The sequence below is a fragment of the Anthonomus grandis genome, chromosome 22 (assembly GCF_022605725.1).
Source record: "Anthonomus grandis grandis chromosome 22, icAntGran1.3, whole genome shotgun sequence".
Lineage (NCBI taxonomy): Eukaryota > Metazoa > Arthropoda > Insecta > Coleoptera > Curculionidae > Anthonomus > Anthonomus grandis.
In genome coordinates this window covers 33,340,587-33,473,352 of record NC_065567.1, presented here as the reverse complement: position 1 = coordinate 33,473,352, position 132,766 = coordinate 33,340,587, and the positions used below count along the sequence as shown (strand labels likewise).

Here is a 132,766-nt window from a genome sequence, read left to right as displayed (position 1 = left end):
ATAATCATTAGCCAAATTCCGGTCAAAAATAAACATTCCAAAATCACAAAGCAACATAAACATTATTTATAAAGATCATTTAAAGTAACAGATGCGCAGAAAGTCGTCGGATTTATTCTGAGTTGATCCGGCAACATCGAATTAAGAATTAACATTTCAGCAGACAAAGGATACCCCGCTTTCCTATGAACAAGTTAATCCTATACGTTCCGAACATAATAAAAGTTGAAACGGTAACATGGAAAGAGACGTAACAACGACATTCAGTCCGTTATAACATACGTGATCGGTTGTTTGTTTTCTCATATGTTTTCTGTCAAAAGTTCAGTACAAAAGTCAGTGAGTCGCCATTGTTTAAAGAGTTTTAAACTTATCAAATATTTATATTTGGTGCGCATCGTCATCGCGCTTTTTGTAATTTAATTTTAACGGAAGGAGTTACAAATGATCCGATCTTTGAAAGAAATACTTTGTGTTGATAAGTTTTGTTCGGAAAAGCATCTAACGGTTAAAAAAGCTTCCTATGTCTCAGCTTTATAAAATATGCTAATCTGTGAACTTAAGCGGTAGCATTACCAAGTAAGCCAGGAGGCTTACTTTTTTTAAATTTATATTTCGGTAAGTTTATATTTTTGTATCTTCTAATATGTGCTATATTTGTATTAAAATTGATTACTATATTATTTTTCAAATAATTTCAAACTTCTTCAAAACAAGTTTTGGGATTTTGACATTTGTAAAAATTTATTGATATTCGTAAATTATTCTTTTCCTTTGTAAATTTAAGTCGGCTATTTCAAAAATATGTCTCGTTTTAAGTCAATTTGTATGAGCAATAAACCGCGTTAAAATTTATAAGAACAGCAATTATTTGCAGTTTTTAAAAGGATTTTAATGTAAAGCCCTTCAGTGTGAATTTAATTTTGCGCAATTTTGTTATAATTATATTAAAGCTGTAAGTCAACATTTCTTCTTCGAATGTGTTATTTAAAATTCTAATTAATTTTGTAACTGGATATTTCAGGTATATACCAAATACCATTTTTATCCTTGTATCAGAACTATAAGAATATTAGATCAGGTAATTTTGGCGCCCAACAAAATGGTCCATTTGATGCCAGTGAATATTCCGAGGAAATATTACAACAATTAAAACTACTTGATGAAGGTAATAGAGTACTTAAAGACTTTTAGTAAATTAAATTTTTTCCTCATTTGGTAGATCATTTTGTTGGGCGCCAAAATTACCTAACCGAATAGATTCCTGCTAAACTGTCCATCAGTATGTAGAAAATAAATTTTAATTGGAAAATAATCCTTAACTTTTTTTTAAGGCTTTTTTGAATGCACCAAACATTTTAATGCACAAAACTTGTTTAATCAAAAATATATTTACACAAAAAAAGGCAATTAAAATATTGATATATCTAGTTTTCCAGAAGTTTTGAGAAACTCATCATGCTGTAAAAGACTTAGGAGGATATCAATATAAATTTCATTATAAACTGGAAAAAGTTTTATGCTTTTAATAAAATATACTTGGTCTCACTTTCAAGCGCTTGTTTAGTATAATGAGGTAAATAAATGTTGATTTTTATACAAGATTATATGTAAGACAAAAATGATGTATACGTTTATTTGATAACGGAATTTTTGGAAGACAATTATGTCAGAAATAAAATAATATTGGTTCAGGGAATTTTGGCGCCCAACGAAATGTTCTATTTGTTGCGAGAGAATGTTCGCTTATAAATTTAGGTAATATTTTGAAATTATAAGGGACCTGAAATTTTTTACAAAAAATAAGTTCCAATGAGCACAAAAGCTATGGGTTTTATTTTTTTTTAACTTTCTACCCCTATTACGTGACATAAAAACTAAAAAGAAACTACTACTTGGATAATATATACGCAGTTTTAATAGGACCTTCTCTGTTTAAAAATAGGTTCATACTTAATTCATTTATAACGTCACAACATCGCGAAATCTCAAGATGCATTGAATCCCTAAATGGAACTACGCTTGTACCCATTGTTGGCGATTACATAAATAAGGAGCGCGTCTCATTGATTTCTGTCAATTAAATAATATTAAATTGAATTTGCACCGATGTAACATTTGGGAATAGTCAACTCTCTACTGTTGACATACAAGCTAGCAACAATCATGTAAATGTAAAACACATTCAATCTAATGTTTTACCTGGCCACCTAACTCTAATGTTGTTAAATATTCAATCTCGGCGACATAAAACTAGTGAACTTTCACTTTTTTTGCATGACCTAAACTATCCTAGTATTTTATTACTTACTGAGCACTGGCTTAAACCGCGTGAACTTATTGATCTACCAAATTATGTTATTTTGTCTAGTTTTTGTCGGATTTTGTCTTCTCATGGTGGATGTATGATATTATTATGTAAAAACTTTTTAGAACACTCTTTTCAACAGGTAGATAAATTTAAACATCTCCTAAAGGAAATGACTTTTGAATTTACTGTAATTTACTCCAAATCCATAAACTTATATGTAATTTGTATTTATAGATCTCCTCTAGGTGACTGCAGCGAATTCTTTTTAAAATTAGAAGCACTTTTGTTTGAAATTCCATCGGCGGCTTACGTAATTCTTACAGGAGACTTTAATATCAACTTTAATGATAAAAATTCTGTCTTTACTCTGCGCCTCGATCATCTAATGGGGGCATTTAATATACATATGCATGTAAAATGTTCTACTCGTATAACACAGTCAACAAGCTCCACTATTATTGACTATATCTGTTCTAATTTTCCATATGACTCCGTGGAGTGTACAGTCGCAAATTCTGCTTTATCAGACCATGAGTTTATACTATGTAAAATAGCAAATATACAAAAGGAATGTAGTGTATCTGCACAGCGATATGGTCGAATTTTTGGTATTAATAACTTTAATAAGTTTCGTCAACTTTCAGCTCTTGAGTCCTGGAATTCTATTTTCGATTTATCTTCCTTTCACACAAAAATTGTTAAGCTCTTTGATGCTTCCTTCCCAATGATTAAAATCAAACCGAAATCCAAACCTATAAAATCTTCTTGTTTAAATCTTATTAAATTACCTTTAAAAACCCAAAACATTTTAATGCACGAAACTCGTTATGCTGTAAAACAGTTATGGCTTTTATATCTTGATCTCAGTTCAAAGCGTTTATTTTATTATAATGAGTGAGACAAAGGTTGATTTATGAATAAAATGATGTGTGAGACAGAGATGACTATACATTAAATGAATAGATAATTTTTTTAGGAGGGAAAACTTATATGTTGGTGCAATATGCCTATGCGTAAATATACACATATTTTTTTCCCTTTTTAAGCTATTTTTTGGATATAATGAAAAAAAGACTTACAGGACAATAATTAAATACCTCATAACCTTTATCATGTAATTTTAAAAATAACATAGGAAAATCGAAAGAATATTTGATAGCAATGAATGAACCTATTCGTTGGGCGCCAAAATTACCTGATCTAATCATATTACATTTCTGCTCGTTTTTATTAATTTAAATTCAAACTTTAAATAAAATTACTATTATTTATGATAATTCAAAATGTGGGAGGCATGCATCCGTAGAGGATAAGAATTTGTAATTGAGTTTAGTCATAAATACTATAATAGCAGTAGTAGTATATAGTGTGATAATAGTAACAAAATAATGAATCACTTTCTACTTCAATCAAGTTTCTGTTGAGACAAAAGAATAAATTAACCAATTGTTAGTACATATATTATAAAGCCTAATTATTTAAACAAATATACTAGGTTACATAATAAAATTACCGTCTATAAATAATTTTAATTGGGTCTAATTGAACCGAATCGTTATCCTACTAATACTGTATAATTGTAAATAAAAAAATATTTATGCTATATGGATAATGCTAAACGAGGACTACCAATTACCCTGTCAAGTCGTTAATTAGAATACTCGATGACAAAAATTATTTTGTTATTTATATAAACATATTTTTAATTATGAATACTATTATGTAACATCACTTTATTGTTGAGATATTTAATGTAATTATAATTCAAAAAAAATTAAATATTAAGACGTTTTTTTTTTAATTGCGACCTTTTGATGCCTTATTTGCATGATCTTCAGGGCAAGACATATCTATATAATAATGTATTTATTTAACGGATAAATGCTATCTATTGGCGACACATTAATTACTTAATTTTACTTATAAAGAAAAAATATGACAAATAAGCCTTGAAATCAAAAAATTTAATATATAAAACTTTAAATTAAAATTAAGCTTATTCGTCGGTTGAAAATGTAAAATAAAACAGCACTAAAACTGTGTTAAAAAATATATACAAAGGATTAATCTCTACTTAAAATAAGCTTTCTCAAGAGCCTTTTGACCTATTTTAAATTATCACAGTTTGATATTGGCTGGAAGATTGTTAAACTCCAATAATCCTCTATGAAAGATCAAATTGAGATGACCAAGACCGAGATTAATTGAGACCTATAAGATGTACATCTCTAAAAACCCTCAAGCTACTAGTGGTGTAATCAGGGAATATTTTGTTTTAATTTAAAATTAAATAAATAGGCACCATAAGCTTTTGAGATACAGAAAACATACCTAAAATTCTCATAGAATATCCCTATCCATAAAAAAGCACCTACTCCAAGCTTTATTTGATACCATTTACAATCTTAAGTACGGTCCTGTTGCATCACTTTGCGCATGCGCTCGATTTCATTATGTGTACTTATGAAGCTATGGATGAAACGCACGCGCATGTACTGAAGGCTAATAATTGCCATCAATCAGAACGACAGGACCGTAATAGGATTTTTGTATATTATAACAATTATTTGGAAAATACGTTTTTTGATTGAAAATAAAAAAGAACATTAAAGCATTATTTAACATTATTTTTAGAACGTAGACATAAACAGTAAATATATATATTGTTAACAGAAAATATAAACCAAGAGAAAAAAAAACATTTATCAATACATAAAGTAAGTAAATTAAGTAAACTGAACAATCAAGCTATACAAAACCAATAAAAATGCAAAATGAGAGGAAACTATGGATCTTGGATGGAATGATTCAGGCAATATATAATACAGACAAATTATAACACAAATATAAACACGGTTAATTAAGGAAAAAATTGCTAATTTAATATTCGAAAAAGTATTGCAGTATTGCAATTTTGTCAAAGAATCAATAGAAATAGGTGATTTAATTAAATACATAATAATTTTAGCATTTTCCAGCGACCATTATTCTAGACTATTTAAATCAGCAATCGTAAAACCTATATTTAAAAAGGGTCGAACATATATGGTTCACGACCAATAGGTTTAATATTAAACTTGGCTCAAAAGTGTTCGAAAAAACTTTAAGAAATCGATAAATTTTATTACTAAATTCCATATCTTGTCACCCAAACAATTTGGATTTCGCAAAGATATCTGCAAACCAAGAAAATATACCAATCAATTGACACGTATAAGAAAGTGCTGCAGTGTTTATAGACTTAGCAAAGGCTTTCGACACTATATGTCACGGAAAGCTAAAACGTACTGGAATCCGAGGGTATACTTAAATTTATAGAAAGCTACTTAGAACAACGCAAGTTGTACAAATAGAAAATGAATTTACCGAATATGGTCCCACAAGGTATTTTAATCGCTTCAATATTATTCATAATCTACTAGCACTTGATCTAAATGGCGTAATTTGCAGATGACGCTGTTTACCGCACAAAAGGTGATGCATGGAACAAGGTAGATAAAAAATATACACTGGTACACTACAAACGGTGTAGGTTCTATTTTCTAGCTCCCAATTAACTATTAATCCTGAATTAAGAAATGAACAAGTCATTATCAACTAATTACCTAGGGCTAGAATTAGACTCTGAATTAAAGTGGGATAAGCATACTCAATCGCGTACAAAAAAGCTGAAATCTTTATTATACTTGTTTAAGCGAATCACAAGAATAGTAAACATTTTTACAACAAAAACAGTGTACTGTGTACTATGGTAAAATTTATTTTATCGTATGGCATTATTGATTGGGTCGGACTTATAAATCAGACAACTGAATGAAAAATTAAACAAACCACATAGAAGGAAAACTTTAAAAAGAAAATGAACAAATAGATAGTTAGAAATAATCAAAAGATTTAAAAAAAAATTACCAAGACTGCAAATATTTAAATTAGTTAAAAAAAGATGGTCAGTAAGATGGGTAAAAAAGTGCTAGTGTAGAAATTAATATTGGGTTCTTTTTCTAGTTAGGATTACATTATATAACATGTTATTATAAATTAGCACTTAATATATTTCATTAAAGGAAGCAGGGAATTACAGACAAGTTATTACTTCGTGGATCTTAGCCTATACTCACTCCAGTGAAATAGTCAAGTACATTTATAATAAGAAAACAATCATCTATCATCTTATTGTAAAAATTATTACTATGTACTTGTACACTTGTACCTACAGAACAAACCACAAAATAATTATTTTTTACATATGAGTTATTTTTTAAATCATGTACCTAAAAAAAGCTGCAGACATTTATCAAGGTCTGTCAACCAAAGATATTCGGAGACTTGCGTTAGAATTAGCCATTAAATATGATATAGATAAACCGAACACTTGGATTAAAAACGGCATGGCAGGAGAAGCCTGGTTTTCCAGTTTTATGTCAAGACACCGTGACTTATTAATAAGAGCACCACAAGCAACCAGCTTAGTCAGAGCAACCAGCTTCAATTGTGCTAATGTTTCTGTATTTTTTAATAATCTTGCCAAAGTTTTGGATCGAGACAAATTTGAAGCAAAGGATATTTACAACGTAGACGAAACTGGTGTGACAACAGTTCAGAAACCAAATCGAATTGTAGCAAAAAGAGGCATGAAACAAGTGGGTGCAATTACCTCACAAGAACGTGGTACACTCGTAACAGTTACGGTGGCAATAAACGCACTAGGCAACTCGATTCCGCCCATGTTTATTTTTCCTCGACTGCGGTTTCAGGATCATTTTATTCGTGATGGTCCACCAGGGTGTATTGGGGCTGGAAACGGGTCAGGATGGATGCAAGAAAAAGAGTTCGTCTTGTTCTTAAAACACTTTCAAAAGCACACAAATTCTTCACAAGCTCATAAGGTTCTACTCACACTGGATAACCACTCATCCCATATTAGTATAGAAGCTCTAGACTATTGTAAAACTCATGGAATAGTAATGCTTTCTTTCCCACCCCACTGCTCGCATAAATGTCAGCTCCTCGATAGAACAGTTTTCGGTCCTCTTAAGAAAGCAATAAACTCTGCTTGTGATGGTTGGATTCGTAGTCGCCCTGGTAAACCGATGTCTATATATAATTTACCCGGAATTGTCGCAACATCATTGCCCTTAGCTCTTACACAAAGCAATATCCAAGCCGGATTTAAGTGTAGAGGGATATATCCTTTTAACAGAGATATTTTTACGGAGACAGATTTCTCGCCATCTTTTGTCACAGATAGGTTGCCTCCAATCGAACCTTCAGTTTCACCTGCTTTAGATCCAGGCAACAATCTGAATCTGACAGATCCTACTTTGGAAGATACATTTGATAATCCTACCTCATCTACGTCTGTTACCAATAGGTTGCCTTCAACCGAACCTCCAAATGATCATCCTAGTTCAAATCCAGGAAACAATCTGACTGTACCAACCTTAGAAGATGAGTTTCAAAACCCAACGCCATCAACTTCTCGGGGCCTAAAAAATTGTGAAATTTCCGAAAACACCCAAAATAACACGTTTTTACCAGAAGTTGTTAGGCCTTTCGGAAAAGCTTCACCAAGAAAAATAAACGCAAGAGGAAAGAAAAAGAGGAAGTCAACCGTGTACACCGATACACCGGAAAAGGAGGAAATAGAGAGAGAAGCTAATAAGAAAACACAAAAGAAGGGTCCAAAGAAAATCCCAAAAAAAGCACCCGTGAGAACAAGAAAGAAGTTATCTGAAAATTCTACCGACCTGTGTTGAACCATTTTATAAAAGTAAGCCAGGTGAACAGTGGATCCGATGTACTAACTGCAAAATGTGGTCGCATGAAGTATGCACACCACAAGAGCTCACATATTATGTTTGCCATAATTGCCAAAGTGACTGACCAAAAATTGAAAGTTAAGTGTTACACATCTATATTATAAAAACTACCAGTTGTTGTTTTTTGTTTTTAAACTTTTCCCTAAGTTTTATTTTATGTTCTTACGTTTCTGTTTAATGTTCCTACTCATAAGCAGAATATTAGCCTCTGTTATTTTTTTGTTGTTGTTATGATGCATTTTTTACAGTTTCTATATGATTTTGAGTCTTTTTTGAATAATAAAAGAAAATAAAAAGCAATGTTTTTTTTAATTTAATCTATATTGCTTTTGTTACAACTATCCCAATAATGTGTTTCAAATGACCCTTGATCGGGGTCGTTTGAAACATTATGCTCCACCACTTATTTTTATTTGCATATTTTTTTTCGCTTATCTATAGTCAAATTTAACTACTAGGTCAAGTATGTCAAGTTCCCAGCTATATGTTACCTATTTTTTGATCATATTATAGTATTTATCTAGCCAGAAAAAAAATATTTGTACAAAATGGTTCAATTGACTCCAGTCTCCCCTACCAAATAAACGTTTAAAATGTTAAATAAATATAACACAACAATTGTTCGATCAAAAAAAAACATTGAAGGTCTTTAATTTTTTTTAACTGTCGCTCTATTGTTAAACTGGTTGTTATAGTCACATTATTATTGAGATCCATTTATTATGCACTCAAAATATTCAAATAATCCCTATACTAATAATACGATTTTCAAGATTAAATTACTGTTTACTAGTCTGACTTTTAATACACTACCATAACGTAACAATGCAAATACTCATTAAATGTATTTGACAGATTAAAAATTTGAACAGTTCATAGAATTGCGCTTACCTTACACGGAATTTGCATCAGTATTCGCGTTACTTTATTATATTTAAGTTAATTTGTCTTCATATTTATTTAAGTTAATATCATAATAAAGTTTTTTGACAGAAACTCGAAACCTGGCTCATATTAACGTAACACCATCATTGTGCAACCCAAATCACCCAACGTTGGAATAACTGCTACATCGTTAAGGTTTTTAAAGTACAAATATGACCATAAACTAACTTAGTTCTAGTTCAAGTGACCAAAAAAAAACATTGTTTTTTACGATAAATTAAATTGTTTGTTAGGTAGTAAATGGTAGAAATTAGACAGGACTACAATAGTGGCTTGTAATTAAGGTTACCCTGATACATTTTATTGTAAAAAGACGTTACATTAACGTGACATTTTGACGACTTTGGTGTTTTTTGATATGACAGTCTAATTATAAAAAAACTTTTTGATACAACGTCAGTTTGAGGTTGCCATAACAATCCATATTTGATCTACAAAAATTATAGATCTGCATTGGAATAATTTTTATTTTTTTTTGTTTTAGCTAGAACTCAATAAACACAAATAAACGTCAAAATGCCTTGGTTAACGAAAATCAGGAAACTCTTTAAATCAATGAACAACGCAGAATTAAATATTGACGAGAACCTCGAGACTCCTTTACAGTATAAGGAAAGATGGCGGTCGATTTATGTGATTTATTTTACAATTTTTATTATGTCCTTAGGATTTAGTATTGTCGTTACTGGTGTATGGCCATATTTAGATAAGGTACATATAAAAATCTCTACTAAAATTAAAAAATTCTAATTCTAATCAAATATTTTAGCTAGACCCTTTAGCTGGTAAAGAATTTATGGGATTCATAGTAGCAGCCAACCCCTTTGGACAAATGTTATTTTCACCCCTAGTGGGCTGGTGGAGTAACAAGTTAGGGTCAATTAGGATACCATTAATATTCTCATTACTACTCTTTACCATAGCTAGTGCCATATATTCTTGCCTAGAACTTTTTGATGATCATATCAAACATTGGATGCTTTGGAGTAGATTTTTAGTTGGAGTTAGTTCAGGTAAGAAATAATTTGACTTACAAGTGCCCAAAAAAAAATATGTAATTAATATGTGAAAATTGCGCGAAATTTCGCAATCTTGCTCCCAAATGTATAAAATTTTCAAGCAAATTGTAAAAGTTAACAGTTAAACAAAATATAATAAAATTAAGGTTAATTACCTGTAATGCTTTAAATAGCAGCGTAAACATTTGCTAAACGGTGAGGGGTTTCACAACCTTCTAGACGACCTTGACATACTATTCAACTTTTCCTTTAACAGTATTATATTATCAATAACATATCAATATGCTGCAAATGTATAGTTTGTTGGGGTTAATGGCTAAAACATTGGATAAGGACCATAAAATGGACAAGAAATGGTTGCAAGACATATTTTCAATCACAGATTCAAAGATTTTTGCAAGAGAGATGATGCTCACCTCTCTTGCAAAAATCTTATATTCTTAGTCTTCTTACTTCTGATTTAAAATTCTAGTATAGACATTCGTCCCATATTTACTTGATAATATTTTCTTTCTTTTGCATATCAACTGATTCCTATTTAACCTCATAGCATACCAACTCATTTCGAATTATCAGTTTAATCAGTTTAACACTAATAAAATTTCTATCATATTAAAACTTCGATGAACATCAATTTTTAAGAAATAAATTTGACTGCTCATTTTGGTATATATGTATGCTTCTACAATTGTACAGATCAATATTCAAAATTTCTTCTTTTGTGCCAACAAGATTGATATGATTTCCACCATTATGTTTAGCTTTGAGAAACGTTCCAATGACTTATATGCATGATATAGAGAAGTTAATATTAATTCTCAACTGCCTGGAATTACTCAAGTAGTTCTATGTTGCCTTCCAGAAGAACACCAGAAGAGCAACTGCTTTGACTGCCTGGAATAAGCAAAATATTTATTTCTCTTTCAGGCACTTGAAACAGAAAGAGACTTAATACATGGAGAATTATAATAGATAACGTTTTTTCAGAAGCTCAAGAAAATTGTATATGTATCCTACCGACTGCACAATAAGTCGTTCTTTATGGATTTTTTCACGTCATATACTTTTGCAGTCAAGAATAGAAATGATCGAGTATGATTTTTTCGAGTATTGCTATTCTAGTAAATCATCTACACAAAAAGATCCATAGTGCCGAAACTGAAGGGTGTTTTTTTAGAGGCGAAGAACTTTAAATTGAAATTAAACACAACATTTTGTGCATTATGGCATGCAATATTGGCATGTGACCCCCACGGCTGGCGCGTACGTGGCGAAATCTAGAGGTCCAATTTTCACACACTCTTTCCAGTACTGCAGGCTGTATTTCGGCAATCACGCGTCGTATGTTGGCTTCCAAGTGCTCAAGTGTTTCGGGTTTATCAGCCTAGACATGCGACTTAACATAGCCCCAAAGAAAATAATCTAATGGCTTCAAGTCGCACGAACGAGCTGGCCAATTTACAGGTCCATTCCTTGAAATTATTCGTTGCTCGAATGTCTCTTGCAGTAAATGAATTGTTTGGCGCGCTGTATGGCACGCGGCACCGTCCTGCTGAAACCACATTTCTGCAACGCCTGCAACGGCTTCCAATTGAGACACAAAAAGGTTGGTTATCATGTTTCTGTATCGCTCACCGTTTACTGTAACGTTCTGACCATCAACATTTCTGAAGACATAATGGTTCCACCGGCCCATAAAGCGCACCAAACGGTTAGTTTTTCTAGATGTAACGGTTTTTCGCCATAAGCTCGTGGATTCTTATCCCCCCAAATTTAGCAATTCTGCTTGTTTACATAGCCTTTTAACCAAAAGTGTGCTTCATCACTGAACAAAATTTCCATATAAAATCGTGTATCAACAGCAATCTTTCCTTCCGCCCATTCAGCTAATGTACGGCGCAAAAAAAGATCCTGGGGTTTCAACTTCTGGACAAGTTGAATTTTATATGCTCGCAATCCGAGATCTTTTGAAGCGCAAATTTTTCCATAAAGTGGATGGACATAAGTTCACTTGTTGAGAACGACGAGGAATTGACACATTTGGATCATTATCAACACTGTGCTGCACAGCAGCTATCGCTTGTTGCGTGCGCACTGTACGGCGTCTTACGAGATGCGTATTGTCGACTAGAGTAAAAGTATGGCGAAAACGATCAACAATTCCTCGAATTAATCTCTCTGAAGGACGATTATGGGCACCATAATAAATGCCCGATGTGTTTCTCGAATAGAACCATGTCTTTCAAAATATTTGTTACACGTTTCCAATTTGAACAATTTGGAAACGTTGCTCCGGCGTGAGTCTGTTCATGATGAATTGCCAAACCAAACTAATCTAAAAATAACCCAGAACTGTCAGGTCGGCTGTCATAAATAACAGTGTTGCCAAATGAAAGTTCTCCGCCTCTCAAAAAACACCCTTTATTATGTGTATTATTTTTAATCAAATATAAGATTTCTAGAGTATGCTTTTCTGAATATAATGCTTTCTGTTATATGAGAATATTCCAACCGGTTTTTGAGATCTTAGACTTTAAAGTCAGTGGCCACCTTAAAGATCAAACCTGCACATTGGACACACTTACCCAAGAAGCCATTGCTGCGAATGCCTGGAATTAGAAAAATTTTCCTTTTAATATTAGGCACTTGAAACAAAAAGAAACTTAATACATAGAGAGTCGTAAAAGAGATTGTTTCTCTGTAGAATTCTTGGAGAGTAATCCTGGAAGGTAACTTTTTGTTTTATTGGTGTTAAATCCATACTCTTCACTCACTGTGACCATCTACCACCAACTACTTGGAACTGATAATATTTTTTTATTTATTTCAGGCACTTTAAACAGAAATGAGGCCCAATGGACGCATATAGAATTTTGTGTATCTATATATGTAAATTATAAGGCAGTTTTTGAAAAATCCTGCTACAGCAGTAAAGAGAATCGAGCAAATGAAGCTTGAACTATCATTGGCTCTCTCTTTTATTATCAGCCCATTAGTTGATGCTTGGTTTCTTACAGTATTCTTTTACACTCTTCTTATCAGTTCTCAACTGCCTGGAATAAATAAATAATTTTTTTTTTCCAAAGAATTTGAAGCAAAAGCAAAAAATGCTTCTATTTTATTTCTCAACTGCCTGGAATAAATAAAGTAATTTCTTTTCCAAAAAGTTGAACAGTATCAGTTCTCAACTGCTGAAAATAGATACATTCTTTTCAGACAATTAAACTAGTTTAGTTTTCAACTGCCTGGAATAGACAACTTGTAATTTTTTTAAGAAGTTGAAGCAAAATCCAAAAGAAAATATTTTCTGTTTAATTCCTCAACTGCCTGAGATAGACAATTGTAATTTTTTTTAAGGGGGTTAAAGAAAAATCTTTAAAAAAAAAATAATTTTTTCGCTAAATTATCTGGAATAAATAAATTAATATTTATTTTCTAGAAAGTCGAACTTTTTTAGTCCTCAGCTGCCTGAAATAGATAATTTTATTTAGACAGTTAAACCAGTCTAGTTCTCAAGTGCCTGTATTAGACAAATTCAATTTTTTTAAGAATGTTAAAGCAAAATTTAGAAGAAAAATATTTTCTCTTTGATTCCTCAATTGTCTGGAATAAATAAAGTAATATTTCCTGTCCAGAAACTTGAACTCTCCTAGTCTAGAGAGTCAGCTACCTGATGTAGACAAACTCTAATTTTTTTCAAAGAACTTGAAGTAAAATCCCAAAAGAATTTTTTTTTCTATTTTATTCCTCAATTGCCTAGAATAACTGCAGTGATATTTTTTTCCCGAAAGATAAACTATTTTAGTCCTCAGCTGCCTGAAATAGATAATCCAGTCTAGTTCTCAAGTGCCCCTAATAGATAATAAATTCAATTTTTTTTAAGAATGTTAAAGCAAAATTTAAAAGAAAAATATTTTCTGTTTAATTTGTCAAATGCTGAATAAATAAAGTAACAATTCTTTTCCAGAAACTTGAACTCTTTTAGTCCTTAGCTACCTGGTGTAGACAAACTCAATTTTTTTCAAAGAACTTGAAGTAAAATCCCACAACAATTTTTTTTCAGTTTTATTCCTCAATTGCCTAGAATAACTGCAGTGATATTTTTTTCCAGAAAGGTGAACTTTTTTAGTCCTCATCTGCCTGAAATAGATAACTTGATTTAGACAGTTAAGCTAGTTTAGTCTTTAACTACCTGAAATAGATAACTATAATAATTTTTTTAAAGGAAGTTAAAGCAAAATCCAACAGAAAAAATATTTTCTTTTTTATTCCTCTAGTGCCTGAAATAAATAATGTAATATTTCTTTTCCAGAAAGTTGAACCAGCTTAGTTGAACTCAGCTGCCGAAAATAGATAATTTTTTTTCAGACAGTTAAACTTATAGTCATCAACTACTTGGAATAAACAACTTATAATTTTTTTTAAAGAGGTTGAACCAAAATTTAAAAAAATCGTGTTTGTTTAATAAAAGTCAGAGCATCACTTTCTCAGCATACGACTGGACTTTTATCTATGATAATGAATTTTTACCATAACAAGAAGAAAACACTCATCTTTTTTAAGAGATAATCTTAGCTTTGCATTTGTTTTAGTAATTAAAACGATTCTTCTATATGCCTAAGAAAGATTGTTGATATCTTAATTTTCCAGTCTATTAATGTTAAAAGCGTCGTCGATATCTAAAAAAGGTACAACATCAACTTCTTCATCTGAGACTTTTGATCAGTTTTTAATAAGTCTGCTTTATTATGTGTTTTCTCTCTTGTAACCGCATTATAAGTATATTCTTGCAAAAGGATTTTCATAGTACCCTTGAATCATTCTTCTTATCCCATCACATTCCCCATTCAATAGTTAATTTATTGAAGTACTAATAAAAGTTACATCAGTTGTTTTCTCTGCTGTCATCAGCGTATTCTTGGACTTTCAATCCTGATGATGCATTTTTACTATAACAGGGAAGAAATACTCATCCCAATAGTCAACGCACAATAAATTTCTCTATGTCCAAGAAAGATGAAACATCAACACCTTTATCTTTCATTGAAATGATGATGCTCTCTTCAAAATTGGTAAAAGGTGTAGTTGAGATCTTGATTTTTCAACAACTTTTTCATCTTTCGGTTAACTGGTCATTTCCAATATCAGATGGAAAATAGTAGATTGGTAGTTTAATTCAAACCCCTTGCTAAATATGATAATTCTTATATATGCTCATGAATATTTTTCTCTATTCTCTGGGTTTAAGCCTAAATGAAAAATGCATAAAATGTCAGACTGGGATAGTTAAATTGACATTTTTCTTTTGACATTTTAAATGACAGCACTTGTGCTGCATTTTCTTTCTGCATTTCTATAAAGAAAATGCACAATGCATTTTCTTTATAGATCTATCTTAGACTTATTGTAAATTTCACTCACATAAATGAACTTAACTATTAAATTTTTTTATTAATATCGATGATTTATTCTGACTTTTAGCCAGTGTTGCCGCTTGTCGATCATATCTTTCAGCAGCAACAAGATACTCAGAAAGAACAAAAGCTGTATCAATGATCTCATTGGCGCAGGTACTGGGTTTTGTGGTGGGACCTGCCATCCAAGCGGCTGTAGTACCTTTAGGAGATAAAGGAGTTTGGTTGGTGCCAAATAAGCTGAAGTTAAACATGTATACAGCCACTGGTATGTGACTAAGTCTTATTAGAAAGAGTACTTATTAAATGTATTTAGGTTGGATTAACGTTTTCCTGGCCATAATTAATGTCTGCCTCTTCTTACCGAAAGTATTTCAAGAGCACAAGATCGCTGCTAAGGAAGCCATGTTTAATCAGGGGAAAGAGAGCGAGAAAGAGGCGTTGAAAGTTTTGAAACCTGATTATTTTGCCGCCTGGACTTTAATCGTTGCTTTTTTTGTTATGGTTTTTAATTTCATGTTACTGGAAACATTAGGTGAGTAGATTGACAATGTTTGAATTTAGTGAACCGGTAAAACATTCCAGGAATGTGACACAAGTTATTCCCTAGAAACACATAGATTGTTTTTGTACTTCTTGGTGAACCTTCCTGGATTATATTGTGCTGTAATAGTTTCTATTTATAGGTACTCCTTTGACAATGGACCAGCTAGGATGGTCCAAAGACAAGTCTTTATCATACATGGGCATACTAATGTCAATATGTGCCTTTTTATCGATACTAACCTTTCCGTCCATACCAATACTCTCGAAAAAATTCTCTGAAGTCAAGCTGATGATCTGGATTGGGTTTTTGCTTATGGTCATAGGAAGATTGGTAAGAAATTAACATTTTAGATATTTTAAAAACTTAATAGAAAAACATTTTTATAGACGTGCATCCCGTTTAATGAACCTCCGCCCAAAGTATTTGATGTCAACCTGAAAATAAATCTATCAAGGTTTTGTGAACAACAAATTAAAAACTCTAGTCTTTCATATGATCTGGACTATAATAGCTTAAATATTAGTCTTCGCCAATATGACAGGTAACAATTCAGTGATATTTCTTTAAATTATTAATGTACTATAAGGAAATCCATTTTAGAGTTCTACTAACAAATGTAACAAGTGAAAAAGAGCTGCGCAACATGACATTAGATTGCGGAGATGACTTACTTGGATGTCCTTCAAACCAAGAATGGTGCTATTACACCCCTGCCATTAGCTATACTCAGTTCATAGTCTGTTATGTGCTAACGGTATTGGGATATCCTATAGGGGTAACTCTTATCCAGACCTTATTTTCTAAGGTATTAGGAGCCAGACCTCAGGTAAGATCATGGATTGTCTGATCTAAGAATTGAAGTGCAAAGTTGGCAAATTATCATTTACCTATTTTTAAATACGAAAGTATTGTGTGAAAGGAATATTTTCAAGCTAGTTTTGGACTAAATAGAGCTTTCATGAAATTGGATCTGAAGGAGAATTATTGAGGAGAATTATTGATATACCTGAGGTTTTTGCTTTTTGGGATGTTTTAGATTAAAGAAACATGAACTATATTTAGACTATTGACTTGATGTTAGCATCTTAATCTGACTATCATCACCTTGTTGACGAAAAACACTCAAAATTTCAATTTTGGTTATTAACTTAAACTTCTCTCTGGATCGCTAAGATTTCTACATTTTTTAGCTGCAGTCTAAAAGATCTCCTCATATTAAGAAGTTTTAACACCAACTTTATTTTTCAGTAAACTGTTATTCTTTATATTGAATGCGCAAGATTAGATCTATTGATAGCACAGCTTCATTCAAATCCTTTGCTAATTGTAATAATTCTTATAATCTCAATCAATATTATTTTCCATGCTCTGGAACAGAAAGAATAATTCATTAAACATTTATTGTCAGATTAAACATGCATTGTCAGAAACTTTTCTTTTGGATGAACATGAGTTAAGTCTCTTTGATCTACCTAATTTTAAACTGATTTACAGTTATTCTCACTTAAACAAAAATGACGGGGTAATTGTGTATATAAAAAATCACATAAAGCAAACATATTAAATTTCTCCGAGATTAAATGTATTCAAATATGTATTAAAATAAACAAGGTAGATGCTTCCATAACTTGTTGCTATAGACCCCCTTCATCAAATATGTTTTATAGGTTAAAAGTTATGCTTTTAAGGTTAAAAGTTGCTGCTGCGGTAGCCTGTTGAGTATTCTTCGGTATTATTTTTTGCATTACAATTCTCTCTGCTGACATTTACATAAATCTATATGAGTTGTTCATTGATGACTTCATTTTGCTGCATGAGTCTACCTTATCCAAGAAGGATAAAGATAGCAGATCTTTCAACCATTGATATTCCTGTAGAACATAATTTTTTTGGATAGTTGTTTTCATGACCATATTTGACATGGAATTCCTGAATATGAAATATAGGAAAGCGTGGAATTCTCCCTAATTTAACTTTTTAAAGTAGGTTGGAAAGGCATAGAAAAAGTTATTACGAAAGGGCTAAATAATTGTAGCTTTTATTGCAACTGCTGTGTATTCTTCATCATTATCGATTGTGTTGTACCATGGACGCCCATTGTATAATCATCTTTATTATTGATTGGAGCAAAATAATATGGATATAGTAGTAGATGTAACTATAGAAAATTCAACATTGGAAATTTTATTGCTGCTGGGTTATTTTAAAATATTTAGTGCAAACTCACTCTGGTTTCTAAAGATTTCCTTCAAAGTATCCTTTCACGAAAGAAATTTAAACTGATTCTTTTCTAGGTTGTCTGGCTCGGTTAAATAATAGGAGTATATGACTGCCATCACCTTGGTGACGAAAAATATTTATTATTTAAATTTTCCTTGGTTTTGTATAATCATCAATATTGATTCTCACTCATGTTATAATTTTCACTGATAAGATTTTTCTTAATATCTAAAAAACTAGAACACCAACTTCATTCTTTAGTAAACTACTGATCCTTGACACCAGATGGGCAACAGATAGATCTCTTGATATTATAGCTTCATTCAAGTTCTTCCTTAAATGTGATGTGAAATGTGATTCTTATGACTTCATCCATCAGTAATGATTTACCCTCTGGGAGGAAAGATTAAGGATTAAACGGAGACTGTCAAATCATTCTTTGTCCAACATCTTTCATCGACTTAGGCCACTCTATCGCTTATGTGTTATATCCACACTGGTTGAAAAAACTTGAAACATTTTTAATTTTTCTTCATTTCATATTCTGTTATGCATAGTCAGCACTAATTCATACTTCTGTTATAATTGTCAGTGTTTATCAACATTAGATCTTTGTAATACCATGCATTTCTTCTTGGATCATAAAGCAAGACAGACAGACCATGTTAAAAGTAAGCACGAGAAGATTTTTAAGGTTAAAATTTGCTACTGCAACTACTGCCATACTGCCATGTATTGACATGGATTGCTCATTGGTATTTAAGTAGAACAATAATTTTTTGAATGGTTATCTTCATCATAATCCAGTTACTACATTAAGCAAGATCAAGAAGGCATTGCGAAGAATTTCGTTGCTGAATATTTGACATAAAATCCCTCAATACGGAATACCTTAATGCATGGAATTGTAGCCAAATTAATCTTTTAAAATATGATGGAAAGACATAGAAGAAGTAAGCACGAGAAGACTCAATAATTGTTACTTATATTACTGCTACTGTGTATTCTTTGAAGAGTACTGTGACATCTGTGTCTTATTAAACAAAGAAAAATAATATAGAGACGATAGAACAGTAGATGTAACCATGAGAAGATACAGCGTTAGGAACTTTTGTTGCTATTGTGGTGTACTCTTTAAGGATCTTTGTTATACCATGGAATTCTCTCCCATTTTAATTGTCTTACTATTTTTAAGTATTTATGTAAATACCCGATGCAAATTCACTTTGATTTCTCAATAGTCCCTCCAGATTATCCTTTGATAAAGGAAATTCGGTCTGATATTCCATCTGATGAGAATTATTCCTGAAATTAGTAAAAATCCTTCTTTTCCTAAATGACTTTCTTCTTGTTTTAAAGACTAGACTAACTTTGCATAGCATCTTCTTTAATACTACTTGATCCTCTACTCTGACCCTGATGACCACAAATGTATTTTTGAAATGGCCATTGATAGATGGAACTGTAACATTTGCAGTACTTTTAGAGCTTTATCATCTCTCTCCCACTCTCTTTTTCTCTGTTACTCTATTTCTTCTAAATAATAACCTTTTCTAGGATGTCTGGATGGGTTTAATACCAGGAGAATTCGACTATTATCACCTTGGCGACGAAAAACATTTAATATTTACATTTTTCCTGCTTTTGTAATCTGTGTTCTATAATCATCAATATTGACAAGAGTCTCATCAATCATAACAGGAGCAAGAACTCCTGATACGATTTTCAATATTTATTATTATTAATCCCTCTATATCCCTAACTTCAACATCAACTTCATCAACACCAAGATTGGGAAGAAATAGGTCTCTTGATATAATAGCTTCATTTAAATCTTTTATCCTTCTTATACCCTTATCAATAATACTCTACATTCTCTAGAACAGAAAAAATATTTTACATAAAATTTATATAAATCTATAAAGGTTGTTTATTACTTCCTTCTTTTTGCACAATAAATGCATCAAGAAAGATCGAGAGAACAAAGATTTGAATAATTTAAATTTATGTAGAATTTTAATTTGTTGGATAGTTGCCTTTGTCACGATCCAGTAGCTTCAAGATCAAGAGGATATCGCAGAATAGAGTATTGGCACAGTTGGAATTTTCATAGAATATCATGGAATTCTCCCTAAATTAACTTTAAAGCAAGATAAAAAGACATAGAAGAAATAAGCAGGAGAAGACTTAACAATTGCAACTTCTGTTGTTTCGGCTCTGTATTCTTTGAAGAGCTCTATCATGATCAACTGTGGCGTACTATGGGATCTTATCAGATAATCATCTTAAGTATGGAATGGAGCAAAATAATAGCAGTAGTAGAAGTTACTACGAAAAGATACAACAATGGGAACTTTTGTTACTACTCTGGTGCATTCTTCAGAAATGTTTTTTATACCATGGAATTCTCTTCCATATAAATTCTCCTACTATTTTCAAGTATTTTCTTAAATCATTAGTAAAATTGACTCTGATTTATGAATATTTCCAGTGACAAAGACTTCTTTTGACAAAGGAAATTTGATCTGATATTCCAACTGTAACATTTACAGTCTTACTCTTAGAGCTTTATCAATCCTCTGTCACTCTCTTTTGCTCTATTTTTTCTAAAAAATTACTTTTTTTAAATTATCTGGATGAGTTTAATAGCGGAGCATCTGACTACCATCACTTTGATGACGAAAAATTTTCAATATTTAATTTTTTTGGTTTTGTATACTATTCTTCATAATCATCAACATTGACTCTTACGCCTATTACGATTTTCAGTATTTATCATCTGAATCTTTGTTATTCCATGACATTTTAACTCTGGAGCTTTAGAATTTCTAAATTTTTCTTGATACCTCGACTAAATGAGGAAGAGACAGATCTCTTGATTATCACAAATTCATTCAAATCCTTTTCATCAAATTCTTATGAGCCCATCAATAATATTCTCTATTATCTTGAATATAATGAATGATTTAGTCTCTGGGTCAATTATCTGATTGAAACAAGGATCAAATATTAAACTAGGAATTATTGTTCTTTCAACATCTTTCATCGATGTGCCATATCCGATCCTGATGAAAACATGAAATATTTTTCGTTTTTTTTTCATTTTGTACCCTGTTATCCATAGTCGGCACTAACTCATACTTCTGTTATGATTTTCCCTGGTTATCGTCCTTAGATTTTTCCTTGGATTAAAAAGCAAAACAGAGAGGACATGTCAAGAATAACCCTGAGATGATACATCTTTTAAGGTTAAAAGTTGCTGCTGCAGTAGCCTTTCTGTTGTTATTCTACGGATAACTTTTTCCTCATCGTACCATGGAGTTCAAGACTTCATTATGATCCAGTAAATCCATTAAGCAACTCGATCATACTTAATGAATTAGATGTTGCAGAAGTAAACGCTGAGGAAGTTTCTTCAAAGAATTTCATGAAATACCTCAATATGTAATACATGGCATTCTTCCTAAATTAAGCATTTAAACTAAGATGGCTCAACAAATGCAACTTATGGTGCTACTTGATTCATCATCATTAACTATGTTGTACCATAGAATCTCATCAGACAATCATCTTTATTATTGAATCTAGCAAAACAAAATAGAAGTAAACATGAAAACTTTTATTGCTACTGGGGTATATTCTGCAAAGATCTTTTTTATACCATGGAATTCTCTTACTATTTTCAACTCACTAGTGCAAGTTCATTTTGGTTTCAAAATTTTTCCTTCAGATTATCTTTTAACGAATAAAATTTATACTGATATTTTATATGAGAATGATTCCTGAAATTAGTAAGAATCCTTCTTCGTTTTCTCCTTCTTTTAAATTTCTATTATTATTTTAAATAATAAGGTAGTTAGTACCCTTACTTAATCCTCTACTCTGACCTTGATGATATTTTTTAATGTCAGTTGATAGACAGAACTGTGACATTTGCAGTACTTTTATGTCTTTCACAGACTCTTTCTCTCTTGCTCAATTTTTTCTAAAAAATTACTTTTTTCAGGGTGTCTGGATGGGTTTAATAACAGGAGCAGGTTGTTTATCAAGAGTCATGGGTCCCATCTTCGTGACGCATGTCTACGAAGAGTATGGTACTGTATGGACCTTCGGTATGACGTCAGTTATGATGGCCATAAGCTTGGTGTGGCTTTGGTACTTTGATAAAAGATTAGAACCAAAAGATCCAACAGTGCAAAAGAATCCAGATAAAGAAGAAACATTAAAAGAGCAAGAAATGCAGGAGTTAGTTTGTTTGAAAGGATCTGAGAAAGATAGTGAAGCCAAGCAAGCAGCTTTCGAAAATGAAGATGTTAGCTAACGTTACGAAGAAACGTGTTACGTTGTAAAATGTTACTTATGTTAATTTCCTTAATTAGTTGAGAATAGTCATTAAGATTATTTTCTTGTTATACCTAATTACTTCTAACCTATGTATTATCCGGAGCATGCGTGTTATATATGTGATATAATTTATAAGTTAATAGGTTCTCTATTTTTTTAAATATTATGATTATTATGAATTTTATTTTATTAGTCTATATGCAAATGTACTTACATTATAAACCTTAATATGCTCAATATTATTTTTAGTCATATTTTTAATCCTTTTTTTTATAAAGGTGACAATATTATGCATGTGCCTACTTACAGTAAATCTTAAGAAATAAAATATTATTTTTGCTTATTGTTTGTACATACTTATTTTTTTATATTTTAAACATGTATTATATTAAATATTTTTCTTTAATTTTTGAGTTTTATTGCTATTATCAGTTAGGATATATGGACCACATTTAATTTTGTTAAAAAAATTCGGATTTTTACAAAAAACAAATTTTACATGAGATTTTAAAAATTCAATGTGGCGCCCGTAAGAAAAAACAGAGTTGAAACTGGTTGGCAAAAGATGAAACGTCGTATTAAAATCTAAAAACACTATCATGTAGCACGAAAAAAGTGGCGATGCGAAAGTGCAAATGATCGTAAAATCAGATATGAAACAAGTCTAGAAAAAATAAATAAAATCGATTTTTTAAAATTTTGTTTTTTTTCGAATATCTTCGCAACAATTCGAAATTTGCCAGCAACCGAAGTTGAGAACGCAGCATATGTCGTTTGCAAGGTAATTAAAATGACTCCAACTTCTAAAACTCCCATTAAATTTTTTAAAAATGTTTTGTGGGTCTGCTAATCAGACCCTACATCAGACCTCATACGCTACCTTTACATGAATTTTTTATTATACAGGGTGTCTACTATAAAAACCGCCAAACTTTAAGAGGTAATTAAACAAGTTATTTGCAACAAAAAAGTCGAATAAATTTTTTTCAAAATGTTGTTAGTTCTTCTGGTATTTAACATTTTTTGACTTTTCAAAAAACGAGCGCCTTATTTCAGTAAAATGCTATTAAAGTCAAAAAGAAACTATTGTGTGATTAGACGAGAGCTATTGGCGGCAGTAAAAGCTATTGAACATCTCTATAAACATTTCTATAGTCAAGATTCATCCTTAGGATTGACTATGCTTCTCTGAAATGGATGTCTTAATGCAAAAACCCTAAAGGACAAATAGCAAAGTAGCTTCAACGACTATAAAAATTACTTTTCAATAAAACTTAGGAAAGGGGATATGCGCCTTGTAGAACGCCGATGTTTTATCTAGAAGATCTTGCATTGACGCATTGTCTTAAAAAAAATGAAACAACATCCAGAGATAATTGCTTGTCATCGTATTGGCCAGGATTGAATAGGACTGTAATAATTTTAATTGACTGTTGATAGAACAGGACTGTTAATCTTGAAGAGTGGGATGCAGCTAGTTTAATCTAAGATCAGTGTAATCACCCAGTATTTGGCCTTATTTATAAACTAACGTCTCGAGAAATTTCAAAGCCAGAATGGAAAGATATTTTTGACAAATCTTTAGAGGTAAGACCTTATTGGTCTCAATGTAATTTATTACTTTGGATTAATAAAAGAATATGAAAGAGTGTAGGAAAAACATTCTTTCAAGACGAATTCCAGAAGTTCTTGAAGCTGTCCATAGCGGTGTTTGCGGGGACATTTAAGACTTTGGAAAAAGTGAAAGAACGGTCGTAATGGTTAAATAGTCATGAAGATGTTGAACACTGGTGCCGGCAGTGTGTATTAAGCAAGGGCTCAAGATCTCGGACCAAAGGGACAATGATTCAGTACTTTGTTGATGCACCCTTTGAACGAATTGCCATGGATGTAGCAGGACCTTTTCCTACTAGCAGCTTTAAAGATCGATTTGCTCTTGTTGCTATAGACTACTTTAGTAAATGGCCCGAAGTTAGTCTCATTTTAAACCAACAAGCAACCACCTGAAGTAAGTGCATTCCAGAAAGAGTATGTTCCTGAATTACGCTACATTATAAATGTTTGTTGTTTAATTTATGTAAATTTTCATTTAAGTTTCAAGTTATTAAAAACAGCAAATAGCAGCAAATTATGTACGAAAGATAGCTTTAACAATACAGCTGACTGATGATGCTGCGCGCTAACGCGGAGAGGAGGCGTGCCGAGCTACCCGAGCTATAGTAATGAATAAAATCATAAATTGATTTCCAGTATTGGTTTGCTCATTATTCAAGAAATTCCCTATTTTTTCTTAAGCAACATTTCTTTTAATGATTCGGAAAAAATCAATTTATAACACAGTTATATTTAAATACAGTTGCTTCGACAATAACAACAATATTTATTAAACACATTACGCAAAACTCAGCTTTTCTTTCTAGTTTCTTTTACTTTTTCCATTGTATCGGAAATCATAGTTATTAATCTATTTTTTTCGCACGAGTGCGGTCTAACCTTGTCCTCTAAGGCAACATTGAAAATGAAATTTCGTATTCTTTGCATGCCAATGAGGAAAGGTTATTACTTACGTCTTAATTTACGGTACCGTCTTTCATTTAAATGAGCTTTTATTGAATGTCATGAGAATGCGGGAAGTAGTGAATTTGGAATCAATACAAAAATATTAAGTACTATTTACAAAGACCTTTTTTTCTTAAGATTCAAACCTTTCGTCATGAATTTTTGAAATCTAAATTAATTTAATCGGATAATGGTTTATATTATCCGAAGACTATATATAAATAAATAATTTCAAATTTCAAATGTACTGACACCTTAACGCAACATTTCATTTGAATCTCTACAGATATTTTGCAAAACTATCCGAAAATTATCTAAATAATGTATTTAAATTAACCGCCATAAAAATTACAGTACTCCTTTAATTATTGGTTAGAAACTAAAAGACACCAGATTTACGTTGGCAGCACTAGCTGCAGTGACGTTATGAATGGTTGCAGATGGCGTTTTTTTGTCGTGTTTACTGGTTTAATGAGGTTTAATATCTGAATACTATAGAATAAAAAATATAGAATAGAAGTATTAATCAACGGTTTAATATTTCAGATTTTAATGGTCTAATTTCCGCGTTTGTGAATGAAATTAGTTGTAGTAATTGTAAGGGCTTAAAATTCGTCTATTGCTTTTGCAGGTAGAAAACACTTTTTTATACCCCTAGTTGTAAGATTTAAAAAAATTAAATATATTATATTGTATAAAAAAATTCAAAGATGAAATAAAAAAAGGTGCTTTCATTTGAAAAAATTAAGTTGATGGTCGTAATTTATTTTTGAGCAACCCTATATAGACAAGCTTCACGTACAAAAATGCGCAACTTGAAATAAAAATCGACGGATCTGAGCGATTTTTTTTTCGAATACACGCCTGAATTTTAAATGATTTTAGACATAACTTTCGGGATGCACTGTATGTATTAAACGTGCGCGCAGGCTTGTAACAACCGCAACGTTGACGAGTATTTCTGTAGAGCGACCAAGCAGGGCCGTAGTAAAATTTTCGTTTGATGCATTTCCTTATAAAAAACATTAAATTTTAATTATATTTTACACTCAGCATATTACTAAAGGAAACAGTAAGTATTCTTTATTTATTGCAAAACATCGATGCACTGTAACGGCTTAAATATTAATTGAAAATCCGCAATAATGAATATGTCATTAACAAATTTAAAAACGTATTGTATTTTGAAATTGCATGTGGTGTGTTATATTATTGTGTTACATTTAAAAATACCTCTATATTAAATTGAAATGGGGATTTTCGCATGTTAAACGGGCCAGTTGCTTATAATTACCCGGTTAACACTTAAAACCAGTTTATTTTAAAGGCAACATTATAAGAGCCCTGGGTCATGGCCCATATGAATAAATTGTAGGTCCCAGCTGTATTTATTTTTATATTATTTAATGATTTAATTATAATTTTATTGCGAAAGATTAATTTTATAGAACAATAAAGGTTTTGATAAACTTTTAATAAAATGGTCGAGTGTGTAGTAATATTATATGGTGGTAAAAAATGTAGTTTTACGTATCTACGGTATGCTATTTATAGAAAAATATATACCTCAAATTAAGTCTGCACTATGGTGAAATTATTAAAAAAATATATATTTTTTTAAAGGGACACCTTATATATATATTTCAAATAAAAATGGTATTATGCCCTTTTCAACTGGATTCTTAAAAAAAGAAACAAGCTCAGGCATAGGTATAAGAAAAATGTAACTTACCTCAAGTAAGTTATTGTATTTAAGTTTTATTGGATTCTTCTTTTCAATCATTGGGCGTATGAGATAGAATTGTCTAAACTGATTTTTAGTATATAAGTGACATAATAAGTAGCTCAAAGGAAATCGAAGCTACTGTTGTTGTAATGCAAATTTTACTGGAACCAAACAATCCCAATGTGGATAATTAGTGGCGAACATAGATTTTCAAAGTTGAAATTGATTAAAACCTACCTGTGTTCAACTGGTCCAGAAGGTTTTGTAAGTTTAGTAATTTTTTTCATTGAACAAGATATTGCCCAAAAAGTTACAGGCTTGACTAACAACAGCATGTGATACTGGTATAAATAAAAAATGTCGAAACCTGTATTTTGTATTTAAATAAAACAAAAAATTTCATTATTAGTAATTGGAAATATTTTACTCTGTACTTATTTATTTCCGTAAGTTTCCATCATAAAAGTTCCTAATAGACTCAAAGTAAAAAGACTATTTCTTTTGTTTTAAAGAACGAATTACAGTAAATTGGAGTGCAATTTCTAACCAATTATATAATTTAAGCAAATAATATAAATTTTTAAATCTACGGTTTTGGATTAACAGACAAAATTTACGGACTTAGTTTAACAAAGTTAATAGTTAGTATAGGGCACTAACTTTTCTCGAAACGTGTCATATATACAGAATAAGTAACTATCTTGTTTAGAAAAAAAAAACAAATTGTTAATTATTTAGCAAACAAAAAAAAATATTGGCTGTCTCATTTCAACAAGAAATTTTATTTTAAATTTATCCATCCTGGTATCTTCAAGAAAAAAAATTAACAATAACATTGTATATACAAATATTTCCTTAAAACTTTAACAAATCCTACATTTTCTAAACATTCACTGTACCTTTTTGTTATCATTTCTCAGGGAGTAGGGATGATTATTAAGCAGCGAGTACCATTTACAGCGAAATTGTGATTTAAAAAAATTATAAGTAGAGGTTGCGTTATCGCAGCCTGGTAGTTCGGTTTTGCGCTCGATCTGCGGGAATTAAAATTGAAATTTTCGTATTTTTATTACAAAATTAAAAAATATTTATATTTTTTAAAAATGGTGGCTAAAAGTAATACAGAAAACGTCGATCACTCTTTAGATTCTATATTAAGTAATCTCGGTGATTTTGGGAAGTACCAGATTTATGTATTTACTTTGATATGTGTAGCGGTCACAATGCACTCTATGGTACATATTTCGTTTGTTTTTACTGCAATGGATTTGGATTACAGGTAAAATATTGATGTAAAATTGTAATACGTAAGGCAGCTTTTTACTCTTTATTGTCTATGTTTTCTAAATTATAGGATAATTAATTTTTTTTTTAAGTTACTTAATGCAGTATTCAGTATTATTATTTAATTTGGATCCTATCAGATCTTGAAGTACTTTAGTTTAATACCTACTGGCTTCTCATACATGTTAATTTTGTAAATATATTTCTTTTGACTCTTTAGATTCATGCAATTCCGTTTCTTTTTAATTTCTTTCTGACTTTTTCTTTTTCGTTTACCTGTATAATATTGTCCGTAGAAAATACCAGAAGTCTAAAAAACTGCCAATTAATAAATATAGGGATATTCTAACTACTACTGTAACATGATGTGTGGATTCTTTGAAATATTCATCAAGGTCAGCTGATTTATTCCCTTTTAATAATGGATTTATTTCCATTGAAGAACAGAGTAAATATTTGATCAAAACCTTGAAATAACAGAAAAGCAAAGCACTAAGCACTACTGGTCGAAAATCTGAAATCTGAAAATGGGAAAAAAAATCTGAAAATCTAAAATCTGCTACAAAGCTGCCCATTTACCTTAAATAATATACTGCGCAGTCTATAGCGCCGCTACACCCACTAGTCCACTACCTTAGTCAGTTCAAAAGTACACTGTCCAACTGAAAGAAACATCAATCGAAGAAATAAAATATTGTTGCTTTATATGATATTATTCTGACATCTCTTACCCAATATAAGCATTTGCTATTTAGTTTTTGTATCAAAAATAGTGGAAATCTCCCAAGCAATACACAATAGTTAAATAAACGTTTATTTTTCGTTTGCATCAGGTGCACATTTTTGGTTGAACGCGGATAAAATATCCGCGTGATTTACATTGAAAACTTTAATATGCAATTCATATTAAAGTATGGTACATTGTATACTATTTAAAAACGTTTACAAAATGGAATGAGTTTCTAAATAAATATACTTACCATCAACAAAACGTTGAATATTTAGTTATAGAACAACAGTATAAAACCTTTATTTTGATCGGTAAATAATTATTGATGTGTAATTTATAATAAAGGTATATATTTAGGCTTAAATTGTGTATATTATACCAGGCGTCCAGGAACTCTACCAAGAAACTTTACATTTATCGTAAATATTATTTTAATATAAATAGAGTACACTACTGCATTTTTCTGAAATAAATGTTATTTTTAAACTCTTTGTTTAGTTTTGAGCAAATTCGTATTTTTGAGTTTTTTTTTATTTGTAAATCCTATCTGGTATAAATATGATGTTTCATATACATTCATGGATTTTCTACTTTATTTCTAGATTTCTCTGTGTATGATATTCTATTATTACACTATAATGAAATACGTGTATAAGGTATACTTATATGCTACACAGGTACATAAATGTGATATCGGGGTTATTTCATAAAATTTTTCAGGTGTAGTAATTGAATTTAAAAACTTGATATGTAAATTCCGTGTCAATTGTCGTCCAAATGTCGAAATTCTCTCTATAATAGTATAATAGTATATAATATACGTATATTCTACAGTTTAATAAGAATACCTTGACCATATACAGTTGATAAATAACCAGTAATATAGTAAATATAGTAATAAAAAACAATAATAGTTTTGATAACCTAATATTGATAATAAACCTAGATAATGAAAAGTTGTCTAGAACAAAAAAAAATGTAATTTTCTCAACACTTATCGACTTATTTTAAAAAACTTACTGCAAAAAAAACGTTTTTCATTATTCCTACCCTTAACCCCCCACCCACCCCACACAACTTACCAATAAGAAATTATTTTCAAAAATAATTGTTTTCTAAAATAGTACGCATAAATAGCAGCTGGTTTCGTCGTTAATACCCAATATAATAACACAGTTTGTTTATTTAAATTTAATATAATTATAGATATATATATTATTAAATATTTTATACAAAAATAGTGCTATTAGATTGTATATTATGGACGAAAAACAGTGATTTTTCAAAAGAATTTCTTAATGGGCAAATGTTTGGGGTGGGTGGAGGGGTAGGGGTTTTTGATGAAAAACAATGTTTTTGAAAATATATATTCTATATATAAATATTTAGTATAAAAACAGCGTTATTAAATTGGGTAATATAGACGAAAAACAGTGATTTTTCGGAATAATTTTATCAAATATTTGAGGTCTAGTAATCGAGTTTAAAAACTAGATATGTAAATTCCGTGTCAGTTTTTTTAAATGCCGAGATTTTCTCCCTTTTTTAAACAGAATAGTATGTGGTATACGTATATTCTACAATTTAATAAATATACCTTGCCCATATATGGTTGATTAGCATACGTTCAAAATTACGTGTGATTGGTATCTTGGGACTCAACACGAGATAGCTTCTACTACTTCTTATCAATATTTTAGGTTGACACGTGAATGCAATAAATTTTGAGACAATAAGCATATTAATGAAATTAAACCAATTTTCATCATAAGCGTGTGTATTAAAGTCAATAAACTCATGAAGTTCTGCGCAGCAAGGAATCTGTTTTGGCGGTTTGAACCAGACCACTAGTTTCAATTATTACTTTTTAAAGTGTCATAAGCATTTTTAGCACGTACGGTTTTATTGCAGTAACTATATGATTACCATTAATTTTTGGTACATTTTTATTACTATTATTTGTTAATCAAAACCAACTGACGTAAAAATGTATTTGGGATCACGTAACAGAATAAGTAAGAATCCTAGATTCGTCATTTTAAAAAATGAAAACGCCCGATAAATGATGATGCGCAGCTCCAAATATCCGTTGGTCCCTTGGTCCAATGACATTATAATCTGGATTTTGACTCTATCCTCACCTTTATCCAGTAATGTCTCTTTAAGCCGAATATCTCTCATGATATTCTGTCTCATTACTTAAAGCTCTTTATTCTACTTAATCCAGCAGATCATGTATAGAATCGATAAAATTATCTTCCATAAAACTTGACGTTGCACAATTTTTCTTGAAGGTTTGAAGTAAAATAGTGAATCTGCTTTCCCCCTCAGCCTCAATACCTTCGGTAAAGTAAACTTAAAGCAACTCGATTTTGACTCTGTTAGAAAATGATTCAATCAGAATGAAGCTTCTTTTAAGTTAAGTTACTTAAAGCTTAAGATCTCACAAGATGTTACTTTGATATATATATAAGGGTCGGCGTAGACATGCAGGTGATCTAATAAACTGCTTTAAGCACATACCGTTGATTGAATATTTGGTTTGGTTTTAAAATAAAATTTGAATATTTGGTATTGGCCCAAATATTCAATCAACGCACATACTTTCTAATTGATTTACATGAGAAACTTGCTTAGAATTATTTTCCTAGCATTTCATCTAAGTTTTCAATGGAACCATTTTCAGGATAACTTAACTCCATTCCACCAGTTCCAGATCAAACATGTTTACCACATCTTTATACTCTTAAAAGAGACCTTTTTAATAATATTAAAAGTAGCTATTTACCTTGCACTTGTTTATTTCATTTACTTTTACGAAAACAATATATTTGCTTTTCTATCATGGTAAACTACAGTACTTAACATTGCCATTGTTTCAAAAAAATATTCGATATTGAATATCGGAACAGATAAGGGAAATGGAACAGGGTCAGATTCTCTGTTCACCCATAAATCACGTAGATTAATTATTTCCCAGGTCGCTGAAATCTTTCCTACTAGAATAATTCAATAAGTGGTTTTTATTGATATAATAGGATAACAACGATTTTCTCAATTGATTTATACTTCTTTGACACCGTCACCAATATATCAAGCAGCAGTACTTGTCCAAATCAAGAAATACCAGTTTATAATATTTTATTTAATTAAGGACTTATTCTCTATAAGCTGCAATTCAGGTTTTGGAATTAGGTTCAAGCATTGAAGTATTTTATGGCGTACAATAAGAAACTTATTTTATACCCTTGCAAAATTAAGAAGCAAAACAATCTACTTTAGGTTCCTTGGTTTAAAGACGCTTAGTCCAGTTCCTTGATTTAATCAGAAGCTTACCTGCCTATGATACTAGAAGTCCCATGAGTATCTAATGGTTTACTTAGTATAGACACTTGAATCAGAAAGGCACTTCTTCCATTACTAGAATAATTCAATATATGGTTTTTAATAATAAAATAGAATCTCGAGGATTTTCTTAAATGATTAATACTTGTTTGGCACATCCACCAACATATCAAATAGCAGTGCTTGTCCTCATCAAGAAATACCAATATATAGTATTATACTTATTGGCACTTAGGTCAAAAAGACACTTATTCCAGGTCCTTTAATTAATCAGACGCTTAATTCAGCAATCTGGATTACTGAAAGGCCCTTGAGTAATTGATATATTAAAGTAACAACGATTTTTCCAATTGGTCAATACTTCTTTGTACCTTCACCAACATATCAAGCAGCAGTGCTTGTCCTCATCAAGAAATACCAGATTATAATATTTTATTTAATTAAGGACTTATTCTTTATAAGCTGCAATTCAGGTTTTAGAGTTAGGTCCAAGCAGTAAAGTATTGGCGTTTATTTATTAATAGCTAACTCAATAATAAACTTATGTCATACCCTAGCAAAATTAAGAAGCAAAACAATCTACTTTATGTTCTTGGGATACTTCCAGACTTATTGACACTTAGTTTAAAAAGACGTTTAGTCCAGTCCCTTGATTTAATCAGAAGCTTAGTTCACCTGCCTATAATACTAAAAGTCCCTTGAGTATCTAATGGTTTACTTAGTACAGACACTTGAATCAGAAAGGCACTTGTTCCATTACTAGAATAATTCAATATATGGTTTTTAATAACAAAATAGAATCTCGAGGATTTTCTTAAATGATTAATACTTGTTTGGCACATCCATCAACAAATCAAATAGTAGTGCTTGTCCTCATCAAAAAATATGAATATATAGTATTATACTTATTGGCACTTGGCTCAAAAAGACACTTATTCCAGGCCCTTTAATAAATCAGACGCTTAATCCAGCTGGATTACTGAAAAGCCCTTGAGTAATTGATAAAATAAAATAACAACGATTTTTCCAATTGGTCGATACTTCTTTGTACCTTCACCAACATATCAAGCAGCAGTGCTTGTCCTCATCAAGAAATACCATTTTACATTATTTTAGGTTACTCAAAAACGATTCTCTCTTTAATTAATTAAGAACTTATCCTAGGCACTGACTGAATCATTTAGAAACTATAATCCAGGTTCTTGGGCTTACGCTTGATATTGAGTAACTTTGAGCTTACTTATTATAGACACTTCAGTCAAAAAGATACGTGTTCCTAGACCTTGAATTAATTAGAAGCAAAGTTCAGGTATTTGGGTTGCTAAAAGGCACTTAGAGTGTACTTAGGTTACTCGAGGAACTCTCAGAGCACTTAGTTTGATCAAGAACTTACTGCCTATCAAAAACTAACTTCTCTATAAGCTGTTATCTAGGTTCCGGTGTTATGTCCAAGCACTGAAGTATTGGCATTTACTTGTTGGCACTTAAGCTTATAATAAACGTATTCAATGCCTCTTCAAAATTAAGAAACTCTACTTCAGGTTTTTAGTTTACTTACAGATACTTGATCAACTAGGTGTTTACTTATTAGGTCAAAAAGACAGTTATTTTAGCACTTTAATTAATCAGCAGTTTAGTCCAGGTTGTTTTAGTTACTAAGAATCCTTTGAGTAAATAAGGTTTACTTACTATAGGCAGTTCAATCACAAAAGCACTTATTCTTGCACTTGCATAATTAAGAACCTTCACTAGGGGAAAGGCGGGCAAAATTGTCTCCAAATAAAGATAATTTAAATTAAATTAACGAAAAAATAATTTCTACATATCATGCCTAAGTTATAAGAGCTTAAAATAAAATAAAAAATATAAAAGTTTTTTGTTACAGTGATTTTCGCAAAACAATGCTAATTGCCCTGTTTTGCCCGCACGGTCGGGCAAAATGGGATTGGACCTTACTTGCATAACTCACAAACTAAAACGGCTTCGTCATCTTCGTCTTCAAATCCTGCGCATGACTTATGGGCCCAGTGGTGACACATTGAGCATGTTTCTCAGCTTGACGAAGAATAAAAATCTCCACAGTAGAGGCACTCCGCATCACTAACTTCACTGTTACTTGATTCATTATTTTTCAGAATAGTAGAGGCTTTAGTAATTTTTTTCTTTGGTGATGGTGCAAGGTTTTTCTTCACAAGAGTTTTCCCTTTAGAATTTTCATTATTTTTTTACTCAGCTTCCTCTAGCTCGTTTTTGTAAGTCGAAGATGATAAAATAGCAGTCTTTCCTCTTTTACGAGAAACTCTTTTCTCAGTTTGTTTTATTTTAGGGATTGGAATTATACCCTCAGGACTAACAATCTTAAAGCTTACCTCTGAATATTTTGATGTACCTGGTTTGGAAATATCAATTGGTTCTGGAGTTTTTTCTTTAACTAAATTAATTTCCGATAGTTGTGTTTCATTCATAGTTTTACTAATATTATTTTTAGCTGGTAAGTTTTCATTTTGTTCAATATTTGTTGTTTCGGAAGGCAAAAAGTCTGCATCAGTGAAAACATCCTTATTAACTGGCCAAACTCCAGTTTTTAAAAATCCATTCATGGCAGTAAGCGGTGTAGCTGCTCTGAGGTATGCTATACAAAATAATTTAGTTATTTGTTGTAAGTTAACTACACGACCAGGATTAGCTCTAATCCATTTGCGTACTTCTTCAGCACAATAGGTACTTATTTGTTTCATTAAAGCTACATCTAGGGCTTGTAGCCGATGGGTAGCAGATCAAAATAACTCCATGTTCCCTGGCGTAATTAATAACTTCCAGATTTTTTGTGTGGGATGAATGTGCATCCAAAAGAAGCAGAATTGGTCGGTCTTTTGAGGGCTTGGCAAATTCAACAAGTTTTTTGAACCAAATAAAGAATACATTTTTATCCATCCACCCACTATCATTTAGCTCTACCCAACCGCCAGGAACAATTACATCCATGAAAGCTTGTTGCATTTTTTTTCTACCAAATATAAACATGGGAGGCATGTATGCTCCTGAAGCCGAAAAACATATTTCAACAGTGACGGTCTCACGCCTCTCCCCTGACGTCAAGGCTCCGACTTGTCTTTTCTCTTTAGTGGCAATAATTTTGGACATTCCCTTTGGATTATCTGACACTCCGGTTTCGTCCACATTATAGATTTTATCGGCTGTCAGTTGATATTTATCTACAGTTTCGATAAGTAAGTTAAAAAAATTACCTACAGCCACTTTCCGGTTCACTGGAAAGTTCTGGATGTCGACGGAAAAAACTTTGTATCCAATCCCTCCCAGCCATGGCAAGTTTTGTATTAAACGGATGATCAAGTTCATTGAGCTCAGCTAATTGAAATGCTAAACGCCTGCATTCAGTCATAGTTAATCCAAACAATCTTTTTTCCATGTGCATTAAATAATTTGCAAGGTCTTGTTCCTGTTCAGGAGTGAATATTGCCTTAAATCGTCCCAAAGATTTAGTAACAACATACACAGGATTTTCCCTAGCTTTTTTAACGTGGCGCTCTAATGTAGATTGAGGCACAATAAAACTGGTAGATGCTCTGTAGTACCCCATTTTGCCATTTAATACTGCTATTACAGCATTCTGCATACTGTCCGTGGACCATTCGTGTTGGTCAAAATGGCGGTTGTACTTAAACACCATCTGAAAATAATAATTATTATTATTGTTTAATATTGGGCGGGTAAAATGGGGTAGTACCCGTTTTGCCCAAATGCACATTTTGAGGTTAGGTATATTTTTTCCTGTTCGATTAAAAAATTACTAAACATTTTTACACAGAAATATGCCTCAATGTGTATACTTTTCCATAAAGAATAACAATTAAATATAAATTACAATTATGGTTCACTTACCTTTTATTAAATTATTGACGAAAATATACCTGCACCTCTAAAACAAACACCGCAGCTTCACACTAGCTATTCACGCAGCTTCTGAAGTGACAGCGCTTTTTGCCATTGATCGGTCATGGTCTTAAACTAAGCTGTACGAACTTTCGGATAGATGGAGCTGGCTGTACTAAAAATAATCACGGCACCCCGTTTTGCCCGCCTACCCCATCTGGCCCGCCTTTCCCCTATAGGTTCTTGGATTACTTTCAGGCATTATATTAACTAGGTGGTTACTTATTGGCACTGGTGTTAAAAATACGCTTATTCCAGGCCATTGAATTATTGGGAATCTTAGGTTAGCTGTGTGGGTTCCAACGAGTCCTTGATTAATTAAGGGTTTACCTAATATAGACACTTAAATCAGAACGGTACTTATTTTACCACTAAAATAATTAAATTTTTTTTTTTAGTGGTAATTTAGAATAAGAATGAAATTTTCCATTGATTTAAACTTTTTCGGCTCATTCACCAACACATCACGAATCAGTGCTTGTCCTTATCAAGAAATACCATTATACTATTTTGGCCTCTTAAAAGCCTTTTCTAAGATAGTTCTAGGCACTTATTTGAAAGCCTATTGACTAAAGGTATTTAAAATCAATTAAGGACTTATTCTAGGCCGTGCAATAATTTAGAAATTACAATTTAGGTTATTGGATTTCTTCTAGACACTTCAGTAACTTGCTCTTTCTTATTATAGAGATTGGAATTAATTAGAAGCAAAATTCAGGCGCAAAAGGGTACTTAAAGTGCAGTTCGAAAAACTTAGGTTACTTGAGGACCATTAAAATCACCTAACTTAATCACGAACTTACTGCCCGTATATTTCATATTTTGGTGTAAGGTACTTAAAAAAGAATATGCAAATATTCACTTTAGGGCCTACAGAAAGACTAAATTGATAGAAAAAGCACTTCATTCAAGGCCTTAAGTCATTCAGAAACTCAGTCTTGGGTTGTCACTTAAAGCATAGGTCTAGTCACTTGGGAAATTTAAAGGCTCAATACAGGCACTTTATTTAATGAAGGACTTATTCTACGCTTTGGAATAATTCAGAAACTCCAATCCAAGCTCTTCGACTTTTTTCAGGTACTTGGTACCTGCTTATTATAGGCACTTCAAAAAGATACTTAATTCAAATCCTTCCAAGAATTTATCAGAAGCTTAGTCCAGGCGTTTCGGTTGCCAAGAGGCACTTAAACTTAAATTTGTAGTGAAAAAAAAATTTGAATTATTAAACATGTTCGTACAGCCCCTTGAGTCACTTAATTACTTGTGAGAGGCACTAAGTGTTATCAAATAAACAAAAAGTTCTGGAATAACCAATTGAACTTTTTAAGTGAGGTTTTTGAAATATTTCCAAGCACTGAAGTTTATTTATTGGCACTTAAGTGAATAATATTTTTATTCCAAGCCCTTGCGTAATTAAGAAGCTTCACTACATGTTCTTGAGTTACTTTTAGGCACTTTAATTAACTAGGTGTTCACTTACTGGCACTTGTATTCACTTAAAGGCTCTTAAGTAACTAAGGGTTGAATATTTGAATCACAAATGCACTTGTTCCACTACTAGAATAATTCAATATATGGTTTTTATTGATAAAATAGGATAACAATGATTATTTTTGTAAATTCAAACTCCTTGGCACCTTCACCAACATATCAAGCAGCAGTGCTTGTCCTCATCAAGAAATACCATTACGCAGTATTTTAAGACACTTAAGAGCCTTTCTAAGGTAGTTCTAAGCACTTACTCGAAGGCGTTTTACAGGCACTTTTTTTAATTAAGGACTTTTATTCACTGTAAGCTGTAATCCAGGTTCTGGAGGTAAGTACAAATACTGAAGTACTGAGGTTTACTTATTGGCACTTAAAAATTAAAAAGTTCCATTAAAGGTTGTTGAATTATTTACAGGCACAAAAGAATACTTACTTCAGTTCAGCTGTCTGGGTTACTAAAAATTCCTTGAGTAACTTGGAGGTTTAATTAATAAAGACGCTTGAATCAGAAAAGCACTTATTTAACTTCTAAAGTAATTCAATATGTGATTTTTATTGATAAAATGGGATGACTCTTTAGAATTGATTCTAACTTCTTTGACACCTTCACCAACATGTCAAGCAACAGTGCTTATCCTCATCAAGAACTACCATTAAGCAGTATTTTACCTCATTTAAAAGCCTTTTAGGTAGCTCTGGACACTTATTCTAAGGCCTATTGATTACAAGTACTTTAATTAATTAAAACTTATTCTCGGCACTTGAATAATTTAGAAACTCCAATCTAGGTGTTTACTTGAGTCAAAAAGTTACTTACTCCTGGAATTAGAAGTTAAGTCCAGGCATTTGGCTTGTTGAAATACACTTAAAGTGCACTGAGGTTGCTCGAGGATTTACCAGAAACATTAAATTTGATCAAAAACTTACTACTAGTATACATATTTTGGTATAAGGTAGATAAGAGAGAACATTGCTATATTCACTTCACAGCCTATGGAAAAAGTAAATTGATAGGAAAAGCACTTCATTTAGGGCTTCGAGCTATATACAATCTTAATCACAAAGTTGCATTGACACTTAAATTGTAGGTCTAGTCACTTTAGTTAACTAAAGGCCTATTACAGGCACTTCAATTAAGGAATTATTTTCTTTAAGCTGTAATACATGTTCCAGTGTTATGTCCAAGCACTGAAGTATTAGCATTTACTTATTGGCAATTAAATTAGTATTATATTACTCCATGTTCTTGCATAACTAGAAAGGTCCACTTCAGGTTCTTGAGTTTCTTCCAGGCACCTTATTAACTTAGTGTTCACATATTGTCACTTGGATCAAAAGGGCTCTTAAATCAGAAGCTTAGTCCAACTATCTGGGTTACTGAAAATTCTTTAAATAACTAAGGGTTTACTTAATATAGACACTTTAATCACAAAGACACTTATTCCATTAAATGGTTTTTATTGATAAAATGAGACCTATACTTTTTTTGACACCCTCACAAACATATCAATCAGCAGCAGTACTTGTCTGCATCAAGAAATACCATTATGCAGTATTTGTAAGTCAGTTCAAAGCCTTTCTTAAGTTGTTCTAGGCGCGTATTTGAAGGCCTTGTAATTACAGGCACTTTAATTAATTAAGTACTTATTGTTGGCACTGGACTAATTTAAAAATTCCAATCTCTCTTAGGTTCTTTGGTTTCTTCTAGATACTTGAGTAACTTAATGTTTGCTTAGTATAGCCATAGCCAATTGAATCAAAAAGATATTTATTCCTAGTCCTTAAATTAAATAGAAGCTAAGTTCGGGCATTTGAGTTGCTAAAAGGTACTTAAAGTGCACTAGGTTTAAGTTACGCGAGTATTACTATCAAAAGCACTTAATTTAATCAAGAACTTAATGCCAGTATACGTTATATTTTGAGATAAGCTACATAAGCAGAATATTGGAATATTCAGCCTACAGAAAGAGTAAAATGACAGAAAAAACATTCAGGGGCTTGAGTTATTCAGAAACTTAGTCTGCAGATTTAAATTATCACTTAAAACTTAGGTCTAGTCACATGGGTTATCCGAGGGCCTATCACAGGTACTTTACTTAACTAAGGACTTATTCTAGACTCTGGAGTAATTCAAAAACTCCAATCCATGTTCTTGGGCTAGTAGATATCTGCCTATTATAGGCACTTCAAAAAGACACTTAATCCAAAATTTTGAATTGATCAGAAGCTTAGTACAGATCTTTCGGTTGCTAAGAGACACTGAAAGTACTCCAACTTAAGTTCAAAACACTTGGCTTATGAGAGGACCTGCCAGAGGTACTTAAAATATTAGGATCTTCACTTCACAGCCTACAAAAGCAATAAATCGAGAGACAAGCTTGCAAGACCTTGAGTTATTCAGAAACTTAGTCCAGGGGGTTGGATTACTAAAAGGAACTTAAAGTGCAGTTCAAAACACTCAAGTGCAGAGAAGAGGCACTTAATTTTATGCTTAAGGAGTTTCTAATCTTCTTTATTATAGCCCTTACAGGAAAATGTAACACTGCAATTTATAGTCCAAAAAGACCTTAATTTATTTACAACCTTTATCCAAGCCCTTGGATCATTTAAAGACCTATGAGATGCACTTAATTTTATCAAATAAAAAGAAACTTCTGGAATAACCAATTCTATTTTTTAAGGTGCAAAGTTCCTGACTGTGACTCTGCCGATAAAACCACCTTCTTCCAGCCATGGCTCTCCAATGCTATTCCATATACCAGTGGCCATCCAGAGAAGTGTTCGATGTTTGCACCACATAAGAACTTTACCAAATCGGACAACTGTTCAGTGACAGAATTTAATACTGACCTAATAAGGAGATGTGATGAGTTCGTGTATAATGGGGAGGAAAAGACTATATTGCAAGAGGTAAGTGGCTGTGCAGTTATCTGTTATACATTTGAACTCACTTTTGTTTTAGTTTGACCTTCAATGTGATAATAATCTATGGAAGTTGACCTTGGTTGGAACTATTAACAATATTGGACAGTTCTTTGGATTGTTTATATCGGGATTTATGTCAGATAGGCAAGGAATGAATATTTTAACATCTAAATTTTTTGTTCGTGGTGTGTCTCTTCTTTATAGCTCTTTGGTTGCTATTGGTTTTCATTCCTCTTTTTTATAATGGCTGATTTGGGGTTTGCTTTCATTGTGTACTTTGTAATAGAATGTTTTTTTGTTTTAATTCAGGTATGGTAGAAAAAAGCTCCTGATATGGGGTATGGCTCTAAGTTCTATAGCAGGTTGTATAAAAGCATTTATGCCGACTTATCAGCTCTTCTTACTATTTGAGTTTCTGGATGCTGCTTTTGGCTCTGGCAGTTACATTTGCGGTTTTGTCTTAGGTAAGATTGAGTTGATATAATCAATAATAAACGATTGATTCAGAGACTCTTTCCTATAGGAGTTGAGTTGGTTGGACCAAAGAAAAGAGTACTCACAGGCACCATAATCAGTTCCTGTTATGCTATTGGGGAAATTTTGTTAGCAACCATTGCTTGGATGGTACAATCTTGGAGGTATGTTAATGCAAATGCATGTTTGTACGGATTGTTAACTGTTTATATTTATAATTTTGTAGGCCCTTGGTGTTAATTTGCTACATCCCGACAATGTTGATAATGTCATATACATGGTTAATACCCGAATCAATTCGTTGGAACTTAAGTAAAGGCAATATTAAGGAATGCGAGAAAACCTTGAAGAAATTAGCAAAGGTTAATGGGAAAACAATTAGCGATAAGGAGTTAGAAGTTTTGAAAGTTGTTGTCACAGGTTCGTTCATTCTATAATATGTGTGTGCACGAATATCAGATTTTTTACAGATAGAACGGAATCCACGGAAAGTTTAGGGAAGTCTCAGAATCTATTTATTGACGCCCTCAAATCTCGCATCATAATGCTTCGACTAGTATCATGTATTTTCTGTTGGATAACCTGCGCATTTCTGTTTTATGGGTTAACACTTAACTCAGTTTCCCTGTTTGTGGGTTATAAATATTTGGACTTCATTTTAACCGGTTAGTAACACACTTTTTCACGCTCTTCTGGAAAACATATGGCAACGCCGCATTCCGGCTAAGGATATACGTACTAAGCGTGTTGAACAAAGAATGAGTGCGCAGGTCAGGAATTGAGTCGACCGCAGCGGCTCGTGTCTGACCGCTCTGGCGTAGTTGCCATACGTTGCAAGTAGTAGCAAATTGAAATATATTTAATAAAAACCCAATTTTTTGGCACACAGTACTAAAATTTTTTTTTATATAGCTTTGGTGGAAGTTCCTGCTTATTTTGTGTGCAACTTTGTAATGGAAAAATATGGAAGAAAAAAGTCACTTTTTGTGAGCTACTTACTTACAGGGCTAGCTTGTTTGGGATTTATATACACTCCCCCCGGTAAGTATTAGTTATGTAAAAATATTATTGAGATTAAATACAAAAATATTTTTTTAGGTTCCAGGTATGGCGGCCTCGCAATGTACCTTTCAGGAAAATTCGGAGCAACGGCTGCTTTCACCATTTTATATGTGATAACCAGTGAAATATTTCCAACAACTTTGAGACATACTTTAATGGGGATATGTTCTACTTTTGGGCGTTTTGGTTCAATGATATCTCCTCAGATACCTTTACTGGTAAACACTTTCCTGATGAATTTACTATCAAAATACATGCTTTTAATTTTTAGGCTCAATTTTGGAAACCCTTGCCTCTAGTCAGCTTTTCAATTATGTCTCTACTAGCAGCTCTATTAACAATATCTTTTCCAGAGACTTTACATAAGAAATTACCAGATACTGTGAAAGAAGCTGAAGATATTGGCAAAGCTTTGGCTGTATCTCAATCGCAAGTGGTTTTGACAGATGATATTCAGCAACAGTATTCAGTAGAGAAGTTTTAGTTTAACTATTAAATATTTTTACTGAAGGCAAAGGAGCAAGACAAATATGTGTATGTTTTAAGATAAAATGATGATATTATGGCAATAGCGCAATAACTTGGTTGATATAAGTAAAGATCCTGTTCCTTATTTTGGAAATCATTAATTGGGACTTATAGGAAAGCTAAACAGATCAGAGATAAGGAAGAAGGATACTTCTGCCTTTCTTCTATGGGAGGATAACTGGAAGAGACTGACTAGTGTATTCAAAGATGCAGCTGTATACAAATTTTAAGGAAAAATTATCAAATGTAGAGCTAAAGCGAGCAAGAGTTGCACTAAGGAAATTTTAGATGGTGAAAGTCTATGATTTTTTCTGAAATAATCTTTTATTTTATTTTTTTTAATTGTTTTTCATCTACTTGATCTTATTACCATATTACATAAAAGCCCTTTAGCCAAGACTAATTAATTTTTAAGAATTACTTCTATTTAAATTTTAGTAGTCTGAATCAGTATTTGTACTAGTGTTTTTGCTTATGTAAATTTTTAACTGTGATATTGTTATTAATTTTAATTATTAATATAAGTAATTATGATATATATTTTTGCTTTTATTTTTCTTATTTTTTAAATTATTTTCTTTCCACTTCATTTAAGTCATTAAAAAAAAATATGATGATTCGCCGACATTAGGGTATTATGGTATTGGGGATTATCTAATTTAACCCTTATTAAGAATTCATTTAAATTAATAAATTTAAATTTTACTACTTAAATGAATACAAAATATTTTTTTATTAATGCATGCCAATAAAGCTAAATTGGTAATAGAAAGTTGGTATAAATCTAAAACAAATACAATTTTAATTAAAAACATCCGTGAAAAATAATCTTAAAAATCTACTAAAAAAACCATAAACATATAAAACTGGGGCAAAAAATTCAGAATCAATTAAAAATAAAAAGTAATTTTGGTGCCGGTTTATGATAACTAATAACATTTCAAAAGAGTGTTAAATGTGGGGGTGTTATAAAGCTGATCTGCAAGAAAAATTAATAACTTTTCTCGATTAATTTTAGGGGTAAAAATGAGATCAAAGCCAAATACTTTTTTTTCTCAAAGGGATATTCAAAAATGTTTGAAATGCCCTTATTGAGTGTTCACCCCCCAATATGATAACATGGATTTCAAAGCCTTAAATAAAGATGAGCCCGAAGTTTGTTTATTTAATTTTCCACCCTCAATTAAGGGGATTAAATTGGATATTTACGAGGGTGGTATATTTTAATTCCTAACTAAACCTAATTAACTAACCTAAAATATGAAGATTAAGGATTTGTATATTTCAACTTCTGAGTTAATTAGAAAAAGTTTCTATAATTTTTATAAAAGGGCTAGCATTTTTAAATCGGTTGCTTTTTATTTAATTAATTTAAATTTTTGAGGAATCAACTTACTGATTTGACCGTATATTTCTATATTATATATTTTTCCAAAAAACTACCAAAGATAAAATGATCTTCTCAAAATGTTAGTTTACTATCTCAACATTTTCAAATTTTACGTTATCTCAACTTTTTGCCCCGAAAATTATTTTTTTTTTGAATATCTCCGACGTTTATTCCGAAATTTTCCGAAATTATGCTGACTATTCCAAGATAATTCCGACTTATGACGTCAACATTTTTAAAATTTAGTGACATTTTAAAGTAATAATTTTTTTTTAGAATTTCGTCTTACCATCTAAACATTATGAAATTCCGAATTAATATGAAACCTAAAAACGTATCTTAATATCATTATCCTTATCTAAAATTTATTTTTTATATATAAATTCAACTTATAACACGATATTATAAGGCATTATCACAATATTTTAAAATTTCATCTTACCATTTCAACAACGTGCAATTTTAAGCAATTATCTAAACTTTTAAAATCTCAAAACTTATTATCTCAAAATTGTGCCTTAAAATTTGTTATTTTTATATAAAAATCTAATTTTTCTGACTTCTGGTTTTAAGGCGTTGTGACTATTTAGATTCCAGATTATTATCTCAAAATATTAACATTTTGACTTACCATCTTTTATTCTTTATTATCTCGAAATTTAAGACTATTGTTTTTCTATCTCAAAAATTGTCTTACTATCCTAAAATGTTAGCCTAGAGTTATTGTCTCGATATTTTGAAATTTACAGTTAAAAACTCAATATTTTAAAATTTTGACTTACCATCTCAGCTTGAGATTTTAAGTACTTTTCTAGACATATTAAAATTTTGCTTATTATCTTAAAAATTGACTCTAAAAATCCCTATTTTTATATAAAAATTGTATTTTTCCATCTTCCGATTTCAAAACCTTATGACATTTCCAAATTTCAAGTTATTAGCTCAAAACAGTCTTTCTGTGCGGCCTAGGAAGGTAAGTCGAGACATCACAATAACCGATAGATTTTTACGCACATTTATACGAAGCGCTTATGGTTTCGTTAATTTTTACATGTTCTTCAATGTATAAATTGAGAAAGATTGCGCCCAAATATATTGCTAAAAAAAAATAAAAAACATGTGATAGTAGCGTTATATTGACCAATAATTAAAAAAAAAATTAATATTATAACGGTTCCAGCCCAATATACAGGGTGTCCCGGTTCATGTGGGAAATCTCGCGGATCCAGGTAGAACATCGAAAAATAATACCGAACGTTCCTATAAAAAAAATTCCTACAGGCCTTCTTTACAAAGATACAGCCTCCTAAAGGACGCTGCTGGAAATTGTTTTTTCATAAATTACTTTTAAACTACCCGGTCGAATTTAATAAAAATTTTAGGTGATGAACACTATTAGGGACCTCTTAAAATGGCATCCTTAAAATACATTTACTTTGTCTACTTTACCAGGGGCGGACTACACGGGCGGTTGTACATTTTAATGCGTATATTTTTAACACCCTGTATGTTAAAGTCTAAAAAAAATAAATTTGGAGGATACCTTAAACCCTAGGCTAAAAAAAAGGTACTCTTGTTCATTATCGATAAAATGAACCGTTTTGGAGAAAAAAAATAATAAACGAGCCAAGGTGTTTTTTTTTTTTTTCTTTTTAAATGAGATAAGTACGCTAGTTATTTAAAGAACAGAGAAATTTCGATGTAAATCATTTAATTTAAAATAATACATGTTCCTAAAAATACAGTGGTGTCCTAAAAAATACTTTTATAAAATATTTCTTATTTATTATACGTTTATTTCTTTTTTGTTATTCTTAAGATAAAAATTAAACATAAAAAAAATAATGTAAACCAATTGTATTGTACCTGACTTATTTATCGAAATTGTTGCATTTTTGAACGCATTATTGTTACAAACGTTGCTATACTCAAAATTTAGCAAACACCTATCATTTAAACCTAATCTTTGTCAACATATTCATCCTTTATTTGATATTTTTTAAATTTTTGTATTTTTTGGTAACTTTTAATTTAAATTACGTCAAAATATGGAGTTTACTTTTATTGAGTATGCATCTTATGTAAGGTCTGGCGTCTTGCAATGCATTGGAAGCAAAAAGATTGTACGAAGAAAGATTTCCCAATCGCATTATTTCGGATTAGAAAACATTTCAACGTGTTGATCAACGTCTAAGGGAAACTGGTTGGTTTCTGTTTTCCACTTAATGAGGTAATACTAATTAATTTCGTTAATGCAATTTTAGGATGTTTTGAAAAAAAAAGAATAATGGTGGTCGGAGGAGAACAGCACGTACAGTGCAATTGAAAGAAAATATTTTAGACGCTATAGCTAACACTCCTACAACGAGTACTCGAAAATTAGCCGCTTAGCTTCATTCGTCCAAAACAATTGTACATATGGTACTTCAAGAACAACTGTTGTACCCATATAACTTACAAAAATTGCATGAACTACTGCCCAGAGATTTTGCTCCTAGAATACACTTCGCAAACTGGCTGTTAGATCAGCAGCGAAATAACCCTAACTTTATCAGCACGATTCTTTTTACGGATGAAGCAGGGTTTACCAAAAATGGAATTGAAAACTTACATAATTCGCATGTATGGGCTGATGAAAATCTCCGTGATACTATTATTTCTCATCATCAACATCAATTCCAATCAATAAATATCTGGGCAGGAATTATTGGCAATTTTTTGATTGGGCCATTTGAACTACCACCACGTTTAAACGGAGAACTTAATTTGGAGTTCCTCCAGAACAATCTTCCAGATTTATTAGAAGATTTGCCCCTTGCAACCCGCCGAGATATGTATTTTATGCATGATGGAGCCCCACCCCATTTTTGCCTTGCTGTAAGACACCACTTAAATAATACTTTTGAAAACCGTTGGATAGGTAGAGGAGGACCTGTTGCTTGGCCTCCTCGGTCTCCCGATCTAACGCCATTAGATTTTTATCTATGGGGTCACCTCAAAACCTTGGTGTCACAGAAAACAGACCAATGATTTTTTTTTGACCTACCTGTACGCACATTTGCTAGTGAAAATAATAAAACAGCATTTAATTCTAGTCAAAAAAGGTATAGAACTAGATCAATCTAGTTAATCTAGTCAAAAAAAGTATTCTACTTCTTTGATCTCCAAAAAGTAGACCGTTTTCGAAATAAACGCATTTTTGTATTAGGTTGCGTATGAACAAATTATTATTGGAGTTTTACAAAGTAGGCTTTGCCTAGGATGAACACATCATAACTACGACCTGTCAAGGTGAAGTATTAATAAGTAAGTCGTTTAATTTGGCTAAAGTTCGTGTTCTTGTTGTGTTATTTTCGCTTAAAAATGCCGCGTCACAATGATTTTTCTAATGCTCAGATGCGGGATATGGTATGTGTATATGCTCAAGAATATTTTCGTAGTCGAAGAGCAGCGCAGCGTTATTTAGATCTGTATCCGGATAGAAGGCAGCCAAATCATCAAACATTTAAAGCGTTGTACGATAGATTAGGCGAAACGGGCTCATTTTGTTCAAAAAACGAAAATGCAAAAAGACCACGGATAATTGGAGCAGATATGGAACATGAAATTTTGGTTCGTGTTATCGAAAATCCTGAAACCAGCACAAGACGTATTGAGGCAGCCACTGGTGTAAGGAAATCTTCGGTGTCCAAAATTATACGCCAAGCGCCAATTGATCCATTTTTTTGTAATAAAATTTCATTTACGGATGAAGCCACGTTCACAAGGAGAGGTGTTTTTAATTAGCATAACAATCATATTTATTCGATGGAAAATCCTCATGCTTTCCAAGAACACCATTTTCAACATGAGTTTTAAATAAATATTTGGTGTGGTATCTTTGGGGATTGTATTATGGGACCGTTTGAATTGCCAGCTAAGCTTAATGGAGAGCGTTATCTAAATTTCTTGAGGAATGATCTACCTATTCTTCTAGAAGATGTGCCTCTAGATTTAAGACGTGACAGTTGGTATATGCACGATGGTGCACCGGCACATTATTCACTGCAAGTCAGAAATTACTTGGACGAAATTTATCCTCATAAATGGATTGGTAGAGGTAGTGAATATCCGTGGCCTGTGCGTACTTAGTCCCGATCTTAATCCCTTAGATTTTTATTTCTGGAGCTACTTGAAATCGCTTGTGTATAGAAATAAAATAAATAACCGTCAGGAATTGTGGCAAAAGATTGTGGAAGGAGTCAATACCATCAGGGCCCACGAAGAATCATTGTTTGCAGTCAGGCAAAATTTAAATAAAAGAATTAGACAATGTGTCCTAGTGGATAGTGAACATTTTGAATAATTATTATAATCAACAGCCTTTTCTAATTTTATCGTTGTTACGCAACCTAATAAAAAAATGCGTTTATTTCGAAAACGGTCTACTTTTTGGAGATCAAAGAAGTATACCTTTTTTGACTAGAATTAAATGCTGTTTTATTATTTTCACTCGCAAATGTACGTACAGGGAGGTCAAAAAAGTTATGACCTTTTTAATCTTTTTAATAATTTTAAAATATATATCATATTCGTGTTCCTCATCCCAAATAATAAGAGTACGCCAAATTTTAGGTTAATCTGTCCAGTAGATTCCAAAATATTTCAATAAATGTTTGGTAAAAAATTAGTTTTAACACCCTGTAGAACGAAAACCAATAACATTTTGCTAAGCGATATTGAGCTCAAACGGTTTATTTTCTTGTCAGGTATCCTACATGAACCTATGTCCAATTAATTACGGGACACCCTGTATAGGTGGCATCACAACTGTAGTAGAGGCTAAAGTTACTTTTTTTCATGCATTTTGCGAATAAACTCAAATACAACTTCACGTAGCTAATACTATACCTAACCTAACTTCAACAGATTAAAAGATACCATCGTTTAAAAACTATTGTGTTATACTATAAGATTGATTATAAATAAAACATGCCAATACTAATCGATAAATAAAGAAACGATACAAAAACAAGTATTTAAACAATAAAGCTATTTAGTTAAATATTGTAAATGGCGCCCGTGAATGATTTGTCAAACTTGGACGATGTGCCAAATTGTAGTACGTTTTTTTAATATATCGGCAATTATCAATTAAAATTCTCCTCTAATTCTGTCTTGTAATACGTAATTTTTTCCGGCTTTATCGGTACTAGAATCGGAAAATCCATGGAAAAATAACCATTCAATTTAAAGAAAGGTAACTTTGGTCTCTACTACTAGGGTCATACCTCCTTATAGGCAAGTACTTCTGATTATTAGGAAATTTTAAGGAAAATGCGTCAAGTGACAGCTTCAGTTTGAGTTATAGATTAAACCGTTCAAATGTTCGTATAAATTTGGTGTCAAAATATTCTATTTAAATAGCATAATGTTCAAATACCGGGTGAGGCATCGCCGAGCGGAACATAGGAAATCCCATGTAAATTTTAAGGGGGTTAATTATTGACTTCCCTGTACATTTTACAGAAAAAATGTAAGATAACTTTTTGAAGAGACCAATCTGGCAAACACTCATGCAAAGTTTCAAAAAATTTTAATAAGCGAATCTTGAATTATTCAATTAAATATAATTGCAAAATTACCAAATTTTCGGTTCAGGTAAAACCAGACACCAGCCACCAGCAAACAATTTGTTATAAGGCTTTGTCAAATCTGACGTACAGCCGAATGCAATAAATGTTTTTTTTTATATTGGTGAGGAAATAAACTAAAAACATTTCAGATACTCTAAAACTGTTTCCCGCATAATGCCACATAATTATGGCTATTTTTTCGTCGATTGAATAATTCATACTTGTTTTCAAATATCGACTGTCACTGATTTATTGATACTTTTCCTCACGTCAGTGACAATATTCATTTTACTGGTGCCCGTTTGGTTTTACCTGAACCGAAAATTTACTAATTTTGCAATTACATTTAATTGAATAATTCAAGATTCGCTTATTAAAATTTTTTGAAACCTTGCACAAGGGTTTGCCAGATTCGTCTCTTCAAAAAGTTATCTTACATTTTTTCTATAAAATGTACAGGCAAGCCAATAATTGACCTCCTTAAAATTTACATGGGTTTTCCTATGTTCCGCTCGGCGACGCACCATCCGGTATAGTAAAATTATGGCGATTAATAAGTTTAGGCTACAAATTCCTTCGTTCGGCTATTTTTGGAAAAAAAAAGTACTGATATATTGCTAATAACCTTTTTGATTCAATTGATCCGTTATCCTGACCGTAGTTGTCGAAAGACACAGCTATCTGTTTAGCCTGTATTTCTATTTCTTTTCGTAATTATTTGTTTTTTGTTATCTTTGTTACAGTTTATTTTCGTCAGATACATAAAGAATAAGAAAATAAAATGAATCTAAAATGTTAGCAAAAGCATAGCTCGATTGTAGAACTTTAAGAGGCAATTTCTCAGTTATTCTGGTGCTAAAATTAATAAAATAAACAGTTATCATTTCAGTATTAATTCTATTTTTGATATGAATAATTTTCAACCCTTATGATGAAACTCAAATTATTAATCATAACATTAATTTTTTTTAATTGTTTTGATTTCACTAATGTCAGAAGTCATATCCTAGCCAATAAGATCCCAGCTCATTCTCCTATATCCCTACTAAAACCATTTCTGGCGCGAAAATCTTTGACCTCTAGGAGTCTTGAAGAACAAGCCTTTGAAGAAGGTTGTTTCTTGGTATTTTTGCCGATTTTACTCCCATGAAAAGTTGAAAAGTCACCTTTTGGGTATTTTAGTTTGTGGATACTAAATGCCATACTGCAATAGTGCAGGATTATAAGTGGTGTAGTTAAATCCCAACTTTTTCAAAGTTCTTTGTTTAAGTGTCCAGTTTTGTGTTCCCGAGAAAAGGCCAATTCCATTGGTAAGTCCTAATATTTTGATTTGGCATCTTGGTTTATGATAAACACATATTACACATGTAATTTTATATAAGTAGACTCACGCATACCGTTAAGTTTAACCACCAATGCTTATATCTACTTACTCTATTGGCGATTCCTCAATCTGGGTATTCTTCCACTTTCAGGCTTTTTCTTTTAGACCATACGGGGGGGTATGGTCTTTATCCACGATTATAAGAGGTAGAAATCTCCACTCATCTACTCCAATAACGTCCACAACATTTACATTGACATTCACTGTTAAACCGATCCAGCAAGGTCCCCCATCGCAATCATGCAGCCCTTTTGGAGCCAGGTTTGATCAATGTGTGTGACGTTTAGTGAACCATGCAGTCAGTAACAACCTAACCAGTAAACCAAAGTCCTGTCAACATTCATTAGCTTTACTGTAGTATATTAGATTAAATACTAACCTCAAAATTACATTATTACCACTCTCATCATTAGATTTTACTACCACACCATTGTTTTGAATAGTTTCATAATAACTAGGTACATATTAGTTATTTTATTGAAATAGACCGTATAGATCTTGTAAACTGGATAAATAGGCCTATTTCGAAAGTACTCATGCGAACTTTTAGCCCCAAACGACATAATACAAGATTTTAGTTTTGATATAAACACTATATTTAGGAAGGGCAACATAACTTGTTCTTAGAATAATAAGTTTGATTATTAATTTTTCTTTTAATATAGATTCACTTAAAACTGTCTGTTCTTCCTTGTGAGATTTTCTTTCAGGTTTATGGGTCCTATAGTGCTTTTAGTAATTTCCTGTTTTCTTGGTCATCGGGATTTTCTTATCCATCTGGGATAAAACAGGTGGCGTTTATATTTTATTGATCTCTTGTTGAATCCACGCCACTCTACCAAAGTGGTTAGTGCTAGTCGGCTTCCCTTTGAGAAGATTCCCTGAGCTGTCTCTATAGCCTATAGTAAATCTCCCTCCTTCCATTGGTTCCCTTGTACCCACTTTCTAACCCTCACTCCCCATATCTTTACTCTCCTTTTTCCTTTATGTTATTTCCCATTCCTCCATTCAAATTTCATTTAATCCAAGTAGAATTAAAGCGATATTAAAGTAATAAATTGTTAATAATTAATTATAATTATTACTTCTTTATAATTCTTTATATTTTTTATTTAACATCTTACCATCTTAAAAATTATCTTAATATATAGAAATGTTGCCCTCAAAATTCAACATTGTAGAAATTCTTTCTTACGATCTCAACAGCTTGAAATTTTACGTTATTATTTACAATTTTTAAAATCGTGCCTATAATCTTAAAACTTTGCCCTAAAACTTTTACTGTACTAAAACTTTACTTACCATTTTAAAAATTGTAATCTTAAAATGTTGGCCTCAAAATTTCAATTTATTTACTTGGCATTTTAAAATTTTATGTTAGAATCTCAACATTTTAAAATATCGTCTTACCATCTCCACATTTAGATATTTTAAGTTATGTTTAGAAATTTTTAAATGTCGCTTATTATTTCAAAGTTTTTTCCCAAGAAAGGTCCTATTTTTATATGCAAATTATATTATTTGGCCATTAGTCAAACTATTAGAATTTCATCTTACCGTTTCCATATTTTGCAATTTTTTAAGTTATTATCTTAAAATTTTAAAATGTTACCTTACCATTTAAAAAATCGTCTTACTCTTTTAGAATTTCGGTTTTTAAATTTCGAGTTACTTACTTGACATTTTAAAATCAAACCTTAACATTTTAAAATTTCGTTTTCCATTTCAACAGCTTTAAATTTTAAGTAATTATTTAGAAATTTTAAAATTTAGCTTATTATTTCAAAACATTTTCAATTTTATTACCGCGGCTTCTGAATTCAACACTTTGTGACATTTTCAAGTGTCAAGTTAATTGTGTGTCATTATTTAAAAATTAAAAATGTTTCAATAAGAACGCAAGATTTGAATTGCGCGCCATATTTGTCACGTGATTATGACGTGACAGGTCGAAAGTGACAGATAGGAGTTAGTAAACATGGAGGATTACACGATCGAAAAACGCGTCCTGATTGTCAAAAATTATTATCAAAATGGTGAAAGTTTAATTGCCACTATTCATAAGATGCGTCCAATGTTTGGTCGAAATAGTGTTCCTAATTCAAGTACTGTGAAAAGAATAATCAAAAAATTCGAAACTGCATATTTTCTAAATCATTAAGTATATTACGAGGGCGGGTCAATAAATCCGTGACTTTTTGAATTTCCCGCCCTTTAATGGAAATGGCAACTTTGCTCCTGTCAACAGAGAACTGTCAAAATTTGAACCAGCTGCGTCATTTAGTTTGTGTTTGATAGCTGTTGATAGCAGACTACCACTCGTTTTGAGAAGAAAATGGAAAAAAGTGAATTTCGTGTGCTCATTAAGCATTATTTTTTACGGAAAAAAACCATCACTCAAACCAAGGCTAAGCTTGATAAAAATTATGGGGACTCTGCACCATCTATTTCCATGGTAAAGAAGTGGTTTACTGAATTTCGATGTGGCCGTACAAGCACGGAAGATGCCGAACGTTCTGGACGCCCAGTCGAGGTCTCTACATCCAAAACAATCGAAAAAATTCACGATATGGTTTTAGCCGATCGGAGATTGAAAGTGAGAGAGATTGTGGAAGCCATAGGCATCTCACATGGTTCAGTAGTTTCAATTTTGAATGATGATTTGGGTATGAGAAAGCTTTCCGCAAAATGGGTGCCGCGTTTATTCACAATCGACCACAAACGCAACCGTGTGACAATTTCCCAGGAGTGTTTGGCGTTATTCAACCGCAATATGGACAAATTTTTGCGTCGTTTCGTCACCGTGGACGAAACGTGGATCCACCACAACACGCCGGAGACCAAACAGCAGTCAAAACAGTGGATTTCTCGGGGTGAATCGGCGCCCAAGAAGGCAAAGGTGGGTTTGTCAGTCAATAAAGTCATGGCGACCGTTTTTTGGGATGCACGCGGTATAATCCACATTGACAGTGTTTAAAAGGGGAAAACAATCAATGGAGAATATTATACCAACTTATTGGATAGATTCAATGAGGAACTGAAAGAAAAAAGACCACATTTTGCCAAAAAAAAAGTTCTTTTCCACCAGGATCCGCCCTATTCTCTAGATTTAGCCCCCAGCGACTATTTCCTATTCCCAAACTTAAAGAAATGGCTCGGCGGAAAGAGATTTGACACCAACGACGAAATCATCTCTCAAACAAATGCCTATTTTGATGACCTCGACAAATCACATTTTTCCGAAGGGATAAAAAAATTGAAGAAACGTTGGACTAAGTTTATAGAACTCAAAGAAGACTATGTTGAAAAATAAAATAACTTTTTATATAAAAACCTGTCTTTTATCCAAAAAGTCACGGACTTATTGACCCGCCCTCGTAATACTTTGCTACAGAAAAGCAAGTTTAAAGGGAAACAATCTTTATTAGAATTTCGACTTACCATCTCCATATCTTGCAATTTTTCAGTTATTATCTTAAAATTTAAAAACGTTGTCTTACCATCTTAAAAACTATCTTACTATTTTGAAATGTTTTAAACATAACCTCAACATTTTAGAAGGTCGTCTTACCACCCAGACATTTTTAAATATTAAGTAATTACCTTGAATCTTAAAAACCTGGTCTTACCATGTTAAAATGCGAGTCCCTTAATATCGAATTATGGTCTCAATATTTTGAAATTTTATGTTGTGACCTCAAAACTTCATTAACATAACATTCTTAAACTTATTATAAATACATTTAGACTAATAGGGCTAAAAGCTTAATTTTTAATCTTCTCCTGAAGATGCCAACTTACTTATCGAAACACGTGTAAATAGCTTCTAAAAAGGGCTTTTATATTTTAAGCGGTAAACATGTTCTGAATGGCATGTTACTTTATTTTTATGATAATGCTTAAGAGGGTTTTCACATATTTTGGCTATAAAAATTATGTTAATAATGTAATGATGTCATCCAAGAAACAACAGAATGGTTTTTTAATATGGAAATGTTAAATAAACCCAGAGAATCCGCTAACGAATAAAAATCAGTTTCAGCGAAAACAAATGGACAAATAATAGAATGTCAATATTGCCATTACAAGAAATGTAAATATAAAAATTTACGTGCAAATTTAGACGTAATTTTATTGGCATCCTTTTAAGCTCTTGGTAGGCGAATTTCCCCTTTTTCTGTGAACTAGATGACGCCTATTGGATTTCAAACTTAAACAATTGAAAGTTCCCAAGCAACACGCAACATCTTATTTAATACTTTATGACTAATTGGCTTAAAGAAATGTTCGTGAGTCGGTAGTCATCAGTTTAACCTACAAATCCGGACGGATGTTGACTTTCCTCATTACGACCAACGGCATACGTTACGATATTCACTACGTAATCCTCAGCTGATGATGTAGGGATCGTCACGTCATTTCTCCTCCTCCTTCTCTTTCGAAAGCTCGCTTTATAAAAAGGTTTCTATACTTATGCTTAGCGACAAACGCGAAGCGTCTAAGAATTTTATTTTCGCGGAAACCCCGCTCGTAGTCGGTTTAAGCATTATCGAGTGCAGTCGATTCGTGGATTTTTCAAACTTTCATTTCCGATATGGATATTGAGGAGTTCCGGGCTCATGGTAAGGAAATGGTCGACTACATCTGCTCCTACCTGAAGAATCTTCCGGATCAAAAAGTGACTCCTGACTTAGAACCTGGATATCTTAAGCACTTGATACCGGAAGAGGCGCCAGTTCAACCGGAAAATTGGGATCGTATCATGGAAGATGTAGATAGGATAATTATGCCTGGTATTACTCACTGGCAACATCCAGGATTTCACGCGTATTTTCCTAGTGGAAACTCCTATCCTTCAGTGTTGGCTGATATGCTGGCAAATGCAATAGGAGTTATTGGTTTTTCGTGGGTAAGTAATAATACTGATTTAAGTAAGTTAACTGGTATAAGATGTCCTGCTGCAAAATATTTTTAAACTTCAAAATTTTGACTTACTTAATTTAAATTTTGTCTTAACATTTACAAATTTGGTCCAAAATATTTTGGGAGTTATTGGAAATTTAAAGCTACTATCTTAAAATTGTAAATGTTCGTGTTATTCGGGTAGGAATTTTGATTCATTTAATTAACATTTGATCAAAGCTTAAAAATGTACCCAAAAAAATTCAATTTTTTTAAATATTGGCTCTCTATCTCAAAATTTAATTAGAATTTCGTCTGATTATCCTGAAAACTTTGTACCAAAACTTACAATGATTATCTTGAAATTCTATAATTATATATTAAAATTGTAACATATTGTAAAATATCAAGAAATTACGTGAAAATGTTGGAATTTTGTCACCTTAAAATTGTCGAGGTATTCCCTCATTCTTTTCAAATTTCGTTTTACTATATTCAAATTTTACTGCAAAATTTTTGGTTGCTATCTGCTAGATATGTGCAAAATTACCTCACTTGTCGCTGAAAAATAGTCAAAAAATGGCTTCAACTGCTTGGAAAAAATCCTCTTTAATTGACTTCAAGTCATTTTGGAAGTCAGTTTTTAAGGAACTTTTTCGTTTTTCCATTGGGTGTCATTGGAATTTTTGGGAAATCAATTCGTTTATTTTTGAAAGTTTTTTTAATTTTTCCAGGCAATTAAAGACTTGAAATAAGTGCCTAATTAAGTCTGGATAAATCCAAAAATACATCAGACCTTAATAAATGAATTAATGAAAAAATTGACTTTTAATGTTTAAAATTATGAAAAATGGTTTCAATTTCCTAGAAAATATCCAAAATTTACTTCTGGAAATTTACTTCAATTGCCTGGCCGATTTAAAAAAATACTTTAATACTAGGAAAGCCCTAAGATAATGACTTCAAATACTTGGAAAGTCCCTTACATACTTGGAATAAGTTAAATAAAGCTTCAACTGTTCAGTCACCTGGAAGATTTTTAAAAGTACCTGCAACTGTTTGAAAAAGGCCACTTGGAAGTATTCAAAAATGACTTCATTAACTTGAAAAAAATATAAAAAAACCTCCTTAAGACTTGAAGTTTTCAGACCCTTAAAGCCTCTTTTGAAGAAATTTCATTAATTTTTTATGTGTACCTTCAGGAATTTAATCGTTTCTCTTTTAAGGTTAAAGATTTCATTATTATCTGCTAGAAAGGTGTAAAATTTCCTCATTTTCAACTGCTTGGAAAAAATCCACTTTATGTCTTTAATTTACTAGAAGTCTTCCTAGAAACCATTTTTCAAGGAATTTTTTCAATTTTTCATCGGTTCTCATTGGAATTTTCAGAAAATCAATTTGTTCGTTCGAAAAATAAATATTTTTAAAATTTTCGAAGCATTTAAAGACGTTTTCAGCAAGTTTTTCTTTAATTCAAGTTTTTGAAATATGTGCCTAATTAAGTCTGGATAAATCCAATAATACATCGGACCTTAATAAGTGACTTAAGCTCATCAAGTGGCACATAAATAAAAATAATTTTTAGTGTTTCAAACTACGAAAAAATGGCTTCAACTTCCTAAAAAATATCCAAAATTTACTTTTTAATGGTTTGAAATGCATGGAAAGCTGTCTAAAAAAAATCACTTTGATTGCCTGGACAAATGAAAAAACTACTTTAATGCCAGGAAAACCCCAAGATGGTGACTTCAAAACCCTGGAAAAGGGCCTTAAATTACTTGGACAAAATTAAATAGAGCTTCAACTGTTCAGTCGCTTGTGAAATTTTCAAAAACACCTTCAACTGTTAACTTAGAAGTGTCAAAAAAATGGCTTCAATTGTTTGGAAGAAATTTAAAAAAACCTCTTTGGGACTTTAAGTTTCCTTTAGACTCTTGAAGCCTCTTTTCAAGAAATTTCTCCTCTTTTTTATCGGGAAGTTCGGGAGTTTATTGTTTGTGTGATTTAATTGCTATGTTCTAGAAATATGTAAGACTACCTCATTTTTTCCTGTAAAATAGTAAAAAAATAACTTCAACTACTTGGAAAAAATCTTGTTTTGATTTGAAGTATTCTTGGAAAAATATTTTTTTTCAATTTTTCAACAAGTGTCATTGGAATTTTCAACAAATTAATTTGTTTGTTTCTGAAGGAATTTTTGAATTATTTTTTAAATATAAATGTTTCCACATTTTTCCGGACAATAAAAGGCATTTTCTGCAAGTTCTTTTTTAATTTAAATCCTGAAATAAGTACGTAATTATGTCTAGACAAATCCAACAATACATCAGACCTTAATAAATAAATTAAGCTCATTGGAGAACACATTTAAAAAAATGAGTTTTAGTGTGTGAAACTATGGTAAAATGGCTTCAACTTCCGATAAAATATCCAAAATTTACTTCTCAATGGACTATCCGGGAAATCACTTTAATAGCCTGGGCGATTAAAAAAATCACTTTAGTGCTAGAAAACCCCCAGATAATGACTACAAATATCTGGAAAAGTCCCTTAAAGTACTTGAAAACTTTGAAGTAGGGCTTCAACTGTTTAGTCACTTGAGAAATTTTTAAAAATCCTTCAAGTGTTTGGAAAAACAAACTTGAAAATTGATTTGAAAAAAACACCTTTTTGTGACTTTAAGTTTCTTTAAGACCCTTAAAGCCTCTTTTAATAAAAAATCATCATTTTTTTATAGGGAAATTCAGGAATTTATTCATTTGATATTTGGAATTAAAGATTTGATTGCTGTCTGCAATGTAAAAAACTTCCTTATTTTACTTTGGAAAATAGTCAACAAATATCAAATTTAGTTCGTTTTCTAGGCAAAAATTGTCATTTCCTGCAAATGTTTTCAATACAAATTTCTGGAATAAGTGCCTAATAAGTGCATAAAAGTCCTGAAAAAACTGGTACAGGTTGGCTGCAGGGTCCAGCTCGTCTGGATACCTGGCCACGCAAGCCAAGCGGACTCTCTTGTCAGAGTGGGATCCGCGAATGTGCCGATGGGGCCGGAACCCATAGTTGGTATCGCCAAATGCGTTGCGGTCGCGTCAATGAAGGGTCTGCTGGACAAGTGGACCCACTGAAGATGGACTGAGTCCCCTGGTATGAGACAGGCCAAAGCACACATAGGTGGGCCCTCTGCCTATCTCACCAAAAATCTACTACGCCTAAAAAGACGCGAAATTCGGCTAGTGACAGGTCTTTTAAGCGGTCACTGGCACTTAAGAAGCCATCTCCATACTATCGGTATTGCGGACAACCCGGAATGCCGATGGTGCTGTGAGGAGGATGAAACCGTAGACCATGTAGTCGGGGAGTGCCCAGCACTCACGCGCGCCAGGTTCAAATACTTGGGTAACACTTTCTGTGTACCGAGTGACTTTAAGTCCTTCAGACCAGAGAGCCTTATCGGTTTCTTTAAGGCCGTTGCGCACTGGTAAACCCCGGTGGGGCATGACCCGTCCACCAGGAGACCTATATGCACAACTGCCTTGGCAGCCCACGGTTTCGACAATTCAATTCAGTGCCTAATTAAGCCTGGACAAATCCAACAATACATCAGACCCTAATAAATGAATTAAGCTCATTGGGAGATACATTAATAAAAATTACCATTAATGCATGAAATCGTGAAAAATAGCTTCAATTTTTTATAAAATATCTCAAATATACTGGACAGTTTGGAAAATTAGTCGCAAATAAACACTCTAATGCCAGGAAAATCAAATCCTAAGATAGTGGCTTCAAATACCTAAAAAAGTATCCAAAAATAGCCTCAATTGCTTGGAACAAAATGCAGAAAAAACTTGTGAAATTGTGATAAGTTTTCTTTAGACTCTTGAAGCCCTTTTTTAAGAAATTTCCGGAAGTTCATTCGTTTGTTTTTTGAGGTTAAAGTTATTTTTTAAATACTTCCAGGATAACATATTTCCAGGCAATTAAAGCTTCGATAAATTATTTTAAAATTTTGTACCAGTCGAGTTGCGTTACTTCACTATCTTGAAGTTCCGTCATAAAATATTTCAAATTTTCCTTATTACTAAAATGCCCATGAATACGTGGACAATTTTTATTCTTCCAAACAAATAACTACTGTCAAATAAAATTCATCCCTATAAGTGACAGATGACAAATGTAACAGCTGAGGTCTGAGTCAAGTATTACATAACAAATTTGACAAATGACAGCTGTGGATCTGTGGATTTCTTGCAATGGATGACAAATGACCAATAAGTCATTTAACGCCTATCAAGTATTAAACTACTACATATTTGCATTAAAAATTAAATATTTTTCATGTAATTTACACAGAAGTTATGCATAGCCCTGGTAGTTCAAGGATAAGAGAGAAAAAGAAGAAGAAGAAGAGACTTCTCTATAAATGATAGATAACAGGTATGACATATAATTTCTGTAATAGAGGATAAATTTAGAATGTTTAAATTTCGTCACGGTTTTTAAACGTCAAGTTATTATGTGAAAGTTTTAAAACTGTTGTCTTACAATTGAATTTAAATTTTAAAATTTTTTCTTACCACCTCAGGAGGGAGTAGTCTTCAAATTTCTAGTTACAAACTCAAAATCTTCGAATTATGCCTTGACATTTTGAAATTTAAAGTTAGTTTAAAATTTCATTTTACTAATCCAAATTTTTTTATTTTCTCTGGAAATTAGCATGTCAAACTGTTACTCCAAAATTATTACCTCGACATTTTGAAATTTTGCCTCAAATAATTTAAAATTTTAACAGCAAATTTAATTATTTGTAACCGTTATTAGACTTCTTGTTGTTGGGAACTTAGTATTAGTTTGAAATCACTATATATTGCATAGGGATTTGCGCACTCCTTACAATAAAAGGGCTAAATGGGGATTAAAATTCCATCATTTTAGCCTCACTCGCATGTTTTTACATAACATCAGAAAAATATTTTTAATTTACTGAGATATTTCGAAAATTCCGATCTCGAGCGAAAAATATGTTCTCTATTCTTTGTTTTTCTACATTTGTTTCTTATGAATTTCTCTCTTCTTTTCATATAGCTCTTATTGAACGTATTCTTGTTTATAACAAAAAAATATTTTTACCTTAATTTCAATATTTTTTTTCAAAATCTTACTTTTTCTTTTACGCCCAATCTCTACAAATTGAGGATAAAAATCTTGCAAATTGCAGCGAAAAAATATCAATTTTATTAACAATCGACTATAACCAAAAGGATTTATGACTCATCCTTAGATAAACTTTAAAATATTGCTCATATGCATGTGTTCAAATAATGCAAACGTCTGTTAAAAAAAAAAGATGGATTTTTTCAGTTTAATACGCGCTAAAGAGAGAAAATATGTTAACGTTTATTTTTCTTATTTTGAATTGCAAATAAAAAAAATTAGCTGAAGTATCATTCGGTTGGCCAATGCGCTTTTTATTTAATTTATATAAAAAAATTAAATAAATAAAAACTTTTCACGGCAATGCTCGTGTGTATTCGTCCTTTGACGTGACAAATCCAGGATTGCTACAAACAATATATTTGTATTTATTTATGTAATTGAATCATAAAAGGTGAAAGGCCACCATATTAAGTAAAATTATACGGCGAATATAAACAAATATACGAGTATTTTCATAAACATTTATCTCTTGACGTGGCAAACCCAGGGTTAGTACAGGCCCCATACTTGTAGTTATTTGTTTGAACTATCTAAGATGAACGATCTCTGTTAGAGAAAGCATCATATTATTTGTCACCACAAACAAATGGCGGTTATAAATAAATATTGGTGCAGTGCTCAAGTATATTTGCAAATATTTGCCTCTTGACGAGTTGAACCCAGGGTTGCTACAAACTCCATACTTGTACTCATATGATTGAACCATCAAAGGTGAACAATCTCTGTTAATAAAACTATCATATTATTTGTCACTAAAAATAAATGGTAATTATAATTAAATATGGGAATTGTAGAGTGGCCGAGTATATTTGCAAACATTTGTTCCTTGACGTGGCAAACCCAAGGTTGTTACAAACCGCATACTTATATTGGATTAATATGGCAATTATAAGCAAACATGACTCGAGTATATTCTATATAGTATATCAGGTGGAATCGTATAATGAAAATCTAAAATAAATGCGCTTAAGGCTGTATAGACTTGCCTCATTCAGCAAGCAGTGTACAGTAGGGTGACGCGAATTTTCGATTTCTGGAATTCTAATTACCCTGTATGCTTAATAGGTGCCTATTGTAGTCGTTAGTAAGCCAAAAAAAAACTTAACGTCAGAAAACAACTTTTTCGGCTGCCGAAAGTGCCTTAAAATTTCGGAAATTATTATGTTTTTTATTAATTTAGCGAATTTTTTATTTCTTAAAATTTACCCACCCTGTATGTTTAAAAGGTGCCTATTGTACTCTCAAGTGAGACAAAAAAAACTAAACGTCCAAAAACAATATCTTCGGCTGCCGAAACCTCCTCAAAATTTCGATAATCAAAGATAGAATCCGACCAACCTAGGAAAGATACAGCCAGATGCAAAACAGCAGAGCAAAAGATTTGCGGGAGCCATTGGTAAGACCCTTGAATCGTGTGAAAATTTACCAGTCGTACAGTTTGAGAAAATTTAAACAATTTTACCATTAGTTGATCTAGAAACCGTAAGTACCGATGCAAAGTATTTATATGAGATGTGTCAAGGAATCTCTACTGGAGTTTTAAAAGACAATTGGGCTTTAAAAGCGCCAGGGAAAATGTCACACTCTAGATGGCTTACCACAGCCAATAGAGTCCTATGGTTATACGTTGCGACCAATGAGCCCTCTCAAAACCTTAAAATGTTAACAGAGTTTATAGTAAAAGTGTATGCCGTATGCTGGTTTCAAATTAAATGCCATTGGTCTTGTAAGGATGGTGCTAGGCACTTGTTTAGCATTATAAATAAATCTCGTTACCTCCCTGAAGAAATAAAAAAAGGCATTGATCCCGTAATTGAGAGAAATGGATTTTTTGCGCACCCAGGAAATATTTTATTAGCCATGTTAGGGGATGATAGAAAACATATTCGAGAGTTAGCTTTAAGAAGGATTTTAAAATGCAGATCAACCGCAAAAACCGAGCATGTTAGAATATTTCGCGTGAATAAATTGAATTTTGATTATCATAAGATTATGTCGACTTAATTGACTGGCAAAATGTTGTTATAAGCGAGCCCCCATTAACAATGGAAATTTCGAACGAAGAACTAACTAACATGATTTCTTTGGTTCCTGATGAAATAGGGTTATTAAAATTCCCTTGTCATTCACAGGCAGTTGAACGAGCAGTTAAGTTAGTTGCTGAAGCCTTTATGGCGGTTTATGGCCCTGAAGCACGAGACGGATTTATTAGAGCTCGTATTGAATCAAGACAAATATTGCCGCAATTTGATAGTAAAAAACAATTCTTAGCAGTTCTAGAACAGAAAAAATAAAAAAAATTATTCTAAGGGTGGGAGGGTAGAACTCGAGATGCAGCCACCTCCACGTTCTGGGTAGTTTTTCATGAAAAACTAGCTGAGAGCTGCATGTTTGACTTTTTTGCAGTTTTAAAGATTTTTTTAATTTTAAAATTTTCAAGGTCATTTCGGCAGCCGATGGAATCAGCCTAAGTCATTCGGATTTTTTTGGGTAAATAAGAACCCCGAAAGGCATCTTTTGCACACCCAGGCATATTCGTTTTCGAAAATTAGTTATTTTGGTCCAGTTTTCGCTCCACCCTAGTGTACAGACCTGTTTCCACCGATCCAACCTAAAGACCTTAAGTTTAAAACGTCAAACTAAGATTCAGGAAGTGAAGAGGCATGCATATGATAACATTTTAAATAAGGCGAATAAACTCAGATCAGTAGAAACAAATGGCGATTACTGACAAATATGGAAGTGATTCAATGCTCGAGTATATTTGCGAATGTTCGTTCAGTAATGAAGAATGTGGTGAATCCAGGGTTGGGTTGGGTCATTGTTGTATATGTTCCTATACAATTGCTTCTATGATAAATGATTACTGAATCCTCCATATCGATGAAAAAATCATAATATTTATTAGAAATGAAAAATAAATCATATAGTCTTTAACAGCCTTATCCAAATTCAAACAATCATTTTAATCTTACCATTTTACTGAATTAATAGATTCCTAATGTATTTATAACATTCTCATTTAAACAATAGCCAATTACATCCTACGATTTATTTGAAGTAGAAGATCCACTGACGAGATAATAACTACTGTATCTGTTAAGTGATGGCCATAGATAAATATTATGTAAATAAATGATCATTTAGCATGCCTGGGCGTGGTTTACTTGTATGAGAAAATTCCTAAATATATTCAATTGATGTGCTGACGTCCTACTTTGTTTCTAAGACGTAAACTCTCATTAATTTGGAACGTTTTAAAAACAAATGCATCGATTAGTCTTTCTCTCATAGAAAAATATTCACGAAGATTAGTTAAGTCACCGTAAATCAAATGTGTTGATAGTATTCATTATTGTTAATTATCAAATTATTTAATCATTTATCCTTTTTACTTCTTAACTTTAGGATACTTAACTTAGACTTTACTTAGATATGAGGGAGTACAAAGTTCCATGCAACTGCATGTGCTTTAACTCATATTCTTCCTACGCTTCTTAAATAAATGATCAGCCAAGTTTATATGCAAGTATTTAACTATTCTTAAAAATGAGAAAAGTTTTTAAGCATACTTATATACAATTATTACTGAACTTAAAGAACAGAAGAATTATTCATGATCTCGCCTCATTTTTTTAAAGATTTCTCCTGGTTTAACTTGATGCGTCATCCTGCAAAAAGAGGGCGTGGAACCCAAACAACATGAGGTGAATGTTCTTATTATAATACCCAGTTCGTTGACTTATCTTGCTTTAAGTTTTTAATGATTTTCTTGTTGTAAGAATTAAATCTTTTAAATTTCTCAAAAAATTATTTTATTTTAAAAAGGATTTACTACTTGAAGATGAGAATTAATTAATTTATCAACGCTTTTAATTCTAAAAAGAGCAAATTGATATATAATAAAAGGTTGATTTTGTTTATCTTTTGGAAAACAATATGCCCTCATTCTTAATTCTGAAATTTATTTATCAATAATTTAATCAAAAGAACCACAGTTTATCCATCTTCTTGCTGCTGGATTCCACATCATTATCTGTTTTGGCAGTCGCTCGTACGACATTCTCTGAACATGACCATACCATTGTAGTTTCTTTTAATTTCATTTACAATATTGTGCCTAAATCCTATAATCTCCCGTATTCGGTCATTGCGGATTCTTTCAACCTTCTACCTACATACCGAACGCTTCCATGGTTTTATTTGCTCTTTATTTAAGTGGCCATATCTCGCTGACGTATGTAACGATGCTTTTGACTTAAGAAATTGACTTAGTAAGTAATAATAAACATCTTTCGTTCCCCGTATATTCCTATCTTTAATAGCATCGTTCAAGATTCCATGATTAGTAATATTTACGCTTCGACATTTGTGCTTTTGGTAGTTTTTTATTCTTTGGCCATTTTCCAAAATTAGATCTTGCTGGCTTTGACTTTGAGATATTCTGTTCACTTCGAGTCCCCACTTCTCGTATTCCTCAATGAGTTTCGAGTCATATACTCTATTCTGTATCTCAAGTGTTCGCAATATACAGTGTCTAGAGGAATTGTGTAACTCTAATAGTCTCGAGCTAAATATTTCCAAAACCAATATTCTGAAGTTTTAGTGCCACTTAGGTGAAATATCTTGGAACAATAAAATATTATTACATTCATGTACTACAAAGTTCCTGGACCTGTAAATTGGTAATTTCTTAAAATTTGATTAACATTTTAGTTTAACAGGAAAGTCTCTTCTGGTAGCTATGCTCTTCGTATTATATACAACTTGGGATTGGCAGTGGTACTTGTTTTACTCAGTATTCTTATTACAAAATCAGGCACTGCGTGTGATGCTAAAATGCGACAGTCGTGTAGATCACTGTTTCTTAGTCACTACCTTTGCTACTTTTACCTATACCAAACCTGATCACATGAAAAAGTCTCTTCCAATTAGCTTATAGGTTTGCATAAATTAAATATTTTAACGACTTTTTCAATAAGCTCTGAATGTATGGATGATTCTTTTTTTGTAATTTTGTTTAAATGTTTTCGGTGTTGGTTTTGGTTAAATATTTATATGTTCTATAATTGTTTGAACTAATTTTATTTCCTATTATTTATATACAACTTAAAAGGAAAAATATGGTGAATGTGCTTTGTATATTGACCAACTTAGAAATAAAAAAATTTAAGGCCTTGTACAGGGTCTTTCGCCATATATTGACACCCCCCTATAGGGGTAATGCGAAAAGTAAAAAAAAAATTTTAATACAAAACTTCTGGGGTTTTACTTTAAATTTTTGAATCCGATGTCAAAAATTTTTTTTTCGTTTAGAAACGTCAAATTTTGACAGATGATTAGTTTTTTCTTATGGAACACCCTGTATATGATTTCATAGTTAAAAAGAGCCGAATTTTCTGATTTCAAATATATATAGTTTAACTATGTTTTATTAAACCGTTTCGGAAATATCGGGCTCCAAACTTTAAAAAAATAATATATTGAAGATCTTGGTAAGCGGTGCATTGTTATTGTTGGGCGTTTTTTTTAAGATAAATAAATTGAGTAGAAACAATAAAAACAGAAGATTTATTATTACTAAGGTGATATTTAGCATCTTTTTGTTGACAAGGATACATTATTTTAACAATTGTTAAACTTTAATTTAGACGTAATTATAACTATAACTGCTCTATATGACCACCACCATTATCAATACAGTTTATATAATCCTGCTCAATTTTGTGTATTGTATTCCTTATAAATTGTCTATGATTTTGATTGATATCATCTATCGCGGTAATAATTTTTCTGCGGAGCTCCTCGACATTTTCAGTTATCTGTTCGTAAACTTTATTTTGCAGATAACCCCACAGAAATGAATCAAGAGGTGTCAGGTCCGGACTGTTTGGTGACCAACGAATTGGCCCAGTTCGTCCAATCCATAGGTTATATCTTTCATTTAAAAATCTCAAAACAGGTAACACATTATGAGGTGGGGCACCATCTTGATGCCAAACTATTTGCTCGTATTGCCTTATGGGTAGATCTTCAAGTTTAGCTTCAATTTGATGAGTAAGCATCTCTAGGTATCTCTCTCCCGTCAAGTTGCCGTTATAAAAAATAGGTCCTATGACCTGGTCATTTAAAATTCCACACCATACATGTAGAGATTGCCGTCCTTGAAACTTAATTTCCCTTGTTATTCGGGGGTTTGTTCTTGACCAAAAGCGAACATTTTTTCGATTGTAAATGCCCGCGGTTGTAAAGGTGCACTCGTCGGTCCTGAATTGAAAAAAAGAAAAGGAAACTCTGATTCACTTACTGAGGTCGTTAAAAGTTTTTCTTTAAAACGCGATATTTATTTACATAATCGTTTAATAGAAAAATCATTTCATTAATGCAATAGTTATTATGATACTATTAAAAAACTGGAAAAAATTCGCACTAACTAAATCTTTGCATAGCATTCCAAATATAGGTCATTTTCAACTCATTTAAGCGCTATCTGATTCAACCTTGCATCCAAAGACCAGTTTGTAGTCCATAATGCAATTGTAGCAAGCATAAGGAACCTGCGGTTTTTTGATGAATTACAAAGTATTTTGGTAGTAATTATTTAGTATTTGCCACGATTATGTCGAAATTAAAAGTTAACAGATAATCAAAGAGCCAATTTCGTCTTTCTCGTTTTTTATTTCTGGAACAAACTATCGCCTTTTTATTTTGTTTTTGACTGGATAATTTTCCGCTCAGTCAGAGAACTATTTCGGTTTACTACTAAGTGGGTAATTCGTCAAATAAATTAGTCATACTGATCTATTTTGGGGTAATGGGTCTCGGTTTCTTGTAATTCGAAAATAATCGTATAACAGTTTACAATGCTTTTTTTTATTTAATGATGTCCTTGGAATATTATTGCATGTTCCAGCTTTTCGTTACAAGCTCCTGAGTTTAGTCACTCATGAGCATTTCTTCATATTTGCTTAATGCTTTTGGAGGATTACGTGAGCTATGCTGCAGTGTTAAGGCATTACAAACTAGTAAGCTTTACTATAATTATTCACCAAAAATCAACGACCCTCTCATAAAAATAGTATTTCCGTTTTGTTTCTATCAATAGAATGAACATGTGAGCTGAATTTGATGTATTTTCAAATCGTGTTAACTCATATCAGCCAGCTATTGATTATATTCACGGCTTTGTTTTCAGAGCCAAAATCAATAAAATATCATATTTAAATTAGTAGGCTAAAAATACCTTCGTTTCCTTTTTTTTTAAATTGCATTATATTTACACCAACATCATATTCTAGCCTTTTTACACACTTGAGGACCTTAAAGTTACGTCGATTGCTTGACGTAACCTTAGATCATAGCCTAGACACCACCTAAAAATGAGGTCGATTTTATAACCTCTTCGTTACGTTATATAATCTCGTCACCAAATCTGCACTCACAAGGTTGATCCAACGATATTTTACCCTAACCTTTATCAAAATAAACGTTGGTCGGTACGTCGTCGCAATCCGCCTTAATATCCAACGTAGTTGCGACATTGGAGGTTAGGTTTGAAATCTTAGGGACCGTTAAAATATTGCGGGAAATTTGAAAAATGTACGCAATTACAATCGCAATAGAGCTTTATATTATTTACCTAGTATAGCGTTTATTATTTACACGTTTTTGCCCTAATTTAGGCAGGCAGCAAGGTGTAGCTGAAACAACGTTGAATGTCCAGAACTTTCCGACGTTGATTTACGTTGTAACAACAGTTGAATTAACGTTGACGAGACGGCACAATGGCATAATTGAGATGATCGTATTCTATGTAGAACTCAACTGTCAAATCAACGTTGAATATATGTGTCATTGATATCAAATGATCTACTTATTAGGAATGTTTCAATTTTGACCGTTAACATTTCATTCTTAATAAACATGGCATATAGCAAGGTTGACAAATTGAAGTTACACCGCAATTAAGTCACTCCAATTAAACCATTTTTATTTAAATAGTGACTATTTGAGTTATGAGAATACGGATATCGATTTTTCTTTAAAAAATTTAAGTCTACATGCAACATTTATTTAACATTGTAAATCTCGGACAGATTACGTTAATCATTATGTTGCGTTTATATTCAACGTTGATTGAACTGTCGCTTGTCGAACATCGTAGCTAACTGTATGTAATTTCATCAACACCAAATTTAATCCTTGTGTCAGCTAATGGACACAAGGATTAAATGAGATTAAAAATCCCGATTATTACCTTACACGACGCTTGAGTCATCATTGACTTAGCAGCATTCCAGCAGCAGAAATTCTGAATGACATTATATTTAGATTAGAGGTTATGAATGCTCCGTAGTTTAAAATCAGAGGTGTTGGTTAATGCCACAACTGGAGGAAAAGATGGAGAAACTATTTTGATTGAGCTTATCGATAACTATAAAGTATATGGTTAACTTGTAAAGATATGATCAACACTTGAAACAAGTAGAGAACCGCGTATGCTCTAAAGTAGTCGCAGTTATGAAAAATGCTGATGAAATGCATCATTTAAGCAGACCTATTCCTGTATGTTTACAAACCCTCTTTGAAGAATTTTCTGTCAATTTGTCCATGGATCAGTCCATGAAAATGCAACGTCTTATTAAAGAAAATCAAGATTTGTTTTCCTTGCTCGATAATGAGCGGGGAAGTACTGATTTGGTGCAGTATCGAATTAACTCTGGTAAAATTGCTCCAATAAAACAAGCACCTCGAAGAATTCCGATAGATAAGCCAAGTGAAGTATGTTCAATGCTTCAAGAAATGAGACAGTCTTTGGAAATCTCCAGTTGTACTAGTAAAGAAAAAGGACGGCGATTTACCAGATGTTGTGTAGGCTATCGGCGATTGACTGATATTACCAAGAAAGACAGTTATTACCTACCAAAAATTAACGTCCTAAAAAATGCAGTTAATTTCAAAAAGAAAATCGATATCTTGTCTATATAACATTAGAAAATGGTGTCAACACTGAGATAATTAAAGTAGAAGCAATCGAAAACTGGCCACGACCCACTGACCAGTTAAAAAACTTTCTGCCTTGAAAAACATCTACATAAGCGACCTGCAGACTGTGGAAAAGCATTTCAAGGGCTACAAAGTGGACACCTCTAATTTTACTGTATCGGATTGCTAGATAAACTTTTATTTTGGATACAGATAGACAAGCAATATGGAATTGAAGCCGTATTTCACAAAAATATGACAATGGCGAGCAAGTGATAGCTTATTTCAGTAAAACGCTATCAAAAACAGAAAGAAACAATTGTGTGACCAGACGAGAGCTATTGGCAGCAGTAATGGCTATTGAAAATGTTCACAAATGTGTGTATGGTCAACGATTCATTTTTAAGACTAACCATGCTCCTCTGAAATAGCGACTACAAGAGTATCACTTTACAATAGGACATAACTGAAGCTGTCCATGACGATTTTGGTAGAAGATATTTTGGTAGGTGATAAAGTTTGTCTGGCTCAGTCTAGTCTAAGAAATAGTCATAATTTTCTTTCTGGTCAGGTCAGTATCTTGTTGATGCACCCTTTGAACGAATTGACATAGATGTAAGAGCTTTTTCCACTAACAGCTCTGGAAATCGATGTGGTCTTATTCGTTGCTATGAATTACTTTAGTAAGTGGCCCGAGGTTTATCTCATTCCAAACTAAGCAGCAACCACAGTAGCTGCAATTGCTATCACAAAACTGCCATTTTGGTGTCAGTACCAGAGAGATACATTTAGACTAAGAAAGGAACTTTGGATCACAAGCATTGCAACCAGTATGCCAGTTCCTGGGAATCAAAAAAACCCGCACAATTCCCCTATACCCTCAATCTGATAAATAAACTTTAAGTAAACCAACCATTTCAATCAATTAACCGACAGTTAACGCAAGCCAGGTGAAAGTTTTGGCGTTGTCAATAAAAGTCTATTCCTGATATAAAAGTTTTACTACTGAGTAAGTGTGTTATTGAGACATCACAATACATCTAATTCATAATCGCGATCTGAAATAACGTTTAATGTAGTCGATGTCCATATTGACCCAAATTACTTTACGCACTTCAGTCCGATTCGGGACGTCAGAACCACGCTTTATATGCCATAGTATAAACTTAGCGTAATATTAAGTCCTATGACGTCGAATTGCTACTCAAGGTGTTTGAATAATTTAATATAGCAAAAACCAGAGAGAGGGCAAAATTCCAATGTAGCAATTAACTTGGCAACTTTTTATTGACTACAAGCGTACATATGAGTATAAAGCGTTGCCGGATTTTAAATACTTCTGTTGAACCAAAACATTCTGCAAGTGAAAGCATATTAACATCTGGTCTCCTTGTCTGAGTCCTGTTGTTACTCACTGAATAGCATTGATGTTTTGTTTGCTACTCTTACCAGTGCATATGAGTTTTTTACGCACAATTATGTTAGCTCTACTAATTTCCTTGCTATGCCCATCTTTAGCATTGCCAGTCATGACTTGCTTCTTTTTATGGGGTCAGATGCTTGCCGGAGATCCACGAAGATTTGGTCGATATCCCGGAAACTACTTGAACTCCCTAATTTTTGTCTCATTATGTCAGTATGAAATCCGCGTAAAGGATCAGCTTTCTCAGTATTATAATTGCTGTATTGATAAGGATATACCTTTATAATTTCGAAAATGGTCCTTGTTTCCTTTCTTAATTAGGTGTAGGTTCCAGTAGTAGTCCATCTAAGTTGTTCCACTCCTTAAATATTTTCTGTTGTTTCAATGTTTTTTAATCATTTCATATTTTTTTGGTGTAGAACGTTACCTCCTTTTTTAGCAACTTCTTTAAGTGTTGGGGTTGGTATTCTTACATCTGCTGACTGAAAGGTAATGTTTTCTTCCTCTCACTCTCAATATTTACTAAATCATGAAAGTACTCCTTCTATTTTCCAACATTTTCCGTCAATATTACCATAATCAACCTCCGAAAAGGGGTTTGGGGCGATGGATCAGCGATCCAGACATGTAAAAAGATATTGCTACGAAACACAAATGTGTACGGTCGGCAATTTACGCGATATCTGTTTATAGACAATGCGCGCAAAATACGCACTCAAAACTTATTATGATTATAATTTGCCTATTTTCTTGCCTTGTCTTAGGATTTTCCTTTAAAGTAAACCTATACAAATGCAACTAGGGTAGAGGGCAGGACAATACTGATAACTGAAACAAATTTTTGTGTGTCTCTTTTTATCTTACTAATACTTCTTCTTCTTCTTCTTTCCAGGCTGCTAGTCCCGCATGTACAGAACTAGAAACTATTGTGCTCGATTGGTTTGGAAAAGCAATTGGACTACCTCCGGATTTCATAACTTCAAGTAAAAATAGTCCAGGAGGAGGAGTTATCCAGACAAGTGCGAGCGAATGCGTTTTAATATCCATGTTGGCTGCCAGAAATCAAGCAATACAGTATTTGAAAAAGAATATTGCAGATTCTGAAGAAATTGAGGACAGTGCATATTTACCAAAGTTAGTTGCATATTGTTCTAAAGAAGCGCATTCTTGTGTGGAGAAGGCTTCGAAAATATTGCTTGTTAGATTACGAATATTAGATCCAGACGAGGATGGATCTCTGGATAAGACAACCCTGGAAGACGCTATAAAAAAAGATAAAGCAAATGGATTATTTCCATTTTTTGTATCTGCTATTTTAGGTTCTACATCAAGTTGTTCATTTGATAAATTGCAAGATATTGGACCAATTTGTAAGGCGGAACCCTGTATTTGGCTTCATGTGGATGCAGCTTACGCCGGTAATGGATTTATCTGTCCAGAATTGAAACATTTTCTTAACGGAATTGAGTATGCCGACTCATTTAATACGAATCCAAATAAATGGCTGCTGGTAAACTTTGATTGCTCATGCCTCTGGGTCAAATCAAGAGTCAAACTTACATCAGCTTTAGTAGTGGATCCGCTGTATCTTCAGCACGCCAATTCAGATGAAGCAATAGACTATCGGCATTGGGGTATACCCTTAAGCAGAAGATTTAGGGCACTTAAAATGTGGTTTGTTATACGTAAATATGGCATATCAGGTCTACAGAAATATATACGCAATCATATAACTTTGGCAAAACATTTCGAATCACTGGTTAAACAAGACAACAGGTTTCAGGTGATGAATAAAGTTAGACTTGGTCTCGTCTGTTTCCGTCTTATCGGAAGTGACCATGTAAACCAAGACCTTTTGGCCAACATAAATGCTTCTGGAAAAATTCACATGATTCCCTCAATAGTAAAAGATAAATATATTATACGGTTTTGCGTCAATTCTGAGAATGCCACTTTAAGGGACATAGATAATGCGTGGAAGATCATATCAGACCACGCCTCTGAACTCACCCAACCACCTACGGTATTCGCAAAACGACCACTTACAAGGCAACTATCAAAAAGGTTTTCATTTACAAGAAGCGTCTCCAAGGAGGCCTACAAGAGGTCAAGAAGCAGATCCAACTTACTGGATGGTTCAACACCAATCCTGGTTGCGGATTCTGATGAAGACGATGTTGACTCTGACCAACAGAATAATGATTGTGATATAGTTGATGTGCTAGCAAGTAGTTTAGAAGATAACGTTTTCCTTGATGAGTGTAAAAAAGATGTCAATTTTCTTCCACAGGCACATGCAAAAATTAAATGCAATGGAATTTAAATTAATTTAGTGCTTCAGAGATAAACTTTTTGGCAAGTTTAGAGAATGTTTCTCAAGGTGTTGATTAGATCAGTTTTAGAGCAAAGTATATAGCATAAGGAACACAAAAGAGCGTTGAGAAGTGAATGAAATGAAATTTGTATTGCACATATTAGTCAGCGCAAGAGTAAAAGAGAGTTTGCGCATTGTTTGATACACATATTAGTTTATATGTTTCTTGTGCTTTTGAATGACCTAAGATGTTTAATTATTTGTTATATATCAATGAGCGAAAAGGGAAATTTGAAATTTAATTTTATAGTGATTTTTAATAGTATAAAGTCTCATCCAAACTATAAGAAGATTGTGCTTTAATATCATTGAGGAAGTCAAGGAGTGTGGCACGGCATACATGACCGGTGATAATAAATTGAGTTCTGCGCATATCGAGCTGATGCGCAGTGGCATTGTTGCTTTTTCTTTGCTACAAACTTATTACAGTCTTTATAGTTTATAGAAAATTATTTATTATGTTTATATTTAAAGATGTATATTTGTATATAAAACCAATCGGTTATTTGGATATGTTTCTATGTTTTTTAAGGAATTATTAAGAAAATGTAAATATACATTTATACCAAAACTGTTTAGTTCTTAAGTTTAACACTAATTTTAAATAAGTTTTAACAATAAGTTTAATACTTGTTTGTAAATCGATGGAATAAATGATTGTGATATTATGTTTTGAATCATTAAAAAATATAAAAAAATGTCTTAACAAAATATTTTTATTGCCCTTAACGAGCATGCGTAGGAGAGGTAGTGGGGGAAACAAATGCGGTGACGCAGTAAGCCGTAGCAGGTAAGTATCCAGGGCATTTACCATTTTCATATTTTTTGTCATTTTTCCTAATAGTAGGTGCAAAAGGGAGGAAAAATAAAGACTCACACTGATATTTATACATATATTTATTCAGAGCAAAAAAGCTAACCGTAGAATTTACTATGCATGCGTACATAATGAGTATTTAAGATGTTTTTAGTAGATGAGTTTAATTTTTTAACACAAACAACTCATAACAAAATTGATAAATCTAATACTTAAGGGATGTTTACTTTTTACTAATACAGTGTATTACTTTAGTACAACTATTGCCACTATTGAAAATCTATTACAAGAAAAAAGTAAAATATCGGTTTTATATAAATGTCTCCTTTAAATTTTGACAACCACCCCTCTGGTTATAATTAAAATATAAACAAACTCAAGATAATAAATACAAATTAGAAAAGTTTTAGGTTACATTTCTATATTCTCTTACTATTCAAATGCCAAACGCACCATTTCCAACCATGGGCGCATATATTTGCGCACCTTTGACCATCCATGTGCGCAAATATGTGCGCTGCTGCAAATTTTGTATTTTTTTGAAAGCCTGGTTTGGGCGGGACTTAACGCATAATGCATGCGCCAAGAGACAGTAAGCGACCAGTTGCATTAACGTAATCACTTGATCAAGACTAGTGTTCATTAAAATAATTTGTTTTCCGGTATCATAAGAGTATTCGTCATAGGATTTACAGATGTTGGTGCTGCGCAGGAATAAGAAAATACCGTGTGCGCTAAAATCCCGCCTACCACAGGCTTTCGTTAAAAACGTCCGTTTCATCAAAAATTCAAGAACTGCAGTTAGTGTAATAAAATAAAACCATAGTTGACAAAAGCTGCCTAAAGCATAATAAAGACTTATCAGTTTAAGGGGTGAGGGATGATTTTCGTGAAGAGGTCGGCGATCGTTTAGGAGAACTGCTATTCTCTCCCTCAGGTGATGGCGATTGCCTTGGTGAAGTCGCTCCGCTTTTTCCCGATCCCTTTAGTCTCACTTTTGCTTCCAGATGACGAAAACTATGGAAAAACCGATTAAATCAAAAGAACATCAAGGTGTTGAACTTGAGCGAGTTCATCCAGGGGAACCACTACGACAAAAAAGTTTTTACGGTAGATTATTATTGAACTAATATCTTCTATATGCTACAGATGTTCTACACTATCACGCCCTCTTGTAATTTTGCTCATAAAATGTCAACTTTTTATCATAATAAAGATATGTTGGTTTTTTGAACTCATGCTACGAAGAGTCATCAGTGGTGGAAAACTAGTGAAGCTATTTTGTGACGTCACTTCTTTGAAACGTCACAAAATGGCTTTACTTAATAGGGAAAACTTTTAGCATCCTCAGGCATGAACTCAACAAACAAAACATGCACAAAAGATCATACTTGAACTTCCTGGAAGAACTGTGCTTTTATTCCAGGCAGTTGAACATTAAAATGGTTTAACAACCTGGAAAAATTATGTTTTTATTCTATGCAGTTTATTTAGTCATAGCTTCAACTTCCTGGGACAATTGTGTTTTTACTCTAGACAGTTGAATATGTCAATGCTTCAACTGCCTCGAAAAATTTTTATTTTATTCCAGGCAATTGATTACGACAACAGTTTACCTTCCTGGAAGAATTTTGTTAATGTTCTGGGAACTTGAATACGTTTATGCTTTAATTGACTGAAATAATCTTGTGTATATTTCAGGCAGTTGAGTACATCAGGGCTTCAACTTCCTGGAAGAATTTTATTTTTATTCCAGGCAGTTAATGACATCAATGCTTCAACTGCCTCAAAGAATTTTGTTTTTATTCCAGGCAGTCAATGACGCCAGTGCCTCAGCTGCCTGGAAAAAATGTTGATCTGATTTGATTGATTACGACAACAGTTTACCTCCCTGGAAGAATTTTGTTAATATTCTAGGAATTTGAATACGTTAATGCTTTAATTGACTGAAATAATTTTGTTTTTATTTCAGGCACTTGATTATATCAGGGCTTTAACTTCCTGGAAGAATTTTATTTTTATTCCAGGCAGTTAATGACATCAATGCTTCAACTGCCTGAAAGAATTTTGTTTTTATTCCAGGCAGTCAATGACGCCAGTGCCTCAGCTGCCTGGAAAAAATGTTGATCTGATTTGATTGATTACGACAACAGTTTACCTCCCTGGAAGAATTTTGTTAATATTCTAGGAATTTGAATACGTTAATGCTTTAATTGACTGAAATTATTTTGTTTTTATTTCAGGCACTTGATTATATCAGGGCTTTAACTTCCTGGAAGAATTTTATTTTTACTCCAGGCAGTTAATGACATCAATGCTTCAACTTCCTGAAAGAATTTTGTTTTTATTCCAGGCAGTCAATGACGCCAGTGCCTCAGCTGCCTGGAAAAAATGTTGATCTGATTTGATTGATTACGACAACAGTTTACCTCCCTGGAAGAATTTTGTTAATATTCTAGGAATTTGAATACGTTAATGCTTTAATTGACTGAAATAATTTTGTTTTCATTTCAGGCACTTGATTATATCAGGGCTTTAACTTCCTGGAAGAATTTTATGTTTATTCCAGGCAGTTAATGACATCAATGCTTCAACTTCCTGAAAGAATTTTGTTTTTATTCCAGGCAGTCAATGACGCCAGTGCCTCAGCTGCCTGGAAAAATGTTGATCTTTTTCCATAATTAACTGAAATATATATTTTTTTTATTTCAGGCAGTTGAGTACAACAGTGCTTTAACTTCCTGGAAGAATTTTATTTTATTCCAGGCAAATAATGACGTCAATGAGGCAGTCATTGACCTTAGTACCCTAGCTGCCTGAAAAAATGTTGTTCTTATTCCAGACAGTTCTGTAGAGAATGCTTCAATTGATTGAAAGAATTTTTTTTTATTCTATGCAGTTTATTTAGTCATAGCTTCAACTTTCTGGGACAATTGTGTTTTTACTCCAGGCAGTTGAATATGTCAATGCTTCAACTGCCTCGAAAAATTTTTATTTTATTCCAGGCAATTGATTACGACAACAGTTTACCTTCCTGGAAGAATTTTGTTAATATTCTAGAAACTTGAATACGTTGGTGCTTTAATTGACTGAAATAATTTTGTTTTTATTCCAGGCAGTTGAGTACATCAGGGCTTTAACTTCCTGGAAGAATTTTATTTTTATTCCAGGCAAATAATGACGTCAGTGTCTCAACTGCCTGAAAAAATTTTGTACTTATTCCAGACAGTTCTGTGGAGAATGCTTCAATTGATTGAAAGAATTTTGTTTTTATTCTATGCGGTTTATTTAGTCATAGCTTTAACTTCCTAGGACAATTGTGTTTTTACTCTAGACAGTTGTATATATCAATTCTTCAACTGCCTCGAAAATTTTTTATTTTATTCCAGGCAATTGATTACGACAACAGTTTATCTTCCTGGAAGAATTTTGTTAATATTCTAGAAACTTGAATGCGTTAATGCTTTAATTGACTGAAATAATTTTGTTTTTATTCCAGACAGTTGAGTACATCAGGGCTTTAACTTCCTGGAAGAATTTTATTTTTATTCCAGGCAGTTAATGACGACAGTGCCTAAGCTGCCTGGAAAAAATGTTGATCTTATTCCATAATTGACTGAAATAATTTTGTTTTTATTTCAAGCAGTTGAGTATATGAGTGCTTTAACTTTCTGGAAGAATTTTATTTTTATTCCAGGCACATAATTACGTCAGTGTCTCAACTGTCTGAAAGAAGTTTGTTTTTATTCTAGGCAGTCAATGACGTCAGTACCCCAGCTGCCTAAAAAAATGTTGTTCTTATTCCAGGCAGTTCTGTGGAGAATGCTTCAATTGATTGAAAGAATTTTATTTTTTTTCCAGGCAGTTAATGACATCAATGCTTCAACTGCCTGAAAGAATTTTCTTTTTATTCCAGGCAGTCAATGACGCCAGTGCCTCAGCTGCATGGAAAAATGTTGATCTTATTTCATAATTGACTAAAATAATTTTGTTTTTATTTCAGGCAGTTGAGTACATCAGTGCTTTAACTTCCTGGAAGAGTTTTATTTTTATTCCAGGCAAATAATGACGTCAGTGTCTCAACTGCCTGAAAGAATTTTGTTTATATTCTAAGCAGTCAATGACGTCAGTGCCCCAGCTGCCTGAAAAAATTTTGTTCTTATTCCTGATATTTCTGTGAAGAATGCTTCAATTGATTGAAAGAATTTTGTTTTTATTCTATGCAGTTTATTTAGTCATAGCTTTAACTTCCTGGGACAATTGTGTTTTTACTCTAGACAGTTGAATATGTCAATGCTTCAACTACCTCGAAAAATTTTTATTTTATTCCAGGCAATTGATTACGACAACAGTTTACCTTCCTGGAAGAATTTTGTTAATATTCTAGGAACTTGAATACGTTAATGCTTTAATTGACTGAAATAATTTTGTTTTTATTCCAGGCAGTTAATGACATCAATGCTTCAACTGCCTCAAAGAATTTTGTTTTTATTCCAGGCAGTCAATGACGACAGTGCCTAAGCTGCCTGGAAAAAATGTTGATCTTATTCCATAATTGACTGAAATAATTTTGTTTTTATTTCAGGCAGTTGAGTACTTCAGTGCTTTAACTTCCTGAAAGAGTTTTATTTTTATTCCAGGCAAATAATGACGTCAGTGTCTCAACTGCCTGAAAGAATTTTGTTTATATTCTAAGCAGTCAATGACGTCAGTGCCCCAGCTGCCTAAAAAAATTTTGTTCTTATTCCTGATATTTCTGTGAAGAATGCTTCAATTGATTAAAAGAATTTTGTTTTTGTTCTATGCAGTTTATTTAGTCAACGCTTCAACTGCTTTGAAAAATTTTGATTTTATTCCAGGCAATTGATTACGACAACAGTTTACCTTCCTGGAAGAATTTTGTTAATGTTCTAGGAACTTGAATACGTTAATGCTTTTTAATTGACTGAAATAATTTTGTTTTTATTCTAGGCATTCAATGACATCAGTACACCAGCTGCCTGAAAAAATTATGTTCTTATTCCGGACAGTTCTATGGAGAATGCTTCAATTGATTGAAAGAATTTTTTTTTTCAGGCAGTTGAGTACGAAAATGCCTTAACTTCTTGGAACTGCCTAAAAGAATTTTGTTTTTATTCCAGGCAAATAATGACGTCAGTGCCTCAACTGTCTGCAAAAATTTTCATCTTATTCCAGAAAGTTTAACGGGGAATGTTTTAATTATTTTAAAAAATATTCTTATTCGAGAAAATTTAATACGTCAATGCTTCAATTGACTTAAAGAATTTTGTTTTTATTTCAAGCAGTTGAGTACGTCAATGTTTCAACTTCCTGGAAGAATTTTGCTTTTACTCCAGGCAGTTAATGACGTCAGTGCCTCAACTGTTTGCAAAAATTATGTTCTTATTCCAGAGAGTTCAACAGGGAATGTTTTAATTATTTGAAAAAAATGTTGTTCTTATTCGAGACAGTTGAATGCGTCAACGTTTCAATTGACTGAGCGAATTTTGTTTTTATTTTAGGCAGTTGTTTACGTCACTGCTTCAACTTCCTGGAAGAATTTTGTTTTTATTCCAGGCAATTAATGACGTCAGTGCCTTAACTGTCTGAAAGAATTTTGCTCTTATTTCAGAGATTCAACAGGAGAATGCTTTAGCTGCTTGAAAAAATGTTGTTCTCATTCATTCTTATTATTTTTATTTCAATTGGCTGAATACGTCAATGCTTTAACTGCCTGGAAGAATTTTGTTTTTATTTAAAACAATTGATGACGTCGATGCTTGGACTGTTAGGAATTTAAGGTCAATAAAGTGAGTTTGTTAAATAAAAATAAATAAGTGGGAATTGGATGCATTTAAATTATGCATGCAAAATAACTTTTTTTGTGATTCTCTGATTAGTATCATTTTTTGTAAAGTTTTCATATTTAAGGCTCCATGCATAAGAGATCGTTAATTTTAGCCTAAAGATGATAACATTTGCATCGAAATAGGTAAATATTTAACGCAATCAAACCGTAAATGGCAAAATCATGAGTTCAATTAACTGCTGCTTAGAAGTTTCATATTTTCGTTAACATTAACGAAACAGGTGTCAAAGCATGAATAAAATGTTATCTTTAAGTTTTATCTCAAATATTTCATAAAAGAAGTCAAGGAGTAATTTAAAAAAAATTAAAGGAGAATAGTCCAATATATCCAGTACAGTTATACATTGATTGGTTCAAAATCTGCATAGGCTCTATAGTTAATTTTGGCCTAAAGATGATGAAATTTTTTGTCGAAACAGGGGGTGCTGCTGATGTAAGGTAACACTTAATGCATGCAGCATTTCCATGTTTCTGAATGAAGGGAGTGAGAATTGTCTTGGTAATTCCTGTATTAGGGGAAAGTTGAGTTTCATAGGTCATTATCTCAGTTTAACCTGTTTTCTCTTCTATTCTTTTATCAGGTGTTTGATTGATTTTAAATATTCGATTGCAAAGTGTGATTGTGTAGAAACTTAATAAACTTTGTTTAAATTATAAATAAAATCATGGAAATAATCCTAATTAAAGCATTCGAACATTTATTATATCTCTATTTATAATTTATTTTATGAAGGTTTTCATTAAACTGTTTTATTTTTCAACTTTTACGTCTAATTTAGCTGATGCTCAAGTAATATCCAACTCTAATTAATTAAATGAAAATCTCGTTTTAATTGGCGGTTAATTAATAATTTAAAAGGTAATTAAAATCCTTACCGAATGGGGACGTTATTCGCAGTTCCTTCTTCATTAATTCCCTGGAAAAGAAAGGCTAGAGGCCAACTTATCCAAGATGCGCTCCTGGAAATAACGATATAATAAAGCAATCAACTGCAGCCGTAAATAAACCAGCCATGAGATAAAATAATTATTGTCGGAAATACTTTTGGGAAACATTAAATTTTTTTATATGTCACAATAAACTCATTCCATATTTTCTAAATGCATGCAGCAAGCGTCTTCTTTAAGAAATTTATTAAAAGACTCCATGGTATCTCAACGTCAAGAACGTCATTGGGAAAGACGTTAAGCTTCTAGTAATCAACAGTAAATGAACAGTAAATGAACCATAAAATGAATCTTACTTAGATACTGACAATACTGTATGTTATCGACATATGGTAGCAAAAGACATTTATTTACAAGAACGAAAGAAGAAAGTTAATATGATTTATCAATTACAAATGATGTATTTCTAAGACCTCATTTAAATACAAAAACGGGATGAAATCTACTCCTTACATTGATACATAATACAATACAACTTACGCTGGTGGTACGATCGTAATGTTGCTCTCAGGAGATTCAATAGAGGGTTGTGTCAAATGTCTTCTGGTAGATGGTAGGGATTTGGCAATGGAGGGATTGTAGATCTTCGGATCGCTGACCATTCGGACAAAGAAGCTTCTCTTCTGGGCCAGTGTCTCTTTCTTCTTTCTTTCAAGAAGATCGAAGACTTCATCTTGAAGCTCCTTAAAAGAGTTTGAAATAGAGAATTGATATTCAGTATTGTTTCGAAAAATGTCCTTAATATTACAAGTTTTGTTTAAATAAAACCTACCGAAAAAACATTATTTATATTACACTTTATTAAATATTTATGCCTGAGATCGAACGATATAAGATTTTCCCAACACGTTTTATATAGCATAATCTCTGCTGCTTACCGTAATTTTATACGCCACTACTATTTTTTTACGTCTCTTAAAAATATTAAAATTAATAGTTTATTGTTTTATTGGATAATCTAAATAAGCTGAAGTGACTGGCGCTAAAACACATGATGTAAACTATCTACGATCAGCTGTCGAAAATATAAAATAAATATTAGTGTTGAAAAGGAATGTTTTGCCTAAATATTTCGTTAAAAGATTGATTCTTACCTAAAAAACATCTGGGAGAGATTTTTGTCGAAACTCACCTGCTCCTTTTCAACGACTTGAAGTTCTAAGAGATCATCTGCAGTCTGACAAATAACTTTCCAGGCATGATCTGCAAACAAAATCGAGTACTCATTAGGTCAGCTCAAGTGCTATGATCAGACTATTGAAGACAGTATTTTCAAGCTACACAACAGAAACTAAGCAAGAAATTACTTATAATAAATAAGTCAATTACAAATGAAGTATTTCCTTCAAACCTAAGACCTCGTCATATGAATTGTCAAGTCAGAACCAGAATAGAATCAGAATTGAGTATGCGTATAACGTTCGGAAGACTTCGTCAACTGAAACGACTTATAACCGTTACTCACCAGTTGCGCATTGAATTCAAACGAGCACAAACGTATGTCAAAATGTCATCCAAGAAATAAAATAATTAGAGAATAGGATTGCAAGTATTTTGGAGCGAGTTAAGTAACTATTCATTTCAATAAAATAGATTCTAATACTTCTTTAAAATCCTCAAGCAAACGGCATTTATTTAAGAATTTTGACAAAATATGACGTTCTCTTGTTATCAGGAATTAACAGGAGAACGAAACCCATTATCCATTATTTCACCATCACTGGCTTTTGGAAAAAAGTTGATTTACACACCACAACTTAAAATAAAAAAATATGTAATTCAATATCAAGTTCTTTGAGAACTTGATATTGAATTACATATTTTTTCAACAAATTTATTTCAGCAAATTTATCAGCTTCGTCATAAACACAATCACACCTTTCATCATATTGGCACTATACTCTCATTCTATCAGTTTTTCAGTGTTTACAACCACAATATGAATTAATTCATATACACACTTTTGCTACATAACCTTCTCCATTCAGCAACTATTAAAATCTACTAGTACAATACTTGATTACTTTCTTTTAAATTACCCATGCTTATAACCATAAGCATGAAAAATACCTTATTAGTCCAAAAGAACGGAATCATTAAATATTTCAGAAAAACATACAGACTTAAGGAAAGGAACTTAACCTCTTCCACTCCATCGTATTCACGTATGGATATTTTTAGATATGGCAATATTTACCACGATATCCACATATGGATATTCATATAGGGGACATTAACGCACTGTGTAGAAGTGGTGTAGGCCTCTGTAGTTTATTTTTCATCGCGGTAGGACATATATATCCATATGGGGATATCATGTTTAGTCTTTTTTTTGCAATTCCTAGAATAATGTAAATGTTTCAAGGTCAACTTTCACTCTGGTGGCAATCTAACGCACAGGCAAGATATTTATTTAGTGCACTTTTGGGGTTCGCAAAGAGCGCATCACCTATTTTTCATGCTATTACGTACGCATAATTTTCGTTTTATACTCGTTATTAGTCAAAATGGATTCAGACTGCGAGAATGAAAGTGATGTGAGCTATGAACTGTCTAGTGACTTCGAGAGCTACTCGGAAACCGACTACTCATCAGAGGATGAAGAAGAAATAATTGACGGTGTTTAGATAAGCGGCTGCATATGGTTTACCAAAATAGGTTTGCACCTTCTATATCTAATGTTATTGAACTCTAGAGTATTTTACAGCCAAGCACATCAAAACAAAGTTTCAATGTATAAATATACAAAACTTTGCTTCCGGGGTATACTTTTGAAATATAGCAAAGGTTATAAAGAAATGGATGATAAAAAAAATCAACCTACCACTTCATCTAAGAAACCGTTGCATGCCATGGCTGATTTTCCAAGAGAAGTTGGGAAGAAGAGAGCTCTACGAAAAGTTTGCGTAATTTGTAAAAGACGTGAAGTGCGGAAACTAACGAGAAAATGTTGCATTGCTTGCCCGGACAAACCTGGACTTTGCTCATCAGAACATTTTGAAAGTTTTCATAAATAAAAAAATTATGTTCTTTTTTTGCTTTGTACTAAATGTAATATTAAATAAATTTTGTACTTTCTCTTTGTATGTTTTATTTTATTAACATTTGCCATGACTTTATAAATAAAACAATAGATATCGTCAAATTTTATTAGTATCCCAATGTGGATATTTCGGTATAGAAACGATATCCAAGTGTGGATATACTGGTACATCCATATATTCTTATGTGGATATTCTGGTAGACACCACAAATTGTTATAAAAATTTAAATTGTTTTAAACAAATTTTCTGGCATTCTTAGATAAATTACTCTTCTATTCTACATCGAAACTTTAATAAAATTTATTTTTTAATAATTTTTTTCCTGGTGTATAACTACCTACTTCGAAAAATGGCCTGGAGCGGAAGGGGATAAGTAATTATTTACTTCGATAAAATACGCTTCAATATCTCTTCTAGATCCCAAAGTAAACAGCATTTATTTGCAGATTTTGACGAAATCAGTTGTTATCAGTCAGCCAAGTCTTATTATCAAGAGTTAACAGGAGTACGAAAAGTTACATTATTAATTATTTTAGTATTATTGGCTTCTAGAAATAAGTTGATATACAAATCCCAACTTAAAATGAAAATATATTATGCAATTCATTATTAAGTTTGAGAAGTTACAAATTCATCAGCTTTATCGTATCCACCATTATACTCTGCATCATTTTGACATTGTACGCAGATTACATCAGTTTTCCAGTGCTACAATCCAAACATAAAAAAATTCATGGATACACTTTTACTCCATCACCTTCTCCATTCAGGAACTATAAAACTCATAATTCTACCAGTACAATTCTCGATTAGTTTCTTCAAAATTGGCCATGCACTTAATTTTAGACATAAAAAATACTGTATTAGCCCAAAAGAACAAAATAATGAAAATTTCAAAAAATCACGCAAACTTAAATTCACTTCAATCCATTGATAGAAGGTAGGTCTTCGGTTACGACTCAACTAGACCAATCTATAGACACCCTTGCTATTGGATCTTCTTCTTTTTTAATAGAAACTCCCACCATAATCAAGTTGCCCTAGCATTTCTTAATATTCATGTGTTCAAAAGTTAGCGAATTAGAACTATTTTTAGAATCGGTTAACTTTCCTAGTGTGTTAATTCTTGTTGAACACTGGTTGCGGTCTGACGAGCCTATTGATATCCTTGGTTATGTACTAATTTCCAAATTTTCACGCAAGCAATATACACATGGTGGTACTCTTATTATGTTAGAGAAAGCTTTTTTAACTAAGTTTATGTTTATTACTATTGACAGATTTGATCATCTATTGATTGAAAAGGTGTGCGAATTTTCTATTGTATTTAGCAGTAAGTTAAATTTGTATATTTTAGGATTATATCGATCTCTATGTGCTAATTTAGATTTGTTTTTAGAAAGGTTGGAGATCCTCTTAAGTAAAATTTCGGTTGATTCTGACTGGCGATCTTAATGTAAATTTTCTAGACAAATTTAATGAATCAAATCGAATGATTTTTAATCTGTTAAACTCATTTAATTTTAAGATGCATGTTGATCAGTCAACCCGGATCTCAGCATTTTCTTCCTCACTGATAGATTACTTCTGTACGAATTTTAACCAACACGAAAATCAGTGGACCATCAATGCCGGTTTGTCTGACCATGAGGCAATAATGGAATTAGTGAAGCTTAATAGTGCAGCTAATGAGAATAAGTTTAGACGCGGTAGACTTTATACTAGAGCTAATTTCCGCAAATTCTCTTTGCTTTGCAATATGTCAAATTGAAATAATGTATTGACTACTGTTAACCCACTGCATAGCTTTCATCAAATAGTATTAAACAATTTTAACACTGCTTGTCCTGTTGTCCTGTTGAAATAGAAAACCTTGGTATACTAAGGGTTTACGAGTATCTGGGAAAAATATGCGCTCCCTTTTTTACATTAGGAAATACGCTATGAACAATGCAACATTTTTAAATTACTATAATACCGCAAGATTTACAGAAAGTCAATCAAAATGGCTAAGTGGACCTACTTTCAATGGAGGATAAATAGTTCCTCCAATAGAGCAAAAGAGTCTTGGAAGATTTTAAATGAGCTAAGGGGCAAAAATAATGCCTTGATTATTCCTAGTACCTTAGATTCCAATGTCCTCAATTTCTTCTACTGTGATATTGCTACTAACCTTGCAGCCAATATCTCACAAAAATAGATCCCAGGAGCTATCTCAGCAATGTGGTAGTAACCGAATCTTTCTTTTTTGCCCCCACAAGTGTGGAAGAGCTTCTACAGTTAATGGGTAATATTGAGAATAAGAGTTCATCAGGTTGGGATGGGCTTTCTCTTAGAATATTTTCTGCTTTACCTCTTGTTGCTTTGCAAGTCTTGGTCGAGTCAATTGACTTTTCATTTATGTCTGGAGTATTCCCAGAGTGCTTAAAAAGAGCAATGATTATTCCTCTTTACAAGGGTGGCGATCGCGACTGTCCTCCTAACTTTGGAAGCGTTATTGCCTACTTTAGCCAAGATAGTGGAACGGCTCATTAAAGTGAGGATGGTTTCATTTTTAAATAGGTTTGGCCTATTGAGTCTTCAGCAGTTTGGCTTTCGTGAGTCTGTGAGCACAAATGATGCTATCTTTAACTTTCTTGAGCACCTGTACAACCGACTGAATGTTGGTGAAGTTGCAGCAGTGGTATTCTGTGACTTGTCCAAGGCATTTGACTGCGTGAGTCACAGAGTACTGCTGATGAAACTGGAGCTCTATGGTTTCAGAGGAACTGCCCTTGAGTGGTTTCGTTCCTACTTATCAAATCGTGTCCAGGCTGTCAAACTTAATGGCGATATCTCTAAGTAACTTAATATAAATGTGGGTGTTCCTCAAGGATCAGTACTTGGTCCTCTACTTTTTCTCATTTATAGGAACGATCTGCCACAACTGCAGGTAACTGGCAAATTTACATTGTTTGCCGATAGTACCACCATCCTCTGGCACGACTCTGATGTTTCTCAAATAGAGGCCAATATACGTGCAGATTTGTTAAAAATAAAAGACTGGTGTGATACAATTTTTTTGATTTAATGTTTTTAAAACAAATATCCTTAATTTTGAATGTAATACAAATGATATATGTTTGAATAATGAAGCCATCACCATGCCACCGTTCAGTAAGTTTTTGAGTCTTTCCATAAACAAGTTCCTTAGATTTGAGGACCATATTTTGAATGTATGTAGAAAAGTCTCACCAGGCTGCTACGCCCTAAGGGTTATTGCCACCAGTATTAATTTCTCCATCGCCAGATATGCATACTTCGCGATTATCGAGTCGCACCTTCGATATGGAATTTGCTTTTGGGGTTCATGTTCAAATTCACTTTTTAATTCAGTGTCTATACTCCAGAAAAGGGCCATTAGATATCTATGTGGCGCCAAGTCTCGTGACTCATGTCGCCCGCTGTGTTGTATTTTTATTTTGGAAACAGTTTGCTTAGTTTTTAGAAAATATAAACAGGAACTCCATTTAGAAAGCCACTATAATACGCGACAAAATTATTTGTTGAGGCTACCCATTTCTCATTTTGAACTTGTTTGTAGCTCTATCATATATGGAGGTAAAAAGCTGTTTAATGAACTTTCACTAGAAATAAGACAACTTATGACTGAAAAAAGCCTACGTATAGAGACGAAAATATTTCTTGCTAGTAAAGCGTACTATAGTTTAAGTGAATTTTTTAATGATTAGCATTTAAGTATTTTTCAAAGTTTTATATAATTTTTTTTTATTTTAATTAGTTTCTCGTTTTTATTCCTTTAATGTACAGTCTATTGGCTTTGTCTACAACTTCTATGTTTATGTTGACAATAAAGCATTTTTTAAGTTTGAGTTTGAGAATCAAAGAAGTTCTAATAAATCTTCAAAATCCTCAAGCAAACATTATTTACTTGAAGATCTTGACGAAATAATTTGTTCTCTTAGAATCCAGGGCTCCGTCCTCAACCCTCTCCTGTTCCTGGCTTACACGTGTGATTTATTTTCAGAACTAAAATGTTGGGTATCAATGTTTGCTAACGACACAAAAATAGGTATATGCAGTTCCCCTAACTTTTCATCAACAATTGCAAATGGACACTATTTTGAAGTGGTGCAGTGAATGGTTACTTTCTCTTAACGCGGACAAGTGTGTGGTGTTACATTTAGGAAAAAATAATCCCCAGCTACTCTACCAAATAAATAACATTGAACTTAAAAAAGTCGAACCTTATTGTGATCTCGGAATAATAGTAACTAAGGATCTCTCTTGATCCCAGCATATTACCTCAATTGTGAAACATGCAAATTCTATGTTGTATCTGCTACAAAAGGCTTTTGTTAAAATTCTATCCCACAATTTTATGAAATTGTATATTTTTTTACCACGTTTGTCCGGCCTATTATTGAATATGCAGGTCCCGTCTGGTGCGGGGACTTGGTGCGCGACAAAAATTTACTTGAATCGTTGCAGCGACGCGCTACACGATCTACGTATGGTTTACGTATGCCGAGACCTACCTACAGCGAGAGACTTTCAAATGCAAACTTGCTAACTTTTGATAAACGAAAGCTTGGTGGTGATTTAATTTTTACATTCAGAATCCTATATAATTATTTTGGCTGTGATCTAAACGAACTATTTGAAAGAAATTGGGATATTAGACTTCGCGGTCACACTTTAAAATTAAAAAAACAGATGTATAAAACAAAAACACGTCACATGTTTTTACCTAATAGAGTGTTTGATGTTTGGAATTCGTTCCCCGTAGATGTCATAACTGCTTCTAAGAATCGTCTGGATAAATTGGACATGTTTAGTGTTTAAATTTAAAAGCTGACATTTGAAGATTAATTGAAATATATTGTAATGCCTACTTAGTTCATAGAGCTATACAGAATGTGAATTCTTGGCTTTTATCTAATAAAATAATGAAATAATAATAATAATAATAATAATCAACAACTAAGAAGAGTACAAAAACTCCAATATCCATTCTTTTACCATTATTAGATTCTAGAAAAAAGTAAAGTTACAATTCTTAACTTAATATAAAAGCATATTCAATTCATTATCAAGTTCTTTGAGAACTTACAAATTTTAGAGCTTCATCATATTCACAATCATACCCTTCATAACTTTGACAAAATACTCTCATTTCATCAGTTTTCCATTTTTACAACCGCAACATGCATTAATACTTAGATGCACCTTCACTTAATATTTTTCTCGATTTAGCAACTATAAAATTGATAAATCTAGAGCACAATACTCGATAACTTTCTTCAAGAGTGCCCATAACCATAAGCCTGTTCACTCATAACTTCACATGTAAGTTAAGCTATTGGACTTTTACAGTCCTATTTAAAGAATATGGCTGAAATTGTCACTATTGGCATCATCAGATTAGAATCTCAACTCATTAACTGATTCTACTGGATAATTTGATATCATGTAACATTCCTAGTTCTCTTTAGTCTGACTAAAGAGTGACTTTATGACTGACATAGAGAGTTCACAACATCATCTCATCGCATACAAGACTAAATTAAACGTTTCGAAACTTACCAATATCATCTTCCGTTGCAATATGTGAGACAACACAAAACCTGATAACATATTTGTCATTTACATTAGCAGGTACCATGTGAAGTTTCCCAGAAGCATTGATGTTGCTTAGCAACTTTTCGTTGAGCTTGTCTGGACCCTTTAGACGGAAACAAACTAGTCCAAGCTAAAAATATCATGCCTGATATAGAGGCCTAACCATCCATTCAATGTCATACTTACTTTTACTTCGTTACATATTTCAAATCGTTTATCTTTCAAAACAAGACTTTCGAATCTCTTTGCCAAAGTAATATGCAAACGTATGTACTTTTGCAGACCAGATATTCCAAAGCATCTCAAAACAAACCACAACTTTAATGATCTGAATCTGCGACTTAAAGGAACACCCCAATGTCTATAATCTATGGTGGCATCAGAGTATCCATGTTGTAAGTAAAGTGGGTCCACTACTAGGGCAGATGTTAGTCTTATTCTGTCTTTTACCTTAAAAGAGTTAGGTGTTTAGGGTAATCTCATATAGTTTTCTAATAAAAAAAGCTAATTATAATATGATAAAACTTCAATGAAAATTCTTCAAGTCGCTCAAGATGCAAAAAAGCAGCAAGACCTAGTTTTTTTCTGATTGAATCATAGGATAACTCAATGAGATGTTAATATATTGGTATCTCTGTCTTAAATATTCATTTTCTCATCTTCGTTCCAATTACATAGACCTCTACTTCCCGAACTCTTCTGGTATATAAGTTTTGTAGTGCTTCCTGAGAAATAATTCATATTTTTCCTTATCATCCTCTATATCATTACTTGTATTAGCCCATCTAGTGATTAAAATTAGTTTATATTTTCGTTTGTCTTCATCTTCATTATTCTTGTCAGTTTCTCGATGCCTTCACTCTGCTACTAGCTATGGTTAATTAGAAACTAGGTCACTTGTACCAGACGTTTTTTTTTTGAAACTCTTTCATTAATGGAAAAAAAAATTAAAGACACATTTTTTACATTTTCCGTATCTTCTTCATAAATATTAATACTCATATAGTTAAACTGAGACTTACCCACATAGTTGAACAATCAAAATTCGTCAACAACCACTTGTTGGGGTTGGTATTAAATGAATCGGCATTTTCAATACCTTCTAGGAGATATTTCAACTCAGGACATATAAATGAATTGCCCGCATAGGCGGCATCCACGTGAAGCCATACACTTGGAAACTTCTGGCACACCTCTCCAATTTCCGGGAGATTATCGAAGGAACAACATGAGGTAGTGCCCAATGTTGTTGATACAAAAAATGGTATTAGGCCCATTGTTTCGTCTTCTTCCATGGCCTAAAAGTGTGGAGAAAATTTTCAATTTAGATTCCTATGTCAGGAAAAAGCAGGATGATAGTCCAAGAGTACCACAAGTTTAATACCTTATATATAAAGTTATATGAATAAAAGAAAATGATAAAAACATGTTGGAACAAGTATCTCTAAAAACATGTAACAACAAATATGAAGTTTGAAATATAATGAAAAAATACTTTAAGTACCTGACAAAAAAAAACAATGAAGAAGAAAAAAGAGTTTGAAGGTCTTTAGATACTTCAAAGTCGTTCACAAATACTTGATGATTAAAATTAAGATTAATATGACTGTCGTGTGCTATTAAGTTATGCATGTTATTAGTACATTTTCAGTTTAATGAATAATTCGTTTTAATGAAAATCTATTTTTTATTTTAAATAAAGCTTTGGTCTAAGAAACAAAGAATTAAAAGAATTCTAACTTTTCTAATTTCAAAAACCCAAATTTTTGAAATTAACATCTGCTTGGATTTAATTAGAACAAGTACCTAAATGCGGCAGTTCATATTTAAACAGACAGTCATGTGCTATTAAGTTATGCCTTAAATGACTAGATTTCTGTATAATTTAGTGATTGCAAGTACTAGAGCACAAACTCATATCATTAAATATATCCCAAAAGAACACAAATGATGTACAAAAAATGCAGTGAAAAAAGATGCAACCCGAATAAAACCAAAAGAATCGAAAATAACCAAAGAAACAAAACAACTAACAGACTTAACACGAAACTTTGACAGGAACTCTGGTGAATATAGCTATTAATAAAACTAAAAAACGGGAAATCAGAAAAGACATTAGAAACCAAAATACAAGAATAATAAATAACATAATAGGAAATAATAAAAACTTAAAAATACTAAAAAGGACACTATTAAGTAAATTCATAAATTGGTTTCATTTCCTAAAAAGTATAAAATGTTCGTCAAATGCCTGAAATAATCAAAAAATTATTCTGAATTACTGGAAAACATAAAAAACCGTCAATTGCTTGGAATAAAACGAAAAAATATTTTAAAGCTCTTAAATGTATGAAAATATATTTCGAGTTTTTAAAAAGTAATTTTTTTTTTAAATGCCTTCCTCCTGAAATCCAGGGTTCGCACAATACCGCAGAAATATTTTCATTTTCTGCACAGGTGACTGGGCTGCTCCACGAGATTCGAAATCCATGTCAAGAAAGTAATTTGCCAACCACACCACATTTTCCTCCTCAAATCTATACAACGTCTTGAAATCTGACTCACGAGGTGTACGTCTTGGTTTGTAGTATTTTCTTGTACGTAAATGCACCACATTAGCCATAACTAACACAATACTGCGACTAATTAACCAAAGATTACTTAAACAAGTCCATACAAATAGATTTTATTAAATGAAATGCACAAATTTTAAGATGCAGGCTCTAAGATGCCGGGACAACTAATGATAAAATGAGAAAAGTTGCTGTAACCTAGATTCCTTTTTTTAGAAGCAAATCCTTTAGTTTTTAAGCAAATGCTTCTTTTTATAAATAAGAAAAAGTTAACACCTTTTACTTTGCAGAAGCGAGACCTTTTCCTTCACTTTTTTTTATGCATATACTTTGAAGGAATTGCTTCATTTTTTGAAAGCAAAAAGTAAATTTTTTTTTCAAGTGTCAAGGAAATTGTAATATGTCTAAATTATCAAATCCTATAAGAGAAGCAAAACAAAATATCATTAATTTGAAAACTAAATAAATCGCAGCAGACTTAAGTGGAAAACTCAATCCAAAACCAGTTAATGGAATAGACATTCCACTTCCTGCAAGATATAAAAATGGCGACAAAAGAAATTAAATGCATGTAATCGAAATATTATTTTAAATGCCTACATTGTGAGAAAAATTATGTTCAATTTATGGGAGATAGAGTCCGGAACAAAATAAAAAATTGAGGTAAATGAAACACACATGGTTTCCCTCCACACATAAATATAATCACTAATAAGTTATTACGCCCTATTATTTTTAGTTAAAATGCACCTAAGCAATTTTAACTAAGGTATTGTCTTACAACAAAAAATAAAATGGGTCATTTAGCAGTCTATTCAGCAGCAGTTCTTTTCTGCTTTGTAAAATATTAATCAGAAATAGTGCCACAAGCCCCTTTGAGGGAGAAGCGTCTTTTATTTGGCTTCTTTTTATGGAAAAAATAGGATTTTTATTTGACTCTCCATAATACACTTACTTACCATTAACAGAGTCTTTCCTCTCAACGAACATTTCTCATCAGGTTCCAAAATTCTTAGTTTGACAAAGCAAATCATCGCAGCCTTTTCAACACATGAGTGAGCCTCTTTTGAGCAGTACGCCATCAGTTTCGATAAAAGCACACCTTCTTCTACAAACGGATGTTGCTGTTTTAATCTCTTAAGGGCTTGAGCCCTGGCTGCTAACATTGACACCAAGACACATTCACTAGCCGATGTCTGGAAAATACGAGAATAATCAGTGGTGGTGTGACCATAGTAATAACGTAATCGTATCAATCAGTGTATGTTATGTGATTTACTTGTGGGTAATAATTATTCAAGTCAGAGTAGTTGCAGGAATAGTAGCAAAGAAGACTTTTAGATCAAGAAAGAAGAAAAATTGGTACTGCTTAATAAAAGAAGAAGAAAATTACCAACAAGAAGATAACTAATTTAATGTTATGATTATTGGTTATGAGGTGATTGAAGAGATCTAGAACAAGATGAAAAATATGAGGTTCAATTATCCAACAAATATAGAAAAAAATGATTATTGACTGGAAGAAGAATTTGAGAGAAGAAGAAGAGGTCTAATGGTTATTTTACTTCCCAAAATCGTTGACACCCTTTCCCCTTCTCTTGATATGGTGTGACATTTTTTTCATCAACAAAATACTATAATTTCTGAATGATACTTTTCACTTCCTCTCTCTTAACTACCCGAAAGACATACAAAATTATTGACTAATTCCAGGCAGTTGGTGGAGCTAACCCTTCTAGAAGTTTCCTGTCTGTTAGGCCTACTCTCTTTCTATCTCTCTCAACTGCTTGGAAGATATATATAATTATTAACTACTTCCAAGCAGTTGATGTTCAGTTTTCTGAAATTGCGCTTACGGAACTTCGGACTACAAAGTCGGATAAGGTCTTTTAACTACAAAGCATTAATCCTTGTTTGAAATGAGTAAGAGGTGAATCTTTCATGTCCTGGACGAATGATCATGATATAAGAAAAGTGGGGTAAATTGGACAACAAACAATGAGTGCAGTCATACCGAATATCATTGGAGTCATTAGAAATCATTGAGAACTCAACCTACATCTGGACGTTAAAGGGACCAAAAGGACACCTCAAAAGGATATTGAGGTTGGGTAGGAATAATAATGGAAGTTACTAGGTTTGGCAAAAGGATACTTCTAATACTCCAAATACTTTATCTAAGTTCTTAATACCAAGAATCATCTACAAATATACTACGTTATAATCTAGCGAAAAAAATTTATACTTCGGATTTTGATCGATCGGTATGTAATTCGTGTTCAATTTTTTTTGGTACTTTTTATGTTTTCAACTCGCTCACAAAAGGAGAGAAAGAGAGAAAGAGAGAGATTTTGCTTGATACACAAAACAACTTTTTCATTTCATGGAGTCATTCTTTCTTATCTCTGAAATTTCCAAGAGAAACCGAAAAAAGGGCCTCTTAGGCTCTATCTCTCCCAACTGCCTGGAAGATTTCCAGTTGTTGAAAGAAGTTATTGACTAACTCCAAATAGTCTTTGAGGCATTTCTGGATTCAGAACGTTTTCTCTTTCAACTGGTTGGAAACAATCATAATTTTGTGTCATTGTAAGTTGTTAAAAAGTTTTTCTTCAAACGTTTTTCCTCTCAACCACCTCAGAAATGGAGAAAAAGAGAGATACTGCTTGGTACAAAAAAAAGGATTTTCCAAAATTTTCCGTCTTGGCCTCTTTCTATTTCAACTGCCTGTAAGAGATAGAAATATCATAGGAAACAATTTTGGCTTTTCTATGTTTAGATCTCTTTCTGTTTCAAGTGCCTAGAAGAAATAGAAATAATATTATTTCCAAAACGGTTATGAGACCACTTTTCTGATCCTCTTCTTTTTCTCACTCTTGAAAGAATTATATAATATTATTTATTGACTGTTATCAGTTTATGAAGTCATTCCCTTGTAGTTTTTGTCTCTTTCTTTTTAGTAGTGTTAATCTCCAAAATTTCCAAAAGAAGAGACAAAAGTCTTTTATGTTCTGTTAGGCTTAGTTCCTTGCTGTAATTGCTCGGAAGATACAGGATCCGGCACAATGATCTCCAACATTTTGATTTTTAATAAAAACGCCAATGTAAATGCTATTTATATTTTATTTTTATTAACTCAAAATATATGGTATGCCATTTTATTTTTATTAAGTTTTGAAAATTACAGAGTCCAAGTGGCGACCATTTCTTTCGACACACATTCGAAGCTGATTTCTGAAAGTTTCCATTACTCGAGCAGTAATTTGAGGGGATATTCCTGTAATTTCTTGGCGTATTGCTGCTTTAAATTTGTCAATGGTTCGGGGATGATGTTGAAAAACCTTCTGCTTCAGGTAGCCCCAAAGGAAAAAGTCGCATGGGGGCAAGATCGGGTGAACGCGCAGGCCACCCAACGTCTCCACGTAACGAGATTACGCGTCCTGGAAACATTTCCCTTAACAGGTCCATTGTCCTTCTTGCCGTATGAGCTGTAGCCCCATCCTGTTGAAACCACACATCCGGATGTTCAAGTTCCCTAAGTTTTGGTTCCAAAAAATTACGTAGCATGTCGACATATCGATCAGCAGTTACGGTAACACGTTGGCTGTGAAGTGACCTTTCATGGAGCTGCCGCGGATTTTCTGGTGCCCAGTACCGAAAATTCTGTTCTTATTCTTGTTCACACAGCCAGACAAATGGAAATGAGCCTCGTCACTTGTTATTAAAAGCGCATTTTGTGGGACGTTTTGAAGAATATCATTGGAACTTTCTCGGCGATTTTCCCAGTCCCGTTCACTAAGTTCTTGTACGATCATCATTTTGTATGGGTGGAACTTCAGATCGGTGTGCAAAATTCTTCTTACAGAACGATCTGACAAACGCAAAGCAGAGGCATGTTTAACAGCTGAACGTCTAGGAGATCGTTCAACTGCTTCTCTTACAGCTGCAATGTTTTCAGGTGTCCGAACACTTCTGGGTCTACCAGTTGATTTTCTTTTTAAGGCTGAACCTGTAGCTCTAAAATTTGAAACCCACAACAGCATTGTTTTGCGACCTGGAATTGGATCATGTCTACCAAGCGCGAAGTGAGTACGAAAATTTCTTTGTGTCGAAATCGCAAGGCGCGCAGCCAACTGAGCCAACCGACTACGCTAAGCTCCCTCTTTAGTGATTCGGGCTCAGTGGCGGCGCGAAATGTGGGAGATCATTTTGCCGGACCCTGTATATATATATATATATATATATATATATATATATATATATATATATATATATATATATATCCATTTCTAGTGATTTACTTTCTTTAGCTGACTATTCTGCTTCTGTTGCTATACTGGTGTCAGCTGAACCTCCTATTTCTGGTGATGTATTTTTCTTAATCGATCTTTCTAGTTCTGTGCTATTAGTTAACCCTGTTATTGTTACAGTCTTCGTAGTTGAACTTTCAGTACTAGCGTAATAATTAAGATGTTTATTAATTACCGAATAAAAATACCAATAAATGAACAAAAAGTACTAGTTCACAATAGTCGCAAAATGGTTTACAAGAACGTGATATACTGGATATACAGTTTCATATAATTGGTTTTTGATAATCTATACTTTTAGATTTAGATTAGAATTAGAGCTTTCAGAGGTGTTTATTGGAATAGTATTTATTCCGGCATGTAAAATTACAAAGCTGAAATTACTCAAAATCATTATAAAAACGTATTAATAAAAATTACAGTTGATGGAGTCCTGACTGCTTTTCTTGAAACATTTTCCCTCTCAAGTTTTTCTTTCATATTTTCAACATCTCAGAAAGTAAGAGCAAGAGAGGGAGAGAGATACTGCTTGATACACAAAACAAGAATATTAAAACTCTTCTGTGTTGAGGTCTCTTATTATTTCAACTGACTGAAAGAGATAGAAATATTATAATATTTCCAGAAAATTGATAGAATCACTTTTTTGATCCAATGATGTTAAGTTTTCTAAAAACATTTTTTTTTCTGTTTCAAGTGCCTAGAAGATGCCTAGAAGAGATAGTAATAATCATATTTCCAAGAAAGTGATGAATTCACTTCCCTGATCCAGAATTTTACAAAAAACGTATTATTTTTCGAGCTCCTCGGTATATCTGGATCGAAGTGAATTTTACTAGTCCCAGGTCGGTCCTAGATGGTATCATTCTTCTAGCACTCTCTTAAATTTTCAGAAGAACAAAAAGGAAAAAAAACAAAACACTTGCCCCGTTATAGGCTTAGGGATGATTTATTAGAAACTAGGTAACACTAATTTTCTTTGAAATAGCCACTTTCTTCCCCTATTACTTTCCCGTCCTAACTCTCTATATCTTATTTTTTCTAACGATTTATTTCTGTTTCTTCGGACCATCTTTCCTGAATCTTTGTTGATGATGTGCTTAGTGGCATATAAGTTTTATAAAAACCGAAAGTTCCAGTGTATGGAAACAGCATGATAATCATTATGATGTTGGTTATAATGATGATGATGAGAATTTAAGTCATTTCTCTGGAAATGTTATTATACTGTTACGATATTGGAAACGCCAGGAATATCACAATTATGTTCTCCATCATTCCGGAATGACACAAGTGGCACACATCTCGAAGGTGAGAGAATCTTCCGGAATCATGGTCAGCCGAGTATATAAGGAGCTGCGTTACCGCTGAGATTGGCGCGATATTTAAATCTGGCAATAACAGTAATAAATAAATACGGTGAAAATAAATATGTCTCATAGTCGTAAGTGATTGTGTTTAGTAGTATAATTGTGTAAATAAATCAGTTATCTATTTTTTGCATCGAGTATTTCAATTCACACCTTGACGAACGGTAAAAATGCTACAATACTATTAGATTTTCATTTCTTATATAAAAAAATTTTAATAAAATACTATAACTACTTAAGCTGCTTGTTCTTACCTGTATCACGCCCCCTCCTCTACTGCCTGGTTTGAATGCTAAAAATTGGTCTGGTAACCCAATAGCCTTGCCTACAACACATGAGATATTTTATTAGGCATCTTATTTCATTTAGTGACAAAAAAGAGAGAGGACCAATATGCAGTGACTCAAATAATTTAATAATAATAAGGATAGAATACTAGATGTCCTATTCCTTTATCATCTTATATTCCTAGTTTTTATAATACGCCAAACAATATATTTTTTAAGCATTGTTCTTTCATTGTTTAACATAGCCTAGATTTTTTTTTAAATAAAATAGAACACTACGTATAAAATCATATTTCTTACCAAGCCAGTCCAAAACAATCGTCTCTAATTCAGTACAAGCCGGACTGGCAGCCCAAGAAAATCCGATACAACCAATTGCATCAGATAACATATCGCCTAATATTGAAGGGAATGAATTACCGCTGGGAAAGTAAGCATGGAATCTAAAAACGACCGTTAGTTATTTGACTGAGTAAAACAGATTTAATATTTTATTGTTGCTAGCTGAGTCCAGCTGCAACCATTTTTTTTACGTATTTCAGTGTTTTTACTCTCTTTATCATTTGAGATTCCAAAAAACCCTTTTTAAAGCTTTATGCTAAAAAAGTCGTTTTATTTGTTTAAATTTTATATGGTCAGTACGATCCTGTCGCTTCAATATCAGCACTATATAGAGCTGCGCGGGAATCTAGTAGGGGAGACCGGGGACAATTGAAACAGGGGACGGTTGAAACAGTCGCCATTTTTTTTAGACGCGAAGGTAAAAACTCTTGTACGCAGCCTCACAACGTTTGACTAATTCCACATTTCTGCTCGACAGTGTGAAACTAGCAGTTAAGCAAAGTGGGTGTGTAATTTTTTAATAATTTTTACGTTTCATCTAAAAAGTGTGCAAACAAGAAATTTAAGTGTAAGTACACAATCAATTTTTTTATGTTTTTGCTTAGGTTTAGCAGCCTAAACTTGTTAGTTTTAATTAAAGAGTTTAAAGAAAAATAATATTTTGCCAAAAAACACCTGAAGGGGACAATTGGAACAAGATGTAAATAATTTTACGGGGACGGTTGAAACATAATTTATAAAAGGCTTTTGGTATTATTTTTGCGTAAACTGATTAACTGATTGTAACAAAATAACAGGGCTATTATTTTGTTATAGAATGCCACGTGAAAGGGTCAGGAAAACAAATAGAGGTACCAAATCCAACTTGGTTTACGAAAATGCGTATAGGGAGGTTATTGAAAATGGAGCATCCGTAAGGTCTGCGGCAGATTTGTTTAAACTGAATCATGTTACAGTAGGCAGATTTATTAAGAAAAAGAAAGAATCTATTAAACAAGGGTCAACTGAAACTATAACAATGGGATATAGGTGCGTACGACGAGTATTTAACGTTGAGCAGGAAAAATCTATTGTTAAATATATAATAAAGGCATCTCAAATATTTTACGGTCTATCGCCAAAAGAAATACGTAAACTGGCCTACCAAATAGCCGTAAAATATTCATTGAATATGCCAAATACATGGACTTAAAACTCATTGGCAGAAGAAGATTAGTTTTCCGGGTATATGAAACGTAATCCTGAACTATCAATCCGTTGTCCCCAGGCTGCAAGCCTTTCAAGAGCGACCAGTTTTAACCCAACAAATGTACAACTTTTCTTTGACAAGCGAAGGACATTTATAATATAGGCGAAACCGGTGTTACGATGGTGCAAAAACCTGCTAAAACCGTAGCAGAAAAGGGACGCAAACAGGTAGGGGCACTTACATCAGGAGAACGTGGCACTTTGGTTACAGTGGCAATTGCGGTAAATGCAATTAGAAATAGCATCCCACCAATCTTTATCTTTCCAAGATTAAGATATCAGCATCATTTCGTTCGTGACGTCCACCTGGGTGCATTGGAGCAGGAAATGCTAGTGAATGGATGCAAGAAGATGAATTCTTGCTATACTTAAGGCACTTTCAAAAACATACCAACAGTTCAATTAAAATAAAGTTTTGCTTTTAATAGATAACCATCAATCTTATGTAAGCATACCATGCTTGGACTTTTGCAAAGAAAACGGCATTGTTGTCCTCTCATTTCCCCCACACTGTTCACATAAACTACAACCTTTGGATCGATCTATTTATGGTCCATTTAAAAAAGCTGTAAATTCAACTTGCGATTCTTGGATGAGAAACAACCCAGGCAAAACGATGACAATTTATGACATCCCCAGCATCGTTAAAAAAGTCTCTCTATGGTCTTAACACAATCTAATATTATTTGCTGGATTCCAGTGCACTGGTATATGGCCATTTAATCGAGATATTTTTATGGCTTTAGATTTTGCTCCATCATATGTAACTGACAGACCTGCTCCCGAAAATTTGCAGTTAAATATCCCCCAAGAAGTCCAGGCAGTAGGTTCAAGAGAGAATAAAGAATTAAGCAGCATTGATTCTTTTCCAAAATTAGTCAATTCTAACTCTCCAAGAGCGTCAACGAGCGGAACTGTTTCGTTAGAGCCACCAAGCATCCCGTCTCCAGTTGCATCTGCAAGTGTCCAGTCAGCCTCTAACCTCTCTTTGGATGTGTTTTCACCTGAGCTAATAAGGCCGTTACCAAAAGCTCTTCCTCGGAAAACTACAGGGAAACGCAAAAGTAGAAAATCCTTTATAAATTTATACGGACACACCAGAAAAAGATGCTATTCAACAAGAATATGAAGCAAAAAAAAAAGAAGAAAGTAAAAAAAAAAATCCAAAAAATACATCAAAAACACCAGTGTCCAAAAAAACTCGTCAACAGAATAGTCAATGAAGACTGTTTTTGTCTAGTATGTTTGGAATCGTATAGAAATAGCCATTCAGGGGAAAAATGGGTGCAATGCATTGATTGCCACCAATAGTTACATGTAGAATGCACTCGTCAAGAAGATTTGTATATCTGTCATAACTGCATGTCAGAATAAATATTCTACTTTGCTAATTTATCTTTATTTCAGCATTAGGATAATTATTATTATGTTGTTTAAAACTTTTGAATAAAAAATTTGGTTTTATTTAAGTGTAAAAATTATATGTATCAATGTTTTTTTCTTCGTATTTCTAAATTGAATGTTATTTCAGTATTAAAATAAATATTTTGTCTATTCTTAATGGTGTTTCAACTGTCCCTGGTATGTGTTTAAACTGTCCCCGTCTCCGGGTATATTGAAACAATATACAAGGCTATATGTTTCCTTTAATATCTTACAGGCATTATATAAAAAGGAAAATAACCTGATTTAAAATATACAGGGAATTAATAAATGTCCTTGTAAAAAATTTTTTAGCTGTAAATATAATTTTCTCTAAGAGAAAAAAAAATATTTGGAAATTGTTTCAATTGTCCCCGGTCTCCCCTAAGGCCATTGACTTGTTAAATAGATGGAACAGGACCGTACTAAAATACAAATTATTGAAGAACATATTTTCTTCCAGAAAAAAAATTACAATTAAGTATGGATGTATGAAAAATGGATTAAAAATTAAATAAATAAATAAAATTTATAATAAATAATTTAACAAAACTTAAAACTAAGATAAATTGTTATTATAATAGAAGTTTAGAAAATAATTTGGTTAGTGACTGCTTTAAAATCTTTTAAAAATCTATTCAGGGTGATTAAAAAAATTCTAGTTTTAAAACAATAGTTTTCTTTTCAGAAGAATCGTAATTCAAAAATAAAATTTTTATTATTTTTATTTTTGTTTTTTCAAAATGTATGGCTGAACAACAACTGTTTGCTTTTTATATTTTTTTATGTACTTCTTCCAATGATTTTCTTTCAGGCAGTTAATTACAATTTCTTTTATTTTCTTAGACCAATCGGAGAACGTCATTTATATCCACAGTAGGGAATTAAAATTTAAAATATTCTTTCTAATAAGCAAATTAGCATGACAATTAGTCAATTGCCGTTCAAATATCTTATAAAGAATCAATTTCTGCTGAAACACTAGAAGATATTGAAAAACAAACTAAATCAGTAACAACAGAACCAGAACTATTGGCAAACATAATTGATTTAGGAAATAAGTCATTAACTATTTTTTATAACAACATTAGAGGTTCGATGACAATTTTTAAATTGTTCAAAATTCTTTTAAAAAGTGCTCAAACAAAGCAAATAGTAAATAGTGGTTGGCATTATATATTTATTATATTAAGTTGGGTTTAAAATAGGTGACCAATTTAAATTATGCATTTTTAATACACTTTAAAACTAAACCCACAGCCTGTTTCATAAAAATTGTAGCATTGATAGAATTGAAACATACATTTTCTGAAGAATTCCGCCACAAGGTTGTCAAACAAAAAATATTACTATTTTTAAAGGTTTTTCTATAAATAATGAAATAGCTTTTAACAAGAACTAAGAGTAGACAATATATTAAAAGCAATAGCTCTGATTTCATTGTAGCAAAATGTTTGACTCATTATTGGACTAATTACCATTTGACGAGTTTATAATACTGTCAGATTTGCTTTCATATGCTCATAGGATTTTTGACGCAACATTAAAAAATACAAAGCCATTTTTTACAGTGTATGAGAAAAAAATGCTTCATATTTTATAAAAGACGAATAGTATTGTTTTGCGCCTACCACAATAAGTGACAAATTTTTATGATATTATAAATGCTGACCTCACTCCTAGTCAGAGGAGTGATCTGCAAAAGGTCAAGGACGTACTTGAGCATCGGCGATCCAATGGAGAAACAAATCTGTACATCAAGTTTGACAATGGCAGGCCTGTCATCGTCACAAAAAACTAAATCCCTACAGCACTTCACACCACCTACATCTTTGTTATCAAAATGCACGTGGCCTCCGCACCAAGACTGATAAGCTTTATACAGGGATCTCCGTGTGCGACTTTGACATCATTGCCTTCACCGAAACGTGGCTTCAACCAGATACTCTCGACTCTGAATTGTGTCCAGAAACATTTAGAGTGCTCAGATCTGACAGACAGCTGGATAGAGTGGCCGCTACTCGTGGTGGTGGCTGCTTGGTCGCAGCTTCTCACAACATCCACCTAGAGAGGGTTAACTTCTCTAGGAGTTAAGGAAGACATCTTTAACTCCACACCACTTATAGAGATTTTAGGTTGTAAGCTCACTTATGGTTATTTTGTATTTTATTTATTTGTAATCTATGTCCCTCCTTGCACAACCGAGAGAGACTTTGAGACCTTGTGTGAAACAATTATGTCACTGGATCTGGTCCACACAAAACGCATTATGATTGTTGGAGATTTTAATCTTCCGTCTTATCAGACAACCGAAGCTAGCAGTGTCAAGTGCAAGCTTTTGACCAGCCTATGCGAGATCCTTGGCCTAAAGCAGTTTAACAATATTCCAAATGTTAATAATAGGCTTCTTGACTTGGTATCATCGCTTATTGACGAAGACTTGCATCATCCTGCTTTGACAATTTCTTTTAAATCGGCTTCCCCTCATAAATATAATCCATTTATAAGTTCAAATAATCTACAGCAGTTTAACTTCAAAAAAGCAGACTTTCCACTCATGTATAATTTGTTGCTTGATGCAGACTGGTTGTCCGTCTTGCAGTCTTCTGACGTTGACAGTGCTTACAAGGAACTTTACAAAAGACTTAATTCAGCTTTTGCTGCTTCAGAACCTTTAAAACAACGAAGACGACGGCGATTTTCAGTATGGGTTTCAAAACAAATTATTTCTAATATCTTTAAGAAGGAAAAAGCATATCGTGATTATAGATCCTCTCCAACTGAATTTAATCTTACCAGATACAACAGGCTATTATGTCATATTTTTAACCTTATTTTGAAAACTGGCAAATTTCCAGGCGTCTGAAAATGTGCTAAAGTAATACCAATTCACAAAAAAGACGATATAAACAGAACTACTGACCTAACTCCATACTTTGCAATTTTTCCAAAACTTTTGAAACTATTGTTTATAACAGAATTCTTCTCCAAGTTCAATCACTACTCTCTATAGATCAGCACGGTTTTATTCCTAAAAGGTCGTGCATCACTAACCTCTGTAATGTGACTAATTTTATTTCTTCAGCCCTCGATAGAAAAAGTCTGATGTGGTGTATACTGATTTCAGTAAGGCTTTCGATCAGATAAATCATAGCATTCTGCTGGAAAAATTGAACAAGCAATTCAACTTTTCAGAAAGGCTAATTTCGTTGCTTTCGTCATACCTTATTGACCGTCTACAGTTTGTTGAGGTGGAAGGTCGTAGATCTAATACCTTTGTTTCAACTTCTGGAGTCCCACAGGGATCCAATCTCGGCCCACCTCTTTTTATCTTTTATATTAATTATCTAGAATTGATTTCCTGCCTTAGACTAGCTTATGCTGATGATCTGGAAATATTCTGGTGTATCAATAGTATCTTGGACTGCATGTTCTTACAGAGTAACTTGGACCTAATTAGGAGGTGGTGCAGTCGAAATCAGTTATTTCTTAACATCTCGAAATGCTGTGTGACCTCCTTTTACCGAACCAAGGATCCTGTTTTGTTTAATTACAATATAGACAATCAAATCCTCTGTAGAAGTACTTCTATTAAAGATCTAGGGGTTGTATTCGACGATAGGCTCACATTTGTGCCACATATTGAACAGACAGTGACCTCCTCGTTGAAACTTCTGGGTTTTGTCATTCGAAATAGCCGACTCTTTAACAACTCAAACTCAATAAAACTTTTCCTTTATTAAATCAAGACTGGAATACGGTTCCTTGGTGTGGTGCCCTTTCTATGAATGCCATGTTGGCTACATCGAGAGTGTTCAGAGAAGGGTTTTAAAGTTTCTTATGTTTCGTGAGGATGGAATATATCCTGTTAGGGGACATGATCATGATATGATGTTAGGTAGATTTAATCTGCAATCTCTGGCCATGAGGAGAACAATTCATTTTGTAACATTCTTATGGAAGTTGGTCAATAATCAAATAAATTCTCCTCCTCTCTTGAACGATATTCTAATTCATGTACCACGATTTGCTTCTAGAGCAAATATCACTTTTGCTTTAGATCGCGCCAGAACTAACATTAGATTTCAGTATTCCGTATATCAAATGTGCAGAATTTTAAATTCAGTATCATCAACCTGTGACATATTTGTATCCTCCATAAAGGATCTAGTTTTGTCTCTGACAAACCAACAGTTACCATAATTCCTTTTCTTACCATAATTCATTTTCCTTTTCCCTTGTCCCATAAATTCCTTTCTTTGTTCATTCTAATGTTAATTTACATCTCCTTTAATTTTGATATATACATGATGTTACTATAGTAATTTAAGTTTTTCTTATTTTTCTTTCTTTCTGTTATTTAATTTATAGTAATTTAATACTTGTTTACACTTTCAAAACATTAATTGTAGATTTTCCTGTAACTGGGCTTTGCCTGTTGGAAATAAACTGCTAAATAAATAAATAAATAAATAAAGTGTGTCTTTTTTGCGAGTTCTACATAAGCATTTGGTATCATTGCATCAGAGATGTTGAAACAAACTGCCCATAGTTCCACGGCAATGCTAATTCTAACCTTTCAATCTTCTAAGACCGTGAGATGGACAAAAAATTTACTGATGATGGATAAAAATCTGAGAGACTAATTGGCTCATTAGGTTTTAGCAAGTGTTCACTAAATAACACCATACTAAACTCGCTTGTTTTATGTCGCAGAGATTAAATATTTAACGGCAATAGAGTTAGTTGATTAGATGAAGTATAATTTTGTATAGTTTATATTGCTAAAAATGCTATATTTACTTGAATATTTGATATTGAAACCCCTTACGAGCCAGTACACTTTGAAGATTATTACTATTTGAAGTTGACTAAAAAAATAAAAGATGCTTTGAAAAAAAATTACTAATTAATTTTTTTGCACCGAATGATGCTAGTCCGTGATAACTTATTTCTTCAAAGTGCATAAAACTATTAAAGTCGAGATACCTGAAGTTAATGTTATTTGATTCTTGCATTTTTTTATACGCTCAGTATTTTCTAATATAAATTTATTGAGTACTATTCTATTTGTTAACGGAAACCAACTATAAAATAAATATTATTGCAAATAAAAAACAAATTAATGAAGAAATTAAAGCAAAAATTTAAGAACACTACCAGATATGTGCTGGATAAGTGTATAAATACTTTCGATTTACAATTTTAATGTGCAGATAATATTGTATCAAACTTAAGTTATATGTAGTTATTAAATAGGTAATTAAGTCTTAATTATTTTTTTGTTCTGTGTAGATCTTATCATATTTTTTTTTAAATTTTGAGACGTTGCTATTGTCTAATTTTTTAGATTTTGAAAACACTTAAGGTATTTTGAATTTTGAATCAACAGCATTACATGATTATCCTAAGTCAGTATCACCAACATTTAGTTTTATTATATTTTAAATTTCAATTTTTTCAAAGAAATCTCGGATCGTCGATTTATGAAATTTAAAAATTTCTTACCTTGTTGGCATTTACCTTCACTCCTATTAGTTGTTCTTACCTCGGATGCTGCCAATGAGTTACCCCAGGCATAATCTTCGATTCGACATCTTCCATGATACTATCCCAATCTTCTGGATCATTCGGAGCCCATTCGGGAAGCAGTTTCCGGAGATATCCTGGTTCGATGCTTGGAGTCACTCTTCTCGATTCAATGTTGTGAATGTAGCCGCAGATGTATTCGATCATTTCTTTACCGCGAAGTCTGAATTCGTCGCAATCCATTCTGGAATAAGAAGTAAACACCATACACACTTAAGTTATGCATGGAGCATGTGGTATTATTTGAAATAAAATGGTTTGAATATAATAGTGAATTACTTGGATATTTTGGGCATTAATTATCTAAAAAGTTCTTGAAATATTTCATAATTTGATTCTTGTTGTGCTTGTTCTTGTTATAAATTTCATTGTGTGAATTAAATCATTTAGGCAAAGTGAAAAACCCAATTTTGGTCTACTTTTTAAAAATGAATTGCCCCTTCAAAAATGTTAATGCATCTCTTTCTATGTTATTCCAACATACCAATGTCACCTTGTAACTTTTGACATAAACCCAACCCCAATAAATATTCTCGAAGCATTCCTTAAATCTACTAATCTTAATTCTTAGAAAGACTTTAATGGAATGTTCTACTTGAATTTTTTTTTCTTTTTTCACAAAAGCCTACAAAATCAGTGCGTTTTCCTTATTTTTTCCGTATACAGAGTTCGAATAATATTAAGCCAAGGATATCGTTTCTTAAGCAGAGATACGATCTTTTCCCTATTGATGTCATTCATGAAATGCGGGCTGGAAGACTGAATAAATTCACGAAAAACAATTTATTTCAAGCGATTTACCAATTATTTTTTTAATTCCGAACGCAGGTTTTTTTTGTACAGCTCCAAGAATAGACCTAATTAAAAAAGTTTTCCAGTGGCCTGGCAACGTCCTTTATCAATAGAAATATAAAGGTTTCAATTAAGAGGTTTTTAATTTAGTTTTAAATTTTTATTAAATTTACGCTACCTTAATATATTTAGTAATAATAAAAATTAGTTGAAATTTACTCAATCTTTCAGAAAAAAAGATATTAGGTAATTCTGAACAACATATTACGTGGGTAAAATCCCCCTTTTTGAGTTTTTGGTAAATATAGGCGTCCGAAAGTCAAAAAATGTGTTATTGAGGGTAAAACTAACTGGATGAAGCCGAAACGTTCCATTGGTCTCACAACACTAATAAGTAGTTTCTTCCAAAAAAAGAACCCAGAAGGTAGACTTAGATAAGCTTTATGGGATAAACAAAAAACGGACTTGATTTTATCATTTCGAACAAGAAAGAAGCAGTAACTGGTGTAACAGTGCGGAATAATTGTACAATAGGGAGTGACCAAAGAATATTCAGGGCAATGGTAAATAAATGTTTAAAAAAAGAAAGATTAAAGATGGTTCTAATAACGACTTTAAATACGCAAATTCGGTTCCGTAGAGGCCTATTAGTTTACATCGCATTGTAATAGCCGAGTGTTATAATTGAGATCCACTAAGTGATAGTGACAGGTGTTTTTTCTGCATTTTCAATTTGTTTAAATCTTCATTACTCTTTTATTTTTTGATTTACAGCTAAATATTGTTCCTTATAGTTTGTTCTATTTTTTATTAGTAATACTATAAAGGAAAATTTTCCATATTCCCTAAAGTTTTCGAGAAAATGAAAAAAAAAACTTCTAATAAGTTTGTCCCAATTTTCTGAAAAATTGAAGGACTTGAAAATTATTTTTCTATTGCATTGGATGCACATTGACATTCCAAGCAACTTTAATTTTAACAACTTTTTTCCCGATTCAATAGATTTCCACGAAAAAAATAAAAACCAAAATTAAGAACATTTTCCCATGAGTACGCCTTACATTCTTTTGCAGGGCTTTTTTTGGGAAAATTGGGTATAACTTTTTTCTGGTACATTTTTCAAAAAAGTTTTACAAGACATATTTAAAAGCTTTTTAGGTAATTTAAAATCAATTAAAAAAAATCAATTTTTTACTCAAAACTTAAGTATAAAAAAACATAGTTTTTGAGCACTATCGAGAGGTGTTTTCCAATTTTTTGCAAAAGTATTGCACTTAAGAATTATTTTTCTATTGCATATGTTGCGCATCGATATTTCAAATAACTTTTATTTTAACAATTTTTTTCTCCAACCAATAATTTTCTAGAAAAAAAATAAAAACCAAAATTATGAACATTTTGTCATGAGTATCCCTTACTATTTTTGACGAACTTTTTGAAAACTTTTTGAGTTGTTGCAGGACAAGATTTTGTTGCAGGACGTTTTGAGGAAAATTGGGTATAATTTTTTCTGGCACATTTTTTAAAAAAGCTTTATTTTTAAGACATTTTTGAAAGCTTTTTGGGTAATTTATTAATTAAAAAAAATTTCAAGAATTTTTCAAAAATCTTTCATAACTCTTTTATTTTTTTACTTACGGCTAAATGTTGTTCTTTATGATATATTCTATTTTTGATTAAGAATACAATGCTAGAAGAAAATTGTCCATATTCCCAATAGTTTTCGAGAAAATAAGAACAATCTTCTAAGAGGCTTTTTTTTTATTTTCCTATAGTTTTCCAGAAAAAAAAACCAAAATTATGAACATTTTCCCATGCCTCTTACGATTTTTAAATTTTTCACTCAAATTTTTTCTAAATAATAAACTAAAAACGTTAAGGTAATCCCATTTAAAATGTTTTTTAGTTAACAAAGTACCTGATGAGTTTGTTTTTATTTTAGATATTCGAGTGAACAACTCCCTGCATATCCGAAGTGTCACCATAATACTAATGCCTATCAATGAAGATCTTTAAAAATGCAAGATATTTTGAAGTTGCATTCAAATTTCTATCTCTCCAAGGATAAAATGGTTCAGGATAATTTCATAATAAATTATACAAGCGTACAGAACGACATCGCCCAATACAATCTAATCGTCCAGAAAAGTCGTACACATTTAAATACTTTGTAAGAAGGCAATCTGCACTGCACCAATTACAGCGGAGAACAAGTTTCGTTTTTGGCAAATTGCAAGGGGTACTTAGGAGTGAAATACCCATATATCTGAAGAGAAAAGTGTAGGAACAATGCGTGCCGAAACTCTGACACTAGCGAAAAAGTCAACAGAGAAGTTGAGATTAGGCCAAAGAGGTATGTAGCGAGCCAGGCCAAGTCAAAGACGTAGTTGACCACATAACTAGGATGAAATGGAGATGGGCTTGTCATATAAAGAGAACTAATCAACCCACAGGTGAAATAAAAGATTATTGGAATGACGAAGACAAATGTAATAAATGCAGACCACAAGAACGGTAAAGCGATGATATAAGGCAAATTGCTGAGAATTCAATAATGACGGCCCAAAACCGAGAGACATGGAGGAACTTAGAGGAGGCCTATGTCCAGCAGTGAACTGTTGCTGCTACAAGATGATGATGATGGTGATGAATCCTTAAACGTAAAAAGGGCTGATTTTCGGCATAATTCTAAGAAATTGCCATGGTCTTAAGTAAGGTCTTAATTTTTGACATATAGGATTGTCAAGTTATCAAAAAAGAGTCAGTTTTTAATAATAACCGTCTTCTATGCATCAAGATGAATTTTTTGACCTACAATTTATTTTATTTTCTTTACCAATAGAATCCCTAGCGAGCTTTGCATTGATTATTTTATACAACTAAAAATACATTTAATGGTAAATTTCTCACCCTGGTTCAAATTCTCAAATACAATTTTTCACAAAAATCCATCCATTGATTTTACAAAAGGAAATGTATAAAATATAAGAAAAAACGTATTTTTTAGTAAAAACAATAATAGGATAGGTCCATCTACTAGGCCATCCACAAAATATTAAAATAGAATAAGTCTAACTATTCTACAGACCGATCAAGAAAGTGAATTCGTTATTCAATTTTCAGCCATTATTCGGGATTATTTCGGGAGGTTTTTTCTTTATTTCTTAGACACAAGGAATTAAAATTCTGTTGGATTATCTGTTAAATTGTCTAAATGTAATTAAATATAGGGTGTTAGTTAAGTACCTGGCATATAAGGAAGTGATTATGGCAAAAATCTTATTTAGAACTGAGTGAACTCCAGTCGACCCCATTTCTTTTAAAAGAAAAGTGTGCGCCACTGACTTTTAAAAAATTTATATTTGTTATTTCATCAAGCAATTAAACATAAGATCCTTAGTCATTTTATTACATCTAATTCAATTCTTATATTGTTTGCTTAAGTATACCTTGAAGTCAGGTTAAAGATTTAACCAACGCCCTGTATAATATATCTATTTTTTTAAACAAATGTTTTAAATATGCCTTTTAGACCTGATAAAAATATATTTAATTTTGTTTCTTACCTTAAGTTACGAGCTGATTAACAAATGACCGACGCGTTTATCAACCTGATGCGTCAATGTATAAGCCCGGGAGCGATGTTTATACCGGAAGGAAACTCGGCTCACTAGTTGATGATGCTTTTGACGGCTTTTGTGGTTTCCGATTCACTTCTTACGATCCAGGCGCATCTTTCATTTCACTTCCGAAGAATTTCGACAACGGTTCATGTGAATAAATTTTAACTGGGAGTGGAAAATTAATTTAATTTTTTATTCGAAAATGCCATCGATCATCATCTGGTGAGAATGGTAACATTTTTATGACATAATCAAAGGGGAAAATTTTTATTCCTTTATATTTTTATACTTCTTATTTTATTTCTTATTATTCCTACTTTTTTTCCTTTTTTTAAACGAATTCAGTTTTTAACCTTATACTAATGTTTATTAATTCTAGCGCCTAACAACATCTATAAACTTTAAATCTGAACCCCTGAGGATAAACAACTTTCTTTTTGAAACTTATAGGGCATAACAACTCCTTGGTTATTATATTTATGACTGGAGGGAGGCTATGTGTGTTTCATGTGACCATTTTTTTTTATATTCAAATAGACATATAGACAGTTTTGTACTTCTTAGTGATACTCTGCATGCATTAAATAATACTCGAGGCATAATTTAAATGGATCTGACATCGTCCGGACAAATTAATATTGTAGGTTAGGTGTGAGTATTAACTTATTTTAAAATTTTACTACGTCTATTATTGAGCTGGTGGAAGGGTCATTAATTAGCTTGCAAAAGTTGCTTGAAATAATAATAAATTTTCAAAAGGCTTTTGAGAGATGATAAACAAATAATAAAAAATTATACAAAAATTGGCAATGGGTCAAAAAGTTTATAATAAATTTTTTGCCTAATATTCATCTCTTTACTAATATTTTTGAAATGATGCATAATTATTGTACATCTTATCCATTTAAATTATGCATCAAACATGATTTTATAACACCTAAAAAAATATTAAAATTACATTAATATAGCTAGACATTTAAATTTCATTAATTTGAATGCTTAATAAATAATAAGCTTCAAAATTGCTGCCGTGTCCGTATAAATTATGCTTTAAATTATAATATTGATTTAATACGTTCTAAAAAAAAACCTTATTATTGACTGTATGCCCTCGCTTTGTTTGGTCCATTATCTGATATTATCGAAATGATGACATATCTATTTAACATATGCTTATTAAAGCTGAAAGTGCAATAAATAATTGGTCAATCTTTAATATATGTGGACTATGAAGCCTGAGGATCTTAAGGTGAACCTTGAATATTAAATTAAAATAAATTATTTATTTTTCTGGTCGCATTTATATATAGCAATCCTTAATTCTTATAAGAGTATAAAATTAATAAGATGTAACAATTCTTAATACTTTTAAGCTTCAGTAACAAGGTGGTCACTAACTCTCTCAAGTATTCTAATTATTTTTGTTAAATATTCTCCAAAATAGTAAAAATTTTAATCACACAAATATCGATAATACTGCGATGATAGTCCTTAAATGATATGTGCTATTAATTATAACAATTTTTATAATACTGAAACAAGACAAACTCAACTGAAAATTTTCAAATTATAATAAATAATGAAAAAAGGTTGAATTATGAATTGCAAGGTTAAATTTCCCAAAAAGAAACAAAGTTTTGATCTTTTGACATCGTACCGTTTTTAACACGCTTTTATTAGTTCGGGTTGTATGTATGCATGTATGTTTGTATGTAATGGAATATTTGAGCTTAATTTAATTGATTCTTAAAAATCTGATCAACTTGAAATTTTGCACAACTGATGACAATGCAATAATTTGATAACAGTTTCCCGTTATTCTTATTAGGACTGCCAGGATTAATTAATAACTTTTTTTAAGTCTCATAAACGCAGGTTACTCTAATTAATATTCGTATAAGATGTAATATGATAACCGTGATTTACAAAGGCTTCTTATTAATTACAACAAAATAATCAGAACATAATTTTTGGAAATTATTTTACGGAACAAAATTTGGCAAGTAAATAAGGAATTTATCGTGATCAAAATATTTTAATTCATAAGGTTTTATTACAGTAGTAGAAGGTCGAACAATCAATCATAATTAGTTACCTTAAATAAAAATCTTAATATTAATCAAATTTAAGTTATTAACAGAATAATTCAAATCAGAGTAAAAAGCGTAAGGTGCTCGATATATTAAATATGACAATTATTCTATTAAAAACTATCTATGAAAGAATAGTTATAGTGAAATTCACCCCACACTTTTTACTCTGATTTGAATTATTCTGTTAATAACTTAAATTTTATTATGATTTTTATTTGAAGTAATTAATTATGATTGATTGTCCGATCACTCTTTGTAATTAAAAATTATTTTCTACTTTTTAGTTCGATTAGCAATAAAAGCGTGTTCTTTTACTTTTTTAACTATTATTTATTTATCTTTCTACCCCCAAGAACCAACCTACTGAAGTTTTTATCAATTTATAATATCTGTAGTATTTACAATAATGAGGTTCAATTTATAAAATTATACGTAAAGTCAATCGGCTATTAATTTTGTTTTAACTATTAACTTTTAATGGTTATATTTTTATGAACTATGTTAGGTTTTCTTTTTTTTCCTATTCTCTAATATTATTATATATTTGTGTATTTCCTGCCTTGTAGATGAATCCTATTGACCTGTAAGGCAGGTATTGTGAAATAAATAAAATATATTTATTATTACTGTAACTCATTTTAAAAGATCTATTGCTTAGTAATATATGTTGTAAATTAAGAGTTTTCTTGTTTATTCTATATTTAGTTGATCTTTATTGTATTTTACTTTTATATCTTATTTTAAATAACTTGATAATGTATTTGCAAGTAGTTTTGATAATTTTTAAGTTTTGATATTGCTTTTTGTAATGAATGTAATTCAAACTGTTAATGGATTTATCCGAAGTATTAAATAAATAAATAAATAGTAAATAATAATTACATATTAAAACAATTAAAAAAAACAGTAAATATAGGTAGGAATTAGGAAGTAATTTTGGTAAAAAATTGTGTGACCACTACTACTTTTCTACTTCTTTCCTTTTATGATATGGAAAGTTTCTAAGTTCTTGGGAGTTCTAAAAATAAAACAATTATCACGAAAAAAAAATGCGTATAAATCCCCGCTCTATTATCAGCCAAAAATCAAATTATCGGAAATTTATAAATACGAAATGCCCTTGGCAGAGATCGAAATGAAAAAAGCTCGAAGCGAGTTCGTGATAGCATCTGAAGTTTCCCCGTCAAAATTTCATTTAGATCTATCGTCACGAAATGGGTTGCATACCGAAGAATTCATTCCCTTAAGTCTCGAGTAAGCTACTGGGTCGGCCGCAATAATGCCTTCGACAGACTGCTATTAAGAGCGATCCAAATATTTCTGATGGGGGCGTTCGTATTATTCTTCTCCTATTCATCCTTCCGTCGCCTCGCAGATGTGAAATATAATATTGTGAGATGAATTTATTAAAATTCAGTACGCATTATTAGTTTTGCGAGTTCATTTTTTTTTTATTGCGATGATCACGAAGCTGATCGATATTAACTAAGGTTTTTGAACTAAGACCCTTGGGAAATTAAGAACTAACTGAGGGTAACATCTTTTACGTATTTACGTTGCTATTTTTATGGACTTTTTATACAACAAAACAATATTCAAAAAATGGAAATAAAAAAAGAAATTATGTGTAAAGAAAAAATAGACAGTATTCAAGAAAATAAATATATAAATATAAAACTTAACGGCAACCAATACAGTGCATATCAATGTTTGAGTTATTGAGTTATTGAAAAGTTTTTTTTTCTATTTCGCCTTCTCAATCTAAGGTATCTAAATATCTAAAGATTGTACTAAAATGATGATTTCCGTATGTTATTGCATAAACTATACAGGGTGGCCATTTGAAAACGAAACAGAGCCTATTTTGGGTCCCTGAGAACATTTGCGAAAAAATACTCGGACCCGTCAATTTTTGATTTAAGGGGGAACCATTTTTTTGCTAGTTTCACCCCCCTGAGGGCAAAGCCCTAACGGGGGTGACAAGGGCCCCCAAAATTTTAAATGGAACGGGGGGTCGAGTGATACCTTATTTTGAAGGTATTTTTATGTGGATTATAACCCTAAAGTTTTAAATCATTACTATTTGCCTAGTCGATACGGGGGCTAATAAAAGTTACAAAAAAATGTTAAAAAGTATAATTTTAAATAAAGGGCTTAAAGATAAAATCAATCAAGTAAATGTTCAAAATGTTGGCCTTCGACTTCCATACAATAATACAGGTTTTGTTCAAACCTTTCCCGTACATTTTGCAAAATTTCTGGGGTGATTTGACGACATTCATCAATTTTATTATTCTTTGTCGCAAATGGTCTAGCGATGTTGGCTGACTAGCATAAATTTTAGTTTGTAAATGGCCCCATAAAAAAAATCTAACGGGCTTAAGTCCGGGGAATGAGGAGGCCATTCAATAGCTCCTCTTCTTCCAATCCATTGTCCTGGAAACGTTTGGTCCAAATATTGAGTAACCCTTGCAGCATAGTGGGGTAGCGCCCCATCTTGCTGAAATACTAGACGATTTTCCAAGTACTCGTTGTTATTTTCTATCTCCACTAATGCTAGATGAATTGTATTTTCTAATAACTCCAGGTACATCTCTCCTATTAAATTGCCAGGTAAAAAAAAGGGGCCTACGATATGTTTATCAAAATTACCAGCCCAAACATTTAATTTTTCAGGATGTTGTGTATGCACCTCACGAAATATTCTGGGATTTGAATCAGCCCAATAGCGACAGTTATGACGATTCACAATACCGTTTAGGAAAAAGGAGCATTCGTCGGAAAAACATACATTAAATAGAAAGTGTGGATCATTGGCGGCTTGTTCAGATATAGTTTCACAAAATTGTACTCGCCTATCAAAATCGTCTTCGTTTCGTTCTTGTACGAGATGCATTTTGTACGGATGAAACTTGTTTTTTTTTAATATCTTCTGAATGCTGCTTCTCTTAATACCAGACACGGTTGATAACTTCCTTGTGCTCAGTGTAGGATCTTGCACAATATGGCCTAAAATAGCTACTTCTGAAGCTTCATTCACCACTGGATTATCCATTTCGCGCTTTTTATTAGCCACAGACCCAGTTTCCCTAAATTTTTGAACCAATTCCAAAATGTACTTGCGATGGACCTGTCGATTAGGGTGTTGTTAAGCTGGGCAGTTCTATTAGCATTTTCATTGTTCGCAAAGAAAAGAGTAATTATTTCAACTCTTTCAGCAAGTGAATAAACCATTATCACACTCAATGTTGTAACTAACTAACTTTAAAGAGCTATTTGTTTGACACACTATGATCTGACAGCAGTAATTGACAACCGCTATTAAACTTCAAAATGTTGCTATAATAACAGTCTTAACAATAACCAAGAGTTCCCTTGCAGACTTGGCATAGATACCTACGGGTATTAAAAAAAAAACAACAAAAAGTACGGTTCACAATGTAGGAGAACAAAATTTTTTGTATTTATTTAACTGCTAAATTTACAAGCATTTTTTTTCATAAAAAATGTTGACATATTTTTGTAACTTTTATTAGCCCCTGTATCGACTAGGCAAATAGTAATGATTTAAAACTTTCGGGTTATAATCCACATAAAAATACCTTCAAAATAAGTATCACTCGACCCCCCGTTCCATTTACAATTTTGGGGGCCCTTGTCACCCCCACTAGGGCTTTGCCCTCAGGGGGGCGAAACTAGCAAAAAAATGTTTCCCTTGAATCAAAAATTGACGGGTCCGAGGATTTTTTCGCAAATGTTCTGAGGGACCCAAAATAGGCTCTGTTTCGTTTTCAAATGGCCACCCTGTATAGTTTATGCAATAACATACGGAAATCATCATTTTAGTACAATCTTTAGTGATACCTTAGATTGAGAAGGCAAATAGAAAAAAAAAAACTTTTCCATTCATTTTCTATATTGCATGTTGCAATTTCTCGATTATCTGTCTAGATCATCTGGAATTTATATTTTTGTATAATATTTTATTTACGTACAAACAACTTTAATTTATCACGGTCCTTTATAATGCATTAGACTAAGATGGGCTTATATAAAATTAAACTGCATCTTTCCACATTTTATATATTCCCTTTTGATTTCATTTCATTTAGAAATTATGTTTTTCTTTCTTAGTTTACCTAATAACGTCTAAGAAACATAACTTCATGACCATCCTTGATGATCCCTTAAACTGAGATAACGATAGAGAAATGAAAATTGAATTTTCCTATTTATTCTCTGTATGCCATTTTGATTTCTTTATTGTTATCTAGATTATCTAGAAATTATGCTTTTCTCTGTAATTTTACCTAATACAAAAAACACCATTTGTTTCCTACAGAATGTATTTAGTTAGCATCAGTGCTGAATAAATATTATAAATAAAAAATACTTTTAAAAAATATATATAAAAGTAGTAAAAAATTAAGTCTGTTTAAAAGGATGTATACACTAAATCTTTTTAAGTATAGAATTGATTTGTTTAACATAGAAAATATGCCTATTATATTTGGGAATGATACTTTGTCCCAAGACACTGATGCTGACTTAGCCGAATGGAGCAGTGAGGATGAGCTACCTTTGTCTCTAATACGAGCCCAGGAAATTCGAAAAAAAACTATATGGACTAACTCCAACTCACACTGTGTTCGAAATTTTAAAGAATTTGGAGAAGAAATAGGACCAAAAATTCCCACCGATACAGAAACCCCTACCGACATGTTTTTGCATATATTCCCTGAGCATCTGTTAGCCACATCTTTTCAAACTAACTTATATGCCTTGCAAAGAAACGGAGGTAATAGTCATGCATTTACGCCTACTAATGTAAAGGAAATAAAGGGTTGTATTGCAATAAATTTGATAATGGGCATAAAAAAGCTACCCAGCTACAAGGATTACTGGTCCTCACGATTGGAAATGAGAGATCCATTCATAAATTCAATAATGTCAAGAGACAGGTTTTCATGGATGTTAGCCAACCTGCGCCTAACCGACAACTCTGTACAGCCTGGCCGTGATCACCAAAACTTTGATAAGCTTTACAAATTACGGCCTTTGTTAGATGTATTATCTGATACATATAAAAATGCTTTGAAACCAAGTCAATATTAAGCTATTGATGAGTCGATGATCCGATTCAAAGGACGAAGCTCCCTAAAACAGTATAGGCCAAAGAAACCAGTAAAACGTAGCTATAAAGTTTTTTTAAAGGTTTAGATGAAAACAAAAAAATAATATGCATATTTTTAGACCTAGCGCGTGCCTTTGACACTGTAGACCACAAAATAATGCTGTAGGTATTAGAAGCAAACCGATTTAGAGGTAAAGTTCTGGATATTTTTAAGTCATACCTTTCCAATAGAAGGCAACAAGTGCAAATAGATGATTTCTTGAGTAGAGAAACCATGCTTGAATTTGGTCTACCCCAGGGCACAGTTCTTGGACCAGTATTATTTTCTATCTATATTAACGGACTATTGCAGGGTAATTACGAAGGTCAAATCTCTTCCTTTGCGGATGATACAGTCGTGTTTTATGAAGGGATTCCTGGGATGATGTGAAGGCAAAAGCGGAGCGTGATATGTTCTACATTAAGGATTGGTTTGATGAAATGTATTTGACTATAAATTTTGAAAAAACGAAATATCTGGCATTTAGTTGTTCTAAGAAAAATGGACCCGGATTTTCAAGCTTACATATAAATCAACATCAACTGAATATTGAGGAAGCTCAATCCATTAAATATCTGGGTATGTATATTGATAATTTATTAAAATGGAATATACATATCGAGAATGTCATAATAAAAAATTAGTAACTTACTAGAGTAATTATATTTCAATTTAAACAAATTAAGCAAATACTAGATACGTTTCAAATAAAGGTAATATATTACTCATTAGTATATTCTCATATTCAGTATGGAATTTTGGGTTGAGGTGGGGCCTATGATGTACATCTAAAGAAGTTGGAGATAATGCAGAAACTTTTTCTAAAAATAATGTTTGGCAAGGAAAGGCGATATCCAAGCGATTTACTGTACAAAGAAAACCGCTTATTAGATATTCACCAAATTTTTTGTTTTAAGATGCTAACAAGGCAACACAAAAAGAGGACCGAACTACAAAACATTACACACGATCACAATACTAGACAAAAATAATAAGATAAATAAAACTGACAGGACATATAAAAGAATTGGGCAAAGATCTCTACAATTCTTGGGACCACATGTATACCGCTTCATTCCACAGAACTTACGAAATATTTTATATATTCCATCCTTTAAAACAGGCCTAAAAAAATGGTTACTGGAGCAAGGTAGAACAGCTTGCATAAAGTATATAAACTTATATAGATTCTAAACCTAATTAACAAAAATAATCGAGACAATTTTGTAGTTAGATAATAGTGAATATTGGGATCAATGCGTGAGAATTCGTTCATTGTATTACTGGAATAAGGAGAGAAAAGAGAAAAAAGAAAGGGAGAGAAAGGGGAAGGAGAAAAAAACTACAATAAAATTTTGATATATAGACTTAACGCTAACATGAACATTCATTGAATAGGATAGATTAAAACAGGAAAAATAATCCCTAATATAATGGGACACTCATTTATTATTAATATAAAGTTTGCTTATTGTTGTATATATTAATGCTATTATTAGGTATTGGGTGAATTTAAGTTATAACTCTAAACCCACGCACAAACCACTGGTTTCAGTGGGGCTTACTTATTATTTATTTTTTTACACGCTTTAGAACTAACGAAAGTTATATAGGTTAAATTGTAATTTGGAAATAAATAAATAAATAATAAATAAATAATCTTTAATTAATTGAGCAAAACAAACATTTTCACCAAAAGTAAAAAAAAAATAAATCCGGCCTCAAAGGGTTAAATTATTTGTTATGTGTTCCGTACTAATATAATGGTATAAAACAAGCATAAATTTCCAGGTAAATTAAGATTAAAAAAAAACATAATTAATGCATTAATAATTGGTTACTGTAATATTGTTTACATGAGCTACATGTATTAATGCAAAAAAATTATATTTAATTATGTGTTCATCCGGAAATAGGTAGAAAGAGGAAAATAACTTAAAATAACAAAAAATATGCATATTTCGTTTACAACTCATATTCTCTTAATGGGCATGGTCAGGGTAAACCAGTAAAGAACATAGCAGTATGATTTGACCTTAGTCAACCCAATCGACATATTGTGGAATTTTTTAGTTCATTATAAATGGCAAATAATATTTTAGCGATTTATTTAAAAAAATACGAAACTCAAAAAATTATGTCCTTAAAAATTAAAACCGTGTTAAAGATATAACATTGCTGTATTAAGTGTATTTTTAATCATAATTAATTAATGTTCAACATGATTATCCAAGCATTATTAAAGTATCACCTGGAATCACTGTAATTCCAATTTCAGTTATTAACTTAAAGTTTTAAATTATTTGTTTTAGGTGCTTGAGAACGCAGTATAAAAAATAAATTCATTTATGCTGTTTTTAATAATAATGATGATAATTAAATGGATATTTTCGTGACAAAAAGGATGATTAGGTTAAATCGCAAAATTCCGAATAGTTCCAAGGTTTTGCGAGGAAAAACGTGATTTTTTTTACAAGACCGTGTTTTATTTGGATTGAAAAATCAAAAGGGCATTTACTTTCTTTCTCTGCATCATCATCTAAGATTTTTCTTTTAAATACATCCCTGTATTTTTATTTAAGACAAAAGAAGCCTTAAATTTCCCGAAAATAATAAAGTGTCATACGTGTAGGTAAACTTCAATTTTAAGATGATTTTACCTTGAAATAACATTGATTTATCAATCTCTCTTAATTGAATTTGTTATTATTATTTTTTGTTATTGTATTACCATATTTATTCAAAATATTAATTTATTGTCACATAAAAAGGGTGAAATAAAATTACCACATAAAAAACTAATATTCTATTTCAAAAAAATATGATAATTGTCCTTTATACTGGAAAATTGCTTACATAAAAATTAATATTGATTCGCATAAAACCGTGCAAATCATGTTAAAAGTATTTTTGTCATTACATTGCAGTGTGCTAAGTGCTTTTAATTGTGGCCAATTAGTAATTAAAATAATTATTCAGGCCTTATTAAAGTTTTAACTGGAATCAGTGTAATTTCGGTTTTTGTATCAAAGTATTAAATATTTCTTTTAAGTTCAAAGAAATGGCATAAAAAGCAAATTCATCTGATAATGATGAAAATTAAAGTGAGCATATAAAGTATGATTAGGTTGATTTATCTAATGAAAAAAGTGATTTTTTTACGATCGTTTTTTATTTATGGTTATTTTATTAACCATCTCTATTTATTACACTATATTGATAATAAGTTTAGTTTGGTTTAACATATTGTTTCACGCTAATTATTTAAAATATTCTTTGGTGCTATATAAAAAGACGAAAATAATTTACTATAAAAATTGATCTTTGATTTTAACGTATTTTTCATTAAAAATAAAATACTTTGTAACAATATTATGCATTTATTTCTATTCATTAAAAAGTTGTACCTTCCTCACCTTTTTAAAAAAACTAAAATTTTCTTTAATTGTTATAGGTTACGCATTTTTTTTCACGTTCCATTTTAATATACATTAATTTCTATCATTAACAGAGATGGAAAAACCCTATTAATTTTCCATATCATTAATATTAACCTGAGCGATGTAAAAATGATCAATTCATGAAAAAAATTTCTGCCAATACGTAAAACAATTTAAACGTTGACGTATTGTTTTTTTTGTAACTAAATTGTATATTAAGGATTAAAAGGTGCATAGGAAATATCCTATTGTCGCTATACGTTTTATCTCTAATTGAGTATATTTGTTTTAGTTATTTAATATGGCAGTATATGAAGTAGATATATATTTTTTATTCTAGCTTAAGATAAATAGTACGGTCCTGTCAGTTCATAATTCTTAGCAAATCAGTAGCTACGTTTACAACGCGTGTACCAAATATTTAATACTTGGATCAAATGACGTCATGAGGACTATTTTTTCGGTGTAAATAGCTAGGACCTATTTTGAAGTACCACAATGACAAGTTTGACATTTTATGTTAGGTTAGGAGGTTTTTATTTATGTACACAAAAATAAAGAAGAATAGGAAGAGAAGGACAAGCGTAAGCCTTAAAAAAATTATTAGTTTATTTTTATTATTTTTAAACAACAATAACACTTTTAAAGATTTAGAGGTTGTGTCCTATAATTCTTTGTCTAAACTGATAACTGATGTTTTGATCCTAGAGATAATCCTGCACTAATTTTACCCTCAAAATCAATTCTTGTAAATAGGGATGTACTAAATAAAAATAGTCTATTATTTGACTCATGGACCTAATAGATCCGCGCGTTGTAAACGTAGCTAGTGGCGTTATAACGCGCGTGCGCAACAGAACGACGGGACCGTAATGAGATATTTTGAGACTGAAAAATTCTAAGTAGGCTAATCTTTACTTAAAATAAGCTTTCTTAGGAACCTTTTGACCTGGTTTAAATTATCACAGTTTTTTACGTTAGATGGAAGATTGTTAAACTTCAATAAGCCTCTATGAAGATTTGTGCTATATCTTTAAAAATCCTCAGGCAACTACAGATGTAATCAGTCAACATTTAATGTTTTAATTTAAAAATATTTAAACAGATACTAAATATAATCCTTTGACAGACAGAAAACACACCTAGGACATTTAGCATCGTTACAATTGGAGTATATCGATTTGAACAAGTAGCATAGATCATTATTTAAATGTGTTTAGCAAATGTAAGCACATTTAAATAATGATCTATATCTTTGTATGTTTTTTCTTACTATATAAAGCATAGTGTCATCCGCAAACAAGACGACACTAGATCCCGGGTTACCCTCTACCACACCATTTCGACATTTAGACACATGTTGAATTCTATTACATAGATAAGACTTAAACCATGTCCTCTCCTTCTGATGGGCAGTGACTGCATGGCTCCAGTGACTGTGGACTGCGAGGGATTCGTGACGCACATTGCAGGCAGAGAGGAGTGGCAGCATTCCAACAGACCTGCATTGCTAAATAGGGGGACCATCTGGTACACAGATGGCTCCAGAATTAATAACAGAGCTGGATCAGGGCTTTGTGGTGGGATCCCACATACCAGTAGGGCATACTCGCTGGGGGAGCACGCCACTGTCTTCTAGGCCGAAGTATTCGCTGTATTAAAATGCGGACAGAAAATCCTAAGCTGCGGACACCGCAATACAGTCGTATCAATATGCTCGGACAGCAGAGCTGCCATTAAGGCTATCACGGCCGCAAAGGTAAGCTCCAAGCTGGTACTAGAGTGCATAAAAGTCCTGAAAAAACTGGTGCAAGTTGGTTGCAGGGTCCAGCTCGTCTGGATACCTGGCCATGCAGGTAATGAGGAAGCGGACTCTCTTGCCAGACTGGGATCCGCAAAAGTGCCGATGGGGCCGGAACCCGTAGTTGGTATCGCGTCAATGAAGGGTCTGCTGGACAAGTGGACCCACCGAAGATGGACTGAGTCCCCTGGTATGAGACAGGCCAAAGCGCACATAGGTGGGCCCTCTGCCTCTCTCACCAAAAGTCTACTACGCCTAAAAAGACGCGAAATTCGGCTAGTGACAGTTATTTTAACCGGTCACTTAAGAAGCCATCTCCATACTATCGGTATTGCGGACAACCCGGAATGCCGATGGTGCTGTGAGGAGGATGAAACCGTTGACCATGTAGTCGGGGAATGCCCAGCACTCACGCGCGCCAGGTTCAAATACTTGGGTAACACTTTCAGTGTACCGAGTGACTTTAAGTCCTTCAGACCAGAGAGCCTTATCGGTTTCTCTAAGGCCGTTGGGCTCTGGTAACCCCCGGTGGGGCCTTGGCAGCCCACTGTTTCGACAATTCAATTCAATTCAAGACTTAAACCAGTTGAGAACCGTATGTCTAAGAACCAGTTGCTCCAATTTCTTAATTAAAATATCCCTATCTATAGAGTTTCTAATTACCATCTTAAATCTGACAATCTTAAACCAGATTATTAGAATCAATAGCCTTCATTGAAATCATCATTCAATGAGTACGGTCCTGTCTCTTCTTAGGAATTCGTAGCAAAGCAGTAGGATTATAATACGCGCACGCAGTACTATATCGACCACAAAGGAAAAGTGGAATGATAGGACCGTAATGAGATTTTTTTGGAGAAAAAAGTTATTGGAAAAAAAATCATCAATTTCGTTTGCATCCTCATTCAACAAGAATCGGTTTTATAACATGGGTCACATCATGCTTACAAGACAAGTGTTTCGTTTTTACTCTACAATTGGATCATTTGGTTATAGCCTTCTATGTATGGATACATATGAACGATTTTTCCAGAACAACAGACACAGACAACACGCACTACAATTGATTATTTTTGTTTAAATTTTCCTAAACTTCATGGAGTGTAAAATAGCCAATTTTGGTATTGCGAAAAAATTCAGGGGCTGATTCTTAAGTAAATTTTAAGAAAAATAACGTATGTTCTAAAAGGCGTAACTTTTAAGATACTGGGTGGTAAAGATTAGAGAAAAATAATAAAATATATTTTTTATTTATACCTGTAAAACCCCTGTAGAAATTTTAATAAAATTTGGTATGCATTTTCTATGCATTAAAGGACATTTTATGAGATCACTAATTTTTTTTATTTGTACCAGTGACGTTCGTGTAAGGTTTAAACTAAATATTTTTAATGAAAAATATGGTACGTCACTTTTTTTTTTGATTTTTGTTTTGTTTTTATAATTCTCATTTATTTCTGAGCAAATTTGATGTCTTGACTTTCTTTTGTCCGAGGTTGCGTATTCGATTTAAAAAATAAAATCCATCTACCTAAATAAATTACGTGTTTATTATTAATGTTTAGATGTGATTCTAATTTGTTTTAAACCAAATGAAATTAAATAATTATAAAAAATTTTGAAAATGACCACCTGCCATTATGCTAGTTTATACGTCGCCGCATTTGTCGACGAATCCGATAAAAAATTCCATACATAAATTAATGATTCGATTTCTCAAATCATCAATATTCAGTACTGGAATCCTGTACACCAAAGTTTTTAAATGACCCCATGTGGAAAGATGTAGTGGATTCATATCTGGTGACCGAGGTCTCCAAAACTGAGGACCGCCTCGGCCTATCCAACGATTTGCATATGTTTCGTCTAAATAACAACGTGCTAATAAATAAATTAAAATGGGCAGCAGCCCCATCGTGCATAAACCACAATACTCTTCTAACATCTAGGGGTACCGCCTCAAGTCCTGGAAGTATTGGAGAAAACGAGTGTGTTACCTAATTCAATCTCTGTGGTGCAAAATATGGGCCAATAAGGTGGTCTCCAATGATTCCAACCCATACGTTTAAAGAAAATTGTTGTTGGTGATGAGCTTCGGCATAGGGATTTTAATCTGACCAAATGTGGTTATTATGGTAATTAATGATTGCCTCTCTGGAAACATTGGCATCGTTGGTAAACAGAATCTGCCTTAAAAACTGAGAGTTTTGCTCAATGACTTCTAACATCCAACGAGAAAATTCAATACGCATAGGAAAATTTCGTGATAATAGAGCCTGGGCTCGTTGTACGTGATATGGATATAATAATTGATCTTTTAAAATAGTCCATACCGTTATATGATTGACATTTAGTGCAGGTCAATTTTTCTTGTATCAGGTTTTTTACCAATTAAATTAAGTTCTGCTTCTTCCAATTCCGGTATTCTAATATCGCGTTGGTGACCACAATCATGCTTTCTTGGTTTAAAAGTTTCAGTTCCTCGTAGGAAGGCTCGTCTAAGGCCTGCAAATAATATATGATAAGGTGCCATTCGTTGATGGTAGATTTCAGCAAACATTCTAGATGCTGGCAATGAATTTTCGTTAGTCGTTAGCAAGACCATAAAGAAAATGCATATCGGTCATTTCTGTATTTAAATAATTTGCCATTTTGATGAAATGGATCAAAATTGCACAAAAAAGTTTCTACTTTAAAGGAGGCAAGACAACCAACCGCATCATCAGCAGACATTTAACAGGTTAATACATTATTTGAAAGATTAAGTAAAAAACAAAAAAGGTTAAGTGCTTTTTTATCAAAAATATTTACTTTAAGCCATGCACCAACGTCACTGGTACAAACAAACAAATAGTCAGCCTCAGAAAAAGTCTTTTGATGCATAGAAAATGCATACCAAATATTACTAAAATATCTACAGGGGTTTCACAGGTATTGTAAAAAAACATATATTTTTCTTCAATATTTACCACCCGGTATCCCAAAAGTTAGGACTTTTAGGACATACATTCATATAGAGTTTTTTCTTAAAATTTACGCAAGAATCAGCTCCTGAATTTTTTCGCATCTATTTATTTATACCTTGTATATAGCGCGAATGTGGTGTATGTGCAAACTTGTTAAAATTTTTTAGCATAAATAATTTGAACAAGTTTTGCCTTCTGTTAGTGATGTACCTGAATCTGTATGCTCTTTTCATAAAAAGATAGTGTATTTCCTTCTTAGTTGTTAACTTTAAACTCAAGCCTAAACTAGAAGACTCTTGGTTCACACATGCATTGAAAACATCATCAAAAAATATTTTAGAGTTATTTTCATATTATAAGAAAATTCACAGATTATCCTACTTTCTATAGCTACTTCAATGCCCTTCACGCTCTATGTCGACATCTGATAAAAATCTCTAAGCAGACCTACTACTCCAGCCGCTTAAATAGGTCAGCAAATAAAACAAAGAGAGTTGGAAAATCTTTAATGATTTTTGTCTCTCCCAGTGATTTTAACATTTTTTTTCCAACATTGCTCTTCAACTCCAGACAAATATAAGGATGCTTCAACGGATGATTTTACATTTTTGAACAGTCTTCATGTTCAAATTCGTTTTTCTTTTGACCTACACACCTAAAGGAAGCCAAGGATGTTCTTTCAATCTCAAAAAATAAAAATGTATCCACAGAAGACAATCTTTCAACTAGAATTTTTCTAAACCTACCTGATACAGCGCTAAAGGTGCTGGTTTATGCAAACAACTTTTCTTGGACTATCTTGTCTCAATTAAGCAAAGGTTCCCGATTCACAAGGTTCGAGCGCTGAATAACTCTCGCCTATTATCCACTTCATCGAAATTAATTGAAAAAACTAGTCAAAACTCGTGTTACCTTTTTAAAATCAAACAATATCCTCACCAAATTTCAATTCAGCTTTCGGAAAAAATGTCGGTTCAAATGATGCCATGTTTATATTGAGCTACATTCTCAGATAAATGGTGGTGGGAGGTCTGTCGCGGTGTTTTGTGATCTGTCAAAAGCATTTGATTATGTCTGCCATAGTATTCTGCTGGTTTTCTTCCTATCTACAAGATTGACAACAGCACATATTCGTGGGCACTGAGTGTTCTGGTTTCCGTCCTGTCTCCCACAGGGATCTGGTCTGGGGCTTATAGTTTTTCTCTTGTACATAAATGATATTACTAATTTTGATGTTCAGGGAAAATTTACTCTATTTGCAGATTATACCACCCTGCTATAAAATGATCCCGACACGGATTGTCTACGGACTATAATGGCAGCTGATCTTCAGGCCCTAAGTCTTTGGTTTGAGTCCAAAATTAATTTAAACAAAATTAATTTGCTTTAAAGGACTTGACTCTAGGTCTATTTATAAATCACTAGTACTAACAGTCTGATAGGGCAAAGTATTTGAGCATAGCCATTGATAAAAAGCTCAAATTTGAGGATCATATAGGCTTTTGTAGAAAACTGTCGGTAGAGTATAATGCTATCAGGATTTCTACTGTGGAGCTGAGAATTGATTTTGGCAGGTCGGTATACTTTTTATTGATTGAATTTTTCATCAGCCTTGGGGACTATGCAGCTGCTTATACCTTATACGAAGGCTGCCTGTTCTTCAGAAGTGTGCTGTACGTTTTAAGCCCCGTCCAGACCGAATTTCCAACGCTAGCCAACGGCTCATGTGAAGTAGCTTGGGACGCGTTGGTTTTGGTGTGTACGGCGGCGGCCAATCGAAAGCAACGCTTCCCAATGGCAAAGTCGGCGTTGGCTTGCGTTCGGTAGTCGAGCGGTAACATCAAAGAGATGCCTGTTTGTGTCGAATTTGGTGTGGACGAGATTTGGATTATTTTCAAATTTCAGTCGCTCGAAAACATTTGTTCTGTGCGTGCGTATTCTGTGCATATTTTTGATATGGAGTGGACCGAAGATTTGTACTTAAAATTAATAGAAATTTATAGGCATAACCCTTTTTTATGGGACCCTACAAATTTACAATTTAAATTGTCAAAAAAGAAAATAGACATTTGGCAAAACATAGCTAGTCAATTTAACTGCGACATCTCAGAAGTTAAAAAAAAAATTTAAAGTTTAATGACTTCTTACCGCCGAGAAGTTCGCCGTGAAAATACGACGTCTTCTGGAATGGGGACAGAAGATTTATACCGTTCAAAATGGTTTGCATTCCAAGCTATGCAGTTTTTAAATAGCATGTTTCGTCCAAGAAAAACTAAAAACACTGAAATTGTAAGTATATATACCTACTTTATTATTTCTTAATTAATATAGGTACTCATTTTTAAAAATAGGCAGTTTTTCATGATTTTCCAAAAATAGGTTTTTGTGAATTTTCTGAATGTGAAACCTAAAATACAAAAAAACAACATATTAAAAATACATCGATGTCACAACACAGTAGAGATACCTTTTCTATGCATAATCATTTTGCCAAGGTAAAGCACCGTTGGACGTAAAATATTCGGCAAACTCAGCTCGTATTTGTTCAGCACTTGTAGCCGATTTTCGAGCTACTTTTGGAATGGTGGTTAATCCAGTTTGACCATCGGATTATTTTCACCATAATCCTTCTATTATTTGTCCATTTATCTCGCTATCAAAACTTCCATTTGGACTACACACATGTTTCGAAGATTGATTTTTTCTTAAATAATTGTGCAAGTAAATGCATGCCATAACAATATTTTCTGCTTTATGTGGTTCTAACAACATTGGCTTCCTTAAAACTCGAAACACCGCAGATAAGATACCGAATACGTTTTCAATAATTCTTCTCGCTCGAGAAAGTCTATAATTAAAAACTCGTTTGGAAGATCCATTTTGATGAGAGCCTGGGTATGGTTTTAAAATATTATCTTTTAAAGGGAAGGCTTCATCAGCAACGAAAACATACGGGATATGGTTGTGTCTTCCTGGTAAAATATCTGGATTTGGCAAATTAAGAGAATTTTCTTCGAGGTTTTTAAACAAAGTTGCATTTCTGAAAACACCTCCGTCAGAAATTCTTCCCTGACATCCAATATCGGCATATAGAAAGTTGTAATCAGCATCGACAAGTGCAAAAAGGACAATGTTAAATAATGTTGATTTATAATTAAAATAATTACTTCCACTGCAAATTGGTGCTTGTATTTGTATATGCTTGCCATCCATGGCACCGAGGCAATGGGGAAAATTCCAATTTTCTTCATATTGGCGAGCTACTTTAAGCCAATCCTCGGATGTTTCGGGTAGCTGGAAAGAACGTTTTGATTTATTAAGAAAATAATAAAAGTAGATAATAAAAAATAAAATAGAAAAAGAAAAAAGGTACAAAAATAAAAGTTTATAACTGCTGAATATTGTTATGTACGATGACAAACTATGCGGTTCCGGGTAACAAGCAGATCAGTTTAAAAATATGGGTAATAGCCGAGATTAATACAAACCAATTGCAATTACACAAAAAAATGTTTTGAAATCATAAACATAGGACCAATTATTAGACTACGTAATTATTTCTCAATTATTTGTTTACAGGAGACCAATTTGGCCGGAAACACTGAATCTGAAGACACATCATGAAACATACAGCAAGAAAGCAGTGAACTTGTACAGGAAGACGGAGAAAATATTGAAGAGACGCAAGTTAACGTAAATGTAAATCACTCACAAATATAAAACCAAAAAATGTGAGAAGCGAAGATCCTCGAATAGGCGAGACCTTCAACATCTTGAAAAATATTGAAGCAAAGAAAGCCAAGAGCCCCATTCTTTTCGAAGCAGAAATGGGAACATATCGACATCTGTATTCTGCATCTATGCATCCAAACCCCAGTCCACAATGGAGTTACCCTGAAAGTTCGGCGTTAACATTGACTCCATTGCCATCACCCAATTATAGCCAGCAACCAGAACAGACATTCCAAGGAAAAAAAACATCTGGCTGGGATGCAACATCAGCAACCAATACTGACGCTACACTAGCATTTTTATCAGCGCTCGGTTCTGCTCCAGGACTTGTCGCAGCCAGTATGGCACAACCCTTGACATCCACTAATGAGCCATCACCTGGACAATATGAACAACTATATTAAGTGCCGCAAATAAAATAATACCTACTTAAGTACCTAATGTTTTTATAGGCTAAATTTTATAAGCAAAACCAAATAAAAATTTACCTTGATATATTCTTGTAGTGATTCAACTAAGGCCAAGCAAACTTCTGGAATAATGGACGAGATTAATTGCTTCGATACTTTAAATGTGTACGCCAGACTAGTAAAGGAATTTCCAGTTGCTAGATAGTGCAGGGTAATGGCCAATCTTTTCGGTAATTGGTATTCTTTTTCTCAATTTTTGGAGCCATTAAACTAAGCAGTTCATCAAATATTTCTGGGACATTCGGCAGAAGTTCCTAAAATGACCAGAGTTTTCATTCCAAAGCTCATCCAATAAATTACTCGCGTTGTAGGAACTTCTGTTTTTATACGGTGTTGTCATCCACCAGCGTCTGCGCCTTCGCTTCTTATTTTTTTTGTTTAGTAAATTATGTAAAACGAGAAATCCTGCACTTGCAAACATTAAATCTACATCACTTTCGCTCGATGAAAAATTGAAAAACCACCACACAATCAAAAAAAAAATTTAAAACCACCGAACCGCTACCAACTTCAATGCAACACTAAAAATTCGGTGTGGACGATGTTCTCAAATCCTTACCAACGCTTACCAATTCCAACGCCAATGACAGCACATGTGCCGTTGGCGTTGGTCTACGTTGGAAACTCGGTCTGTACGCTCTTTATATGTGAAGCTAGGTCAGAGGACTACTGTCGCCCAGTTTTTGGCTCTCTCAATTGAGGATTTTTTTACAAAATCAAGTACCGTAATTAAATTTGAAAACAATCACAATTGCCTGGACGAAAAGGAACTGGCTTATACTGTCTTTTTTTCACCAGTGGAAGTCTTTTATTTCTTACAGGCAATTGAGGTTTTTTTTGGAATTTTATTATACTGCTCACTCGTCGAATTTCAAGACAGTTTAAGTAAGTTTTTCTTTTTTCATGCACTTGCTTTTCTTGAAGTTCAAAAAAAAAATTTTAATTCAAGAAGGTTAAAAAAAAACGTTTTTTTTTTTTAAATTGTTTCGGACATTTTATATTTTCTTGAGCGATGTAGTTGATTTTTTTTATAAGTGCAAATCAATTTTTTTCTTCCAGGCAATTGAGGGATTTTTGAAGTTCATTTCTTACTCCAACTTAATGTCATTTAGTATAAGTTTCACTTTTTATTTAATATATTTTCGTTCTATTTATTCTCAATTTATAAATAAATCATTTACGAGGGAATTAAAATCTTTATCAATTTACCGGAAGACATAAAGGAGGTCTACATGTATTAAGGTTGTTTA

At 32.4% G+C, this 132,766-nt stretch overlaps 4 protein-coding genes across 7 annotated transcripts; 3 read left to right on the top strand and 1 right to left on the bottom strand.

Moving 5' to 3' along the window:
• Window positions 1–212: 212 nt before the first annotated feature.
• LOC126748261 (major facilitator superfamily domain-containing protein 8) lies at window positions 213–23,025 on the top strand. 4 transcript variants are annotated; one of them, XM_050457368.1, is made up of 10 exons: window positions 213–618; window positions 1,025–1,168; window positions 9,560–9,786; window positions 9,845–10,088; window positions 15,576–15,776; window positions 15,825–16,043; window positions 16,195–16,385; window positions 16,442–16,596; window positions 16,656–16,881; window positions 22,282–23,025. In XM_050457368.1, exons 3-10 carry the CDS (start codon window positions 9,592–9,594, stop codon window positions 22,594–22,596), a joined length of 1,746 nt encoding a protein of 581 aa, XP_050313325.1. In that variant the 5' UTR covers window positions 213–618; window positions 1,025–1,168; window positions 9,560–9,591; the 3' UTR covers window positions 22,597–23,025. The 4 variants fall into 4 exon arrangements, with proteins under 4 accessions (XP_050313325.1, XP_050313323.1, XP_050313326.1 ...); XM_050457366.1 differs by lacking the exon at window positions 1,025–1,168 and having other exon boundaries at window positions 214–618; XM_050457369.1 differs by lacking the exons at window positions 213–618; window positions 1,025–1,168 and adding an exon at window positions 9,050–9,210.
• A 4,878-nt stretch (window positions 23,026–27,903) lies between these two features.
• LOC126748263 (solute carrier family 22 member 3-like) lies at window positions 27,904–43,232 on the top strand. The gene is made up of 10 exons (XM_050457372.1): window positions 27,904–28,183; window positions 40,387–40,615; window positions 40,668–40,774; window positions 40,940–41,094; window positions 41,154–41,268; window positions 41,331–41,524; window positions 41,575–41,769; window positions 42,017–42,145; window positions 42,203–42,384; window positions 42,438–43,232. The coding sequence occupies exons 1-10, from the start codon at window positions 28,008–28,010 to the stop codon at window positions 42,648–42,650; spliced, it is 1,695 nt and encodes a 564-aa protein (XP_050313329.1). The 5' UTR covers window positions 27,904–28,007; the 3' UTR covers window positions 42,651–43,232.
• A 12,271-nt stretch (window positions 43,233–55,503) lies between these two features.
• LOC126748262 (tyrosine decarboxylase-like) lies at window positions 55,504–74,666 on the top strand. Its single transcript, XM_050457371.1, has 2 exons — window positions 55,504–55,992; window positions 72,506–74,666. The coding sequence occupies exons 1-2, from the start codon at window positions 55,678–55,680 to the stop codon at window positions 73,934–73,936; spliced, it is 1,746 nt and encodes a 581-aa protein (XP_050313328.1). The 5' UTR covers window positions 55,504–55,677; the 3' UTR covers window positions 73,937–74,666.
• A 202-nt stretch (window positions 74,667–74,868) lies between these two features.
• Window positions 74,869–111,901, bottom strand: LOC126748260 (aromatic-L-amino-acid decarboxylase). The gene is made up of 12 exons (XM_050457365.1): window positions 111,784–111,901; window positions 107,385–107,609; window positions 99,125–99,267; window positions 98,792–98,862; window positions 93,820–94,056; window positions 91,310–91,585; window positions 90,474–90,737; window positions 90,252–90,417; window positions 82,754–82,824; window positions 82,102–82,304; window positions 81,550–81,633; window positions 74,869–75,821 (listed from the first exon to the last, which is right to left on the bottom strand). Exons 2-12 carry the CDS (start codon window positions 107,606–107,608, stop codon window positions 75,671–75,673), a joined length of 1,890 nt encoding a protein of 629 aa, XP_050313322.1. The 5' UTR covers window position 107,609; window positions 111,784–111,901; the 3' UTR covers window positions 74,869–75,670.
• Between the last annotated feature and the right edge of the window lie 20,865 nt (window positions 111,902–132,766).

Bases quoted from the DNA above. Each gene is read 5' to 3' on its own strand.
- LOC126748260 (XM_050457365.1), bottom strand. From the start codon at position 107,608: ATGGATTGCGACGAATTCAGACTTCGCGGTAAAGAAATGATCGAATAC. The intron at 90,418-90,473 runs GTAAGTATGACA...TGATATTTTTAG, and splicing joins AAATATGTAACGAAGTAAAA to CTTGGACTAGTTTGTTTCCG. The intron at 81,634-82,101 runs GTAAGTTGTATT...CGTTATTTCCAG, and splicing joins ATTACGATCGTACCACCAGC to GAGCGCATCTTGGATAAGTT.
- LOC126748262 (XM_050457371.1), top strand. From the start codon at position 55,678: ATGGATATTGAGGAGTTCCGGGCTCATGGTAAGGAAATGGTCGACTAC. The intron at 55,993-72,505 runs GTAAGTAATAAT...TCTTCTTTCCAG, and splicing joins GAGTTATTGGTTTTTCGTGG to GCTGCTAGTCCCGCATGTAC.
- LOC126748261 (XM_050457368.1), top strand. From the start codon at position 9,592: ATGCCTTGGTTAACGAAAATCAGGAAACTCTTTAAATCAATGAACAAC. The intron at 9,787-9,844 runs GTACATATAAAA...CAAATATTTTAG, and splicing joins TATGGCCATATTTAGATAAG to CTAGACCCTTTAGCTGGTAA. The intron at 10,089-15,575 runs GTAAGAAATAAT...TCTGACTTTTAG, and splicing joins TTTAGTTGGAGTTAGTTCAG to CCAGTGTTGCCGCTTGTCGA.
- LOC126748263 (XM_050457372.1), top strand. From the start codon at position 28,008: ATGGTGGCTAAAAGTAATACAGAAAACGTCGATCACTCTTTAGATTCT. The intron at 41,525-41,574 runs GTTCGTTCATTC...GATTTTTTACAG, and splicing joins TTTGAAAGTTGTTGTCACAG to ATAGAACGGAATCCACGGAA. The intron at 42,146-42,202 runs GTAAGTATTAGT...ATATTTTTTTAG, and splicing joins ATTTATATACACTCCCCCCG to GTTCCAGGTATGGCGGCCTC.